Genomic DNA, 107,048 nt, shown 5'->3' with positions numbered 1-107,048 from the left:
GGACAGACCTAGCAGTATAGTGAGGGTGTGCTGGGAATGCTTAGCAAAGGTCCTGGTCCGCGAGATCTTCAACTCACACCACCGGCAGAGCTGCAACAGCATTCCAAGGGAGATTGGGGGACACTGAGTCCAAATGGACCGTGTTCAGCGCCTCCATTGCTAAAGCCGCTGCGGCTGCAAGGTGATTGGTGCCTGTTGTGGTGGTAACCCCCGAACCAAATGGAGGAAACCCGAGGTGAAGGGAGCCACCAGACTGAAGGAGAAGTCCTATTGGGCTTGGTTAGCCCGTGGGACTTTGGAAGCAGCCAGTAGGTGCCAACAGGCCAAGCAGAATATGGCTTGGGCAGTGCCTGAAGCAAAAATTCGGGTATGAGAGGAGTTTGGAAAGGCCATTGAAAAAGACTTTCAAACTGATGGAAAACTGTTGAGCGACTTGGGAGGGGAAAGCGATACTCTACCTGCACTGTGTATAGTGCAGGCGGAACGTAGCTGACTTCAACTGAGAACATTGTTGGGTGGTGGAAGGAATACTTCGAGGACCTCCTTAATATCAATGGCACATCTTCTGCTGAGGAAGCAGAGTGTTGGGAAGAGGAGGACAACTCGTTTATATTTGAGGGTGAGGTCACTGAGGCAGTAAAACAACTCCTTGGTTGCAGGGCCCCTGGGGTGGATGAGGATCGCCCTGAGTTGCTAAGGGCTTTGGGTGTTGTAGGGCAGTCTTGGTTGACACACCTCCAAATGTTCCATGGAGATCGGGGGCGGTACATCTGGACTGCTAGACCAGAGTGGTGGTTCACATCTTTAAGAACGGGGACCGGAGGGTGTATTCCAACTATAGGGGGATCACACTCCTCAGCCTCCCTGGGAAAGTCTATGCCAGTGTTGGAAAGAAGAGTCCGTTTGTTAGTCGAATCTTAAATACAGGAGGAACAAAGCGATTTTCGTCCTGGTCGTGAAGAACTTGCAACTTAGAAATGTATTTATTGTCATTGTACAGTGTAACACTGGACCAGCTCTTTAGCCTCTCAAGGATACTTGGGGGTGCATGGGAGTTTGTCCAACTAGTCCACATGTGTTTTGTGGACTTGGAAAAGACATTCGACTGTGTCCCTCAGAGTGTGGGAGGTGCTTTGGTAGTATTGATTGTCTTGCCCATTGCTACAGGCTATTCAATCCTTATACAACCATTGCAAGAGCTTGGTGCCCATAGCGGTCATCTGGTTCTGTTGGCTTTATGGGGTGGTTTCCAGCTCGCACTGGAAAGGTTCACAGCTGAGTTTAAAGTGGTGGAAATGAGAATCAGCACCTCCAAATCTGAGGCCATGGTCCTGAGCTGGAAAAGGGTGGAGTGCCCACTCCGGGTCATGGATGAGTTCCTGCCCCAAGTAGAGGAGTTCAAGTATCTTGTTCCCAAGTGATGGGAGAAAGGAATGGGAGATCAACAGATGTATTGGTGCTGCGGCTGCAGTGATGCAGACACTATTCTGGTCCGTCGTGGTGAAGAGAGAGCGGAGCATAAAAGCAAAGCTCTCGATCTACCGATTGATTACTACCTTCACCTATGGTCACGAGATGTTGTGACCGAACGAACGAGATTGCAGATACAAGCGGCGGAAATGGCTCCCTCTGAAGGGTGGCTGGCCTCTCCCTTCGCGATAAGGTGAGGAGTTCGGCCACCCAGGAGGGGCTCAAAGTAGAGCCGCTGCTCCTCCACATCGAAAGGAGTCAGTTGAGGCTGTGAGGGCATCTCATAAGGATGCCTCCTGGGTGAGGTGTTCCAGGCATGTCCCACTGGGAGGAGGCCCCAGGGCAGACACAGGGCACACTGGAGAGTTTATATCTCTTGGCTGGTCTGGGAACGTATTGGTGTTCCCCTGGACAAGCTGGAGGAGATGGCTAGAGAGAGGGAGGTCTGAGCTTCTCTGCTGATGCTGCTGCCCCCGTGACCTGGCCCCAGATAAGCAGAAGAAGATTGATGGAAAGATGACTAACATTGCTTTAGGTTAAATATTGCTACTTTTAATTGGATACCAAATTAGGGAAAGTTCTTCTATGTCTTATTTATATTAACTAAGTTGAGCTTTTTTCATCATTCTGAGCCAGGAAAATATGCTTTCTACCAAATATGCATATTTTGATCCTATCTGAATTTGCTACTAAACAACTGTGATAAATCATCACCAGTGAGAAGAAAGCTAAACCACAAGTGCATCTTTAAAGACACATAAGGAACGATCAGGATGATTGAGGTTTCCATTTAAAATTTCTCCCTTTTATACATAACTGATGTTCTGTTATGAATTTTATTCGTTTAGAACAAATTCAAATAAATGTCCATTTTCCAACATTCTTTACATTTCTAAAGAATTTAGCACATTTCATGTTCATTATATACAGAAGTCAAACAGTTTAATCACGTCTATTGAAGTATAATAGTCAAACCTCTCATGGATAAGTTTACCTTAAAGTTCTTATCACCATTCTGACACCAATATGCATCATTTTTAAAGTAAAGTTTCTACTTTGTGATAAAACTCAATAGAAATAGGAGACATAGTAAACTCAACAGTGTCAAGTGTGCCAGTGAGAAGTTACCTTGTCTGTCACGATCTGGTACAGGGATTCAAGCGCAGAGCGGTAAGGTATCTCCAAGGTGTGGTTTATTTACAGTGCAGTGCAATATATGTACAGTGAAGGGATCCAAAACTCCGGGGGGAAATCACAGGGTAACTCGCTCACGTCTTCTTCTCTCACACTCACACACTTTCCCGCAGCAGGGAGGTCGCAGGTCCGGGGGGGGGGGATCTGAAGCAGACGAGAAGGCAGGTCACCAACTAATCACAAGTCACGGATATGAAGCACAAGAGCTGTGAGAACACAAACGTTAGGGGTACAATCATCCAGCGACGAGAGGATCTGTGTTCCAGCCTCAAATAGTGCTCCCGGTGATGATGGGTGAGTGTTGTCAGGTGTGTGTGTGGGCCAAGGGCGGGAGCCCACAGTGAGCTCCGCCCAGGCAGAGAGGGAGAAAACAGCAACAGCAATTGTAGCCTTGTGGGGCCGACCGGGCAGGCACGGAGACCATGACAGTACCCCCCCCTCAACGGGAGCCTCCCGGTGACCCACCAGGCTTACCTGGATGCCTGCGGTGGAAGTCCCGGAGCATGGCACCATCCAGGACAGCAGCTCGAGGCACCCAGGAGCGTTCCTCTATCCCGTAGCCCTCCCAGTCAACCAGGTACTGAAAACCCCGACCCCGGCGCCGGGAGTCCATGATGCGGGTGATATTGTAGACCAGCTGACCATCCACGAGCCGGGGGGGCGGCGGGGCCCTGGAGGGAGGGCACAACGGGCTGGAGAGCACCGGCTTGACCTGAGACACATGAAAGACATTGTGAATGCGCATGTTGCGCGGCAGCTTGAGGCGGACAGACACAGGGTTCACAATGGCCTCAACGGGAAAAGGGCCAATAAATTGAGGAGACAGCTTCTTCCACTCAGTCCGTAGTGGCACAAAACGGGTAGCCAGCCATACTTGTTGACCGATGGTGTACACGGGGGCCGGTGTCCGGTGACGGTCAGCGAGGGTCTTGTTCCGCTCCTTAGTACGGAGCAGGGCAGCCTGAGTCGCCCGCCAGGCACGACGGCACCCGCGGAGGTGAGCCTGTACAGAAGGAACGGAGTGCTCACCTTCGATGGCCGGGAGCAAAGGTGGTTGATAGCCCAGGGACGCTTCGAAGGGAGACTTGCCCGTGGCGGAGGATGTGTGGCTGTTGTGGGCGTATTCGATCCATGGAAGCTGTTCACTCCAGGTCGATTGGTTGTGCGAAGTGACACAGCGGAGGGCAGCTTCCAGCTCCTGGTTGGCCCGCTCCGATTGCCCGTTACTCTGTGGATGGAAACCGGAAGACAGACTGACCTTGGCCCCCAGTGCGGAGCAGAACTCCCTCCAAACACAGGACGTGAATTGCGGCCCCCTATCCGAGACGATGTCCTCGGGGATCCCGTGAAGACGGAACACATGGGAGGTGAGGAGCCGGGCCGTCTCCAAGGCAGAGGGGAGCTTCGGGAGGGCGACGAAGTGTGCAGCTTTGGAGAAACGATCGATAATGGTAAGTATGGCGGTGTTACCAGCGGAGGGCGGCAGGCCCGTGACAAAGTCCAAAGAAACATGGGACCATGGTCGAGCTGGTGTAGGGAGAGGCTGCAGAAGACCCGGTGGAGGGCGGTTCGAAAGCTTATTCCGGGCGCAGGTCGAACAGGCGGCTACATACTCCTTGGCATCCCTAGTCATAGCAGGCCACCAGAAGTAACGTCGGAGGAACGAGCAGGTGCGGAGGACCCCGGGATGGCATGAAAAGCGGGCGGTGTGAGCCCACTGGAGAACCTGAGAGCGGACGGCTGAAGGAACGAAGAGGCGACCAGGTGGACCAGTGCCAGGATCCGGTTCGGTCTCCTGCGCCTCTTGGATGAGCCCCTCGATCTCCCAGGAGATGGCTCCAATTACGCAGGCGGCTGGGAGGACAGGCTCAGGGTCCGAGTCCTCCCCAGTGATGGAGAATTGCCTGGACAGGGCGTCTGGCTTTACGTTCCGTGTTCCTGGCCTGTAGGTGATAGTGAAGTCAAAACGAGCGAAAAACAGTGCCCACCTGGCTTGCCGGGAATTGAGACGTCTAGCCGAGCGCAGGTACTCCAGATTCTTGTGATCCGTCCAGACGATGAATGGTTGTGCTGCTCCCTCCAACCAATGTCTCCACTCCTCCAGGGCCAGCTTGACGGCCAGAAGCTCCCGGTCCCCGATGTCATAGTTACACTCTGCTGGGGAGAGACGGCGAGAATAAAAGGCACACGGGTGCAGCTTACCGTCCATCTGTTGAGACAGAACTGCCCCAACCCCGGAGTCCGACGCGTCCACTTCCACAACGAACTGCCGTGTAAGGTCCGGTTGCCGGAGTATGGGAGCGGTGGTGAACCTGTCCTTGAGCAGGGCGAAGGCTCGCTGAGCGGCAGAATCCCACTGGAAGGGAACCTTGGGAGAGGTGAGTTTAGTGAGAGGGAGAGCGATTCTGCTGAAATCACGAATGAACCGTCTGTAAAAGTTGGCGAATCCCAAAAAACGTTGCACTTGGCGGCGATCAGGAGGAGTAGGCCATTCCACCACAGCCCGCACTTTCTCCGGATCAGTCCGCAAGTCCCCCTTCTCGATAATGTGGCCCAGAAAACTCACTGACGCCACGTGGAAATCGCACTTCTCCCCCTTCACAAAGAGCCGGTTCTCCAGAAGGCGCAGCAGGACCTGCCGGACATGGACCTTGTGCTCCTCGAGTGTCTTAGAAAAGATCAAGATGTCATCCAAGTACACAAATACACAACGGTTAACAAAATCACGAAGGACATCATTAACCATCGCCTGAAACACTGCGGGGGCGTTAGTCAGCCCAAACGGCATCACGAGATACTCAAAGTGGCCCCGATGCGTATTGAACGCGGTCTTCCACTCATCCCCCTCCCTGATGCGCACCAGGTGGTAAGCGTTGCGCAGATCCAGCTTGGTAAAGACGGTCATGCCTTGAAGCAGTTCAAAGGCGGAGGAAAGCAACGGCAAAGGGTATTTGTTCTTAACAGTGATCTGATTAAGGCCCCGAAAGTCAATACACGGCCGCAGCGAACCATCCTTCTTATCCACGAAAAAAAACCCAGCCGCGACAGGGGAAGAGGAGGGGCGAATCAACCCTGCCGCCAGCGACTCCGAGATGTAACGCTCCATAGCATCCCTCTCAGGCCGGGAGAGGCTGTACAGGCGGCTAGACGGCAGCGGAGCTCCAGGAAGAAGATCGACGGCACAATCGTACGGGCGGTGCGGGGGAAGGGACCGCGCCCGATCCTTACAAAAAACATCCCGCAGATCATGATAAACCCGCGGAACCATCGAGAGGTCCGGGGCGTCCGACGGCGAGGCCGTGGGTGGGAGCGAAATGGGGGAAGCCGCAGCCCGGAGGCAGTTCATATGGCAGGCCACACTCCAACCTAGTACGGCACCCTTCTCCCAGTCGATATGCGGGTTGTGGAGGACAAGCCAGGGGTGACCCAGAACCAGCGGAGTGAGAGGAGCCTTAAACGAAAAAAAACAAATCCTTTCTGCGTGATTTCCAGAGAGAGATAATGAAAGGAATTCAGAAACATGAGTGATGTCAGGCAGGCGCTGGCCCGACAGTGCGTGAACGCGGAGGGGGCGTGACAGAGGCTCCAAGGCGATGTTCAGTTTGGCGGCGAGTGAGGTGTCAATAAAGTTCTGCTCAGCCCCAGAGTCAATGAGAACGGAGAGAGAATGAGAAACAGTCCGAACACGCAGAGTAGCCGGCAAAAGAAGCCTGGGGAGAGGGCTTTCACTCGACAGATCGCCCACCAGCACCCTCACGATCACTGGTGAGCGCGTCCTTTTGCCAGCGTTGGGCAGGAGGAGACAGAGTGGCCTTTACGGCTGCAATAAACGCACTCACCGGAGGCAAGACGGCGCTGGCGCTCCGCGGGCGACAGCCGTGAGCGCCCAAGCTGCATGGGCTCTTCCCCATCCCCGGTGTCGGCGTCACACGACCCATGGGCTGCAGTAGGGGTCCCACAAAAGTCCAGCGGGGCATGCCCCGAACGCGCGCGTGCGCTCCGATGTGCGCGCACCTGATCGTCCACCCGCATACACAAAACCAGAAGCGCATCCAGGGAGGAAGGCAGTTCACGGAGCATTAGTTCATTCTTTATTTCCTCATTAATATTAGTGAGCAATGCACTTTTAAGGGCCTCTTCCCCCCATTTCGCCTGTTCAGCCAAGGTAGAAAAGTCAATAGAAAAATCAGCCATGCTGCGTTTACCTTGTTTAAGCGCAAGCAAGCGCTGGCCGGCGGTGGCAGTTGTGGCTTTCCTGTCAAACACACCTTTAAACTTAGTAAGAAAGTCAGAAAAGGTGATGTCCGGCTCCGCCTGAAGCGCAGCTTGAGCCCAGGTTAGAGCACGGTCCTGGAGTAACTGGACGATATAAGCGATTTTTGCACCATCAGTAGAAAAGGTTTGCGGTTGCTGGCGAAACTGAAGGGCACACTGAATGAGAAAACCAGCACATTTATCAATCTCTCCCGTGAAAGCCCTGGGAGTAGGGAGGAATCTGTCAACGTGAACAGGTGGCGCGACACTTACAGCTGGAACTGGCGCCTCCAACGGAGGAGCGGCGACCAGAGGAGCGGCCGGTAGCGGTGTTAGCCGAGCCACGGCCTGTGTGAGGTTCGCGAGCTCTGCTCGAAGGTGAATGAACATCTGCTCGTGGCGTGCCAGCATCGCGGCCAAAGTGGCGAGGGTGGGAGTCGAGACCGCTGGGTCTGCTGAATCCATTTCCGTGGCTGGATGATTCTGTCACGATCTGGTACAGGGATTCAAGCGCAGAGCGGTAAGGTATCTCCAAGGTGTGGTTTATTTACAGTGCAGTGCAATATATGTACAGTGAAGGGATCCAAAACTCCGGGGGGAAATCACAGGGTAACTCGCTCACGTCTTCTTCTCTCACACTCACACACTTTCCCGCAGCAGGGAGGTCGCAGGTCCGGGGGGGGGGGGGATCTGAAGCAGACGAGAAGGCAGGTCACCAACTAATCACAAGTCACGGATATGAAGCACAAGAGCTGTGAGAACACTAACGTTAGGGGTACAATCATCCAGCGACGAGAGGATCTGTGTTCCAGCCTCAAATAGTGCTCCCGGTGATGATGGGTGAGTGTTGTCAGGTGTGTGTGTGGGCCAAGGGCGGGAGCCCACAGTGAGCTCCGCCCAGGCAGAGAGGGAGAAAACAGCAACAGCAATTGTAGCCTTGTGGGGCCGACCGGGCAGGCACGGAGACCATGACATTGTCAGAGTGTTTATTGAAAAAGTCTCTTATGTTCATCTTCCTGTGGACTTTTGACTTTGACCTAAATAAAAAGGTATTCACATTATCACTTAGCAAATAACACAACAGCAATGAGACATGATTTATTGTTGAATACCCACATTCTCATCAAGCTCATGTTTGTGATGCATATTTCTTCTTCACAGAAAAACATTTCCGTGTTTGCACATGTATCATGAAGATTGTTCCAATTTAGCATTGCCATATTTTGTCCTTCAGCCCTGCTAGTATGCACTTATGAGTGTGCATACTAGCAGTTGGTCTCTGCTTTTGGGTGGATGGTCAGGATAGAGGCCACTGGGATTGAAGGTAGATGGCACAATCAAGTGTCAGATTCAAGAAATAAAGGTGTCATGACATATCCATGTTAGACAGTGAAGAGCAATGTTTACCTCAAATATGAAAAACCCAATGTGGAGGTTTTGCACCAGGTGACTGTTCCTTTTTTCAGGCTTTTGAATGAGTGACACCATTATGTTTTTATCGCCATCTTTGTCTGAGCCACTGCAAAATTTGAAACGACACTGTGGTTTGGTCCAGAAACTGTCTTTCCTGGGAAAATTAAAAAGTGTTTACTGCAGCCGCCTCTCTATGGCGTGACGCAACCCTTCCCCAGGGTTCTTCCACCACAGATCACACAGGTTGTAAATTTTATCCATTATCTCCCTCCTGAGCGTCTCCTCAGAGTCCGCTGGGTCCATGTGTGGCTGGATCATTCTGTCACGGTCTGTGGTGGCAGACCATGGGTATGTGGCGAAGTAAGACCCAAAATGCAGGACACTTTAATGCAAGCAGTGCGTTTATTTACAGTAACTGATAGCAGTCATGGTTATAAGCTTTTATTACAGTCACTTTATAAATGCCTCTATAAAAGGATTAAGGTCCTTTCAGTTGCTTTGGCAGATGTTTAAACCGCTGTCTCTGGGTAAATTCTGACGAAATTATACCACAGCAGGATATAGTTATATAACTTTATAGGTGTTTAGTGAAAGGAATGAAAATAAGTCCTCATGTATGAGTGAGTATAGGGCAGCAGAAGTATCAGGGACATTAAGCCAATGCTGGTGCTTCTGTGTGGTGTAGTTCTACTTACCCTGGGAGGTGTACCACAGCCCATCAGTGTGTTTGATTTGCCAGTTCTGCAGATCAGCCTCCACAGGCTTGGACTCGGTTGTGACAGCTCGATGTTAATGTGGACGCCGCCGGTGAAGTCCATCATAGCCTCTGAAGGAGTTCCAGCAATCATGTCAGAGTAGGAGCCACAAACCCTGACAAAATAATAGTTTGTTTGTTTTTTTACAGATATTTAGAGAAATCACACCTTCAACTCTCATTATGTCTAAGATTAAGACTGCATACTTGGCATAGGCTTTCTCCAGGAGAGCAGGCCAGAACTCATTTTGGTTTTTGGAATGAAAAAGATTAGTCTGCCATTGATTGTTGGTAGTTTGTCATCAATGACCACATCCTCCCACTGCCCAAATCTCCAGAACTGGGGAAAAAAAAGAATGAATCTAGTTTGCCACTCTTGATTTATTATTCAAAAAATGTCTTGTAGCGTGTTGGGGCTCAACCTCGGTCTGTAAAAGTGATGATAGATGAAATGATGTTTTAGGCCAGGGATTTTATTCCCTTTCAGGCCAATCTATTTATTGGGATGTGTTTAGCAAAATAGCAAGTTACTTCCTCCCTTTGGCCCTAAAAGTTGGAGATTCTGCATTTACGTTGGATGGGCAGCAGGCAAAGGCGGGGACTGTGACTTACTGTCCTCTGGTATCATAAACCAGTCATTTATGAGGTTACAATTACACACAGTTTAGTTTTAACATGAAAATGTGTTAAAATAAAATATAAGCAGTAAAAGAATTTTAAACCATGTAGCACATGCTTGTTAGCTAGTTCATTCTGCTGTGGTTAAAATACAAACAAAAAGCAACATCTCAAAAATAAATAAATAAATAAATCGGTGAGTATTTTTGATAGGTGTGTTTTTATTGAACACAAGTAGTGATCAATAAAAATATATCTGTCAAAAAATTATAATCAGATGTGTTGTTAGATGTTGGTATTTACACTGAAGTGAAAAATCCCACAGTTATTCTCATCAGCAGTTTCCTGTTCAAAAATATTCTCATGGTTACTAGAGGAAATCATGTGAGGAGAACAATAAATATATATTCATATATATTCACGAATACATTTCACCTATGAAGTTTCCTTGACCAAAATCAAACCTGGAGACTCCGTCAAGTACAAAGGCTGGAAAACAAACAATTTCCTGAAAAAGGGAGAGTGCTGATCAGAGAGTAAAGCTCTGAAAGTCTTAAAAGAAAGGATGCAAATTTCTTTGTTAGTGTATCCTTCACAAAAATGTGCATATATTCATGCACACTGAAATAATCTTTCAATTGTTATAAGAGTCACAATAGCATGTTGAAGACTGTTTTGGTTGAACCACACTAAAAAACATCCCTGAAATCTGTTTGTATTTCTAATACAAGATATTGCTTGTATTAGAAACAGTGTATCAAATATCTGTTTCCAGCTGTGACAAACTAAACCAGAAACCTGACTGTGCTGTTTTTGAACCGTGGAATAAGAAATTCTACGTGTAGTGAGACTCAATCTAAATGCAGTGAAAGTACTAAAACTGAATTGCTCTTTTAAAAAATTTGCTCAACATTTTAGTAACATTTTACAATATTAGGATATATACTTCACCTAATATTCACATTTTAGGTGAACCATCAGCTCTACTTTCAAAACACTCACTACTGGTCTCCGTGCTGCAGCTCGGTTTCAGGGTGTTGGCAAGATTCTTACTGCCTAAGCCATCTTTATGTAAAGTAACAATTCTTTTTTCCCATGATTTTGCTATGGTGTGCCATGTTAAACTTCCAGTGACCAGTATGAGAGAGTGTGGTAGCAAATTCAACACACCTATTTCCCATTTGCACCTGGAACCTTGTAACACTCATGAGTCACATTACGCCAGGAAAGGAAAATAGCTAATTGGGCACAATTTGGACATTTTCACTTAGGGGTGTGCTCACTTTTGTTGCCAGAGGTTTAAGCAATAATGGCTGTGTGCGTTATTTAAACGGGACAGCAAATTTACACAGTTATAGAAGCTGTATACTTTAATACATTGTACCAAAGTGTCATATCTTCAGTTTTGTCCCATGAAAACATAACAAAATATTTACAAAAAATTGTAGGGGGTTGCACTCACTTTTGTGAGATACTGTGTATATGAAATGTACAGATATACAAATCCAGGAAAAAAAAGAAAAAAGGAAATAAATATGCAAATAAATAATGTTGTGTGTTTACAGTTTTGGTTATTGCATGTAAAAATAAGTATTACATAGTGGTGGTTAATAGTGGGAAGTCCTTGGAGTGCGGGGTGGAACTGTGTTATCAAGGAACCGAAAGGTGGACCCTCTCCAAACACTCCCTGTTGATGCTGAGGAGGACTAAGTGCTGTGCCTCCTGAAATCAACAATGACCTCTTTGGTTTCAATCACGAAAACGCAAACTTGACACAGAGAGATAGACAGAAAGAATATGACACATGAAACAGAGAAGACAGTGACTTAAACTAATGGCCAGAACACCAAATAAAGTAAAGAGAACAAAACCAAGAATAACCCTTAATACAAAATCAACCAAGCACAACTCAAAAACCCAAATAATTCATATATTTAGCAAAACAAAACAGAAAAAGAAAAAGCTGGGTCAAAATTGACCCAGAACCATGACAGTTTATTTCCTCTGCCAGCTGCACACAGCGCAGCCTCTGTGGTTTATGATGTCTTGTAGGTGGAAACTAGCGAGATAACTTCCTGCTAAGTTTTAACTGCATTAAATTTAATGCATTCGGTTTTCATGGATGCCTGGATGTTAAACTTAATTGTTACCTGGTAAAGCAGCAACGCGTATACCACATAAAATCGATTCGAGGTCAGCAAGCACAACCTGAATTCATACAGGTGCATTACTGATTTTTCAATGTTCCTTCATTGTTCCTTCAATTGCTCCTGCAGTCAGCTAAGACTGAAGAAGTCACTTGGATGAGTGACAAAACGTTTCTCCCACAAAACGCTACGTCCAGATGAACAGAATCAACTTTTGGAGATTTACTTTTCTGGATGATTGAGAATGCATCAACCCAATTACTGATTTTTGAGAAGATTAAAGGACTTGAAGTGGGCTTTATAGTGCAAAAAATATGGTAGTAAAGCTTTGTTAAGCAAGTAACATCACTATCTTTTACTGCACATGTACACAAGCAAATTACCTTTTCAGTTAACCGATGAAGTCAGTTTTTATGTGAGTAAATATTTTACTTATCATTATCAAAATAAATGCCAACTACCGGTACCATGGCAGTCCTGTAAGTGTAATCAGACTTACTCAAGGTTGTTCAAATATCTAAAACATTTTATATTTAGCAGACAACATACAACAACAGAGTTACATATTTGCACTGAAGTCAAGAAAACTTTTGGGTTATTCTTTCCTCTTGCTTGCTTTTCAGTATCAAGGATTATTCACTCACTGTAACGGTCATGAGAGCTGAAAATGTTTGGCTCTGCCTTCTGATTATTTTCATTCATGTGATGTTTTAATAAAAAACAGAAAGCTGTATACAGAACATTGCACCTGTACATTCAGAAGTGAAAGGGACTAACATGACTTGTGTTGCGACCCAGTGATGTGTGTGTTGTGTTATGCCTCCCACGGGGGGGATGGCTGTGGGTATCTTTCCCCTTTTTCTCTCCTAGGAGGTGGAAACCTGGGCGTGGCTGCTGGGTATCCGGGTGGAGTCTCTGCCTGTCCTGTGTGGATCCTGTGTGGATAATTGATGGACCACCTCCGGTACTTAAGGACTTAACGACAGCCACCTGGAAGCTCTCCCCGAGCCTCCACCACTCGACCAAGAACCTGTGTGATGATCTATGTTAGTGCAGTGTAGAGTTTTGAGTGTATATCTGGTTGGGATGTCTACTTGGTTGTAAATAGTGTAAATAGTATATCTGGGTGGGATGGCTATTATATTGTAAATAATTGTAAATAGATTGTCAAATAGTGATCACGGGTTGGTTCACCTGATATATCACTGTCACTGCCGCAGCCTTGTAGGCGTGAGAAGCCGTTTTTTTTTTTTAACACGTTTTCTCCTGTTTTTTCCCTTAGAAAGGTAGGTAAGCGACTTGTCTTTTGTTTGGCTTCTTTTTATTTTGGTGTAGGGAAGCGTAGGGATCGCTAGGGAGTTTTGTTTGTTGTTTTGGCATTGCTCACTGCCGACGAAAATAAACGGCTGCTTACCACTTGAACGGTATTGTTGTCGGTGTACTTACTTGGGTGGGGAGTGGGGGGGGCTAACCCTTGTGTTGCGTTTTTTCACTCGCTTGGACTACAAACGTAACACTTGTGTGTAAACACCTATAAAACTAACCCTGCAGGTTCAAGGGTAATTCCAAGGAAAGTGGTGGAGTTTAAGTGAAATTTCCATAGTAAGGTAAGGAGGAGCCACAACCTGTCCTGGCTGATTTAGGGGATTGTGGGCATTAAGACTGAAGCCTGTCCACTCTTACCTGCAGACCTGCTCCGTATCTACTAAACAACATGCTTCCTCTTTCGTGACTCGTTCAGGTAAAATGTTTGTTTAACAATTTAAGGACTAATGACTCAAATCAAAGTTATTATAGTTTTTCTTTTTCTGTTTATTTTTAGTGTTAGGTTTTGTTTTGTTTTTATTAGTTTCATAGTAATAGTTCTTAAATATTCTTACTATATGGGCATTTCATTGATACTTTTTTTGTTGCAGTTATTTTCTTTTTCTTTTGAAAGAAAATAACCTAAACAATGTTTGCATTATTTATATATATTAATATATTATAATTTGAGCTGACATGTTTTTTTTATACTGTGTCATTTATTATACTAATCTGTCAAATTTACATGCCAACTTCTTGAAAACAGAGACAAACACTGCAGCAATGCCTCCTCCTGGTGCATGCCTGAACATTATGGAGGCTCGTCACAAGCAGATGGGATATGGGAGCATCTCCAACCCTGAGAAGTTCTTTAACCAAGACTTCAAGAACCTGAAACAGTACTGTCTAACCAAAGGAGTAAGGTACCTCGATGACATGTTCCCCCCTGATGCAAAGTCTGTTGGCCAGGGGATACTGATGCCCTCCGACCTGGCCCACGTGAAGTGGCTAAGACCTGCGGTGAGTATTTAAAGATGTTTAAACTGCACATTAGACGCAGTATCACATTACTGCAAAGCAACATTTTTTTCCACCTTTGCCCTACCATATTTGAGATTGTGAAACGATAAATCTTCTCATTACTCAAGAAGTGAAATTTTGACTATAACAGTGCCCTCTAGTGGCTGTGAAAAAGAATTAAATCAATCCTTAAGGTTTAAATAAAAGATATTCTATTAAAAATGCATTCTGTTATCCTAAACAACCTGATTAGTTAGTTTGTAATCTAGTTTAAAAATAACATGAAATATTCACATTCTGAAAAGAATCAAAGCCACAAGTTTACAAAATTATGATTATTCTTTCTTTTTCTGACTGACTTTTGATCATGAGCTTCTTTTCAGGATAATTATTCAGTTTATTTCATTTTCTGTTATATAAAAAAGTTGTGAATTAAGGGCCCTGGAAGAGTTTCATATTTCAAACTGAGACCCAAACCTCTCAAATTTGGGGCATACTCCCTGTTTTACAGCAAATTGCTCCTGATGCTGAATTTGTGGTTGATGGCGTCTCCAGATTTGACTTTGGTCAAGGTGTACTTGGTAGGGTCATTTCTTCACTCCTAATATTTACACTCTTGTATCTGCCTACAGTCCTGATTGTTCTTTTTTTGTTGTTGTTAAACAGGAAACTGCTGGTTTCTTGCATCAATCGGCGCACTGACTTTCCAGAATCACATTTTTGAACAAGTTGTTCCGCTCGACCAAAAAATCAAAGAGAACTACTGTGGCATTTTTCACTTCAGGGTAAACATCATTAAACTATCAGTATAGAGAAGTAATTATTATCTTTAACTGTTTTTTTCCCCCACTAAACGAAAATTTAAAAGCTGTTTATTTCACAGAGTTTGGATTATTTTGTCTCTAATGATCAAATTTCATGAAACACAACAAGCTCACAAAACAATTGTATCTTTACTTTAGTTCTGGAGATTCGGGCGGTGGGTGGACGTCGTCATTGATGACAAGTTGCCGACGATCAATGGCAGACTAATCTTTGTTCACTCCAAAGATCCAAATGAGTTCTGGCCTGCTCTGCTGGAGAAAGCTTATGCCAAGTATGCAAAGAAACATATGATTTATCCGATATACAGTGAACAAGTTACATGTGGGGGATCTGTGAAAAATATTATCTACCTCTGTCAGGGTTTGTGGTTCCTACACCGACATGACTTCTGGAACTCCTTCAGAGGCTATGATGGATTTCACCGGTGGCGTCCACATGTGCGTCCAGCTGTCGGACGCCAGTTCAGACGTGTGGGGGCTGATATGCAGAGCTGGCAAATCCAACACATTGATGAGCTGTGGTACACCTCAAGGGGTAAGCACAAATAAACAGAGTCAGAGCAGTAGCCGAGTGTGGCGAGAATAAGGCACAGCGGGACCATCTTGAATTTGAGCCATCTTTATTCAGCACTTCTCACCTCAACACACATCAACCCCTGAGTCCTGTGTTTTAACACGGCGGGCGTGATTGCGGATGTCCTGCAGGTGCGTCCGCACGGCACCGCAGACCACACCCCACCACATACCCCCACCACATACAACCCATCGCCCGATTGAGGCCGGGGAGCCATCTGGCCGAACCTACTCCCGCCCACCGGCCTCCAACCTGATGACAGGGCAGTGTCTCTTGCGGAGGCCGCCCACGCCTCCAGCAGCGACACTGGTCCGGCAGTTGAATACCTGGCGAACCGGCACGACCCTGCAGGCACAGCCGTGAGCACCTGCTCAAAGGCGGTTGGACACTCGTCCATTGTTCCAGGACAGCTTGCGTCTTGCTCTTGGCCCCAGTTCGTGCAGGTCCCCCTTACACGGGGACCTCTGTCTCCCTGCGTGGCTCCTCCATTGTCTCCGGCTGGAGCAGCTGCTCCACTGCTCCCGGCTGGACAGGACCCTCGTGCACCTGATTCCTCTCTGGCTGCAGCGGCTCCTCTACCACTCCCGGCTGGAGCAACCCCTCATGCAGCGGCTCCTCACCCAGCAGGCATGGACCCCCTCGCACCTCGTACACCTCCGGCTTGAGGGCCTCCTCCACCACTCCCGGCTGGAGCAGCCCTTCCCGCAGTGGCTCCTCTACCTCCAGTAGGTGTAGACACCTCGCGTGCCTTGTCTGCCGCATTCGGCTGGAGCAGCTCCTCCACTGCTCCTGGCAGTAGCAGCCCTTCACCCAGCCGCTTACTCTCCTCCGGCCGGCGCGGACTATTGCCTGCCTCGTCTACCACCTCCGGCTGCTAAGGTGCCTAACGCGTACCTCTGCCACCTGCTCCTGCTGGATAGCCGCCAAGTCAGCCATCATCTGGGACAGCCCCTCCCTGCCCTGGCTCTGTTGTGCCGCGTCCTGGGTTTCGGCACCAGTGTGGTGAGAATAAGGCACGGTGGGACCACAGATCTTGAATTTTAGCCATCTTTATTCAGCACTTCTCGCCACAACACAAACCAACCCTTGAGTCGCCATGTTTTAACACGTCGGGCGTGATTGCGGATGCCCTGCAGGTGCGTCCGCACAGCCCAGCAGACAATGCCCCACCACACCGAGATGTCAGGCTATTGTGTACTCCACCCAAGGTAGCTGCTAGCTTCAGATAGATTGATTGGATGTTGCAACACATTGGAGAGCAGTAGGCAGTGGTTGTAATCGACCAGCAGGTGGTTGGTTCCAGTGCTTATTCCAAGCGCAGGTTGAACAGGCTATAACATATTCACGGGCGTCTCTGTCAAGTATTTAGATGTTTAGCTGATTGCAGATATGCCAGATTTTTGTGGTCTGTCCAAACAATAAATGGTTGAGCCATGCTCTCCAGCCAGTGCCTCCATTCCTCCGAAGTGAGCTTGATAGCCAATACTTCCTGGTCTCCCACATCATGATTTTGTTTTGCGGATGAGAGATGGTGAGATTTAAAATGTGTTGAGTGTTTTCCACTCAGACTGCACTTCATTATCAACTGATAAAACTGGTAACATATTCCACGAAAAATATAAAACTAAAGCAATGATGTAATGATAAGTTACAGTTATGGAGTAATCAACCAATACTGCAAAAATGCAACCCAAGTTAGCATGCACTTTGGGATGTGCTTAATTGGGAATGTAGATTCTGGAACTAGAAGACAGTTTTGACCTATTTGACTCTGAAAGTTGCAAAACTTTCAGAGTACATCGGACTACAAACACGCACATTACCAACTCCGGAAGATGATCAAAGCAGCCAAACGTGAGTACAGGGACAGGGTGGAGCAACAGTTTGACAACCCTCGGAGTATGTGGCAGGGACTAAACACGATCACAGACTTTAGAGGGAAAACCAGCACACTGAGACCACGGCCTCTCTGTGTGAGGATCTAAACGTATTCTACACTAGATTCGACACAGCGAACACCATGAGACCGGACAGTGTGCGCACCGTGGATGACGTCAGTGCGCACACTGTGTCTGAGGAGGATGTGCGGAGGTGCTTCAGGAAGGTGAACGCACGCAAAGCTACTGGTCCGGACGGGATTCCCGGCCGCGTCCTCAAGTCATGCGCGGCTCAGCTGGCTGGAGTGTTCACGCACATCTTCAACCTTTCCCTCTCTCTGTCTGTAGTCCCAGCCTGCTTCAAAATGGCCACCATCGTCCCTGTACCCAAATCCTCCACCATCTCCTCATTGAACGACTGGCGACCTGTAGCCCTGACCCCCATCGTAAGCAAATGCTTCGAGAAGCTGGTCAGGGACTTCATCTGCTCTGCACTACCCGACTCACTGGACCCTCTACAGTTCGCATACCGCCACAACAGGTCCACTGATGATGCCATAGCCCTGACACTACATACTGCCCTGTCACACCTGGAGAAGAGAGACACGTATGTGAGAATGCTGTTTGTAGATTACAGCTCAGCATTCAATACCATCGTTCCCTCGAAGCTGGATAGGAAACTGCAGGATCTAGGACTGAGCAGCTCCCTCTGCAGCTGGATCCTTAGCTTCCTGTCTGACAGACGCCAAGTGGTCAGACTGGGCAGCATCACCTCATCCCCCATCACACTGAACACTGGTGCTCCACAGGGGTGTGTACTGAGCCCTCTCCTGTACTCACTCTACACCTACGACTGCACGGCCACTAACAACTCCAACATCATTGTGAAGTTTGCGGACGACACTACAGTGGTGGGTCTTATCACCAACAGTGAGACAGGGGTGATTGCTCAGTCCTGGTTCTTCTGGACCTTAGTTCAGCCTTTGATACCGTTGACCATCAGATCTTAATCCATCGCTTAAATTGCATGGTAGGGATATCTGGATCTGTCCTAAAGTGGTTCACCTCATTTCTGGAAGATAGGACGCTTCTAGTTTCAGTGGGAAACTTCCAATCAGACGTGGCGAAGTTCCTATGTGGAGTTCCACAAGGTTCGGTTTTAAGCCCCCTGTTATTTTCACTATATATTCTTCCCTTAGGCCGGATCATTAGCGGTTTCAAAAATATTTCTTATCATTTGTATGCAGACGACATCCAATTATACATTTCTTTTAAATCTTGGGAATTAGACAAGCTATCCACTCTTATGGACTGTCTTAAGGAAATTAATCTTTGGATGACAAACAATTTCCTGCAACTGAACGCAGATAAGACAGAGTGCTTAATCCTTGCCCCAGAGAATATCAAGCCCCAAATTAGTCAACATCTGGGTGCTTTTTCATCGACGATAAAAGCCACTGCTCGGAATCTTGGGATAATTTTTGACCAATCTTTGTCCTTTGACGTTCATATTAAATCCGTGATCCGTTCCTGCTTTTTCCACTTAAGAAATATTGCCAAACTCAGGACTATTGTCTCCACAACCGAACTGGAGATGCTTGTCCACACCTTTATTTCCTCCCGGCTAGACTATTGTAATGCACTTTTCTCCTGTGTATCTAAGGCCTCACTAAATCGGCTCCAAGCGGTTCAAAATGCTGCAGCAAGGCTTTTAACCCACAGCAATAAATTTTCCCATATCACTCCTATACTAAAATCCTTGCATTGGCTTCTGATTGGGTATAGATATAAGTTTATAAACGTAAAGGTGAGGATTTTAGTCTCTACAAGGTGAGGCCCCCATCTATATCTCGGAGCTTCTCAAACCCTATTCTCCAAAGCGAACTCTTAGATCCACTGATAGTGGTCGTCTATCTATTCCACGGACTCGTCTGAAAACAAAGGGGGATCACGCTTTTCAAACCCTGGCTCCAATACTGTGGAACGGTTTACCCTCCTCACTACGCACCATCGACACGGTGGCCTCTTTTAAAAAACAGCTTAAAACTCATCTGTTTAGACAGGCATTTGGGTAATATGTTGTCTTATTTTATATTTATATTGTACTATTGCCTGTTTGATATGCTTTTATATTTCTTCTAATATTGTTCGTTTGACATGTTTTTATGTGAAGCACTTTGTAACAGCGTTTTTGTCTTAAAAAGTGCTATATAAATAAATTTTACTTACTTACTTACTTACAACCATCTCACCCTCAACGTCGCAAAGACAAAGGAGTTGATAGTGGACTTCCGGAGGTGCAGAGAAGTACACACCCCCATCACCATCAGCGGCGCTGCTGTGGAGAGAGTGAGCAGCTTCCGGTTCCTTGGCGTACACCTGGCTGAGGATCTTACATGGTCAGTACACACAAACAAAACAGTGAAGAAGGCGCAGCAGCGCCTCTTCTTTCTCAGGAGACTGAAAAGATTCGGCATGAGTCCCTGCATCCTCAGGAGCTTCTATCACTGTGCCATTGAGAGCATCCTCACTGGATGCATCACCACCTGGTATGGCAACAGCACCGCCTTCTCATGGAAAGATGAGAATGCTAAATCATGGAGATGAAGATGGTGAATATACTTGAACACAAGCATCTTGTGATGTGGATTTTTTTTGTATGCATACATGAACTGAGAATGATGTACATAGATTATACCCATCATTTTCATGGCAAAAGCCTTTTTTTAATTTTAGAAGAAATATTTTTTTTGTAACTTTGGTCTCCCGCATCTGTGAATCCTTATATTGAGGGTGACTTGAGTTGATAGCTAGACTCTCCAGCGAGTAGTGCGGTGCTCTGAACGGATAATTGGAGGTGAGCTTCCCTCCCTCCAAGACATCTACAGGAAGCGGTGCCTGAGGAAAGCGGGGAGGATCATCAAGGACTCCAGTCACCCCAGCCATAAACTGTTCAGACTACTTCCATCAGGAAGGAGGTTCTGCAGCATCCGGTCCCGAACCAGCAGACTGAGAGACAGCTTCTTCCACCAGGCCATCAGACTGCTGAACACTTCATAGACACCTCAGCTTCACTACTGGAACTTTAACATTATGCACTCCATACTGTACAGTAACGCCACTGTTTTGCACATGTCTCACTCTGTATATTTTATTTTATATATTTTTATTTATTGTTTACTCTATTTAATTTGTAAAATATGTGTACACACACACACACACACACACACACACACACACACACACACACACACACACACACACACACGTAGAAAAATATTTAGTATACACATCCAGAAATGCATATACTATTATATATTGTACATATATTTATTAGTTTCAGATGTAGCCATTCTTGTATTTTGCTTGTTTACATTATTGTATTTTGCACAACTCTGTTGCTTGTGAAGCTCGCACACAAGAATTTCACTCACATGTGCTGTACCAATGTACCTGCACATGTGATGTGACAATAAAAGTGATTTGATTTGATTTGAACTTTTTTGTTAATTGACTGCCAGAAGTAGCTTTATGAAGACAAATAAGTGTGTCGCAAAATGTTGAAATTTGCTTTAAATCAACATAACGAAAAATTTTGCAGTCACTTTTTCCTAATGATATTATTGTATCAGAAGTCTTTGGTCATTGTAAAAAATAAAAATAATGTTCTTTGGTTGTAGGAAACATCTGCTAACACAGTTTTGCCAAATGGACTGGTCCAAGGGCACGCCTACACTGTAACAGGGGTTAAAGAGGTAAAGAATTATACAGTAATCACAGTTATTATTGGAAGTGAATCTACAGTAATAACATTTCCCAGAGTATGCAGTTTAGGAAGAATTACAGCAAAAACAGGTTCCTGACATATTGGACAAATATGTTAAAGGGGAGATTTAAAAACCTTTGAGCATACATTTAAATACCATAACAACTGATTTTTCTGTTGCCTGCTGCCAGCTTATTAGCCAAGGAAAAGTTGTGAAGCTGATCCGTTTGTGGAACCCCTGGGGCAAAGGAGAGTGGGAAGGAGACTGGAGTGATTGGTAAGCAGTAATCAGCTTTGGTACTGTTTCATGAAGACATGATGGATAAAATTACATGTTGTAAAAATGTTGACATCTGCATTGTGTACTTGCTGCTCTAAAAGTGACTCAGTTACTCAAGTAGTTCTGGTCTTTAAGGGAAATTTAGTCTGAACTGTTTTTTCCAGTTACTGCTTAAACAAACCGGTGTAATATTTAGTTTAAAATGCAGGTGAAAGTACAACCTTTTAACCTATATTGAGTGTTGGGACTAACGCGTTACAGTAACTACGTTATTATTGTGGTAACGAGCACGGTAACTAGTTATTATGCCAAAATCAGGATTCAATCGTTACTGGGATTTAGATAGGGTCGTTATTCGTTACTTCTTGCGGTGGCTATCGTGGAGCTTCCACAGATTCAGTAACATTAGCAAGTGGAGGAGGCCAGCAGGTGGATGGGGGAAAGGGGAAGCAGGTGAAGCAGAGACCAGAGGCGGCCGACGGTCGGAGTGTCAGGTGAACTGAACTTCAGGTAAGAAGTTATGACCTGCAGTCTCTCTGGGTGAGATATAAACCAAGTTTAGGGGTAGTTTATTTTCGTTATGCGACTTTTTCATTCTGGGTACTAGCTAGCATGACAGAGTTTCTATATAGCTGGGTGGGTGCTATGATGTTACTGATGTTGAACTTTATTTTGTTCATAAGGTTAATTATTAGTGTTGCCAACCGTCCCATGAAAAACGGAATTGTCTTGTATTCAGAGAAAATATCAAGCGTTTCGTATCGAGGTGAAAAGGGACACAGTTTGTCCCGGACTTCAGCTAGAATGAAAAAGACACAAAGCTGGAGTTATTCTGTGTCTTTGCTGCACAGCTGCCTCTTCTTCTCTCATTCTCACCCCTCCCTCTCCTGTTGCTACTTCAATCATGAAACTGATCAATGATCAGCTGATCGGATTTTCTCTCTCGTTTGTTTATCGCTCACTTTGCGCCGAAAGAGGAAACCAGCGGATGTCGCGCTAAACAACAGCAGCACGTTTAAGCTTGATCAGCTGTTGTTAGAATACTTAGATGCTTTCTAGTATCAGCTGATGTTTGCTGGAGCCACAGCTGTAAAAGCTGCTGGTCATGATATCGGTTTGGGTATGTGGTGAGAGGGAAACATGAAGATGAAACCAGGAGATGTCTTTACTGAATCATCAGAGCTGAACAGGTGATGGAGAAACAGGTTTACCTTTTAGGTGACATGAATGAGTTGAAGGGAAGTTATGAACTGTTTCTGAGAGACAAATAACCCCAGGATCCTTTTTTACGTAGCTGACGGCTGGCAACTGCAGGGGCGGGTCTAGCTAAGTTTTGCCGGGGGGGCCATGTAGGGCATTAACAGGGAGAGGGGGGCACAAAGAAATACTTTTCTTTCTTATTCTCATTTAAAATATCTAGCTTTTAATGAATAATTATCTCAATCTTACAACAAACAATTGATAGATTGATACATATATACCATCAAAACAGTGTATATCACTGTCACAACAGCGTTTGTTTTCATTCAAAGGCTTTATGATTTTTCCTATAATGGTAGGCCGGTCTCTAGTCAAAATGCCTGGGCTGATTTTTTGTCCCAGTCCAGCCCTGTATGCAGCTCATCTGCAGTCTGGTGTTGCCTACATCTTCCTATTCAGAAGGCAGAATTTCCGAGTTCTGAGTACAATCAAAGCACCACGACTGCAGTTTTTGTGTTGGATGTAAGAAGAGCACAGAAGTTACAGAAACATGCAGAAACTGATTGTCACTGAGCTCTGACAAATAAGGGGAATGAGGGAAAGGGCCAGCGCCACATACAGCAAAAACATAATGTTTTAATCTTCAATTCATGTAAATAAAACATATTTTTCCCTCTATGTCCTCCAGACACTTTCTGGACAAATCCACAGTATCGAATTAAGGTCGTAGGTGAAAACTCTGAGTCCAATGGGGAGAAAAACATCCTAGTGTCTCTCATGCAAAAGCCTGACAAGAGGAACAGACGCCTGGTGTAGAACCTCCACATTGGTTTTTCTGTATATTTAGTAAGTATTTCTCTGTCTCTATCTATCATACATATGGAAAGAAAATGCATGCAAAAGAGAACATAAACTAACTATGGTGAAAATAAAAACCATGTTGAAGTTGACATTTTCAGAGCATGAAAATGTATTTAACCATTGTCAGAATTTGTATCGTAATGTGGAAACAACAATAATAATGTGGCATTTAAATGCAGAAAATGACAGATCAAAAATTAACTACAACATAAAAATTATTTGTGGGCTAGAAAACATTTTGTTAGCAAGCCAAGCTTTAATATGCTGTCCAAACATTCATACAGTGGCTGTGCACATGTTGAAATAACTAACTAATGACTAACTGAATTATTATTTATTCCCAACATGAATGAAATTCCTGACGTCCTTCAAGGTGACCAAAGACGTAAGAAGCTAAATGGTAAATGGCCTGCATTTGTATAGCGCTTTTCTAGTCCATAGGACCCCAAAGCGCTTTACACTACATTCAGTCATCCACCCATTCACACACACATTCACACACTGGCGATAGCAAGCTACATTGTAGCCACAGCTGCCCTGGGGCGCACTGACAGAGGCGAGGCTGCCGGACACTGGCGCCACCGGGCCCTCTGACCACCACCAGTAGGCAAACACGGGGTTAGTATCTTGCCCAAGGATATTTGGCATGCAGCCAGGGTGCAGCCTGGGATCGAACTACCGACCTTCTGATTAGTGGCTGACCTGCTCTGCCACCTGAGCTACAGCCACCCAAAGCTAATTTATTCTATTTCATGTTTATAATACACATACAGTGGCTTGCAAAAGTATTCGGCCCCCTTGAACTTTCCCACATTTTGTCACATTACAGCCACAAACATGAATCAATTTTATTAGAATTCCACGTGAAAGACCAACACAAAGTGGTGTACACGTGAGAAGGGGAACGAAAATCATACATGATTCCAAACATTTTTTACAAATAAATAACTGCAAAGTGGGGTGTGCGTAATTATTCAGCCCCCTTTGGTCTGAGTGCAGTCAGTTGCCCATAGACATTGCCTGATGAGTGCTAATGACTAAACAGAGTGCACCTGTGTGTAATCTAATGTCAGTACAAATACAGCTGCTCTGTGACGGCCTCAGAGGTTGTCTAAGAGAATATTGGGAGCAACAACACCATGAAGTCCAAAGAACACACCAGACAGGTCAGGGATGAAGTTATTGAGAAATTTAAAGCAGGCTTAGGCTACAAAAAGATTTCCCAAGCCTTGAACATCACACGGAGCACTGTTCAAGCAATCATTCAGAAATGGAAGGAGTATGGCACAACTGTAAACCTACCAAGACAAGGCCGTCCACCTAAACTCACAGGCCGAACAAGGAGAGCGCTGATCAGAAATGCAGCCAAGAGGCCCATGGTGGCTCTGGACGAGCTGCAGAGATCTACAGCTCAGGTGGGGGAATCTGTCCATAGGAAAACTATTAGTCGTGCACTGCACAAAGTTGGTCTTTGCATAAAGAGTGGCAAGAAGAAAGCCATTGTTAACAGAAACCATAAGAAGACTTGTTTGCAGTTTGCCACAAGCCACGTGGGGGACACAGCAAACATGTGGAAGAAGCTGCTCTGGTCAGATGAGACCAAAATGGAACTTTTTGGCCAAAATGCAAAACGCTGTGTGTGGCGGAAAACTAACACTGCACATCACTCTGAACACACCATCCCCACTGTCAAATATGGTGGTGGCAGCATCATGCTCTGGGGGTGCTTCTCTTCAGCAGGGACAGGGAAGCTGGTCAGAGTTGATGGGAAGATGGATGGAGCCAAATACAGGGCAATCTTAGAAGAAAACCTCTTGGAGTCTGCATAAGACTTGAGATTGGGGCGGAGGTTCACCTTCCAGCAGGACAACGACCCTAAACCTAAAGCCAGGGCAGCAATGGACTGGTTTAAAACAAAACATATCCATGTGTTAGAATGGCCCAGTCAAAGTCCAGATCTAAATCCAATCCAGAATCTGTGGCAAGATCTGAAAACTGCTGTTCACAAACGCTGTCCATCTAATCTGACTGAGCTGGAGCTGTTTTGCAAAGAAGAATGGGCAAGGATTTCAGTCTGTAGATGTCTGTGAAGGTTCTCAGTCATCCAGATCATCGTAATCTAAGGAGCTTGGAAAGAAAAGCGTCTGGGCTTCTTTAAGTTGCTTGAAGACGTTTCACCTCTCATCCAAGAAGCTTCTTCAGTTCTAAGGTCAAATGGTGGAGAGTCCCAGATTTAAACCCAGTAGGAGTATCCCCCCAAAAGAGGGACAAAAGGTCCCCCTGATGATCCTCTACCTAATCACATGAGCCAAGGCTCCCTTGGCTCCCTCTATTGGGGGGATACTCCCACTGGGTTTAAATCTGGGACTCTCCACCATTTGACCTTAGAACTGAAGAAGCTTCTTGGATGAGAGGTGAAACGTCTTTAAGCAACTTAAAGAAGTCCAGACGGTTTTCTTTCCAAGCTCCTTAGATTTCAGTCTCTAGATGTGCGAAGCTGGTAGAGACAGACCCTAAAACACTGGCAGCTGTAATTGCAGCAAAAGGTGGTTCTACAAAGTATTAACTCAGGGGGCTGAATAATTATGCACACCCCACTTTGCAGTTATTTATTTGTAAAAAATGTTTGGAATCATGTATGATTTTCGTTCCACTTCTCACGTGTACACCACTTTGAATTGGTCTTTCACGTGGAATTCCAATAAAATTGATTCATGTTTGTGGCTGTAATGTGACAAAATGTGGGAAAGTTCAAGGGGGCCGAATACTGTTGCAAGCCACTGTATGGTGATGTGAAAAAGAAAGTACACTGTCTTTCACTATTAAGGTTTTATGTATCAGGAAACACTGCTATGTTGTAAGATTGTTTAAATCAAAAACAATGCATGATATAACACACTGTGTAATTATTTATGTAACAAAGGCCAAGCCAAATAAGAGGTGTGTGGAAAAACTAAGTACACCCCATGGTTCAATAAGCTGTAGAACCAGCTTTAGCAGCAATAACATGAAAGAACATTGTTGCTGCAATTCATTGAGGTTTGTCTGCATTTGTTTATGCTCAACTCTCTCGAGGTCCCGCCACAGTGTTTCAGTTTGTTGTACGCCAACTGTTGGCAAGGCTGGACTGGGACAAAAAATCGGCCCGGGCATTTTGACTAGAGACCGGCCCACCAGGATAAAGATTGAAATGTGACGTCATTCAGGGATAAAACCGCAAAGGATTCTGGGAACTTGTGGCAAGAGGTACTAGCGCACGCAGGCTTTCAATTGAACTCACTTACACAGCGATAAAAAGAAACCCAAAAAATGGCAAGAAGCTGTTGTATTATTAACTGCAATAGCCGGTCGCATGACAGCCACGGGAAGCCGATGGGTAAAGAGATCGTTTTTTTTTATCGGATTACGTCGTTGAAGTGAAAATTTTTAAGCCATGTTTCCGAAGTAAGAGCCGACGGATGGTCTGGATATACCAAATATAACGTTGCAGAACACTCCAGCTCACATGTTAGTCTGCTCCAAGCATTCCCACAAAGGTCAGAGTTTTGTAGTAGTTAATGCGTCATTTTTCTTAACATAATTGGTGATATAGGTTACAAGCAAGTCTGGCGCTGAACAGAAATTGTCGCGCTATGCTCCTTTGTTTATTGTGCATAAATAGTGAATTGTCCTGACACAATATTGCGTTTCGCTTCTGTTATAACCATGGTACACTGACAAAACCATGTACTTTTATTCACAAGATAAAACAGTTGTTTTGTATCACTAATTGTCCATTGCGATTACAACATACAATATTATTGTCACTGCTACATTTCTGTAATGCTACTGTAACCGGTTTCTGCTTCATCCCGCTGCAACAGTTCGGCCCAGACTCCTCGACTCTGCGTTGTGTAGTGTTTTTAAAAAGACAAGGAGTCTCTGATCGATCGTTGCCACTTTATTTCCTGAATGGAAACAACGGTGTATTATCAGTGCACAGGCTCGCCATACACCACTCCGCACAGCACACTCTCGTATGGCTACGGCAGACTGGCAGCGATTACTGCAGCAATATTACAATTTCTAATATACAATAAAATAACAGCAACAACAAATGATGTACCTGAATGGAAACAACGGTGTATTATCAGTGCACAGGCTCGCCACACACCACTCCGCACAGCACACTACGGCAGAACATCTCATTAGCATTCCGCTTTAGCATGCAGTTTCACACATTAATAAACAAATGAAAAGTACATAAAACTGGTGTTGGACATGTGTCCACTAAGCACTTATTACACTCGGTGCTCTTCAGCTAATCAAACATGTTTTATGTGTCTGTACTACTTAGCTATATTGTGTGCGGAACAATACAACTCACCTCTCGTATGGCTACGGCAGACTGGCAGCGATTACTGCAGCCAGCCACACCGAGAGGGGGGGCGCTGTTTCCCCATTACACTGATATTTGTGGCAAGTGGAATAATACCACATAAACACTGTTACACTACCAGAAATTATTTCCACTACTAATTAATTACCGTTGAGCTCAAAGGTCCTATTAATAAACTGTTAATGAATGTGTATTTATGAAGACGATTTGTGAGACTGGTAAACTTATGATATGTACAATAGTCTTTCGTTCTACACGGTGCGTTTCAAGGTCCTGTCCGTCGGTAAACTGTACCTGGGCTTGTTGCAGTGACCTGAAGTTACTAAACTTCATGAGTGTATGCACTCACTCCAAGAAGCGTATAATTATAAATCTGAGCGTGGTGAAAGTTGGGCAGCACGCTGACGTCTTTTGTCCACTCTTTCACTCCTTTGATTTTTTCCTCGTATCTTTTCTTTGTCTTTTCGTCGAGTCTGTCTTTGTACGGACTGGCATTGTTCTCCTTTTGTTTTGTACATTCCTTTTTTGTGCGGCAAAGAAAAAAAAGAAGGTATTGGAACCGGAGAATGAACGTTTTGCGGTGCTGCAAATGTTTGCATTTGATGCGGTACTTGGATTGTTTTGCCACGAGTTCCCGGCATGCAATGCGCGAAAATCACGTGATTGCTAAACAAGGGGGAGGGTGCATCCAGCCTCCTCGGCTGTAATTGGTCCAGCCCAGAGTCGATCATGACCAATTGGCCAATCCAACACCTTTCATTATATACACCCTTCCTAAAAAAAAAAAAAAAAAAAAATCCATCGGCCCATAAAAACAAAAAATCACCAGCGGCCCACCGGGCAAATGCCCGGTATGCCCGATGGCCAGTCCAGCTATGACTGTTGGTGTTCATTTGTGATTGTATTTATCTCATTTTACAGCTAATTTATGTGCTGATACATAAAACCTTCAAGTTGACATGTCTGTACGCACTTCAGAAACTTCTTCAAATGAAATTGGGGAGCTGAAATATCACTTTGAATAATTTCAGTACAAAACGCAAAGTGGGAAGTTTCCAGCAATGTTCTTCAACACCCATCTGCCTGTTGCTCGGAGTGATAAATACATGAATGCTCGTGAGGTGATAGAGTTCCTTATGCTGAAGCCTGGTGAATACCTGATTGTGCCATCCACCTTCAAACCCAACGAGACAGCCTCCTTCATCCTCACCATCCACTCAAGAGAAGAGACGTGTTGCTAGTATGCTCACCCTCGATGTCTGAAGATATGACATAAAAAAAAGTTTTGAAACAAAATTTGCATTTGACACATTACAATTGATTTCTATGAAAGTAATGCATATTGGTCTCCCCACAGTGAGAATTCAAATTCAAATGAGCAAAGATATGAGCCAGTTGAAAAGGTTTGTAACAAATCATTTAATTGTGTCCGTGTTATTTTGCTGTTCATGTGTTATTAATGTGAACTGTTGACTCGTCAGGTCACAAAAGTAAAAAATCATCAGGATGAAGAAAACAAGAAAACATTCTTCCGTCAATACTCTGACAAGGTAATTAAAAAAGATCTTTTTGCTAATAATATTAGCCGCATTACTGCAATATTACAAGTTTATATAGCATTATGTGTCTAACGTCTGTGTAATGTATCATGTAGTAAACCAAATCAATTAATGTTTCAGTATGAAGAAGTGGATGCTGAGCAGCTCCAGAGGCTTCTAAATGAAAACATCCTGAAAGGTTTGGCCTTTAAAAAGTCTGTCAAGCTCAATTTAAATTTACTGGGCCACCTACACATGGCTGTTTGGCCATGGGAACCCATTCCATGAAGCTCCTTGTGCACAGTTTTTGTGCTGATGTTATTGCCAGAGGAGGTTTGGAGCCCTGTAAATACTTTTGTTCATATAGCGTAGTTTCCAGGTCTGACCCGTCCAATTTAGAAATCAGTATTATTTCCTGTAAGCCTTCATCGGACTCTGGCAAACTCTGGTTTATGAGAATATGACTCTAACTTATTAATACAAAATTAACTGTGGTCCACATGAGTGTAAACATCAGTAATACAGCAGGGTGTGCAAGACCCTCAGTTTCTTAGTCGCCATGGCTACTTCGACATGCAGTCTATGACTCTGAATACTGTGGATGACAATTGTGCTACACTGTCTTTGCTAATTCAACTCTGTTTTATTTAGGAGAAATGAAATCTGGAGGGTTCAGCCTTGATGCCTGTCGCAGCATGGTGGCTCTAATTGATGTATCCTGTTATAATACATGTGATACTAGAAAAAGCAGATTAAGAAACTTTGTAGTTTGCCTTTCTGAGCTGTTGAAAAGTAACAATGAATCTTTGTAGGTACATAACAGAAGAATAGTCTATGTGTAAGCAAACCTGAGTGGTCTTCTGTTGATATAACCAGCATTACTCATCTGAAAGACCAGACTAAGATTTGTCCCTTTGCTACCTTAATGTGGGTTTTAAAAGACATCAATCACAGGCAAACTAAACAGTGAGGAATTTGTCCGTCTGTGGAACAAGGTCACCAAGTACAAGGTAAAGGGAAAAAAACAGTCTTAAAACATATATCACTACATCTGCTATAGATGTGAAGATTTTCCCTGATCACAGTTTCTTTTTTTTTCTTCTCTTATCAGGAGACTTTCTTCCTCACCGACGTTTCAAAAACAGGAACGCTGTCACTGAGTGAGCTGAGGAACGCATTTGTAGCTTCAGGTATATCAGACAAGGATTCAGTATATTTAATATAAATGTAATATGTTCAAATATAAATAGTATGAACAAAAAAAAAATTCTGTGCTTCATACTGCAACACTGAATCACATTAAATTATGTAATAAAATTCTAGATTATAGTTTAACTGCATAAATTATCATTAGAAAAAATACAAGAATTATAGTATAGTATTGTATAATTAATATATATTCATTATATAGATGATATTGTAAACGTCACAGTAAACATGTTAATGTTTGGATAAAAATTATCATCATAAAGTTACAAGCACACAAACCACTTCCTGGTGCATTTGGATGAGGGGAAATGAGGGTTTCTAATATCTGCAAATACCTGCCCCCCTTGTCCTTATTATCTGGTTAGGCAAAATATACCTTTATCTGTGACTTCTGCTTTATTTGCATCAGCCAGACAGGACAGGTTCAACCAGAGAACCTCCCTCCCTGTACACTACCCATCCCATGAAACAACCAAAGCCCTGAATAGCTCCTTTGGAGCTGGATGAGATTGTTTTCCAAACATATTTAAAGCCTGATGGCAAGATTAGATGATCCCGAGTCCAGCTGTTGGCCCACATCCTACTTACTTACTCTTGATGTCAGGTCATCCTTATGACTTTGCACATGGCTGAATATTGTGACTACTGTCTGTCATCCTCACAAATGGCATGGGATTTCATACCAGCTTAATAATGCAATTAGATAGATGGATAGATAAGCAAACTCCTCCTGAAGTCTGACTGTGTGTGTTCTTCAGGAATGAAGGTTTCAGATGACATGCTCAGTCTGATGGCTCTGCGCTATGGCGCCTCCTCTGGACACATGGCACTGGAGTGCTTCATCAATCTCATGATTCGCTTGGACTGCATGAAGAGTAAGTGAAGCCGAGAAGAAATAACAACAGTAGATGTGTAGATAGCTGAAAATAAATCTCATGCAGTGAGAATGAAAAGTTTTTTCAGTTGAAAACATCTTTCTCGCTTCTAAGATTTGATTAAGGTTCATGATTTGTACAGTTTAAACTCAAAGTTGTGTTCTTCAACAGAAATCTTCAAACAGTTGTCTGATGGAAAATCCATTAATCTCAAGGAGTCAGAGGTAATAAAGTCACTTTAGTGCTGACAGAGCAAACGAATAAATAAATATAAATATTTATACAAAGAAAATGCATTCGTTTAAATGGTGATACTTAAATGTTATTAATAAATAATCTCTGTCTTATTTTCAGTGGATGTACGTTTCCATGTACACTTAAGCCAGCTGAAAGACAGATGCACGTTTCATCTGGAAAACACAAGAAGATATTTCAAAAACTTGTTTTCTGTGAATTAGCTATAACACTTTATTACTTTGAAACAACTAAACACAATAATGTGAAACTATAACAAACACTATCATTTAAAGCTGTAAACCATATGCCTCTCTGCATATTATGTCAATGACTGAATAACTGCTTTTTATTTATAAATAGTATTGCAAACTTGTCAATCTGTGTTTGAATTAGAGATGGCACGATACCACTTTTGTATGTCCAATACCGATACCGATATCATAAATTTGGATATCTGCTGATACCGATATGAATCCGATATAGTGTATTTTTTAATCAATAAAACTGTTTTAATATCTTGCTGTGTTTTGTATAAGTTCATACTGAAGTTTTAAAAAAATAAATAAATAAAGCTATTCTGTTAAACCTGTATGCAAAAAATACACTGCACCCAAAATATTTCATAGTTCAGCAAAACTGATCAATCTAATAAACTTAAACCTACTCCATCCTCCTTATTCTGGTATTTTAAAGAGCACTTAGCGGAAATATTAAGCAACCTAACTACGGTAATAGGGTTGCCAACTCCCAGCAAAAAAAAAAAAAAAAAAAAAGGGAAGCACCCCCACCCTCCACCTCATGATGCTTAACATCTTTCTTCAACAAATTTGCAGACTGCACAGATGGAACCTTCCCAAAGGAAAAAAGTAGCTTCCTAGGGTATATTAGACTTAATAGTTACTATATACAGTAATGGATTTTATACATTTTACATCAGATTAAAACTTTGGGTGTAAGATTCAGATAGTTATTTATTAAAAGCTAGACATTTTAACTGAGAATAAGAAAGAAAAGTATGTTTTTGTGCCCCCCTTTTCCTGTTAATGCCCTATCGGCCCCCCTGGCTAAATTTTGCTACACCCGCCCCTGCAGAAGAGGCAGGGCTTAATATGGGAATGCTGTACAAACATTCAGAGATGAATTTACACACTTGCTTTACTTCTCTCTGGGATAACTTTCTTGGAGATGAAATGCTGGTTTGGTAGCGAGGCTCCAAACACTCAACCAGACCACCGAGAGGTCTCGCACGCCACAGCCACTCTATCACGTCACGCATACTGCTCGACGTGCTAAGGTTATGAGCTGAGTTACGTGATATTTAATGGATCGGATTACATTTTTGATTTCTCTCCGATTTCTCTCTGATATCCGATCCAGTAATTTAGGTCAGTATTGGACTGATACCAATACGTAATATCAGATCGGTCCATCTCTAGTTTTAATAGAAACAAAATACAGAAGTTAGTGAATGACATGGGACTACTGTATGAATCAAAAATGAATGAAGTGGATGGGAAATTAAACTGATAAGTAAATAAATTTTAAAAAATCTCGGAAAATGGAAATTCAAAGAAAAAAATGTCACATTTAACTGTACATTTGTTTTTATATGTATTTTTCTATTTCAGCTGCTTTTTAAAATTCCTTTTATATTGGGGAAAGGAAGCAGCAAACTTCATTGGGTCAGTTTCAATCCTAAGCTAATAGTGAGAGGTTGCGTTCTGCTTCTTTGAATAAAGCATTTTCTTTGTGATCTTCAGCAATTCTCTTTTTTTCCAACAGCTGGGACCTTTAAAAATAATTTGTCTTGTGGGTTTTTATATATTTAGCTGCATAGCTGCCTGTAAAGTTACATTTTCTTAATAAAATCGTATTTTATATGTAGATTTGCCTTCTTTGAGTCTTCTTTGACAACTTTTTTTTTCTTACCTAGACACTTTTATGGTTACTTCCCTCTATCACTTTGAATGCTTTAGAAATTTAAAAAATATATAAAAAGTTTCTTGCCAGGTGACCAGTCCAAGGTGTACTCCACCATTTAACTCATTCATTCATGTTTATTCTCTACAGGACCTTCATGAGCTCATCACCTGGAGTTTTTCCAACAACCCAGGAGGAAGTGGATTTGCCTTCATGCTATACCCCAACCCAAAAAAGGTGTGTTTCAGGCCAGTAGCCCTCACAGAGCCTTTGTTTTGCTGTAAGTCTTGTTCCTTCTGCGAAGCAAATAATTGTTCCACTATTTATAAAGCAGATGTGAGTGAAAATGCTGTAAAGCAAACATCCATTCACACACTGTTGGGATCTGTGTGTGTGTGTGTGTGTGTGTGTGTGTGTGTGTGTGTGTGTGTGTGTGTGTGTGTTTAACAAAGCAGTTTGATCCTCCTTCTTGGTCTCCCTCAGTAATGGTTTCTTTGATTGTATGTATCTCAGAGCTGGTGATGCTCAGTTGTGTCTGCTGCTTGAACTCGGAAATGTTAATGTTGTGTACCATTAATTGGCTTTTTCTCGGGCCAGTAACTTGATGAATTTATCCTCTGAACTGAGAGAAGTCTTGCTTTATTATTATGTGAGACCCTAACGAGAACCTTTATTTTTCTGTTTGATGGTTTTTTTTCTATGTTGCACTTGAAGAAACTTTCAAAGTTCTTGATATTTAGTAACTAACTGAAGTGAAAGCATAGATTAACTGGTGGCTGCTAGATGGTACTTGTTGCTGCTGGCCTTGTGATGCTTTTATTCACAAGCAGGTTGCCACCGGTAGTTTGCACAAAAGATGCCAACTTGTCTGCAGAAACTCGCTACTTACTCTCTGAGCTGTAATAAGAAACGTCCAAGAAATTCCAATCCAAAGTGGACACAGAGAAAGCAGTAGGATACAACTTTTCAAAATAAAAATTGTATCCTGCTGCTGCAACCAATGGACAACCAAGTGTTACAGGAGGAAAATGGTATAGAAAGTACTTTTATTTTTATTGCACAAAAGGACTCTATAGGACACTAGCATGCTAACGCAAAGTAACCCAAGGATCCAAAGTGATGATAAAACTAAGTCAATGCCGAGACCAGCCCAGCAGCAAGACTTAGGATAATGACCAATGTGTAATACATTATTCTTTGAATAACAACCCCAACACTAATCCCCTTTTTCACAGTTTCACTGCTGCTTCCATGAAAATGACTGGTATTTGTGGAAGCCTGCTAGCAATCAAAGCAATCACAAGGAGATTTTCAGTGCAACGTTCAGAGGTGGGACCAAGTCATTGTTTTGCAAGTCTCAAGTAAGTCTCAAGTCTTTATCCTCAAGTCACAAGTCAAGTCTCAAGTAATGTCAGGCAAGTCAGAGCCGAGTCTCAAGTCACTGGTGTAAAAGTCCGAGTAAAGTCACAAGTCTGAAATTTTGAATTTCAAGTCCTTTCGAGTCTTTAAAAAAAAAAACCGAAAAAAGCATGTTGCAGTTATATGCTAAATGTAAATATTAGACCATGTAATTTTTAAATCTGTGTTTTTCTCAACACATGACAAAATAGTGAACATAGAAAATATACACAAATTGTGAAACTGCACCTCTATAAAATGCAGCTCAATCAAACTTAGCTCCTAGAATAATTTTCACCGACAGTTCTGAGATAAGCCGCATGTTATTCTTGGATGCGGTTGTAGGACCGGCTTTAAAATCGCATGACAAGAATATCATACACATTAAAAAAACTGCATCACCAACGTAGCCTGGACAACATTTGCTAGTTAGATGAAGTCAGCTATCTCATTGTAGCATATTTATATGCATATTTATAATTATACGGTTCTTGGAGTGAGTGCATACACTCATGAAAGTTTAGTAACTTCAGGTCACTGCAACAAGCCCAGGTACAGTTTACCGACGGATGGGTACAGGACCTTGAAATGCACCGTGTAGAAAGTAAAGACCATCGTACGTATCATAAGTTTACCAGTCTCACAAATCGTCTTCATAAATACACATTCGTTAACCATTTATTAATAGGACCTTTGAGCTCAATGGTAATTAATTAGTACTGGAAATAATTTCTGGTAGCATCACAGAAATGTAGCAGTGACAATAATATTGTATGCTGTAATCGTACTGGGCAATTAGTGATACAAAAAACTGTTTTATCCTGTGAATAAAAGTATATGTTTTTGTCAATGTACCATAATAACAGAAGCGAAACTTAATATTGTGTCAGGACAATTCACTATTTATGCACAATAAACAAAGGAGTCTTGGACTCGAGTCTGACTCGAGTCCAAGTCATGTGACTCGAGTCCACACCTCTGGCAACGTTATATATCTCTTTGCAAACAATGTTATCACCAGCCGTTGCCAGAATACACCCTTTTCCCTAGCAACTGCCAGTTACCAGTGGGCCATTGACTGGTCTCTCCGCCTATTTGAGAGGATGATCTAATATGGATAAAGGTAGCAAAGGTGGGAAGGAAAACTTCCTTTTTAATGTCATCGCCCACTGCTGAGTGTAGAAAAAGGAAAGCATAAGGGACGAAGACAAAGACCATTCGCATGCCATGTGAGAGAAAAGACAAACTTTAATGACATGTAGCAGTGGTATGTAAGTGTCTGGGGAGTTGAAAACAGGTGAGAATAAATGTTAAGAGCGTCATCATGGGAAGCTCAGCAGAATCCTGAGCCTATAACAGCATAAGACTAATCTCAAAAGCAGACAGAGTTTCTCTACAAGCAGCAAGTAAGTCTGCAGTGGAGGATGAAAGTTCTTTATTAAGTTAACATGGTATTTGAGGTGTGTAAGATATCACAGGGTTTGAGTATTTAGGACTTTTATATGTAAGTGAAAGTTTTTAAAATTTAACTCAAGATTTAACAGGGAACCATTGAAGAAACGCTGACATACTGGGAATATGTGTTTCCTGTTAATTTCACTACAGTGTTGTGGGTTAACATTCCCTTTGTACCTTCTGAAATGCTTGAGAGGGGAAACTCTTGGTACTGTCTTGGAATATTTACAAACATTTAGCAAGGCTACTGGTGTAAGTAAATTTATGCTGGAAATTATTAGAGTTTCACTGAGCTCATGCTCACTGGGGAGTTTTTACACAAGGAAAATGGTAAATGGCCTGTATTTATATAGCGCTTTTACTAGTCCCTAAGGACCCCAAAGCGCTTTCACATCCAGTCATCCACCCATTCACACACTGGTGATGGCAAGCTACATTGTAGCCACAGCCACACTGACAGAGGCGAGGCTGCCGGACACTGGCGCCACCGGGCCCTCTGACCACCACCAGTAGGCAACGGGTGAAGTGTCTTGCCGAAGGACACAACGACCGAGACTGTCCAAGCTGGGGCTCGAACCGGCAACCTTCCGATTACAAGGCGAACTCCCAACTCTTGAGCCACGATCAAGAGTTGAAGTGTGCCACTTCCCATGATGCTTGATGAGCTAGCCTCTATACCTAGGTGCTTTTCCTCTACTACATACCCTTACAGTTTACAAACACTGAGCTGCAGCTGAATCAATGAATACCTTCCAGATTCTGGTGCCAGAATTTGAATTCATGGTTCATTTGCTAAACTTCTTCTTCTTCTTTTTTCTTTATTTAAATGTATTTACATGAAAATTTTCCAGTGATTTTGAGTGTTTTTGATAATGGCCCTGAATGCTTTCCAAATGATTGAGCCTTATATGTAAAAAGTAACCTGAACCTGAAATGAGGAGTTGACAGTGGGAAAATAAGAAAAAGCCAGATACATATGTGCATAATGCATTTATCAAAAAGAGCTGCATTTGAATAACGATATAAAATCATTTCAACAGTATATTGATTCCAAACACACTGGTGCTTTCTTGCACTGTTGTGTCAATAATGAGTGATGAATTAATCAATAAAGCATCATGGCCAAACATTGCACCCTCACATACAGTAATCTATGTGTGTTTAATGAGCTCAAAGTGCACAAGGAAAAAACATCCTTTATAGCCTTTTCATGTTTTTCTGTTAGAACAGTTACTAATTCAGAGCCGCCTTTTACATGCAAGCACATTCTTGTAGTATTTAATTTTCATTGATTATTTATATTCACGTTATATATCTCAGATTGTTCCCTCTACAATAAGTTTCTGTCTTCTCTGTCTGTCTCAGTAAAAAACAAATTGCCAAGTAAATGACAATTAAAAATAGAAATGTCTACTTTTTGAGAAAAGTTATCTTGAAAGCATTTTGCATTTTGGCAATTATCTAAATGACAACTTAGAGCTTAGCAGGAAAAATATACATGGATCTCTTCTTCAGTGCGTGCAGATGAACTGTGCATCAAACGTCCATTCCTTTGCGTTAAGTGTACATCGAAATGTACATCCACTGGAAATAAAGAGAGACCGGTTGTTAGTGCAGTATGTGCAGCCCCTCCACCTATCTCCAAGGACATCCTGGCCTACTCTTCTTGATCACTGGCTGACATGGGAGAGTCTTCAACTGACATAGCTCTCCTCGGACTGCTGAACTATAAAAGCTGGCCAAGATAAAAGGCTCAGTATCTTTCATCCCTCTTTGATGGCTATATTTGTAACTCTCAAAAACTTTAATCATAACAACATTCAAAAAAGCTGCACTTGAGGGATATAAGTGAAATCAGTTGAACTTTTAGCAAATGCCAATCTAAGTTTGCCCTTAACACATTAACAGTTGCTAACTGTCTAACCTTACCAACGTGTTTTAAAATCCCGGACATGCCCTACTTGGTCACAAAGTAGCTCAAGGTATGCACAAGGAGTATGCAACTGTTTCCTTTCGTGTAAAATAATTTATGAATAGTATATAAATTTATTTTCAGTTTTAAAAATAATGTATTTTTCTTTCCTCTGAACTTCAAAATGAATCAACATGTGTTATAAAATGTACTAATGAGAACAAGCTGGCTTTATTACCTCAGACTCTTGAAGAGTCATTGCTTTTCCATCAGATAACTGTCTGAAGATTTCTGTTGATGAGCAAAAATTAATTGAATCTCTTAAAAGATACGTATAAAATTAATGTCTTCCACAACAAAAAGGTTAAAGTTTTCCATTGTGAGGTTGTATTTTTTGATTGACTTACTTCAGATAAATCACAAACAGAAATAAACAGATCATAGCTTGTCCCACTTGTCTTCACTTACTGTTCATGCAGTCAAAGCGAAGGATGAGACTGATGAAGCTCTCCAGCGTCATGTGTCCAGAGGAGGCGCCGTAGCGCAGAGCCGTCAGATTCAGCATGTCGTCACTCACCCTTATTCCTGACAAGCACATTAAACACACAAATTCACATTAATGACTTACATTGAGACTTCGGTCAGAAACTCTTAGATTCTAACAAAGTTAACAAGATGGCGCTGGTGAGGTCGGCTGCCGTCACGACTGCTCCGACCACCTTTTCTTTGTCTTTGTTTTTTAAGTTAGTTTTCAGCGTCTCTAAATCGGCAAAATCATCACCATTGGGTACATTAGGTATGACAGTGACACTCTTGTTTCTATTGGTATACAATGTACTCACAATTCGAAGTTTTTAACTCCGGATCCGAGCTGGCCGAGCGAGATCTTGAGGGAGAACAAAGGGAAGCGGAGGCCTAGAGGGAAGCGGCGGCTTAGAGGGAAGCGAGCCGGCATCAGGAACAGGCTGAGAGCTCGTGCACACCGCACACCTCTGCCTAGCATCCTGCTTGCCAACGTCCAGTCACTGGAGAACAAGCTTGACGACCTCAGGGCCAGGATAAAGTTCCAGAGAGACATTCGGGACTGCAATCTCCTCTGCTTCACCGAGACATGGCTGAACCCAGCGGTGCCGGACCATGCCATCCAGCCGGCCGAGTTCTTCTCGGTTCACCGCATGGACAGGACACGGGACTCGGGGAAGTCAAGGGGAGGCGGCGTGTGTTTAATGGTGAACAACAACTGGTGCAACAGTGCGAACGTTGTTCCTCTCACACGCTCCTGCACACCAAATCTGGAACTACTGTCCATCATGTGTCGTCCTTTTTATCTACCTCGGGAATTTACATCGGTCATTATAAGTGCCGTTTATATTCCACCACAAGTGGACACGGTCACCGCCTTATGCGAGCTGCATGAGGCACTCACACAGCACCAGACACAACACCGGGACGCTGCGCTTATTGTGACGGGGGACTTTAATAGTGCCAACCTCAAACGTGCAGCGCCAAACTTTTATCAACACATCACCTGCCCCACCCGAGGTGAAAGGGCACTGGACCACTGCTACACTACGGTCAAGGATGGCTACAAGGCACAATCTCGCCCTCCGTTTGGCAAATCCGATCACGCCGCCATCTTCCTCATGCCAAAATACAAACAAAGGCTGAAACAGGAAGTTCCGGTTCAGAGGAAGGCCGCGCGCTGGACGGATCAATCGGTGGCCGCGTTACAGGACGCACTCGACGACGCAGACTGGGACATGTTCAGAAACAGCTCCGATGATGATGTCAACGTGTTTACGGAAGCGGTTGTGGGATTCATTGGGAAACTAGCGGATGATACCGTGGAGACAAAGACTATCACAACGTTTCCCAACCAGAAGCCGTGGGTGGATAAAACCATCCGCGACGCTCTGAGATCCCGCACCGCTGCCTACAATACGGGACTCACGACGGGGGAAATGGACCCGTACAAAGCCGCATCATATAACGTGCGGAAGGCGGTGAAAGAGGCGAAGCAGCGCTTCGGGAGGAAACTAGAGTCACAACTCCAACAGAGTGACTCTAGGAGCCTGTGGTGGGGACTAAGGACAATAACGGACTATAAAGCACCAACAACCGGTATGACGAACGCGGCTGTGACTCTGACAGACGAGCTGAACACTTTCTATGCTCGCTTCGAGGCTGCAGCTAAGGACTCCAACAATGCTAGTGCTAGCGGCGCTAACGGCTGCAGACAGGAAGATACTGCCAGCACCGGAAACGTGCTCGTCATCTCCGAGCATGAAGTAAGGAGAGCCTTCAAGAGAGTGTAAAATAAGGAGGGGATGTTTTTCTCATTTTCATTCATTATTTTAATATGGCATTATTAGTTCATTAGAAGTATATAACCAGCTTTGCATTAAGCATAAATTGAAGTTTTTGACCTTACATTATTCTTTGCATTACAGTGATGGTGATAACTTTAGTTTGATCTTTTCTTACAGGTACCAGAATAATAACATGATTTTCCATTGCAGATGTAACCATGATCATTCCATACACATTGCAGTTTGTTGCTTATTCTAGAGTTGTGCTCAAGGTAATTAAAGGTTAAAAGCTACAGCCAGCGCGAGTCTGGCTGATCTATGGAGGGCAAAGGCTTTGAGCTTGGAAGGCCGCACGCGCTTACACAGCACTTATAAGATGTTATTCTTGGTGATTTTGTGCTTAGTCATGTTTTAATATGTTTTAAGTAGAAGTAGCTGATCCAGCAATATTCATTTAATATTATATACTTGATTTAGAGCAATACACACTGATGGTCTTAACAAATGAAAGAGTCCTTGTAGCTGCCATGTTGTGTCTTAGCAGGGTACAGACGGTTCCAGGAGACGGGGGCAGTCAGCGTCTGCCCTCGGGAAGGAGACAATGTTATTCTTTGTGTTAAATAAAATTGTCAACATTGATTGTATTACACCTGTCACTACGCATGAGGGGGCGTTCTAATACCCTGATTTCATAAAACTATGGTGATGTGTTTTTTGAGATGAGATCTGAGACTGTCTGCATACAGTGTCCATCTCCCACGTGTGTGATCATTAAATCATCGTTTGACTCAACCCGACCGGACCAGTGTTGTTATTGTGGGTTTTTCCTCTGGTGTCCATCCCCAATATTTTGAACCTTAACAAGAGTGAACACCAGGAAAGCAGCAGGACCAGACGGCATCCCAGGTCGTATCCTCAGAGACTGCGCATACCAGCTAGCTCCTGTGTTCACTGAGATATTCAACATCTCTTTATCTCAGTCGGTGATCCCCACATGCTTTAAAGAGTCCATCATTGTTCCTGTCCCGAAGAAACCCCACCCTGCTTCTCTCAATGACTATCGCCCTGTAGCCCTCACCTCAGTAGTGATGAAGTGCTTTGAACGCCTGGTCAGAGACTTCATCATTTCTTCACTACCAGACACACTGGACCCACTACAGTTCGCTTACCGTCCAAATCGTTCCACAGACGATGCCATCTCTCATCTCCTCCACACATCACTCACTCACTTGGACACTAGAAGGGGGAATTATGTTAAAATGCTCTTCATAGACTACAGCTCTGCATTTAATACCATAATTCCCTCCACACTCACCACCAAGCTGGAGCATCTGGGACTCAGCTCATCTATGTGTCAGTGGATCTCCAACTTCCTAACTGGCAGACCACAGGCAGTAAGGATGGGCGGACACCACTCTCAGCACTGGAGCCCCCAGGGGTGTGTTCTGAGCCCCCTGCTGTACTCTCTGTACACATGACTGTGTGGCCACTACCAGCTCCACCACCATCATCAAGTTTGCTGACGACACCGTCGTCGTGGGCCTGATCTCTGATAACAACGAGACGGCCTACCTGAAGGAGGTTAGGAATCTGGAGAACTGGTGCCAGAGGAACAACCTCCTTCTAAACGTCAGTAAGACAAAGGAGCTGATAGTGGACTTCAGCACTAAGCAGGAGAGGAACTACCAGACCCCCGTCATCAACGAGTGCCCAGTGGAGAGAGTGGACAGCTTCAAATACCTCGGAGTTCACATCACGCAGGACCTGTCATGGTCCTGTCACATCAACACCGTGGTGAAAAAGGCCCGTCAGCGTCTCTACCACCTCAGATTCTTGAGAGACTTCCAACTGCCCTCCAAGGTGCTCAGGAACTTTTACTCGTGCACCATAGAGAGCATCCTGACGGGAAACACCTTAACCTGGTTCGGGAACAGCACCATGCAGGACAGACGAGCTCTACAGAGGGTTGTGCGGTCAGCTGAGCGCACCATCCGCTCCGAGCTCCCTGACCTGCACTCAATCTACAGCAGGCGATGCTGGACCAAGGCCAGGAAGATCGTGAAGGACCTCAGCCATCCCAACAACAGACTGTTCTCTCTGTTGAGGTCAGGAAAGCGATTCCGCTCCCTGAAGCCCAACACAGAGAGACTGAGGAGGAGCTTCTTCCCGCAGGCGATACGGTCTCTCAATCACACCACCACACAGTACTGACCCACACATATAGTTCTTACACACACACTGGACATTCTGGACATTGTTTTCACTTCATCACTTAATCACTTTAGGCATATTTGCACTGCACAAGACACTTACAAATGTGGATTGCACAACACTGGACATTATATTTCTTTATTTCCAGTTAATACTTGTACAGCTGCTGTTATTGTGTGTATATATATATTTATATTTCTTCATACATTCTTATATAGTTCTATACTGTGTATTGTGTATTTTGTTGCACAGTTATTTTATTTTTTAACTTTAATTTATATATTTTATCTTATTCTTTCCGAGATTGACGCTGGCAGCACTAATAGGAAGATAACCAGAATACAACCAGATGGCCATCGGCTGAGTCGAGTGTCCATTTTCAAAGTAAAGCAAGTTGCTGTCATTAGCAGAGGCTGACTCAGATTGATTGCAACTTGTTGGCAGTTTATCTGCATTTATAAATAACATGGCTGTTATTTGCAAACCTTCACCAATCTGTCAGACAATGATGCAGTCAATCTGAGGTACACCATAATCCCTTGGAGACAGGTTGCCTTCCGCCAGGTGAAATGAGCAATCTCTTTGCAATTGAAAATGTTTGCCATGAGATTGAAGGTGTTGCAAGCTCTGGGCAATCAGTTGGTGATCGCAATTACTTGCATACGACCAGCACAAAGCATCAATTGCCAAGTTTTTTCCCAGTCACAAGAAATAGCAGTCCTATTTTTTGTTGTGGTGTGCCTTAGCCATTTGGAAGTCCAGTGAGAGGATTGCAGGAGAGTGTAGTTTCAGGAACATTAATGAATGAATGAATTCCAAGCAGGCCTACCTGAAACTAAGAATGCATTTCGTAGTTCTCTCAGTGACAGCGTTCCGGTTCTTGAAACATCAGTGCGGAAGAAAATTTCCTAGAAAACAAAAAGAAAAAAGCCACAATTGGAATGTAGCAGAAGTATTATCCATACATAATTAACTATAGAGCAGTGCATGTAGTTCAAATTTTTTTTTACTTTTTTCAGCATCAAATATTTAACCTAATTTTCATTGTCCTTACCTTGAATGTAACAACTTTGTTCCACAGACGAAGAAATTCCTCACTGTTGAGTTTTCCTGTAATTGATGTCTGTTTTACCCAACATTAAGGCAACAAAGCTATGTGTGCGAGTAAAACATGTACTGGCCAACTGGGTAGCTCCTCTACAAGCCAAGAAGCTGTGCTGACCAGTGTTGGGGAGTAACGGAATACATGTACCGCCGTTACATATTTAAAATACAAAATATGACTAACTGTATTCCGTTACAGTTACCGTTTATAAAGGTGTTATCAGAATACAGTTACTTGGTCGAAATGAATGGATTACGCGAGGGTATTTTCCTGTTTCATATGTTAGGCTATGCCCTCTTTATTTTTGGTTTCCACGCTGGTGGAAACCCAAACAAAACACGCATTAAGAGGCTCTAATGTCTGTGTCTCAATCTCGCAGTCCATGTCACCTCTACTCTACACAGACGTGAAGAAATATTTTTAAAAATTATTCACAAAAATGATTTAATATGAAGGCAATAGGGAGAGTGTTACAGTCATCGCTCTAAAGAATGTAGCCTCATGGGCAGTGTAGTCCGTGCTGCAGGGTGGATGGACTGCCATACCCGTTATGTGTCTGTGAGCGAGGGAGGAAGAAAAAGGAAAAGTACGAGCTGTCACCGAGCAGAAACGGGAGCTGGAAGCATGTAAATATAATAATAACCACTGCAGCCAAAAAGAGTGCCTGACGAGCCCAGCTGTAAGTAAGCTGTTAAGACTCGACTTTACATCGTGTTCGTGTTTTCCTCCGAAACAATAAATTCCTTTGGAGCAGCCTTTCAACGCCTCTCTCTGTCTTTCACTAGCAAAGTTGACCCAGACAACAAAGTAAAGCTAGTTTTCAGCTACGAGCCCGACACGAACCCGACGTATTAGCCAGAGGTCCCTTTATGGTTTTACGCCTTTACGGTTCGGAGCCGCGGACCTGTTTTATATAAGCGCAGAATAGTTTTCTATACGAGATCGCTGCAAAAAGTGCAGCCTTACCTAATGTCCACCCTAGTGTTACTCATTTTATATTAAGATTTAAACATCTAGTTGGTATTAGTATGGTGAATAACCTTCAGTAAAAGTAATAGTTCGCACTGCAATAGTACATTCATGTAGTTGTAAAAAGCATGATAATATATTAAGTAATCCAAAGTATTCAGAATACGTTACTCTCATTGAGTAACGTAACGGAATACGTTACAAAATACAATTTGGGGCATGTATTCTGTAATCTGTAGTGGAATACATTTTAAAAGTAACCTTCCCAACACTGGTGCTGACCCACTAAAGCGTGAACTCTACAGGACTGCTAACCATATGAAGAAACTCTCATAAAACCTCAAAGTGACAAGGTGAAGACTTTTCTAACTGGCCTTTTTCCAAAAACATGAGATAAAATTAAGACTTTTATTTGGCAAGAACTCTGAGATATCCTTCAATGCTACATCCAGATGAACAGAATTTGTTGGGACTTCCTCACCTGGATTGTTGACTGTTTAACTCTGTTTAAGATACTTTTTGATATTATTTTCAAATTACTTGCTGTGATCATGCATGCAAATGTTTGAAAATGTGGAGAACATGTAAATCTATTATTTGCATTGTCTGAGTGACTATGACAAATGTCACATGCACCACAACAGGATACATCCATTAATGCAACCATGCTGCGACAGGCGTCAATACTGAAGCCTCCAGATTTCAGGTCTCCTAAATGAAACAGAAATATATATTTCAGAAATATATAAATCTTGAGCTCTTAAGCTGTAGTCTCTTGAAGTCCAAACCTTTTAGGATGTTTTCATTTAGAAGCCTCTGAAGCTGCTCAGCATCCACTTCTTCATACTGGAAACGAAAACAGGGTTTCTCTTATACTTCTGTTTATGAGCCTCGGTCACTTGTTAACGTCCAAATTAAACTGTCCACACACACTAGCAAACACACACTCTGACTAATTTGTGTATTGCTGTAATTTCTCTTTTACAATACAAAATCTTTGCTAGCTTTAGCAAAACTCTAACCCATCAAGCTAAATATTACGAGTTGTAATCCAGTTATTTCAAGTTGCCCCGAAATAATTATTTTAGATGGAAAAGATGGATACATGAAGTAATGCATGGCTATTAGTTCAGCATGTGGGTGCAATTCTAGGGCCACTGTTATTCACAGTTCTCATAATTAAGTGAGTTACACGTTGATTTTTGTCGTGTCTGGAAACATCTAAGTGCTTTCAAAAAAGATTTGAACTCAGATTAAAACCCATTTAAAAAAAAAAAAAGTTTCCAATAAAGCTGGCTAACATTACTTAGCCAGTTAAATATTGCTACTTTTCATAGGACACTAAATTAGAAAAAGTTTGTCTATAAGTACCTTGGTTTTATTACTATGGACACTGAACTTGTCTTAAAGAAATGTGTAATTTAGAGCTATACAATGCTAATATTTAAACAGTCTTTTTCCATTTTCATATTTTATTTCTGTCTTATTTATATCAACTTAGTTCTTCAGTAAGTTAAGCTTTCTTCACCCTACTGACCCAATAATGATGTGTCATACAAGATATGCATATTTTGATCCTAGCTTAAATTGCTACTAAATAACCAACAGTGAGAAGACAACTAAACCACAAGTGCATCTTTAAAGTAGCCAAAAAATTAATCAGGATGATTAAGCTTTCACTTTAAAATTTCTCACTTTTATACACAACTGATGTTCTGTTGTGGATTTTTTTAGTTGAGAACAAATGTAACGAAATGCATTTAAACTTTCGTGTTAGCACGTTTTATGTTCATTGTATACAGAAGTCAAACAGTTTTATTTTGTGCACTGAAGTATAATAGTTAGTCAAACCTCTCACAGATAAGTTTTAGATAAAGATGAAAAAAATCTTATCAAACAAACAAAAGTTTCCACTGTGTGATAAAACTCAGTCTATATAAGAGAAATAGTAAACTCAACAGTGTCAAGTATGCTCGTGAGAAAATAACAGGAAGTTACCTTGTCAGAGTGTTTATGGAAAAACTCTCTCCTTTGTTCATCATCTTGTTGATTTTTTACCTTGACCTGAAACAGAGAAATTAAATTCTGTGTTAAATAAAAAGCTATTTACATATCATTTAGCATATAACACAACCGCAACCAGACGTGATTTATTGTTGAACACCCACCTTCTCATCAAGCTCATGTTTGTGATCACCAGAATTATCACTGCAGAGAAAGAAAAAAATCACAATTTATTTGTTCTTGTCTGTTTTGCATATATCTCATGCAGATTGTTCCAATTTAGCAATGTTGTGTTTGCACAAACAATGAGCGTGCATACTAGCAGTTGGTCTCTGATTTTGCGTGGATGGTCAGGATAAAGGAGGCTGTCTCGTTGGGATTGAAGGTGGATGGCACAATCAAGTATTCCCCATGCTTTAACATAAAGAACTCCATCACCTCACGGGCATTCAGGTAGGTTTTAGTTTGGGCAACAGGTGCCTGGGATTTGAAGAACTCCTCTGTAAACTTCCCTCTCTGTGTCTTATACTGAAATAGCAGGTAGATATGTCAGTTATCTTACACCATTTAAAGTGGGACTGCTGTATCTGTAAATGGGAACTGGATACAAACTGTTTCTTACTTTTTCAGTCACCTTGAAGGAAATCAGTGCAAGTTGGTTCATGTTCAGAATAAGAAATATACTCAGTTAGTGTCAGAATACAACCCTAATGAAATCTGTATGCATCTTTTACTAATGATTATATGCTCTTCAAAGATGATGACAACTGAGCCAAAGGTTTAATCATTGAAGGAATAGCAGTGTAGCCTTCAAGTTGAGGTTATCCTTATCACCATCCTGATGTGCAATACCTTTGCAACTTGGAAACGATTCAAAACATAAAAGTGTCATGACATTTCCATATTAGGCAGCAAAGAGTAATGTTTACCTCAAATATGAAAAACCCAATGTGGAGGTTTTGCGCCAGGTGTCTGTTCCTTTTTTCGGGCTTTTGCATGAGAGACACCATTATGTTTTTATCACCGTCTTTCTCTGAGTATCCACCGCAAATTTTGAAACGACACTGTGGATTAGTCCAGAAACTGTCTAGAAAGCAAATAAAAAACATGGTTTATTTGCTGGACACAAAAAAATGAAAGTTCAAAAATGAACCTGAAAGCAAGGCTGGTTAAATAGTCCAGGTCAGGTGGGTGAAAGGTTCACTGAACTTTTGTTTAATAAATGACAAAGTCATGCAATTAAATGAGCTATATAGATAATATACTGTGGAAAAGACTTTACAACTCTGTTTATGGGTCTGTATTGTTATGGATGTCCAACTTATTCTTTCCATTCACAAGAAAAATCTATGTTACCATATTTGGGCTTTTAATATTGTAACATATTTTTTACTACTGGTTACAGAATTTTAATACCTACAATACTTGGAAAAAATAGCTGAAATTTGCATTCACATTTTTTTTAGTTTAACATAACAGAGTTATGTTAAACTAAAAAAAAAATAAGCAATGACCTTAATACTAACTACACTAACTAAAGAACTTGTTGCCCTATTGGACCCATTGTTAATTTTAGGGTCCGCATCAAGACTAAAAGAATAATCTTATTTAATAATTGCTGAAATAAATTCCTACATAGCACCTATGACCTTCAGGACTCTTTTATCTCTTTTAATTGTCTATTTCATCAAATATAATAAGATGGATAAAGAAACCGAGGTTCATAAAAATCTTAAATGTGAATCTGTTAAATATTAAAATCACACAAACACTACATGTATGTGTTCGTGCTTTACCAATTTGTGCTTATTTCGGTACATTCTTTCTAGTATACACTCTCGGTCAAAAGTTTTAGAACATCCCAATTTTCCCAATTATTTATTGCAATTCAAGTCATTCAAGTCCAGTGAATAGCTTGAAATGGTACAAAGGTAAGTGAACTACCGGAGGTAAAAAAGATAAATAAATAAGATTTTTTTTTAAATGGCGTGGTTACCCAAATTAATGTACATTTTTGGAATTATACACAAAGGCCTTTTTCATGGAACACAAAATGGGTTAGCAATTAAAAGCTGTGCTGGGACAATGGAGGTTGATCAAGCTTTGAAAACTTCAATTACTGATTCCTACATGGGTTCCAACTTTTCTGGATTCCTTCCAACCCCCTCTGTCTGCATAAAAGCAGTATAAAACACACTGTGGTACCATACCCTTGTGATCAGTTGAACAGTACTGTACTGCAGAAAGCACTGCGTTGCTACAAAAATGGCCAGAAAAATGCAATTAACAATGGAAGCGAGACAGACCATCATAACGCTTAAAAATGTATCCTGAAAAATTGATTCTGTTCATCTGGACGAAGCGTTTTCAGTCGGAGAAACATTTCATGACAGTGAGTACTGTTTTCTTCCCCATCAAAAGGCACTCAGAAACTGGAGCAAACTCTGACAGGAAGAGGTCTGGCAGACCCAAAGCCACAAATGGTAAATGGCCTGCATTTGTATAGCGCTTTTCTAGTCCATAGGACCCCAAAGCGCTTTACACTACATTCAGTCATTCACCCATTCACACACTGGCGATAGCAAGCTACATTGTAGCCACAGCTGCCCTGGGGCACACTGACAGAGGCAAGGCTGCCGGACACAGGCGCCACCGGGCCCTCTGACCACCACCAGTAGGCAAACATGGTTAGTATCTTGCCCAAGGATATTTGGCATGCAGCCAGGATGCAGCCTGGGATCGAACCACCGACCTTCTGATTAGTGGCTGACCTGCTCTGCCACCTGAGCTACAGCCACCTCAAATAACTCAGAGGACACGTTTCTGAGAAACTACGTGGCTCACAGGACAACAGCTTCAAGCACAGTTTAATAGTGGTCATAGTAAGCAAGTCTCAGTTTCAACTGTGAAGAGAAGACTTCGAGCTGCAGGTTTGACAGGACAATGCTAAGACATCAGAATAAGACAAAGAGGCTTGCCTGGGCCATGAAACATCGCCACTGGACTACTGAAGACTGGAAGAAGGTATTGTGGACTGATGAATCAAAATTTGAACTCTTCGGTTCACCATGCAGGATCTTTGTACTCAAGTAGGGGAAGAATGGTTCCACAGTGTGTGGCATCAACTGTCAAACATGGAAGAGGAAGTGTGATGGTCTCAGGCTGTTTTGCTGGATCCAGGGTGGGTGACTTGTACATAGTGAGAGGCACCCTAAACCAAAACAGCTACCAAAGCAATCTGCAGCGCCATGCAATACCCTCTAGTATGCACCTAGTTGTTCAGGTGTTCATCCTACAGCAAGATAATGAACCAAAACATAAATCCAAGCTATGCCACAACTACCTCAGGAAAAAAAGAACAAGATAAGCTTGAAAACATGGAGTGTCCAGCACAGTCTCCAGAATTAAATCCCATCGAGCTGGTTTGGGATGAACTGGACAGAAGAGTGAAAGCAAAGCAACCTACAAGTGCCACACATTTATGGGAACTTCTGCAACAGATATGGGAAGAACTTTCAGAATAATATTTGATTTCTATTGTAGAACGAATGACACAGGTGTGTCCAGCAGTTCTATGGTAAATGGTTATTGGACTGATTCTTATATAGAGCTTTTCTCTCCTGGAGCACTCAAAGCGCTTTGTATCTGCCAACGGTGGCTACTTTGAAGAGTCAAAGTTGATAGTACATTTTGGTCTCTAAATTGATTCCATGATTTATTTTTTTAACTCCAACTGCTTATTTGTACAATGTTTTCATTTCAGAGTGCAATGAGACAGTAAAATGCATAATTTTCACAAAAAATAAATAAAATTGGGGTGTTCTAAAACTTTCAACTGATACTGTATGTATTTAATGTTTCAACGCATTTGCAATGAGATTTAATACCTCTGTAATTAAGGCAACCTCCAGCAGTGGTTCCTGCAACCCATCGGCCCTCATACACAGAGGTCGTCCACTGACTAGAGTCACTTTCATTAAAGAAGTCAGGAGACAGCCCGCAGATGTCAATATCTGCGTAGAACTTACAGAAATCTTCAAAGGTCATCCTGTAAAAATCAGATGAATTTTGAGATTACTTGTTTTACATCTGGATGGGCTGTTAGGGTACAATGCAAAAAGTGTTTGTATTTTGTGTTTGGTTTTTTGTTTTTTAATTTCACAAGTTTTCTTACCAAAACTCTCCATCATCAGCCACTGAAAGGCACATTTCACGGTCTTCAGGACTCACAGTTTGCCACAGAGGAGACCTCAAAGAAAATTTGTCATTTTATTTAGACAAAGAGACAGCTTTTCAAAATTCTTTTGAATATTCAAAGGGAGTTCAGAAAAGCTCTCCTGCATGTGTCCACAGCCATACTTGAAATATAATCTTTACACTAGATAGAAGGCTACCACATAGGTTTTGACATTGATTTGCTTTCCATCTTTTAAGTTGAGAGCCATGAGTGTGAGTCTGACTTACCGATCACTCCAGTCTCCTTTCCACTCTCCTGTACCCCAGGGATTCCACAAACGCACAAGGTATACGATTTTTCCTCGACTCATCATCTGACCGCAAACCACCATTTTTTTTTGTTAATTTTAAGTATCATTTGATTTTTTTTCTATTTCCAGTACAAATCTTTACCTCTTTGATACCTGTCACAGTGTATGCATGGCCTGCAACCAGTCCATTTGGTAATATTTCGTTACCAGATGTCTCCTACAAGACAAAAGCATTTGCCACTAGTAAAGTAGAATATTATACATTAAGAACATCAACTTCTATTGATGATGATGAAGCCAATAAATCATTTTACGTGTGCAAGTGACTGTGAAATTGTTTGCTTGTGGCTAAATTCGACACTACTTTGCTCAGATGTTTTTCAAAATGTTATTTCCTTGCAGAGTTAAATATATACTAAATGTCAGACTGGCATGAGTACGCACAATAACTGAACAAAAGCAGCTTTGGTGTCTTAAAACAGGACCCATTCATTTATATCAAACTGGCTCATGTAAGCAAAGGTTTTCCAGCATTTGAGTCTTGATTCTCTGTCTATAGCACACACAGAGCCATCCCTGCCTTGCCAATGAACTTTATCCTTGGGTAATGTCAAGACCATGTTATAAGTGTTACAAACAGTCGTTTTATAGTGGCATTTATAAAGTGACTGTAATAAAAGCTTATAACCATGACTAAGGTCTTTTTAGCTGCTTTGGCAGATGTTTAAACCTCTGTCTCTAGGTAGATTCTGACAAAATGATACCAAAACTGCGCCGGATACAGTTATAAAACTTTATAGGTGTTTAGTGAGATCAAAATGAAAGTATAAAAACAAGTCCTGTATGAGTGAGTATAGGGCAGCAGAAGTATCAGGGACATTAAGCCAATGCTGGTGCTTCTGTGTGGTGTAGTTCTACTTACCCTGGGAGGTGTACCACAGCCCATCAGTGTGTTTGATTTGCCAGCTCTGCAGATCAGCCCCCACAGGCTTGGACTCGGTTGTGACAGCTCGATGTTAATGTGAACGCCACCGGTGAAGTCCATCATAGCCTCTGAAGGAGTTCCAGCAATCATGTCGGAGTAGGAACCACAAACCCTGACAGGATAATACAGTTTTTTAATATTTAGAGAAATCACACCTTCAACTCTCATTATGTCTAAGATTAAGATTGCATACTTAGCATAGGCTTTCTCCAGGAGAGCAGGCCAGAATTCATTTTGGTTTTTGGAATGAACAAAGATTAGTCTGCCATTGATTGTTGGTAGTTTGTCATCAATGACCACATCCTCCCACTGCCCAAATCTCCAGAACTGGGGGGAAAAAAGAATCTAGCATGTCACTCTTGATTTATTATTTAAAAAAAAAAAAAAAGTCTTGTAGCGTGTTGGCGCTCGACCTCGGTCTGTAAAAGTGATGATAGATGAAAAGATGATTCGGGCCAGGAATTTTGTTCCCTTTCAGGCCAATCTGATATTTAGGAAAATGCATATCCAGCAATTTATTTCCTCTCCTGTGACCCTAAAAGTTGCAGGATTCTGCATTTACGTTACACACAGTTTAGTTTCAACATGAAAATGTGTTAAAATAAAATATAAGCAGTAAAAAAAAATTTAAACCCATAGCACATGCTTTTTAGCTAGTTTATTCTGCTGTGGTTAAAATACAAACAAAAAGGAACATCTCAAAAATAAATAAATAAATCACTAAGTATTTTTGACAGGTGTGTTTTTATTGAACACAAGTAGTGATCAATAAAAATATTTTGTGTTGTTACATGTTGGTGTTTACCCTGAAGTGAAAAATCCCACAGTAGTTCTCATCAAATCGTTGTTCAAGCGGGACAACTTCTGCGAAAATGGATTTCTGGAACGTCAGCGCTCCGATTGACGCAAGAAACCAGCAGTTTCCTGTTCAAAAATATTCTCAGGGTTACCACAGGAAATCAGGTGAGGAGAACAATAAATATATTCATGAAGACATTTCCCTACCTAGTTTCCCTTGACCAAAATCAAACCTGGAGACTCCGTCAAGTACTAAGACTGGAAAACGAACAATTTCCTGAAAAAGGGAGAGTGCTGATCAGGAAGTAAAGTTCTGGAAGTGTTAAAGGAAAGGATGCACATTTCTTTTAGTGTATCCTTCACAAAAATGTGCATTTATTCATCCACACTGAAATAATCTTTCAATTATCTTAAGAGTCACAATAGCATGTTGAAGACTGTTGTTTCGTTGAACCAAACAAAAAAGCATACCTGAAATCTGTTTTTGGAAAGTATAAGAGAAGGTATTACTTGTACTTAAAGCTGCAGTGTATCAAATATCTGTGTCGAGCTCTGACAAACTAAACCAGAAACCTGACTGTGCTGTTTTTGAACCGTAGAATAAGAAATTCTTCGTGTAGTGAGACTCAATCTAAATGCAGTGAAAGTACTAAAACTGAATTGCTCTTTTTATAATCAGCTGAGCAGTTTAGCTTTACAAAATTACACTCACTGCTGGTCGCCGCCACTCCACACAGGCCAGTTCAGAAGGGCTCAGTATGCCATGGCGTAGTATCTCTTGACCAATGGACCTTCTGTCAGGTAGAAATGTCTCATCAATGAAGCTTACTCCTCTTGTGAGGCAGTACTGTTTCAACTGCTCGTAGTCTTGGCCCAAGAACTTCTGGGGCTTGGTGAATTTTCCGAAACCGTCCTTCTTGTAGCGGGCCTCTATGATGTTCAAGCATACACCGGGAGGAGGCATCACTGCAGTTTTTGAACTGTTTACAAGAATTTTGCATTAAAAATCCAGAAAATATAAGAGATTAAAGAACGCAGCACTACCTATTTAGGTTGGGTATAGATCAAGGGTGTGGGAATGGCATTTCAAAATGGGAAGTCATGACACAAATGATACATATTTTAAATAAATATAATGAGCTACAGTATGATGGAAAAAGATAATTCCATTATGGTGCATAAAATCATATTTGCAGCTCGCTGAAAAAGAGCAAAAATGAGTTCAAACTTTAGATAGTTCATGTGAAATTATTGCAAATTGCGGTTCGCCCAACTATTATGAAACATAGTTTACAACAAGATTATTATTAACATTATAATACTAATAATAATTAGGCATTTTTGAGAACTTTTTTGTCAGGAAAACAAGGTTAAAGGCTTTTATATTAATTATTATGTTATATTGTTCCAAACATTAAAAATATATGTAAAATGTAAAGGTTTTCATTATGTTGGACCTTATTTGCACCCTGAATGGAAAAATGTAAAAGTATACCTTTAACATTCATTCTTTTTCAGGGGCTTCTCTTTTGTTAGTGTCTAAAAATGTAAACAAATTCTGCTATGGGGAGGGATAGCTCAGTAGGTAGAGTGGTGGCCCCATGATCGCAAGGTCGGGGGTTCGATTCCCCTGAACAGCTACCCTGAGGTACCCCTGAGCAAGGTACCGTCCCTACACACTGCTCCCCGGGCGCCCAATGGCTGCCCACTGCTTCACTGAGTGAATGGGTTAAATGCAGAGAGCGATTTTCCCCACGGGGACCAATAAAGTACACTTTCTTCTTCTATAAACACTTTTTTTATGATAGTCTTAAAAATATAATATCTTCATGCATAAACAATACCTTGTAAGGTCAACTGTGTTAGGATGCCTGGGTCGTTGACCCAGGGTTTTTGAGTTTATTATATTATTTATACTTTCTAGTCTATGGTTTCTTTGAGTTCTGTCTTATGGTTTATGTCTCTGTCTTCTTTAGTTGCTCTGTCTTTCTATCACCTGTATCCCCTTGTCTAGTTCGCGTCTCTGTGTATCCTTAGTTCCTATATCCCCGTGTTCAGTCAGTGTTTGTGTCTGCCCTGGTCCCACATCTCTGTTCCCTCTGTAGTGCCTGCATGTGAGTCTGTGTTATGTGTTTCCTGTTTTACTTTGAAGGTCTCTGTCTTATCTCAGTGTGTTCATTCCCTGATTGCTCCTTCTGTGTATTTAAGCCCTGTGTTTCTCTGTGTCCGTGTCGCAATCTACCGTTTACCTTGCTGTGTGTTCTGTCATTCCTCCAGTTTAAGTTTATTTTGAGTTTTTCCAGTTATGTTATATTTTGAGTATCACATTAAAGCCATTTTGAGTTCACGACTGTCTCCAGAGTCTGCACCTTGGGTCCTATCCCTGTCCGCACACAGCTGCCACCTAACAAACTGCACCAGTAATAACATTTGAACTTACAAAGCCCATAGTTTGCATTCACAGCAGCAGGAAGGACCACACTGATACAAATGCAAATTAAGGATCATCTGGTTTAAAGTTTTAAAAGCAGGTCTTACCTCACTTACTCAAAAGTGAAAAGCTGTGCAGAAAAAGGTGTAGTTGCGTCGCGGTGAACCGGTGGGTGAGAACCAAGTAGCTTCGACTCTGCATTTAAGCACCTGAGGCTGTGCACGCCGTCCTTATGTTTCTAACACAGATATGAAAATCACCTTTGAACAAACCACGCCTGTGCTGACCTGTAGCTCATAATAATCTACTTCCTGCAAGCTACTGTATGACCAACAGAGAGAGGGCCTAGAGAGAGTTTCACTTCATTCAAGTGACCCTCCACTAGCCCATATTTATGTGTATCACAGTCTTATACGTTTATGTGTTTATGGTATCCACTTTCATGTTTAGAGAACAGCAGTTGCTGTTAATGGTTAGCCTGTCAGCAGTAAAATTGAAAGTACTCACTGCTTGCAGTAGAGTAGAATAGAATAGAGTGCCTTTATTGTCACTAGACAGATGTACAATGAGATACAGAGCATCTCCTGCTCACTATGGCTGTGCTTCTTGTTGGCTTCCAGTATTTGCAGTCCTCACAGTATGACTGAAATCTGTTTTTTTTTTTTATATCTTTGTGTGAACCTCAAAAGTTCTATAGTTGATAAATAACTGTTGCCATAAAAAAAAAATCAACATTAGTCACCATTTTGAGATGATCTCAGCAGACTCAGTGACGTGCTGAACACATTTAAGAAATCATTCTTTGTTTCTTAAAACAAAGCCCATATATTATATTTGTGTGACAGCCATCCTAAACCAAATTTGTGCCCACACACCTGTCAGACAAAGAGCCACTTTACCCCGTCTGACCCAATTTACTTAGTTAATTACCTTTAAGCAAACATACAAAGAAAACCCCTAATAAGACCTGTTACTGGGAGTCACATGGTCAGTAAACTGTCAGCGTATGTGTCGCTTTAGAACAAACATCCTATGAAATATAGACGTTTGAAGCAAAGTGTCCTGCCCTAAACAGCAGCATGAAATTTATAAATTGAGCACATGGCTTGGACGTATCCCAGGCTAATGTAAGGTGTGTGCCAACTACCATGACACACCTGCCACCATTAGCGTTAGACTTAATGATTATTCACTGTGTAAACAATAGCAGGCACACAGTTGCTTTCTGGTGCTGCTAAGCCTTGTTTAGTTAATAGGTCAAATTTAACAACTGAACTGACATTACACTGGCAAGTCAAGCTGAACTCTCTGTGACTGAAGATACTAAAGGAACCAATATTGTATTTATAGTTAACCTTTTTTCAAAAAGAAAGTGAAAAAATATGGTTAAAAATAGTTTCTTGAGTCCAGAAGGGCAGCGTCAGCCTACTTTAATGAGCAAAGTTGATTCAAAGGGTAATGAAAGGAATAAAATATTATATAGGCTGAGATACAGCTACTATTGGTCTGTGTATTATCTGTCAATCCATTCACAATTTAATTCAAGTCATAACTGAATGTTTGTGGTATAGAATAAGAAGTATTTACTAACTCATATTGAATATTATCACCCGTTAATGTTAATTATGTTAATTATGTGTTATAATTTATTTTAATGTGAGATGGGTACATTTGCGTGCTACCATCTGCACGGTAGCATGCAAAGAACAACTATAATCTCCCATATTTTAAAACATGTTTAAAAATGTCATCTTTGGACTTTAATACAGGGAATCTGTTACCTGTCTGTCATGAGAGCTCCACCCTGAAACTACACCTTAAAAACACAAAGGCAGATGCACAACAGACGACATCTGCTTTCTACATTTTGACTCTCAAAAAAACAGTCAAATTACTTTGTTTAGACAACGTTTTAAGGTGATTTGAATGTGCTAGTCATCTTTTTTCATAAAGACTATGTGAAAAGTGGATTTATATTTGAATCATTCAAAACAAAAGCAACCATGAACTCACAAAAACTCAAACCCTGGATTCAAAACCGAGCTATTTTCCCATCTTTGCCGTATTAGGTTTTGCATTTATCATTAATCATTCTTGGACAACAACAACAACAACAACAATCTTTATTTATAGAGCACATTTAAAAGCCAAGGGCATGCCAAAGTGCTTTACATAAAAGAATAAAACAATAAAACAATTAACACTATAACATCAGAGTCATATAAGTGTGGAATTATGTTCACAGGTAAAAACCACTAATAAGAGTAAACTATAGCACATAGCTATAGCAAAGTAAAGCTGTACCATCAAACACAGTGATAGAGAACATAGACAACGCAAGACAAACAGAAAAATTAATAGAATAACTCACTGCAAACAAGGCCAGGATTTAACTGGTAGAAAAAGCAAGTTCAAACAGATATGTTTTAAGCCGTGATTTAAAAGATTGAATAGAATCAGACGCCCGGATGCCAATCGGGTGATTGTTCCACAGCTCAGGTGCAGCTAGAGCAAACGCTCGATCACCTCTAGACTTCAAACGAGATCTGGGCTGAACCAACAATAACTGTGAGGATGATTTTAAAGCCCTCGCAGGAGCATATGAGTTTAAGAGTTCCTTAAGATAGCTTGGTCCTGTGTTATTAGTAATTTTAAAAGTAAGCAACAGAATTTTAAATTGAATACGAAATTTCACAGGCAACCAGTGCAGATCAGCAAGGACGGGAGTGATGTGAGCAAACTTCTTAGTTTTAGTTAGAATGCGTGCAGCGGCATTCTGGACTGTCTGTAATCTATGTAGAAGGGTAGAGTGGAGACCAAAATAAAGTGAATTACAATATTCATGCTTTGTGACTTGATACTTGCATATTTGCAGAGTTGACTGACTTGGAAGCTTTTAATCATGTAAATGTCTGCATTTCTTCTATTCTTCTCTCCGTTCGTGAACAACAGACAGCTGTACCAGTAAAAAAAACAGATCAGGGAGGGCTTATCACGTGCTGACAGAAGCAGCCTCGGGCATTTACAGGTATGATAAAAACAGCAGAGTTTCTCTCCACCCACAGTCACTGCTGTCTAGCTTTTTGAGGTAAGGCAAGGTACTGTACTCGTACTGTAAACATTCTTAAGCAGCTTGGTTTACACTTTTTTTTTTACCTCTTTTTGTAACAGTTATGTGGTGTTGGTATTGTTACATTATTAACGCTGAAAAATACTTTACAGTCTTATGTAAAAGACTCTTGTGTAAAGGAGTACACCTACTTAGTGATGTCCTTTGGGCACGTCGAAGAAGAAAAACGAGTTTGTGTAATGAGAATTAAAGCTAATCTTTACACTTCTTAATGTTTGTTTTCAACAGCTTTCAAACCCTGCAGCTATGCCTCCTCCAGGTGTGTGCATGAACATCATCAGTGCACGCCACATGAAAAATGGCTACGGGACTGTCACCAACCCCGAGAGGTTCCTAAACCAAGACTTCCACCAGCTGAAACAGTACTGTCTCATCCAACATCTAAGGTACATCGATGAGATGTTTCCCCCTGACAGAAATTCAATCGGCAATGGGATACTGACGCCTTCTGACCTTGACCGAGTGGTGTGGCTGAGACCAGGGGTGAGTGTTGCATTGGCTGAAAACCCCAAATGCAAGTACATATAATCATGAAAGCTGTTTGAGGAGAGGGTGTGGTCTGTGGCTCTGCTGCAGAGGAGTGGTGGGGCATTGGGTTTGGTGGGCAGTGCCAGTGTAACTGATCACACCAATCGGTCCAGCTCTGCAGCTCCTCTGCAGTGGAGCCGAAGGCCATACCCCCACCACGCCGATGCTCTAACAATCTACAAATCTAGATAGTTAAGGCTCTTCATGAAGCATAGAAATCTGCTAATTCATTTGTACGTTGGGTTATTGGAACCTTTGTTTCATGGTGTGCCTGAATGCTTTACCAACCACAAACGAGGATGCACATTTTAGCTGCATGAAGTATTTCTTCAAGGGAAACAAAGACAAAACTGTATGAAACACCAACTGTTAATTTGCCAAATGATTGTTAATGTTTCTTTAACTTCTATAACTTTTGTTGCAGTAAGCCCAATAATAATAATGATGATAATAATAAAGAAACAATAACAATAATCCATAAAGATAAGAGTTTGTTTTGTTATTTCAGAAAATTGTTCCAAATCCATCGTTTGTTGCTGACGGGGTGTCCAGGTTCGACTTTGGTCAAGGTTGGGTTAGTAAGTATACTTATTCTTTCACTTCTTTGTGTCAATCTAACCATAATCAGCACAATTACTACTGCGATATCTGCACAGTAAATCATTCTGACAACTCAACTACATATTTTTACAGAAAACTGCTGGTTTATTGCCTCTATTGGAGCTCTGACATTTCAGAATCACATCCTTGGACAAGTTGTTCCACTTGAGCAAAACTTTCACGAGGATTACTGTGGACTGTTCCACTTCAGGGTATATACAGTACCATAATATCATTCATACCATTGAAAAGTCAGTGGTAAAATGTTGTCTGTACATTTTAAAGTTGTTTAAGAATTACTTGAAATATTACGAGTCTTTTGTTTTGATATTCTGCCATTGCCAAAGATAAATATCTAAAAGCAGGTTGCATTAAACAATGCATAAAACCTTTTCGCTTTCTCTTCTCTCTCAACTGCTTAGTTCTGGAGATTTGGAAAATGGGTGGATGTCATCATTGATGACAAACTACCAACAATTGATGGCAGACTCATTTTTGTCCACTCCAGAGATCCAACTGAATTTTGGCCAGCTTTGCTGGAAAAAGCCTATGCAAAGTATGTAAAAACCCTGTGTTATTTCTCAGTTTACAGTGCTCTTTGTGGGAGTTATTTGTCAGTAAAAATAACAATATATCCACTTTTTTTCAGGGTGTGTGGTTCCTACACAGATATGAATGCTGGAACTCCTGCCGAGGCATTGGTAGACTTCACTGGTGGGGTCCACATTTATATTGATCTGTCAAAGCCCCCTCCAGACCTGTGGGAAATGATGTGTCGAGCTGGTCAATCCAAGTCACTGATGGGTTGTGGGACACCACAGGGTGTAAGCATTGATTTACACCACATAAAGCAACATGCTGCCTTGTAATCTTTGTTTTGAAAACAGTCAGGGGTGTCTGTCTTACTGAAAGATCGGGTGATAAAAAATAACCTTCAGAATAATAGCTCTTAGCTCAGAGTTATCTTCTCCCAGCAGAAAAATAAAAACACTGTGTTGGGATTGTTCCATTTTGAGAAAGTGGTTTGATAACTCCCCCATTCACAGCGGCTGGAAATCTACCTGTCACATTAAAGTAAACAGCACCGCCCTGTTTCCCTGAAGTTAAGCGCAATACCTAGAAAGCAGTACAGTTTAATAGAATGAAGAAAATCCCGTACATGTTAATGCAAGAGTGAACCACTCTCAGAGCCATAGTATGTTGTGAAAAGAAAACACTGGTAAATGTTTTTGACGATCATGTTTTTAGAGATATTTTTTATCAGAATTCAAATTAAAGTATAATCAGTGTTTTGCATGTATTATCTTTCTAAATACCTTAAATTACAGCAGAACAGTACCAATACTTTGTGGGTTGCATTTCTGTTTGTATGAAAGAATCTTCACCTTTTTCATCATGTAGTTTATTTTAATTAATTAATGACCCATAAGTGGCTCCACAGGATCTTGTTTGGCCCCTCAAACAGTAACTACACGGATAAGTCTTTTCAGACAGAGAGAGCTACTGATACATTAGACTCTGAAATACTTGTCCAGATGGTTTACTCTCATGATGAGTGAAAGCACTTAATCCAGCAGAAGCACGTCTCATATGATGTATGATAATCTTGCACCATTTGAACCTTCACAAGAATTTAAGAAGCTGTTTGTTTTCCAAATAATGTTGATATATCCTACTGTATGAGCAAATACATGGGGCAACCGTGGCTCAGGGGGTTGGGAAGCGTATCTGTAACCGGAAGGTTGCCGGTTCGATCCCCGGGCTCTCTGTCCTGGTCGTTGTGTCCTTGGGCAAGACACTTTTTACCCTACCGCCTACTGGTGTTGGCCAGAGGGGGATGGCGCGATATGGCAGCCTTGCTTCTGTCAGTCTGAACAAGCTACAACCGTAGCTTGCCTCCACCAGTGTGTGAATGCGAGAGTGAATGAATAGTGGCATTGTAAAGCGCTTTGGGTGCCTTGAAAAGCGCTATATAAATCCAATCCATTATTATTAAATGAAATTTAATTTGCTGACACACGAGTAATGCTAACATAAGCAACAATATACTGGTTCTTTACTACTTTGAAAAGCCAAAGTTTGCTAATATGATTTTGTTTTCATTTAAAATTTGCCAATTAGCCAACTCAGCTCGTTCTTGTGTGTTCACTATTTATTACCTGCAAGACTCAAAAGCAAAATGATATTTTTCTTAAGTTGTGCTAATTTAAACTGAACTTGGAATGTTTACATGTGTTAATTCTTTGTAGGAGACAACTGAAAACATTGTACTACCAAATGGGCTGGTCCAAAGCCATGCTTACGCTGTCACAGGTGTTAAACAGGTAAGGTCTGGAATTTGTTTAAAAGATAATACAACATGCAGCAAACTAAAATAGAGTGGTTGTTAACGTTCTATTAGCAAGAGTTGCGTTTTTAAGTTTCTAATGATGTTTACCTCAGCAAACAATTAATTTCATTCATTTTATGGTAATAAAGGTACCGAGCTTGCATTTACTGTAAAGCAGTGTATTTTTTTTATTAAAGAAACTACAAATGTGGTTTCCTTTGGTGTGCAGATGATTAGCCGAGGGCAGATGGTGAACCTGGTGCGTTTGTGGAATCCCTGGGGCCACGGAGAGTGGAATGGAGACTGGAGTGATCGGTTAGAGCATCTTGCACTCACCATTTCTCTGGTTTTGTACCTCAGGAGAAAAAATACTGAGATAATTTAGCAGTGGTGGAATAGCATTATATATATATATATTATGCTCACAGGGAAGTATCAAGAAGTCCTGTGTGTTTTGTTTTAGTAATTTCCTCAGTTATAAACTTAAGGGGCGATCGTGGCTCAAAGAGTTGGCAGTTCGTCTTGTAACTGGAAGGCTGCCGGTTCGAACCCCGGCTCGGATAGTCTCGGTCATTGTGTCCTTGGGCAAGACACTTCACCTACCTACTGGTGATGGCCAGAGGGGCCGATGGTGCGATATGGCAGCCTCGCTTCTGTCAGTCTGCCCCAGGGCAGCTGTGGCTACAACTGTAGTTTGCCTCCACCAGTGAGTGAATGAATAGTGAAATTGTAAAGCGCTTTGAGGGCCCTGTAAAGCGCTATATAAATGCATTATTATAAATACATTTTTAGGCATGCAAGGAAGGGCTGAGGATAGCTGAGGATATGTGGATCAGAGCCATGAGAAGCTTTTGTGTTGGTTTCTTATCAGCGTAATCTCTTAATTATGAACTTCTTATGTAAGTGAAGAAAAAAACCCCACAGATGGCAAGTTTTGACAGGACTTGAAGGTTTTATTCTAGAGTTTCTTATTTTGAAATACTTGATAATTTTAGGTGTGGTTTGTGGTTTGGAGGCATTCTCTAATGGCTCTGTTTGAAACTATTGAAACAAGGTCTGTCTTGCACACGAGGCAGAAGAAAAAGTCTCCTGACAGCTCTGAAAGACTCTTTGTTGACTGCAAAGGTCACTAATTTCCCACACGTCATCCACATGAGTAGAGAGGAGTAGTTGTAGCTTGAATGAGCTTAAATTTGAAAAGTTTAGAATATGACAATATTGTATTCATATGCCTCCTCTTCCTTCTCTGAAAAATTTCCAAAAAGGTCACCTCTGTGGCAAACTGTGAGTCCTCAAGATCGAGATATGTGCCTAGCAGTCTATGATGACGGCGAGTTTTGGTAAGAAAAATCAAAATGTGACAAATGCAACACAGTAATTAGTTACACAATAATAAGTTCTTACCATAATTAAACAAAAGAAGAACAAAAAGATGCTTTCTAACCCTAAGTACTCAAATGTATTTGTGTTATACATCTCTATGCTCAAATGCTTAAAAGTTAAATTAGATTATATAGTTAGTTTCTTTGAACATAGTTTAATAGAATAATAGAATAATAGAATAATATAAATAATAGAATAGCTATTCGAGGGCAAAAGAGTCTATAGAGTTAGAATTTGACTTCCAGTGAAAGCTGCTAAACAAAAGCTGCTACGCTTTTGTGTAGATTCCATTAAATCAACAAATTGTTGCAGAATACATGCTTTTTATATTTCTGTTCATTTTTTGTTATCGTTCATTATCACGAAACTGCCAGAACTCATTATTACCTAAATTTATATCTGTTTTCAAGGATGAGTCTGAAAGACTTCTGTAAGACCTATTCAGAGCTCGACATCTGCTGCATGTGTCCTGACTTCCTGGATGGAAACTCTACCTGTCACTGGAAAACCTCCATTTATGAAGGTCGATGGGTTGCAGGAACCACTGCTGGAGGCTGCATGAAGAACCCTGGTATATTCAAAAGCTCTAATAAGTTAAAGCCTCATTAAATGCCTTAGTTATGGAAATAAATGATCTCTTTGCTACATCCATTTGCACAGCACCACATGCCTTTTAGCAATTCTAAACTAATTGCAACTATCATTTATTTCCTTTGCGCTATAATCAATCTTTGTAGACTACAGTGTGACCAAAATCCTGACCATACAATCTCACTGACTCTGAAAGGGTTCCTTCGAAGACGGGAACAGGTCTGTGACCACCAGCAGTCAGTTATCATCTTCAAAGTGACTTTGATGCTTCAAAATACCAATAAAACATATAAATATGATCAAATGGTAACCAGAGATAAGCACAGGAGTCTGGCAGTGATTGTAGTCAGAGGATAATTTTTTTTGGAGACAGGGTACTTCCTAACATATCATGTGGCCTATCCAATGACCTTGGAGGTGCCAAGGCCAAGGAAGTGCTATTTTTACTCTAGTGTGACTGAGCCATTAAATATAATTGCAATAATTTGGGAACTGTGAAGAGAAAGTGTCGTATTTCTGTGGAGTCAGTCTATCATCTTGTAGCTGCTTGTTAAGGTTTACTTAATAATAATAATAATAATAATAATAATAGATTAATGGAAAACTCCAAAATGATTTCCTTCTTTGCTTTTCAGAGAGCTTCTGGACAAATCCACAGTATCGGGTCAAGATTGATGAATTATCCAGTGAATGTGCTGGGAAACAGGGTGAAGTCAACATGCTGGTGTCTCTCATGCAAAAGCCAGATAAAAGGAATAGACGCCTGGTCCAGAACCTCTACATTGGATTTTCTGTATTTGAGGTAAAGATTAGCCTTTATTGTTTCCATCACACTGGTTAGATTGGTGTACTCTGCACTGCATGTGTAGAAGTCATGTAGTAAACTAATGAAAAGTGGGAGTTTTGTGCCTCATTTACAAAAAACCCTTCAATTCCTAAATCATTAGTTTCCATTTAGCTTTTATAAAGACATAATTCACGTGATCTAATTTTTTTTTCTGTGATTTCCTCTAAGGTGCCTGAAAACGTGAGTATTTTCCCACAGCAAACATTTCATTTCACAATTTTCAAATAACAGGACCGAGACAGAGCGGAAGAGATTAAATATCTGTTTAAAACTGATATTACAGTACATGGCACACAGCGGGAAATTCCCAGCCTCTTTCTTCAGTGCGAGCAAACTTGTTGCCTACACTAAATCCTACATAAATGCCCGTGAGGTGATGGAGTTAATGATGCTGAAGCCTGGTGAATACGTGATTGTGCCATCCACCTTCAGTCCCAATGAGACAGCCTCCTTCATCCTGACCATCGTGTCCAAGGCAGAGACCCACGTGCAGTAAGATACTTGCAATCTTATACACTACACTGGCAAAAGTATTCACTCACCCGTCCAAATAATTTAATCCAGGTGTTCCAATCATTTTCATGGTTATAAAATCAAGTACTTAGGCATGCAGACTCCTTCTACAAACATTTGTGAAAGAATAGGTCATTCCCAGGAGCTCAGTGACTTCCAGCATGGCGATAGGATGACATCTGTGCAACAAGTCGAGTCGTGAAATTTCCTTGCGGGATTATCGTGACATGCTTCCAACTTTGTGGGACCAGTTTGAACATAACCCCTTCCTGTGCCAATAAAACTGCATACCAGTGCACAAAGCAAGGTCCGTAAAGACGTGGATGAGTGAGTTTGGTGTGGAAGAACTTGAGTGGCCTGCACAGAGTCCCGACAGATCACCTTTGGGATGAATTAGAGCAAATACTGAAAAGTGTTTAAACACACATTATTAACACATTTAAATGTATATATATGTTTCTTCAGTTTCAGTTCTCTGATGTGAACTGAAACTAAAGAAGCTGGATGACTGTTGAAACGTCTTCAAGGAAACTTAAAGAAGTCCAGAAGCTTTTCTTTCCAAGCAAGTCTTTTGGCAAAATAGTGTAGTGACAAGTAATGTTCAAAGTTGGGGTAGTAAATGCTAAAAAATAAACATAATCTCAAACAAAGGTATTACTTTTGACAGAAAGGGTGGGGCAGAGGAGGCGCGGGCAACATGACAAGCAATGGTGCCCATCCATATCATACAACCTGTTTTGACTGTGTCTAGTTGTAAAAGTTCTACTATATGTTTATACTGCACTGATTTAAGCAGGTGCCTTTTTTGGAAGGTTTTGATGATGCTCTCAATCATCTGTGGAATTGCCTGGGGAACTTTTGACATCAACTATGCGTCTAAGTGTCGTAAAGAGTATTATTGGCACTATAAAAGATGTTTAGCAAGCAAGTAAAGAAGTGGCATTTTGGAGAGAGAAGAGCAGAAGGATTTTACCAAAAGACTGAGTTTGAGCAGTGCTGTCACTGATTATACGAGTGCAAAGTCTGATAGATGGAGTTCTTATGGCGGAGCTGTTTTGAAAGATTTAAAATCCATCCATTCGCTACCACTTATCCTTTTCAGGGTCGTGGGGGGTGCTGGAGCCAATCCCAGCTGTCATAGGGCGAGAGGCAGGGTACACCCTGGACAGGTCGCCAGTCTGTCGCAGGGCTAACACACAGGGACAGACAACCATTCGCACTCACATTCACACCTATGGGCAATTTAGATTAATCAATTAACCTATCCCCAATAAGTGCATGTCTTTGGTGGGAGGAAGCCAGAGTACCCGGAGAGAACCCACGCAAACACGGGGAGAACATATAAACTCCACACAGAAAGCCCCCGGCCTGATGGTGGAATTGAACTCAGGACCTTCTTGCTGTGCGGCAACAGTGCTAACCACCGTGCCACCATGCTGCGAGATTTAAAATCATTAATTGTTATTTGTTAAAAGTTTGCATTCTTACTATGTGGGTGTGCAAAGCTGGGCAAGTGGGAAGGAATTTTGAATGGGGAATTCTATAAATGTGTGTCATTGGTACACTGACCTGTCAGTCTGTGTGGACCTGTAGTGCTGTGGTGCTCAGGTATCACATGGCTGTATCGTCCTCAGGGTCTATCACAAAGTTGTTGCTCCTGTGATCTCCCGAATGACAATCCTGCACACTACTTTTACTTGCTGGTGAAAAAAAGTTGTACTCATTCCTTTTATCTGTCCTGTGTCCTCAGTGAGAACTCCAGTGGTCATGAATATATGGAATTGGAAGAGGTGAATAAGATGGATCATGTTACATCATCCAGTAGAAATATATACTGTCAAATAATAGTGAAAATAACCCCTTGGTATTTGGTAGAGTTAATTCTGAACAACTGACCCCATACTGACCCCATACTCAGTCAGTTTTTAACCTTGGTTGTTGTTTTTTTTTTTGTTAACATTGATTGAATGACACAGTCTAATCATTAATATAGAGATAAAAACATGCTTAGAGCACCGCTCTTTTGCAGAACACACCAGTGGGAAAGAGTGAGGATGACGAACGTAAAAGGACACTGTTCCGTCAGCATTCTGACAAGGTAAAGGATTGTGTCTTGTAACAATAGTTCCTTTTTTTGGGGGGGGACACATGTCTATTTGCTTTTTTTTTAATGAGTTAGATAATAAGAAACGCTTAAAAGTAACCCAACCATCACATTAAGCTTTGATTACTTTCCAGTATGAAGAAGTGGATGCAGAGCAGCTCAAGAGGCTCCTAAATGGAAAAATACTAAAAGGTTTGCACAGTAAAAGTGAAAGGCTACACAGTTAAAATAATAATCCCATGTAGATGGTGCCGAGTGTCCTAGTATGATTTACTTTTTTCTTTTTTAGGAGACTTGAAATCTGGAGGATTCACAATCGATGCCTGTCGCAGCATGGTAGCTCTGATGGATGTATCCTCGAGTGTCATATTGACTTGGGTGCATTTATATTGGCTTCATTTCAGCTGCTTACTGGAGCAAACCCTTACAATAACTGCACTTACATAAAACATATTAACAGTGTACAAGTCAAAACCTGCCTGCCCTTTTACTCAATAATGCAAAAATGCACAGTTCTGATATCTTAATGGTACCTTAAAAAGACATCTGTGACTGGAAAGCTGAATGATGAGGAATTTGTTCGTCTGTGGAAGAAGGCTGTCACATACCAGGTAAGATAAACATAGTAAATGTCAAAGATGTCATCACAACACAAAGGCAGGGTTACCTGACAGGTAATCAGAGGTGAAAGCAGGATTTAGTTTGAACACAAACTGTCACATTTGCATATAAGAACTCACTGAACAAAGGGAGCGACCTGGGAAACATATGATTTCAGATTTGGTGATGACATCAGGAAGGCTGTAGCACACAAGAAATAATGTTCATCCAGTTGCACATTGAGGTTTATTGCTCTGAAACACAGCAAAACAGCAACTCTGTGTTACTGACGGCTTCCATTACAATAACTGGCCTGCGTTACTTTTGTAAGGTATTATGTGTAATGGCCCTTTAGTAATCAGCCCTTAGTAAACAGAGCAAATGACAGACCAGTGAACAATACACAGCATAAGATGTACTGGCTGGTTTATCAAAACATTTCTTATAACTTTTACTGAAACCAGCTAATTGTTTTCTATCATATTTCTGATGGAACAACACGGTTAAACAGTTTAACACAGGAGACTAACATCACTTAGCGCAGCGGTCCCCAACCCCCGGGCCTCGGACCGGTACCGGGCTGCGAGAGTTGAGGCTCAGGTGTGAAATGTATAGTTTTCAGGGTTTTTATCGGTTTTCAGCGTTATTTTGTTATCGTTTTTATCGTTTACTCAGTTTTCAGGGTTTTTATCGGTTTTCAGCGTTATTTTGTTATCGTTTTTATCGTTTACTCGGTTTTCCTGGGTCTTTTCACGTGTGTTATGAAAAAATTTTCGGTAAAATTTTTTCGGTACCGGTACTAGTTTTATTTTGTTGTATTTATCCGCGACACCTTAAAGGCCGGTCCATGAAAATATTGCCGGGCATAAACCGGTCCGTGGTGCAAAAAAGGTTGGGGACCGCTGACTTAGCGCACAAAGGTTACTAGCGTTAGCCACGGATAACGTGAATCAACTCTCTTCTTTGGTCACATCAAACGCCTTATAAACAAGAATTACACTCCAAACGTGTTACTTTAAATAACTATCAACTTTACATAAATGTATAGAGTTCTCGTATACTGCTCTCACCTGAAACACAGCAAAACAGCAGTTCTGTGTCACTGACAGCTTCCATTACAATAACTGGCCCGCGTTACTTTTGTAAGGGATTATTTTGCCAGTCTCTCATTTGTCTGAGACGCCACTGCCACCTACTGGCGAAACTAAATATCGCCTTAAAACCAAATCAGGTGGGAGCACACGTTAAAAAACTTCAACAAGAATTCTGAGGCTTGTTTTTGATCCTTAAAATACTCAGGATGCCACAATTATCAGGATGTTGACTTTATCTCACCCACACCACCAGACTACTCCTTTTGTAGACTAATCCATTGTGTATATTAGGATTGTCTCAATGTCAGAGTTCATTCAACAGTTGATCATGCTACAAAGAGAAATCACTTTAAGTCCATAACGATGGATGTTCTAATGCATTTACGTGTAGTTATTACACAATTATCTATGAAGTCTTTTAACATGTCAACCATTGATTTTCAAATATCAAATACAGCCCTACACACACACACACACACACATACACACACACACACACACAATGTGAAAATGTGACATAAAAAATAATTAAACAAAGATTATCTTACATTTTCAAGCAAGACTTTATATACAGTCTTCGAGCAAAAGTAACAAAACTTCACAAACTGAAGTGGATTTGTTTCATTTTTAAGCTTGTCTGTAATCTCTCCCTCACTGTTCTGTTTCTCCGTTATTTTATTGGTGGTCAAGCTGACTGCTCATGGAAGGAAAAACTAAAACCAGGAAATGTCCCAGTGCTGCTGAGGGGCAGAAGGTCACTGGTTCTAACCCATGCAAACGTCTTATTATAAATATTCTAACATTATAATCGCTAATTATGTGCTTTTCACACAGGAAATTTTCTCCCGCTGTGATGTTTCGAAAACAGGGACGCTGTCACTAAGCGAGCTGAGAAATGCTATGATAGCCTCAGGTAGACATTTAATTTTAAAACCCATTTTAAGATACTGTTGGAACACAAAACTATCCTGTGATTATTGAGTCTTTCACATTTTCTATGTAAAACAATGGTATAGTTAACATTTTTAGAAAAACAAAATGAACATGAAAACAATGGTCCCTCTAACAATCATTTATTTAAATCTCTCCCTTCATGCAGCTCTGTATCAGGTTTTAGCTCAGTGTTTAGCTGTCTGCTTATTTTTGGTCACTTTCTGTAGTGGTGGCTCGCACACTATGTGGCACCCAGAAGCTGGTAAAGACCAAAAACCAAGCTTAAAGAGTCTAAATAAGTGGGCTATATGACTGGTTACCAACGAATTAAATTGTCATATTAAAGTTTTTTATTTGCAACATGTCTCTGCTTCTTCTATGTGGCCAAAATGATTATTCCTCAGGTTAGTAAAATACCAAAGTAAGGCATTAAAGCAGAGAAAAGATCAGGATCCAGCTTAAATTCTACAATGAAGACAGTAATGGCAATCATACATTCAGTATTAATATGTTCTGAAGGTTATGTAAATAGTATTTTTGTAAAGTATTAGCACTTGCTTTGATATTCTACACAAACCACCTGTCTAGCAGCGTGTCTGTTTGTATCTGGTAGCAACCAGCCCTAATACACACTCCACTGACTTCATCTTATGAACTGTATGTTGGTCAGGAAAGAAGATCAGCGATGAGATGCTGAATTTGATGGCTCTCCGTTACGGCACCTCGTCTGGGCACATTACTCTGGAGAGCTTCATCAGTCTAGTACTCCGCTTTGAATGCATGTATCGTAAGTAAAACTGAAGAAAATTACAGTAGACATATTTTATATTCTTCAAAGGTTAAAAGTTGTCAACTGTGGAACTTGAATTAGATTTGAATATCTGCAATATCTGTCTTTTCTCTTTATTTTCTTTACAATTAGAAATTACTCAGAAATACTCATTACATCACTGACGGGACACCAAAAGGATGAAGTCAGAACAAGTTGTGAAACTTCTACTTTTTCTTAACTATAAGGATTTATGTCTTTCTCCACAGAAATCTTCAACCAGTTGTCTGATGGCAAGGCTATGACTCTTCAGGAAACAGAGGTGACTACACTTCATTTTAAAATAGTTAACGAATCATGTCATGCATGCGCGAGATTTTAAGGTATGAAACATTAATAATCTATGATTTTTTATTGCAGTGGATGTACATTGCAATGTACACTTAACCTGACAGAGGAGATGACCTGCAGGAATGAGAACAAAGAAGAAATAAACAAAAGAGTTTTTCAGCATGAAAAAAAAATCATGATATGCAACCACTGGGTGAAGGTTTACAGTATATGAACAGGGCAGCAGAGTTAGACTACAAATCTGTGAGGAGTAGAAACTTTACAGTACAACAGATAGAACCGTGAGTGTGCAGCATCTGTGATTATTTTACACTGAAATCATTTTTTACAAAAACTAATTCAAAGTTCAAAGGTGGTGGTGCTTTAGAAGCACAAAGTTTGTGTCAAATCTTTATAGCCCATGTACTCCACCTTTGCTAAATGTTTCTGTTACTGAAGTTCTTTTTAAGTGGGTTGCTGCATTTTCTTTTCCACTGCTATGATACCGTAAGAGGGTTTTTTTTTATTGTCTCCCACATTGAAATATGCAAAAAGCTTTTGGATGATGTGAGATTAAATTTGATGTCTCGGGAAAAAATGTATTCACTGTTGTGATTGGATAACCTTTCATCTAGTGCCATCAATTGGTTGAAACTTTACTTTGTTATTTAGCTGAGACCATGTGTGCCTGTACGTGCAGCCTTATGGTGCCAGGATATCTGATATGTCTGTAAAAAGTGTTTCTGATAGAGCATTTTAAGTGGGTTACTGAATTTTTAGCTTGGAATGGATTTTTTTTTTTATATTATTATCAGCTTCTACACAAAGAAATGATTCAAGCAGCTACGACAAGCATCAGAATTTCACGTACAAACCCCCTTTTTAGATGAAAAAAATTAATGAATGAAAAGCATGACATAAAAACTGAGCCTCACTGAACAGAGAATTCACAAATCAATTCTTTGGCCGCCATTTAAAAAACACTCAGATAAAATGCTCTGAACCCTAAACCTTTCATTCTTAAGCTTGAGTTTAAAGTTTTGAATTTACAACAGAGCGAGAAACTATTCAAAAATATGATGCCTGATCGTTCTGATTGTTCAACAGGCAGAGACATAGGCGTCAGATATTTATTTCCATGTTTTTATTGATTTTATCAATAGCAATACAGTTGAAATAATGACAGAACAGAAAATTTCTTGGTTCAAATTATAATGTAATTTAGTTTTAAGAAAGATTTGCCAATGATTATTAGAATTTATTAGAAGTTCTTCATTTTAAAATTCCAGAGTACTATTAAAATATATTAAAAAATAAAGATTACATCATAGTTTTGATTACATATCAGTTAAATTATTTGACATATGGATGAAGCAGAAATTAAACATTTGAACGGTAATTTGAATTAAATTAAACAAATAAATAAAATATTCACCCTCAAGCTACATTTAAAAAAAATCACTGATTCATGATTATTGATTATTATAAGAATGTGAAAGCTAGGTATGTTTTTAGGCTGGTTGTAGTAGCATTTGTAGTACAGCTGTTAGCAGAGCACCCAGCATCATAGTTGTCTGGGATTTTCCAAGCTCCACTTCCCCATTGGTTAGAGAGGCAGTGGTGGTGCTGTTGGAGCCTGGTGCAGTGGTGGTGCTGTTGGACCCTGGTGCAGTGGTGGTGCTGTTGGAGCCTGGTGCAATGGTGGTGCTGTTGGACCCTGGTGCAGTGGTGGTGCTGTTGGAGCCTGGTGCAGTGGTGGTGCTGTTGGAGCCTGGAGTTGGGCTGATTCTGTTGCTGATCAGACCCAGATTCAGTGTGTCCAGCTCTGACTGCAGCTGCAGGTTGATCCAGGTCTGAACTACAGTATCATTCTCAAACAGCTTCAGATCAGGTAGGTGCATACCCACGAGGCCTTTAACGTTGCTCACAGTCAAATTCTGTGAATTTTAAATAAATAACAGAAAACAAAATTAGTCTGAAGCTGTTAACACACAAGACAAAGAAGCCAAATATAAATGCCTTCTTTTTAAATATTATCATATTATGTTAAATAAAGAGCATGAGAAATTTGAAAGACTACATATGGTGGTTTATGTTGCCAAAGCACCTAAATCAGGAACTTGGTTGACATTTACATATATCAGCAGCAGTTTAGCTATTTCTTATAAGAACTATTTAAAAAGAAAATCATAGTTTTCAAGGCACAACTCAGACATATAATAAAGTCACAATAAAAATTAGATGTAGGCGGATGTCCAAAAAGTTTTCGTTTCATTTCTTTAACAACTATTCTTACAGCTATAACAGCAGGGTCCAGACTGCTGAAAGTGCTTATGTCCATGCTGATGTTTTGTGTTGACAGTGTTACTATATCCTGCAGAGGTGCTCCACCTATCAAGAAAGGAAATGAAACAGGAAATTAGAAAGCAGTTTTATGAGAAATAGAGAAACAGCTACGCAAACAGACAAAATGTATTCTCACCTAGATAGGGCTTAATCAACTGGTAAATGATACTGGAGCTGGACCGTTGTGAGCTGAAGGAAGTGGTACTGATGCCATACAGGACTTGCTTCTGCTCAGCTGAACATGATGACACATTCAGAGGGCTGGCATTTCTGTCAAGGGGAAAGAAGAAAGAGACATACAGTGTTACGTGTGCATGACCACTCACATTTGGCAATGTTTTTATATCGTTGAGCTGCAATCTGACACCAACCTGATGCTGTCTGGGCTGATGGTCTGCAGTGTACTGGTGTTTAGTGAGCACAGGTTGGAGTCAATAATGGTCAGCTCAGTGCTGCCCAGCGAGTTTCCAGAAGTGCTCAGATACTGAGTGATGATTTTGTTGCTCTAAGCGACATTAAAGAAAAGGTATCATGTAAGAATAATAAGACTATTAAGGATAAAAGTGAAATGAATTCCACCTCTTATACCTTTGCTGCCTCCCAGGGTCCATCTTCAGCTTTCATTAGAGCTGCAAGGGTGTCAATTTTGGTTATGTTCCACTTGGATATATCGTCAAGTGATGCCACACGAGACACTGATCCAAGCAACTGGACATCCTGATCAGGAATCCCTGACGGGAATGCCTGCAACAATAGAGAATGTGTAATGCTATGTGCTAATGTGCTAAATCCCAAATTTGAAACAATATCTCATTTGCAAATTCTGCCATTTAATAATAAGTCCGTCTAACATAATGAATGACATTTTGGCTCTTTTTCAAAATTCCCACACAAAATACCTCATTGAGTTTCTTTAGGATGACAGTCTGGAAACCATTATCATCCACTTTGTTGCAGATGGAGTTGAGGTTTTCTTTCAGAACGGGAACATCCAGGCAGAGGTCAAACTGCGTGAGATCATAGCCAAAGGGGAAGGCGGAGTCGCTAACTATCACCTGGGTGATGTTGCCCGTGGTACAACCTTAAGAACAATTAGAGATGCAGATGAGAGTGCTGTGCAAGCTACGGTTGCCTTTATATATAAAAGCAAATATAATAATTAAGTCATATAACATTTGAGCATAAAATATGGGTTATTGTGCAAGTCTGTCTAACTTTAAAACCTGACTTCTCTAAGTTCACTGAATCTTTTGCTATCTGTACTCGTACCACTAAAGCAAAGTATTTACATTGTCTATTTATTTAAGTTATACAGTTATACAATTATTAATCTCCCGCTGACTAATTGTTTTTGCTTCAGTTTGAATAGCTGGTGTGAAAACAAATAAGAGCAAGGTCGCACCTGCTCCTCGTTTTGTTGTCCGGCCGCTGATCGCTTGGAACAGCGTCTTGAGCTTGCTTTTCTCTGTGTTTGCTTTCCTCAGTTTGGGCATGAAGGTCTTCAGGAACATTTTCTTTGTTGTCTGTAAAAAACACAAAGGTACCCAAACTGATTTCTAACACAAGTTATCTGAATGAATATTGTTAGACTAGATACTATCAAGCAACGAGAAAAAACATACAGAATCGAACCGGTTCCAGATATTTCTTGTGAAGTAGAGTGGAAGGGGTACGAGGTTCTCCAGTGTTTGCTTGTTCCAGGAAGCGGCATTTCTGAAAATAGAAGAGGATATTTTCTTACAGTGCTAACTTGAAAGAGGTAGTATGGGCTACAAAATTTGGTGGCATGGCTACTAGGTATTATATATACAAAGTCCTCAAAATGAAACTGGCAAGTTTGTGCCAATGAATCAAGGTTTATGACTTCATTTAAAAAAATAAGGTAGGAGTTAAACTTGTATGGTGCAGCTAACTGATAGCTCTACAAAAAATATAACTGAGTTACAGAGTTGTGCTTTTGGTGCAAATTAATCTCTGCATAATAAAATTATTGAAGTTTGCTTATGAATTTCCTTTGAGAGCTGTTTGGTTTCTAATTGTTGTCTGCTCAGAGTTCCTTAGCCCAATTTCAAAAGGCCGATGACTTAGCTTAAACTAGCTTAAAGCACAAAACTCCCCACATCTGTAATCAAACGCTTCTGCAGTCTACACCAGCTCTCTATACCGGAAGCCACAAAATGTAACTGTTTTCCTTAGAGGCTAAATCAGAGGATTATGTAATGGATTATATAGTTTAATCTGACTCAAGATACAAGATTAAACTGCAAATCTGTTATATAACTTATCTAACTCCTCTAAGCCTGGAAACTTTATGAAACATTGTTCCCCAGAGTGGTTGAAGGTATAATATCGGCACGGCCAAAACTGTGATTGGCTCATGGCTTCCCCTCAGATGTTCAGATATTCTCCTTTTCAGTAACAAATCAATCACACTGCAAATACGAACACAATTGTCACCATGTTTGATATGTTTGATGTGTGCATGATGCACAACAGCATTAACAACACTACTAGTTGTGTTTTTTAAACTCCTGACAGAATGACTTGTTTTTATCATTGTACCCATATTGTGTTGTTCCAGACAGCAGCAATGTCTCCATGGCTGCCACCTGGCTGGCAGAGAAGTCATTGCAGGCTTTAAGTTTCTCCAGGATGAGAGGATCTGCGTTCTGTATGTAAAACCCATCCAGAGTGCAAGCCATGTTCCCCAAGATCTCTATATTCTCTCTGCTCAGGCTCAAGCCATTTATACCCTGAAAACAGAAAACAGGAAAATGCTGTATTTAAAAAACTGTGCACGCATGCAACCTTATCAGTGTCAGAGTGTAATTCATGCATTTATTACCTTTAGACATATACATGTAAAAAAAACCATCACTCACCAAGCACACAGTGGCTTCACGGAACAGCTGCGAGCCCTTATTCAAGATTTTGGAGGCCACAGAGAAGTCTGCCGCACCCAGTGCAGAAAAGTATGACCTGCAGTTGCCTTTGTTAACATTTTTGCTGCTGTTTTTAGAAAAAAAAGAAAGGTAAAATCAGTAATTATTCTTCACATTAGTGATGCATTTTAAGGTGAGTGCAAGAAAATGCTTGGAGACACCGAATCACCTTAAGTAGAGAAGCATGTCTGATGGATAATCTGTAAAGTTTTGTGAGATTTCTCCACTCAGCAAGTTGAGCATGCAGGTTAGCTGTAGAAAACAGTGTGGGAAAAAAGAGGATTCCTCAGTGATATGCAAGTAAGCTGTTTCTAACACTGAAACTGATGATTCGTGCATTATCCTAACTTTCAAAAGAAAAAGAAATCCTCAACCTGATGATTTATGTTTCTGGTATATTATATCCATATAACATACACATCTTAATTGTTAACTTCATTTTAAGAGTCATAGTAATATTATTAAATTCCTTTCTAACAGATGTTACCTGGGATTCCTTTAACTGCACTTTGGCTCGGCCTGACCGGGGCCTACAGGCCCTGATTAGCTCCTTGGTCCTGAATTGTGTCATTTTCTGGGCAGAAGTGCAAGTGAAGCCTTGCAGCACTGAGGGAGAAAGCCTGCGGGGAGGATTGATGAACACCAGGAAGAAATGATAAATAATCCCCTCTTCAAAATAAACCTACAGGGCCAAATAGTTATATGACTTGTTCACTTACTGCTCAATGTCAAAGTTTGTGTTGTCAAGGACCCCAAAAAAGATGGCAGCCTAAAAGAACAAAAAAAGAACAAAAGTTTCGTATTATTATCTGTAACATCGACTTTAAAAAGTCATTTTTGATTAATAATGCTATTGTGTGTATTTAACAAAATGTTAACCTGATCTGGTGTCCAGGTTTTTCTATTGAGCACGGTGATGTCTGCAGATTGGTCAGAAAACACCAACAGGGATGGTGGGATCTCAACTGCCATAGCATCTGGCACATTCAGCACCACTTGTGATGGATTTGTGTCCAGAGAAATGATCTACCAGGTAGGTAAATGCATTTAGGATTAAATGTAATGAGTGGAGTAATAATATCATGGAATACAGAGTTAATATTGATATCAAAGTAATTCTAATATTTAAATATCATAATGCCAAAGATAAATAAGTTGATGTCCTCCAGATCATAGCATTTACTTTATATTGTCTTGTGGAAGCTAACGTTGTACCTTTTTGACGAAGGTCATTTGGACAACACTTGGGGCTGCCAGCATGTTGGAAACGAAGGTGGTGCTCTTTGAGACGCTGAGTAGCACAGAAGCGCTGGTGTTTTCTATTGCTTCTGAAGGAAGTCCAATAACAAGCGTGCCAAGGGATGTCAGGGAAGATTCGCTGTTGATCTGTTAACACATTTCAAGTTTTTGAAGCCTCATTCTCTAAAGTGGTAAGCATCTTAGAGTTATTTTGTATTTTATAAAACCTTACTGGATTAATATATAACATCGTTAGGCACATGCATTTAAGATCTAACATGGATATCAGGTATATTAAGTGGACCTGAAGGGCGTTACCTGGAAGCCTGAGGCAGTAAGGGTTTGGATGATTATTGAGGCCTGATCCTGGCTCCAGGTACTGATTGAGCCCAGGGTGGACAAAGAAAAGATGAGCACTGATGAGGGAACTGAACTGATCTGGCTGTTACTCAGCCCTGCGCTGGAGCTTCCAAGAGCTGTAAATATCTGTGGTGTAATTGTCTTGATGTTGGATGCCAAAGCAGCAGAAACCTTTCAAATAAAATATCAAAACATGTGTAAACAGGAGTAACTGCAAAGAGAATTATGTCTGATAACATAGTTATTAAGTACCAGAGTTATATTATTAATAAGGGACTAATTTTAACAGAGTTAAAATTAAGATGGCCTTTGCGAGAGAGCATACTGTTCAGAGTTCAGGTTTTTTTGTTAACATTTAGCTCAAAACCAGCATTTACAACAATGAGATTTATGGTTGGTTTTTGCTAGAAACAATTCAACTCTGTTTGTTTTTAGGGCTGGTACCTCAGGGTCCTGGGTGCCATTGCAGAAAGTCTTCAGATTGTCTAAGATAACCATGGTTTCAGCTTCAGTCATAGTAGTATATGCCAAAGGTGGCACCGCAGAAGAGCACAGGAAAAAGCCTGGGAGACTGAATGAAAACAGATTTTTAACTACAAATACAGAATGACTACCACTGAACTGCTAAATTATATGCGGTGTATGGTTCACATAACACAGTTTGCTGTTTTTATCAGGCTGGTAATACTTACTTGACCGGCTTGAAGTTCGGATCGAATGCAAAAAGCTGTGTGACATAGTAGTTGGTTACATTTGCTGGGATTGCGTTATTGTTGAAGAGTTCCAGGTTGGCTTGGTTCTTCAAGAACACTTGAAACTTTAAAAATTAAGAAACAAAACAGGTCAATAATACTGATTTCTGTTAACCATGTTAACATTCCCACCAAAATCACGGACTTTGTATTTTGCTTTATTAACTGTGCATATGTGATCTCTGGAAATACCTGAGCGGTGGAGACAAAGGTGGTGAGGTCATCCAGAGTGATAAATGTCACAAAGTTCCCGATGTTACTGACAAACCAGGCAGTAGAGTTCAGTTCTGCATCACTGGCATTGTAGCATCTGGCTCCAGAACCTGTGGAACCAAGAAAAGCAGAACACACAGACAATAAATAACTTGTTAAGCGATCTCCCCTTATACGAATCGACATCAGTTTTGGCATTACGTGGCTCAAAATTTAAGACCACCTACTCTTTTCACTCAGCAAGCACACTGACTTCAGATGAGCCAGAAAAGACAAACAGATGCGTGTTATGTGCACTTTATATTTGGTAAGGTCCACGCATGTTACACCACCTGTTTCGTCCCAGTAAGTTAGCACATACATGTTTCTTCTCTGTCTGGCAGTTGCTATTATCCTTTGGGGCTGTGTGGAACATGTATGCCTACACATATCCGCTAATGCAATAAGTATGTAAGGAAGGAAGGTGTTTAATATGGTATATAGATCAAAATGTTGAAGCAGATTCAAACCAGGAGGAAACATGACTGCAGTAATCATTCCACATAAACTGTAAACCCCCTCTTAGAAGTAGATTCTGATCTTTTTCCACAAATGTAAATTGTTGCAGCTAGGTGCATTTTACAAACTCTTTGTGAATAGTCGGGCAGTATATTTTTAAAATAATTTTTACCCATTTCATATAATTTGAAAAAAAAAAAAAGACAAGCAGACATAGTTTTTAAATTCCTTGAATTCCACACACAGATGTATACATACACAGTGCTTTTACAACACTTTTGATCATTAATAAATCTTACCAGCACTCAAGTAGGTCTTGATGGTGGTATAAACGTACTGCTGTTCAAACTCAGAGCTGTTGTATGCGAAGTTATTTCCCATCACATAGACCCTGTTGAAAGGAAAATGATGAAAAACGTGGTCATCATGTAATTAATTCACTTATCTTGAGACACAATGAAAAAGAGACTTACAGTTTCTGGAAGGCAAAACATGAGGCGTTCTGCACTTCGTCGGGGCTGATGAGGCTCTTGCTGAGGAATCTAAGATAGTTCCTCAGTCGTAGGTCAAACCATAAATTAGCCTCAGCTCTGCTCCTGCTATTCAGCGCAGAAGGCCAAATACAGGGGAGGATCACCTTCTTTACATTGTCTTGAACATCCTCCTAGGGTATAACACATACGTTTTCACATGTAATGACAAACTGAAGTATAACTGTCAATTTAAGTGACAAGCAGTATTCTTGCTTGAATACTGCTAAGGTCAGTATACATTTTCTGTGAAGCCAATAATGTTGTATGTAAAACGTAGACAGTATTTAAGGGACATACAGTCTCAAGGAAGGCAGAAGTGTTGTTGTAGTTGTTGAAGATGACACAGATGTCAGTACTGTTACCAATCACATTGGGCTGACTAAGGAACTGGCCAAGCTCTGAGGTGCTGATGGTATCCAGAAGCTGGAGAAAGATTAAAAAACAAAACAGAATACATAACTTAATATATTATATTAGTGCACAGGTGTGTGCTATTTTATTTCCTTATTTATCTATTTTTTACCTCTGATTTGCGCATTGGTGGCAGAAGTGACACTAACGTGGACAAATCTGGAAAACCAAAGCTGAGGAAAGTGTTCCTCAGATAGACATAGAAGCTTCCACCACCGTAACACTTGAGTGGTGGTGGACCTGTTTTTAACACAAAGGAAATCACTTTTTAAACTAACATTGATTTGGTTACACATGTCACATCTGAAGAACAAACAAGTGAAAACAAAACAGTAACTTATGTCACAGATGTTTTTCATTATTAGCTTTTGAGTTAACAAACCTTGAAGGAAGACAATGATGTTTTTGTAGATCTCGCTTTGGGTGCTGCTGCTGAGTGTTGTGGTCAATGTGTCCAGCAATGCAAACCTAAATTCAGACAAATTGGAAAAAAACAATTATAGAAATATCGATCAAACGCCACTTCATTTGATCCAGAATCCTCCACATAACATTTACCCCAAGGTGTTGTTGATCACAGCAAATATACAGCAATTTCTAAAACTGAGTGTACAAATTCTTACATCTCTTGGCTGCTGTTACAACTCCTTTTTATCCCGATGCTGAATAAGGGTGTCACCAGGCTGGAAGAGAGGTTGGTCAGGAGAGGACTCAGGCGAACTCTGAGCCATAGCAGGAAGTCTCCATCACTGACAGTTGGAGATGACAGATTCCCTCTGTTGAAAACTGCTTCAAGGAATGCAGACTTCACTTCCTGTGAGTAGTTAGCTGAGTGGACCTGGGGTGAAATTACATAGCATGAGTAAAATGCTTACAAGAAAGTAAAAAGTATTTGAATTTGAACCATAATCCAGCTGTTAGTTTTGAAACACAGCTGAATTTTAATAACCTGTTTTTCCCCATTGTGTTATCCAGAATTACTTTTTTAACTTTCAACGTCTGGCTTAGAACTGTTTACAAGTCAAAAGCTTAAACTGCAGCTTACAACCAAAAGATGGTGTGGAAACGCTGCACAGAAGAAATGGCATCAGTTTTTTTTTTTAACTAAAACAACCTGTTTTGATATCTGAACAGCACTGTCTGACAGAAATGATCATAACCTTTTAACACAGAGTTGTGATATATACATTTCAAAGATTATATGTCAGGACCACAGAAACAAACAACCTTCTCCTTAACTTCCTTGATGGTCGTGCCAAGCCTGTCTTTCTGAGAGTGGTTTCACAACAGTTAATCACATATTCACAATTAATTCCTAAACCAAAGCAAGTATGTGTGTTGCCTAAACTACAAATATAAACTAAAGATACAAAGGCACACTGATGCCTACACTAACCATAAAGCAGCAGACGGAAATAACTACTTACTCTAACAATTGTGAACAAATGTAAAGCCTAGCTGCCCAAACCTAAGCCCCGCCCCCCAAAAAACAAACCAACCAAAAACACTTCCCTGAGGCTGCAATGAATGGATGAATGAATGAATGGATGACAAAACAAATAAATAAATAAATAAATAAAACGTTGCCTTAACCTATCTAAACCCAGATTGAAAGTCAAAACTAGCTATCTAAACGAACTGCCAAGAAAGGTAAGAATTAGAGATGGCTGAGAGGTCAAATGTACTGCAACTTAAGAGAGCAATAACAAATAGACACAAGCCACAAAAGCACAAAAAAGACAATAAAAGAAAATTAAAACACAAAATACGTTAAAGCACAAGAGAAATTTCTCAAAAACAACAGAAGTGTTTTGGGGGAGACTTTAAGGTGACGGAACAACTGCGGAAGTGAAAGAAAACAAAACAAAAAACTGGGAACTAAAAAGAAGAGGAGGATTCTTCACTATTGCGAGGGAGAAAAACATGTAAGGAAATCTGTGTTTTGATCGCATGAGTCATATACTACTGCAGATTAGTAATGCGCGAATCAAGAACGAATCGTTCTATACTCGAGAATCACTTTACTGACTCGTGAATCATGATTCACAAGCCCAACTGACTCACTGACTCATCCCTGTTGCTGTTAGCAAACTAATTTCATTAGTAGAAATATATCTAGCTTTTAATTAAAATTGTGTGGAAAAAAACAACAGCCAAAAACATTTCTGCTCTGAACTGGAAGAAAAAACCCTGGGTAGAAAGCTCACATCAAGACAATAGCTCATTGGTTCACCGTAGCATCGCTCTGCTAACATGCTAACAGCACATTTGAGTTACTCACCCCCTCCCTTCCTGCGCTGAATCGTAGCATGAACGAATCACTCAGGACTCACTCACCCTCTCCCTCCTGTGCTGAATCTTAGCATGAACGAATCACTCACTCACTCACCCCCTCCCTCCTGGCTCACAGCTTCTTCTTCTTGGTTGGCAACCAATGTTATGGAGCATTACCGCCCCCTGGCACACAGCTCAGAGGACATTTAGATGAGAAAATATATATTTGACACATTTGAGGAAAATACTAATAAAATAAAATAAAAATGAATAAAATAAATGTTCCCTTTAGATATATTTTTTTTGCTCTATAAAAATAGTTGTTTTTCTTTTTCAATCACTCATCTTAGCAGTAGGATTTACATGAAAAGAGAAACAAATTAAGTTTGAGTGAAAATGTACATGTTTTAATGTACAGGGCTGTTTCGAGGTGACCGACTGGGAAACACTCTGTGAGCCTCACGCCGAGGACATCAATGGGCTTACTGAGTGTATCACAGGCTACATAACTTTCTGCACCGACTCCATTGTTCCAGCTCAGACTGTTCATTGTTACCCAAATAACAAGCCGTGGGTGACTAAGGACATCAAAGCCCTCCTCAACAACAAGAAGAGGGCTTTCAGAGGGGGCAACAAAAAGGAGGTGAGGAAGATCCAGGTGTTACTAAAGGACAAGATCAGAGAGGCTAAGGACAATTACAGGAGGAAGCTGGAGTGGAAACTCCAGCAGAACAGCATGAGAGAGATGTGGAGGGGCATGAAGACCATCACTGGATTCAGGCCAACCAACAGCAGGGGAGCTGAGGGAGGTGAGAATAGAGCCGACGAGTTGAATCTGTTTTTCAATAGATTCGACACCACAGTGTCTGCTCCCACCCCCACAACCTCACCTGCAGTCAGCCTGGAATCCAGAGCCACACCACTGTGCCAGCCTCTCTCTTCACATGTTGCCTCCTGTGAGATTCCTGACACCCCTCCCCCACCCATCACCTTCACTCAATACCAGGTTGAGATGCAAATGAGGAGACTTCACTCAGGCAAGTCTGCTGGACCAGACGGAGTGAGTCCCCTTGTCCTCAAGACCTGTGCCCCCCAGCTGTGTGGAGTCTTTCATAAACTGTTTATGCTGAGTCTGAGTCTGCAGAGGGTCCCGGTGATGTGGAAGACATCATGCCTCGTCCCTGTACCAAAGACGCCTCGTCCCAGTGGCCCCCAGGATTACAGGCCCGTGGCACTGACCTCCCACATCATGAAGACCCTGGAAAGGCTCATCCTGGACCAGCTGCGACCCATAGTAAGACCACATCTGGATCCCCTTCAGTTCGCTTATCAGCCTCGTCTCGGAACAGAGGACGCCATCATCTACCTGCTCAATCGTGTCTACACCCATCTGGACCAGCCGGCGAGCACTGTGAGGGTCATGTTTTTTGACTTTTCCAGTGCTTTCAACACCATCAGGCCGACCCTCCTGGGTGATAAGTTAGCAGCGATGCAGGTGGATGATTCTCTGGTGTCCTGGATTGTTGATTACCTGACAGGAAGACACAATATGTACGTCTCCCACAGTGTGTGTCTGACAAGGTGATTAGCAACACAGGGGCACCACAGGGGACTGTCCTCTCCCCCTTCCTCTTCACCCTCTACACCACAGACTTCAGCCACTGCACAGAGACCTGCCATCTTCAGAAGTTTTCTGATGACTCTGCGGTGGTTGGATGCATCAGCAGGGATGATGAGACAGAGTACCGGGCTGTGGTCGACTCCTTTGTCACGTGGTGTGAGCAGAATCATCTGCAGCTCAACGTGGCAAAGACCAAGGAACTGATCGTGGACTTCAGGAAGACCAGGAAACACTTGACCCCTGTTTCAATCCAGGGGGTCAGTGTTGACATTGTGGAGGACTATAAATACCTTGGAGTACACATTGACAATAAACTGGACTGGGCTAAAAACACCACAGCACTTTACAGGAAGGGCCAGAGTCGTCTCTATTTTTTGAGGCGACTGAGGTCCTTCAACATCTGCCAGAAAATGCTGAGGATTTTCTATGAGTCTGTTGTGGCCAGTGCGATCCTCTATGCTGTTGCATGCTGGGGGAGCAGGCTGAGGGTCGCAGATGCCAACAGACTTAATAAACTGATCCGTAAGGCCAGCAATGTTGTGGGGATGGAGCTGGACTCCCTCAAGGTGGTGTCGGAGAGGCGGATGCTGTCCAAGATAAAGACAATGTTGGATAACACCTCCCACCCACTCCATGACATGTTGGTCAGTCACAGGAGCTCGTTCAGTGAGAGACTGAGATTACCGAAAAGCACCACTGAACGACACAGGAAATCATTCCTGCCTGTGGCCATCTCCCTGTACAACGCATCCACTTAACACACTGTTTGCTGCTACAGCTACACATGTTTCTTTTCCAACTATTTATTTATAAGTGACTTATGTATGTATGTATGTATATATATGTATATATTGTACTATTCTTAGTTAGCGTATTGTCTGTCTTGTATTAATGTTGGTTTAAAATGGAGCACTGTAACAAAAAATAATTTCCCCCAGGGATCAATAAAGTATTCTGATTCTGATTCTGATTTTGCACTCTCTGGTCAACTGACTCAGTGACTCAATGACTCAAAAAACTCGATTCACTTTGGTGAGTAACTCATTCAAACTCGATTCAGTAAAAAGAATCGAATTTACCATCACTACTGCAGATACATATTTGATATTAGCTGTTTCTGCTTAGATTGGTCGTGTCCAAATTCATGGGCTGCATCCTCCTGAGGACGCATTTGTAGACCGATTACGACACAGCGACGCACCAAAGGCTGTCCAAATTCGTAGAATCCTCCGAATGCAGCCAACAAGTGTGACCTCCTTTTCCCCGAATTTGACGGATGGGTCGGGTGTTTCCTTCGTGGCCCACCATATCCCAGAATTCATAGCGTGGCCCAGCCAAACTCCAGTTTCCGGCAATGGCGGCCGCTACTAAGTTTTAAAATTACTCCTATTAATCTTTATGGGTCACAAAATAAACTTTTAACATATTTTCAGGCGAGAATGTGGGTGTGTAAACTTCAAATATCTGCTCGATTTATCAAGATATCGCATATTTGCAAAAGTGCTTTGATGTTTTTAGAGACGTCTGTTACCCACCAGCTCGATAGCTAGCCGAGAGCTCGAGGGTCACTGAAGCCGCTGAGAACGGCACAACTCCCGGCACATCATTTTCAGATCACTGCAGACTTTCGCTACTCAGGTTAAACGTAATATATAAGTCACTTAGACAACCTAAAAATTTTATTGTTTGGCTTTTTTCAGTGTTTTATTTCTTCGTGAGTCAATCGGTTTGGCTGAGATTAAAGTTATTAGATTAGATTAGATAAAATAAAACTTTATTAATCCCCCGGGTGGGTTCCTCCTTAGTTTTCACACAGCTGAATAAACGTCAAACAGAAAACTGACTAAACAGAAGTGTGAGATGGTCGAGAATTTACACCAGTGTCCTGTTATATTTTAGATAGCAAGGAGCAGATGGCCAAGTTTATTAAACTCCACCGAGACAGCGGTGACGCTAATCAGAAGGCTAGACCGTCCAATTTCACAGCTGTTTACTTCCGGCCTACCCGACCTTCTGAGGACCTGGCCCACGTAGACCGCGAACGCCGGGTCCTCAGGAGGATGCAGCCCATGAATATGGACACGACTATTGTCAGTTCCACAACTGTTCCGTCACTTTATTCTGTCCCCAAAAACACTTACCTTGTGTTACCTTTAAGTCATTTATGTTACCATGTATAGGTAAGCTAACTGTTTTAATAGTAGGCGTTTGCTAGCCACTATTAAAAGCAAGTGTCCATTAAAAAAGCTAATGGTTTGAAATTACTTCCAGTAATAATGCAGTAACAAAGTGTCACAGCAGTATAGAGATTGAAAATGTGGCGTCATTCAGGGGTAAAACCGCAAAGGATTCTGGGAACTCGTGGCAAGAGGTACTAGCGCACGCAGGCTTTCAATTGAAATTACATTACACAGCGATAAAAAGAAACACAAAAAATTGCAAGAAGCTGTTGTATTATTAACTGCAATAGCCGGTCGCATGACAGCCACGGGAAGCCGACGGGTAAAGAGATCGGTTGTTATCGGATTATGTCGTTGAAGAGAAATTGTTCAAGCCATGTTTCCGAAGTAACAAAGAGCCAACGTATGGCCTGGATTGCAGCCATTCGAAGACCAAATATAACGTCCCAGAACACTCCAGCTCACATGTTAGTCTGCTCCAAGCATTTCCACAAAGGTAAGTGTTTTGTTGTAGTTAATACGTCATTTTTCATAACATCATTCGTGATATAGGTTACAAGCAAGTCTGGTGCTAAACAGAAATTGTCGCGCTATGCTCCTTTGTTTATTGTGCATAAATAGTGAATTGTCCTGACACAATATTGTGTTTCGCTTGTTATTACCATGGTACATTGACAAAAACATATACTTTTATTCACAGGGTAAAAAAGGTTTTTTTGTATCACTAATTGCCCAGTACGATTACAGCATACAATATTATTGTCACTGCTACATTTCTGTAATGCGAACCAGAAATTATTTCCAATACTAATTAATTACTAATGAGCTTAAAGGTCCTATTAATAAACGTTTAACGAATGTGTATTTATGAAGACGATTTGTGAGACTGGTAAACTTATGATATGTACGATGGTCTTTCGTTCTACACGGTGCATTTCAAGGTCCTGTACCCATCCGTCGGTAAACTGTACCTGTTACTAAACTTCATGAGTGTATGCACTCACTCCAAGAACCGTATAATTATATATATGATCGTGGTGAAGGTTGGGCAGCACGCTAACGTATTTTGTCCATTCTGTGTGCTCGTAAGGGTCTTACCCTTTCACTCCTTTGATTTTTTCCTCGTATCTTTTCTTTGACTTTTTATCAAGTCTGTCTTTGTACGGACCGGCATTGTTCTCCTTCGTTTTGTACATAACTTTTTTGGGGGGCAAAGAAAAAGCAAGAAGGTATTGGAACCGGAGAATGAACGTTTTGCGGTGTTGCAAATGCTTACGTTTGATGCATTGCTTTGATTGTTTTGCCACGAGTACCCGGCATGCAATGCGCGAAAGTCACATGGTCTGTCAATCTTTATAGTAAGTAAGTATACCTTTCAGCATGACTATACAGCAATAGTCATGTCACTGGCAGTTTTTAATTTTCAGTTTCTATACAATTTCAGCATTAACCTGAAAAAATGCAGCTTTTCTATTGAGTTTAGTGTAGTTTATTTCCTGGGGGAAATTCCCCAGCTTTATTCATAAAACTAAGAAAACTATGATGATTACCTTAATAGCTGGTGAGACTTCATCAAAGAAAGCGCCAAAGTCAAAAGGATTGATGACTGCCATGACGTTCATAACATCTTCCTTGCTCTTTAGCTGGGAAGGAGTTGCTGCAAGGTTGACCACCTGACTAAAAGTGAGCAGATCTGCTATATTCACCTGGAAGATACAACCAGCAATTCAGTAAGAAAACAAAAACAAGTTGGCATATGCCTACATTTGTTTTCTTCAATTCACTGTGAGGGACACTATATGTTTTTCACTTATTTACCTTTAACCCTCTAAGGTTAATTCATCATAGGGGGTAACCCCACTCTATTATTGCTGCACACCCAAAACATTTTTTTGGACGTAAAATATTCTAGAATGTTGTTTTACTGTTCTCAGGGAGGACAAGAACTAAAATTTATGGCTTACCATGGAGATGTTGAAGTCTTTGAGGTCAGAGTATGATGTATATTGGACAAATAGACCCAGATTTGCTTTAACCCATTGGGCATCACTCTCATTTTGTTGCCTGCAAGCTAAGGCATGCAGACAAAAGTTAGGATGTGCTCAATTTAGCAAGGTTTTTGACTGGTAGAGATGAAAGAATTTAAGTTTTTTGTCTGAGTGCTTTTCAAGACATTTCACTCTGGAAAGCACATAACGCACCCTATGTCTGCCCTACCTGGCTCATTGATGGCATTTTCAGCATTTCTTAGGTAGCCCAGCAGACCATGTGTGATCTCTTGCCGTCTGTACAGTGGCATCTCCTGGATAACTGAAGCCAACCCACTCACACTGCAACAGTTGAAAGAAAACGTTCTCATGTTGTTCTTTGTCAGTATTGTCATTTTCATTTGCAACAAAATCTTGATTGCTCCACGAAAACTACTCACATGACTTGGTAATTCATGCAGCTGATGTTTGTGGTTGTGTTTATGAGCATTTCTGGAGTAAAACTGGCAAGGATAGGAATCAGTTTCACATGGAACCAAAGTTCATAGTCGTTTGTCGTGAAAGTGGAGAAATGTGGACTGATGACGATGAAGGTCGCATTCATGATCCGATCTCTCACAACAGGCTGGAAGTGTGGGGTCTGTCATATTAAAGTGGAAAAAGACATAAGCAAAGGTGAGATTGCATGTTGGAAGTACACCCATACAACATGGTACAAAGGCTGTAACCATTTGTTTTCTAAGATACAATAGCCAACAATGGATGTAGCGGTTGAGACCGATGTCTTATTCTGTGTTTACTTCTAGAATCAAATATCCGCATTGTCCTCCTTCACCCTTTTAGGAGGCTAGCCTACCTGTCCATTGGCTGTCAGCTGTGTCAGGAATTCATCCACATTTTTTAGAACATTGCCCTCTTCAAGTTTTTCAAACACAAGATCAATAAAATCTGTGTTATTTGAGGCTCCAGAGCTCAGTAGCAGCTGTGCCACCTCAGAGGGATTGAGCGTTGACAACAATCCAGCCTACAACAGGGAATCAACATATTATCAGACAACAGTAATGACCAATGCTGTGGGTAAAGGATTAGAGTTTGCAACCAAAGAAAGTGTGCTCTATGATTTTCTTGTATTTTTGATATGGCAAAATAAACTCCTGTGTTTGTCTTCTTAAGTCTACAATTTTGTTTTCCTGTTCTTAAGGGAGGACTAGAAGTGCAATGTAGGGCTTACCGTAGAGATGTTGAAGTCTTTGAGGTCAGAGTATGATGTATATTGGACGAATGGACCCAGATTTGCTTTAACCCATTGGGCATCACTCTCATTTTGTTGCCTGCAAGCTAAGGCATGCAGACAAAAGTTAGGATGTGCCAAATTTAGGAAGGTTTTTGACAGGTAGACATGAAAGAATTCGTGGGCAAGTTTTTTGTCTGAGTGCTTTTCAAGACATTTCACACTGGAAAGCACATAATGCACCCTATGTCTGCCCTACCTGGCTCATTGATGGCATTTTCAGCATTTCTTAGGTAGCCCAGCAGACCATGTGTGATCTCTTGCCGTCTGTACAGTGGCATCTCCTGGATAACTGAAGCCAACCCACTCACACTGCAACAGTTGAAAGAAAACATTCTCATGCTGTTCTTTGTCTCTATTGTCATTTTCATTTGCAACAAAATCTTGATTGCTCCAAGAAAACTACTCACATGACTTGGTAGTTCATGCAGCTGATGTTTGTGGTTGTGTTTATGAGCATTTCTGGAGTAAAACTGGCAAGGATAGGAATCAGTTTCACATGGAACCAAAGTTCATAGTCGTTTGTCGTGAAAGTGGAGAAATGTGGACTGATGACGATGAAGGTCGCATTCATGATCCGATCTCTCACAACAGGCTGGAAGTGTGGGGTCTGTCATATTAAAGTGGAAAAAGACATAAGCAAAGGTGAGATTGCATGTTGGAAGTACACCCATACAACATGGTACAAAGGCTGTAACCATTTGTTTTCTAAGATACAATAGCTAACAATGGATGTAGCGGTTGAGACCGATGTCTTATTCTGTGTTTACTTCTAGAATCAAATATCCGCATTGTCCTCCTTCACCCTTTTAGGAGGCTAGCCTACCTGTCCATTGGCTGTCAGCTGTGTCAGGAATTCATCCACATTTTTTAGAGCGTTGCCCTGTTCAAGTTGTTTAAACACAAGATCAATAAAATCTGTGTTATTTGAGGCTCCAGAGCTCAGTAGCAGCTGTGCCACCTCAGAGGGATTGAGCGTTGACAACAATCCAGCCTACAACAGGGAATCAACATAATATCAGACAGCAGTAATGACCAATGCTATGGGTAAATGAATAGAGTTTGCAACCAAAGAAAGTGTGCTCTATGATTTGCTTGTATTTTTGATATGGCAAAATAAACTCCTGTGTTTGTTTTCTTAAGTCTACAATTTTGTTTTCCTGTTCTTAAGGGAGGACTAGAAGTGCAATGTAGGGCTTACCGTAGAGATGTTGAAGTCTTTGAGGTCAGAGTATGATGTATATTGGACAAATGGACCCAGATTTGCTTTAACCCATTGGGCATCACTCTCATTTTGTTGCCTGCAAGCTAAGGCATGCAGACAAAAGTTAGGATGTGCTCAATTTAGCAAGGTTTGTGACTGGTAGACATGAAAGAATTTAAGTTTTTTGTGTGAGTGCTTTTCAAGACATTTCACACTGGAAAGCACATAATGCACCCTATGTCTGCTCTACCTGGCTCATTGATGGCATTTTCAGCATTTCTTAGGTAGCCCAGCAGACCATGTGTGATCTCTTGCCGTCTGTACAGTGGCATCTCCTGGATAACTGAAGCCAACCCACTCACACTGCAACAGTTGAAAGAAAACATTCTCATGCTGTTCTTTGTCTCTATTGTCATTTTCATTTGCAACAAAATCTTGATTGCTCCAAGAAAACTACTCACATGACTTGGTAGTTCATGCAGCTGATGTTTGTGGTTGTGTTTATGAGCATTTCTGGAGTAAAACTGGCAAGGATAGGAATCAGTTTCACATGGAACCAAAGTTCATAGTCGTTTGTCGTGAAAGTGGAGAAATGTGGACTGATGACGATGAAGGTCGCATTCATGATCCGATCTCTCACAACAGGCTGGAAAATTGGCATCTGTGAAATTGAGGTGGAAAAGAAGCTAAGCAATACAGAGACTGCATGTTGTAAATGTACTCATACAACATGTCACAAAGGTTGCAAACAAGTCTTCTCTATGATAGACTCCTTGAAGAGTTGTGTAGCGGTTTAGCAAATGTCTTATTCTGTCTTATCCTGCTGGAATAAAACACCAGGATTGTCCTCCTTCACCCTTTTAGAAGCCTAGCATACCTGTCCATTGGCTGTCAGTTGTGTGAGGAATCCATCCACATTTTCTAGAGCGTTGCCCTCTTGCAGTCGCTCAAACACACGATCAATCAAATCTGTGTTATTGGAGGCTCCCAAACTCAGTACCAGCTGTGCCACCTGAGAAGGACTGAGGACTGACAACAATTCAGCCTACAAAAGAGAACCAGCATAATATCAGACAGCAGTCATGGAAATGTTCTGGGTAAAAGAATTCCGTTTACAGGAAGATGTACATCTGCAGTTGGCACTCACAGCGGACAAATTAGGATTGAAGGCTTCCAAGTCCTGCACAGTTGCAAAATCAGAGAAGTCGCCAAGGTTTGCCTTTAGCCACGCTTGGCTCCCCGTGATAGATGAGACACAGCCAGGATCTGCAGAAAAAGCAAGAAAGTTATTGACAGGGTAATATACCACATGTTGTCATGGAAAAACCAAAGTGAGCTTGAGTTTCTCCTTTTACCTGTTGAGTCATTTCTTGACAAGAACGGTTTGATGAAGTGAGTGAAGACTGCTTGCTGTGTGTCTCTGTCCATGGATGCCTTTTGGCTTCCAAATGCCTGAATGCTACATTTGAGAGAAAGCTTTCAACATCTAAACTTCTAGTCAACTGCACATTTGCAGAACAGAGCTATATGTCTCATATTTACTTACACAGTCTGGTATGTCTGGCAGCTGAAGTTTTTGGAGCTAAGGCAAAATAGGAAGTTGAAAGATGGAACGGCCAGAAACGGACGGATCTTTGTCTTGAACCAGCTGGTAATGAACTCCTCACTCTGTAGTTGTGCCTGGCTGAAGTTGTCAATTCTCACTTCTCCAAGAGCCTCGAGCACATTTGACGAGGTCGGGTAGGTGTTGTTGACGGCCTTGAATTGGCAGAAAAATAATTGTAGCTGGACCCAAACTTCACGCAGGGAAATGGTAATATTGTGAAAATGTGATTTTGTACTTACCATGTTAGCAAATGTCTCAAGGGCCTGGTCCAGTACAGCAGAGGCTTTTTGGAAGAAAAGCTTCCAGACTTCTACTGGGTATATGTTTTGGCTTTTCAGTGTGCAGTTCAGCAGTGTGACCAAGTTGCTGGATGTGAGATAGGGAGCCTTGAAAAAGAAAATTGACAAAGAATACAGCCATTTTGTCAGAGCTCATGGAGATTTGTCTCAGGACCATAATGAGGCAAAATCCATGTTCTGTTTTTGGAGTTTAAAAAGGAATCTTACAGAGGAACAGGCATGTTCTGTGATGGTGAAATTGCACAGGGCTGCCGAGGAATTGCCAGCTGACAGGATTTGCTCAAGTTTTGAACTGTGGAAAAAACACAATAAATTGAAATCCAATGTCCCCTTAATTACACTGTGTTAACAAATTTTACCTAGACAGAATCAACATTGAACAAAACGGCATTTCACCCACCCATCAACTCCATTACAAATGAGATTCACTGTGAAAAGAGAATGGTTGTGTGTCAGATAATAGTCCTTCAGAATGCATTTATATCCTTAGAGTTGAAATGTGTACTTCTAGACAGACTTACCATGAACTGGGGTCACCTTGCACTGAAGACAAAGAAAATATGAGTGTTAGTATAGTGGAAACATCTTCTTCAAGTGTAAATACCTTGACTTTGTCACAGTTGGCCCAATTAGTGTGCCAAACCTGGATCAAATATTGGATAACCCATGTAAGACACCCCCCACACCCACCCACCCACCCCCCAAAAAACTAATCTTACCACAAAGGAAGCTGGAACTGAGCAGCCTGTTTGAGAAGAAAAAGAAAGGAAACAAATCAATGGAGTAGTCATTACAGTGCTGGTACTGGGCTTTTGGGAAAAGTTTAGTCAGGAAAGCCCATTTGCCACATACGTGGGAATGTGTCCTGGAGGTACTGCTTGCTTGATCTCACGCCCTGTGAAAGGTCCAGTGGCAATGCTGCCAAACTCTGCGCAAGACCATCGTATCTAAAGGAAGAAAAGAATTCATTGTGACTTGTCAGGAGCCTCAGCTTGGCATTGTGCACACCCAAATGTCTAACTGTGGATATCAGAAATATCTTACACAGCCTGGTAGGATTCACAGGTGATGTTACTGGGGATCACCCGCAAGCTGCTAGGAAGGATGCTCGCCATCACAGGAACCAAATAAACCTGGAACCACTGTTGATAGTCTTCTGGCTGAAAGTCTTTAAGCTGAGGAGCAAGGGCTGTCAAGGTCAGGCTCAAAATGGTGTCTCGCACATCTGGATTTTGGATGAGGGTGACATTTCTCTGAAAAGAGAAGGGGATCATAATAAGGTCAGAGAGGAAGTTCTGAAGTCTTTGTGGAAATGCGGAGATGAGGGGGAGCTTATCTAAACTAAATCTTTGTACTTCTGTACAGCAGGGATGCCTCAAGGCATGAAGCATATCAGAAATGGATCATTTTCAGTTAAACACTTGAGCAGGTTTATGAAAGAACACTGTTAACATTTGTTGATGTTTGCGCTGAGGTAAGGTTACCAATGAGAATTCACCTGCTTGTTGATGTTTGCAAAAGCCTGGAAGAATTGGTTGAGCTGCTCATAATCACTGGTCTCTGTCAAGCTTGTCAACACCTCCCTTACAACATGTGCATCGTTTAAAGCACCACTGTTTGGATCTAGGATTAGATCAGCCTTTTGCGATGGTGAAAGAACGTCCAGAACTGCCAGCTATGGATACAAAAAAGTAGAATTCATGAAATGCATGTCTTTTGTATAATTTCCAGAATTTTGCTTTGCTATTCTCAAGAAAGACAGGAAGAGTAATAAGAGTAAAGCTTACCGTAGAGATGTTGAAGTCTTTGAGGTCAGAGTATGATGTATATTGGACGAATGGACCCAGATTTGCTTTAACCCATTGGGCATCACTCTCATTTTGTTGCCTGCAAGCTAAGGCATACAAACAAAAGTTAGGATGTGCCAAATTTAGGAAGGTTTTTGACATTTAGACATGAAAGAATATGTGGGCAAGTTTTTTGTCTGAGTGCTTTTCAAGACATTTCACACTGGAAAGCACATAACGCACCCTATGTCTGCCCTACCTGGCTCATTGATGGCATTTTCAGCATTTCTTAGGTAGCCCAGCAGACCATGTGTGATCTCTTGCCGTCTGTACAGTGGCATCTCCTGGATAACTGAAGCCAACCCACTCACACTGCAACAGTTGAAAGAAAACGTTCTCATGTTGTTCTTTGTCAGTATTGTCATTTTCATTTGCAACAAAATCTTGATTGCTCCACGAAAACTACTCACATGACTTGGTAATTCATGCAGCTGATGTTTGTGGTTGTGTTTATGAGCATTTCTGGAGTAAAACTGGCAAGGATAGGAATCAGTTTCACATGGAACCAAAGTTCATAGTCGTTTGTCGTGAAAGTGGAGAAATGTGGACTGATGACGATGAAGGTCGCATTCATGATCCGATCTCTCACAACAGGCTGGAAGTGTGGGGTCTGTCATATTAAAGTGGAAAAAGACATAAGCAAAGGTGAGATTGCATGTTGGAAGTACACCCATACAACATGGTACAAAGGCTGTAACCATTTGTTTTCTAAGATACAATAGCCAACAATGGATGTAGCGGTTGAGACCGATGTCTTATTCTGTGTTTACTTCTAGAATCAAATATCCGCATTGTCCTCCTTCACCCTTTTAGGAGGCTAGCCTACCTGTCCATTGGCTGTCAGCTGTGTCAGGAATTCATCCACATTTTTTAGAACATTGCCCTCTTCAAGTTTTTCAAACACAAGATCAATAAAATCTGTGTTATTTGAGGCTCCAGAGCTCAGTAGCAGCTGTGCCACCTCAGAGGGATTGAGCGTTGACAACAATCCAGCCTACAACAGGGAATCAACATATTATCAGACAACAGTAATGACCAATGCTGTGGGTAAAGGATTAGAGTTTGCAACCAAAGAAAGTGTGCTCTATGATTTTCTTGTATTTTTGATATGGCAAAATAAACTCCTGTGTTTGTCTTCTTAAGTCTACAATTTTGTTTTCCTGTTCTTAAGGGAGGACTAGAAGTGCAATGTAGGGCTTACCGTAGAGATGTTGAAGTCTTTGAGGTCAGAGTATGATGTATATTGGACGAATGGACCCAGATTTGCTTTAACCCATTGGGCATCACTCTCATTTTGTTGCCTGCAAGCTAAGGCATGCAGACAAAAGTTAGGATGTGCCAAATTTAGGAAGGTTTTTGACAGGTAGACATGAAAGAATTCGTGGGCAAGTTTTTTGTCTGAGTGCTTTTCAAGACATTTCACACTGGAAAGCACATAATGCACCCTATGTCTGCCCTACCTGGCTCATTGATGGCATTTTCAGCATTTCTTAGGTAGCCCAGCAGACCATGTGTGATCTCTTGCCGTCTGTACAGTGGCATCTCCTGGATAACTGAAGCCAACCCACTCACACTGCAACAGTTGAAAGAAAACATTCTCATGCTGTTCTTTGTCTCTATTGTCATTTTCATTTGCAACAAAATCTTGATTGCTCCAAGAAAACTACTCACATGACTTGGTAGTTCATGCAGCTGATGTTTGTGGTTGTGTTTATGAGCATTTCTGGAGTAAAACTGGCAAGGATAGGAATCAGTTTCACATGGAACCAAAGTTCATAGTCGTTTGTCGTGAAAGTGGAGAAATGTGGACTGATGACGATGAAGGTCGCATTCATGATCCGATCTCTCACAACAGGCTGGAAGTGTGGGGTCTGTCATATTAAAGTGGAAAAAGACATAAGCAAAGGTGAGATTGCATGTTGGAAGTACACCCATACAACATGGTACAAAGGCTGTAACCATTTGTTTTCTAAGATACAATAGCTAACAATGGATGTAGCGGTTGAGACCGATGTCTTATTCTGTGTTTACTTCTAGAATCAAATATCCGCATTGTCCTCCTTCACCCTTTTAGGAGGCTAGCCTACCTGTCCATTGGCTGTCAGCTGTGTCAGGAATTCATCCACATTTTTTAGAGCGTTGCCCTGTTCAAGTTGTTTAAACACAAGATCAATAAAATCTGTGTTATTTGAGGCTCCAGAGCTCAGTAGCAGCTGTGCCACCTCAGAGGGATTGAGCGTTGACAACAATCCAGCCTACAACAGGGAATCAACATAATATCAGACAGCAGTAATGACCAATGCTATGGGTAAATGAATAGAGTTTGCAACCAAAGAAAGTGTGCTCTATGATTTGCTTGTATTTTTGATATGGCAAAATAAACTCCTGTGTTTGTTTTCTTAAGTCTACAATTTTGTTTTCCTGTTCTTAAGGGAGGACTAGAAGTGCAATGTAGGGCTTACCGTAGAGATGTTGAAGTCTTTGAGGTCAGAGTATGATGTATATTGGACGAATGGACCCAGATTTGCTTTAACCCATTGGGCATCACTCTCATTTTGTTGCCTGCAAGCTAAGGCATGCAGACAAAAGTTAGGATGTGCTCAATTTAGCAAGGTTTGTGACTGGTAGACATGAAAGAATTTAAGTTTTTTGTGTGAGTGCTTTTCAAGACATTTCACACTGGAAAGCACATAATGCACCCTATGTCTGCTCTACCTGGCTCATTGATGGCATTTTCAGCATTTCTTAGGTAGCCCAGCAGACCATGTGTGATCTCTTGCCGTCTGTACAGTGGCATCTCCTGGATAACTGAAGCCAACCCACTCACACTGCAACAGTTGAAAGAAAACATTCTCATGCTCTTCTTTGTCTCTATTGTCATTTTCATTTGCAACAAAATCTTGATTGCTCCAAGAAAACTACTCACATGACTTGGTAGTTCATGCAGCTGATGTTTGTGGTTGTGTTTATGAGCATTTCTGGAGTAAAACTGGCAAGGATAGGAATCAGTTTCACATGGAACCAAAGTTCATAGTCGTTTGTCGTGAAAGTGGAGAAATGTGGACTGATGACGATGAAGGTCGCATTCATGATCCGATCTCTCACAACAGGCTGGAAAATTGGCATCTGTGAAATTGAGGTGGAAAAGAAGCTAAGCAATACAGAGACTGCATGTTGTAAATGTACTCATACAACATGTCACAAAGGTTGCAAACAAGTCTTCTCTATGATAGACTCCTTGAAGAGTTGTGTAGCGGTTTAGCAAATGTCTTATTCTGTCTTATCCTGCTGGAATAAAACACCAGGATTGTCCTCCTTCACCCTTTTAGAAGCCTAGCATACCTGTCCATTGGCTGTCAGTTGTGTGAGGAATCCATCCACATTTTCTAGAGCGTTGCCCTCTTGCAGTCGCTCAAACACACGATCAATCAAATCTGTGTTATTGGAGGCTCCCAAACTCAGTACCAGCTGTGCCACCTGAGAAGGACTGAGGACTGACAACAATTCAGCCTACAAAAGAGAACCAGCATAATATCAGACAGCAGTCATGGAAATGTTCTGGGTAAAAGAATTCCGTTTACAGGAAGATGTACATCTGCAGTTGGCACTCACAGCGGACAAATTAGGATTGAAGGCTTCCAAGTCCTGCACAGTTGCAAAATCAGAGAAGTCGCCAAGGTTTGCCTTTAGCCACGCTTGGCTCCCCGTGATAGATGAGACACAGCCAGGATCTGCAGAAAAAGCAAGAAAGTTATTGACAGGGTAATATACCACATGTTGTCATGGAAAAACCAAAGTGAGCTTGAGTTTCTCCTTTTACCTGTTGAGTCATTTCTTGACAAGAACGGTTTGATGAAGTGAGTGAAGACTGCTTGCTGTGTGTCTCTGTCCATGGATGCCTTTTGGCTTCCAAATGCCTGAATGCTACATTTGAGAGAAAGCTTTCAACATCTAAACTTCTAGTCAACTGCACATTTGCAGAACAGAGCTATATGTCTCATATTTACTTACACAGTCTGGTATGTCTGGCAGCTGAAGTTTTTGGAGCTAAGGCAAAATAGGAAGTTGAAAGATGGAACGGCCAGAAACGGACGGATCTTTGTCTTGAACCAGCTGGTAATGAACTCCTCACTCTGTAGTTGTGCCTGGCTGAAGTTGTCAATTCTCACTTCTCCAAGAGCCTCGAGCACATTTGACGAGGTCGGGTAGGTGTTGTTGACGGCCTTGAATTGGCAGAAAAATAATTGTAGCTGGACCCAAACTTCACGCAGGGAAATGGTAATATTGTGAAAATGTGATTTTGTACTTACCATGTTAGCAAATGTCTCAAGGGCCTGGTCCAGTACAGCAGAGGCTTTTTGGAAGAAAAGCTTCCAGACTTCTACTGGGTATATGTTTTGGCTTTTCAGTGTGCAGTTCAGCAGTGTGACCAAGTTGCTGGATGTGAGATAGGGAGCCTTGAAAAAGAAAATTGACAAAGAATACAGCCATTTTGTCAGAGCTCATGGAGATTTGTCTCAGGACCATAATGAGGCAAAATCCATGTTCTGTTTTTGGAGTTTAAAAAGGAATCTTACAGAGGAACAGGCATGTTCTGTGATGGTGAAATTGCACAGGGCTGCCGAGGAATTGCCAGCTGACAGGATTTGCTCAAGTTTTGAACTGTGGAAAAAACACAATAAATTGAAATCCAATGTCCCCTTAATTACACTGTGTTAACAAATTTTACCTAGACAGAATCAACATTGAACAAAACGGCATTTCACCCACCCATCAACTCCATTACAAATGAGATTCACTGTGAAAAGAGAATGGTTGTGTGTCAGATAATAGTCCTTCAGAATGCATTTATATCCTTAGAGTTGAAATGTGTACTTCTAGACAGACTTACCATGAACTGGGGTCACCTTGCACTGAAGACAAAGAAAATATGAGTGTTAGTATAGTGGAAACATCTTCTTCAAGTGTAAATACCTTGACTTTGTCACAGTTGGCCCAATTAGTGTGCCAAACCTGGATCAAATATTGGATAACCCATGTAAGACACCCCCCACACCCACCCACCCACCCCCCAAAAAACTAATCTTACCACAAAGGAAGCTGGAACTGAGCAGCCTGTTTGAGAAGAAAAAGAAAGGAAACAAATCAATGGAGTAGTCATTACAGTGCTGGTACTGGGCTTTTGGGAAAAGTTTAGTCAGGAAAGCCCATTTGCCACATACGTGGGAATGTGTCCTGGAGGTACTGCTTGCTTGATCTCACGCCCTGTGAAAGGTCCAGTGGCAATGCTGCCAAACTCTGCGCAAGACCATCGTATCTAAAGGAAGAAAAGAATTCATTGTGACTTGTCAGGAGCCTCAGCTTGGCATTGTGCACACCCAAATGTCTAACTGTGGATATCAGAAATATCTTACACAGCCTGGTAGGATTCACAGGTGATGTTACTGGGGATCACCCGCAAGCTGCTAGGAAGGATGCTCGCCATCACAGGAACCAAATAAACCTGGAACCACTGTTGATAGTCTTCTGGCTGAAAGTCTTTAAGCTGAGGAGCAAGGGCTGTCAAGGTCAGGCTCAAAATGGTGTCTCGCACATCTGGATTTTGGATGAGGGTGACATTTCTCTGAAAAGAGAAGGGGATCATAATAAGGTCAGAGAGGAAGTTCTGAAGTCTTTGTGGAAATGCGGAGATGAGGGGGAGCTTATCTAAACTAAATCTTTGTACTTCTGTACAGCAGGGATGCCTCAAGGCATGAAGCATATCAGAAATGGATCATTTTCAGTTAAACACTTGAGCAGGTTTATGAAAGAACACTGTTAACATTTGTTGATGTTTGCGCTGAGGTAAGGTTACCAATGAGAATTCACCTGCTTGTTGATGTTTGCAAAAGCCTGGAAGAATTGGTTGAGCTGCTCATAATCACTGGTCTCTGTCAAGCTTGTCAACACCTCCCTTACAACATGTGCATCGTTTAAAGCACCACTGTTTGGATCTAGGATTAGATCAGCCTTTTGCGATGGTGAAAGAACGTCCAGAACTGCCAGCTATGGATACAAAAAAGTAGAATTCATGAAATGCATGTCTTTTGTATAATTTCCAGAATTTTGCTTTGCTATTCTCAAGAAAGACAGGAAGAGTAATAAGAGTAAAGCTTACCGTAGAGATGTTGAAGTCTTTGAGGTCAGAGTATGATGTATATTGGACGAATGGACCCAGATTTGCTTTAACCCATTGGGCATCACTCTCATTTTGTTGCCTGCAAGCTAAGGCATACAAACAAAAGTTAGGATGTGCCAAATTTAGGAAGGTTTTTGACATTTAGACATGAAAGAATATGTGGGCAAGTTTTTTGTCTGAGTGCTTTTCAAGACATTTCACACTGGAAAGCACATAACGCACCCTATGTCTGCCCTACCTGGCTCATTGATGGCATTTTCAGCATTTCTTAGGTAGCCCAGCAGACCATGTGTGATCTCTTGCCGTCTGTACAGTGGCATCTCCTGGATAACTGAAGCCAACCCACTCACACTGCAACAGTTGAAAGAAAACGTTCTCATGTTGTTCTTTGTCAGTATTGTCATTTTCATTTGCAACAAAATCTTGATTGCTCCACGAAAACTACTCACATGACTTGGTAATTCATGCAGCTGATGTTTGTGGTTGTGTTTATGAGCATTTCTGGAGTAAAACTGGCAAGGATAGGAATCAGTTTCACATGGAACCAAAGTTCATAGTCGTTTGTCGTGAAAGTGGAGAAATGTGGACTGATGACGATGAAGGTCGCATTCATGATCCGATCTCTCACAACAGGCTGGAAGTGTGGGGTCTGTCATATTAAAGTGGAAAAAGACATAAGCAAAGGTGAGATTGCATGTTGGAAGTACACCCATACAACATGGTACAAAGGCTGTAACCATTTGTTTTCTAAGATACAATAGCCAACAATGGATGTAGCGGTTGAGACCGATGTCTTATTCTGTGTTTACTTCTAGAATCAAATATCCGCATTGTCCTCCTTCACCCTTTTAGGAGGCTAGCCTACCTGTCCATTGGCTGTCAGCTGTGTCAGGAATTCATCCACATTTTTTAGAACATTGCCCTCTTCAAGTTTTTCAAACACAAGATCAATAAAATCTGTGTTATTTGAGGCTCCAGAGCTCAGTAGCAGCTGTGCCACCTCAGAGGGATTGAGCGTTGACAACAATCCAGCCTACAACAGGGAATCAACATATTATCAGACAACAGTAATGACCAATGCTGTGGGTAAAGGATTAGAGTTTGCAACCAAAGAAAGTGTGCTCTATGATTTTCTTGTATTTTTGATATGGCAAAATAAACTCCTGTGTTTGTCTTCTTAAGTCTACAATTTTGTTTTCCTGTTCTTAAGGGAGGACTAGAAGTGCAATGTAGGGCTTACCGTAGAGATGTTGAAGTCTTTGAGGTCAGAGTATGATGTATATTGGACGAATGGACCCAGATTTGCTTTAACCCATTGGGCATCACTCTCATTTTGTTGCCTGCAAGCTAAGGCATGCAGACAAAAGTTAGGATGTGCCAAATTTAGGAAGGTTTTTGACAGGTAGACATGAAAGAATTCGTGGGCAAGTTTTTTGTCTGAGTGCTTTTCAAGACATTTCACACTGGAAAGCACATAATGCACCCTATGTCTGCCCTACCTGGCTCATTGATGGCATTTTCAGCATTTCTTAGGTAGCCCAGCAGACCATGTGTGATCTCTTGCCGTCTGTACAGTGGCATCTCCTGGATAACTGAAGCCAACCCACTCACACTGCAACAGTTGAAAGAAAACATTCTCATGCTGTTCTTTGTCTCTATTGTCATTTTCATTTGCAACAAAATCTTGATTGCTCCAAGAAAACTACTCACATGACTTGGTAGTTCATGCAGCTGATGTTTGTGGTTGTGTTTATGAGCATTTCTGGAGTAAAACTGGCAAGGATAGGAATCAGTTTCACATGGAACCAAAGTTCATAGTCGTTTGTCGTGAAAGTGGAGAAATGTGGACTGATGACGATGAAGGTCGCATTCATGATCCGATCTCTCACAACAGGCTGGAAGTGTGGGGTCTGTCATATTAAAGTGGAAAAAGACATAAGCAAAGGTGAGATTGCATGTTGGAAGTACACCCATACAACATGGTACAAAGGCTGTAACCATTTGTTTTCTAAGATACAATAGCTAACAATGGATGTAGCGGTTGAGACCGATGTCTTATTCTGTGTTTACTTCTAGAATCAAATATCCGCATTGTCCTCCTTCACCCTTTTAGGAGGCTAGCCTACCTGTCCATTGGCTGTCAGCTGTGTCAGGAATTCATCCACATTTTTTAGAGCGTTGCCCTGTTCAAGTTGTTTAAACACAAGATCAATAAAATCTGTGTTATTTGAGGCTCCAGAGCTCAGTAGCAGCTGTGCCACCTCAGAGGGATTGAGCGTTGACAACAATCCAGCCTACAACAGGGAATCAACATAATATCAGACAGCAGTAATGACCAATGCTATGGGTAAATGAATAGAGTTTGCAACCAAAGAAAGTGTGCTCTATGATTTGCTTGTATTTTTGATATGGCAAAATAAACTCCTGTGTTTGTTTTCTTAAGTCTACAATTTTGTTTTCCTGTTCTTAAGGGAGGACTAGAAGTGCAATGTAGGGCTTACCGTAGAGATGTTGAAGTCTTTGAGGTCAGAGTATGATGTATATTGGACGAATGGACCCAGATTTGCTTTAACCCATTGGGCATCACTCTCATTTTGTTGCCTGCAAGCTAAGGCATGCAGACAAAAGTTAGGATGTGCTCAATTTAGCAAGGTTTGTGACTGGTAGACATGAAAGAATTTAAGTTTTTTGTGTGAGTGCTTTTCAAGACATTTCACACTGGAAAGCACATAATGCACCCTATGTCTGCTCTACCTGGCTCATTGATGGCATTTTCAGCATTTCTTAGGTAGCCCAGCAGACCATGTGTGATCTCTTGCCGTCTGTACAGTGGCATCTCCTGGATAACTGAAGCCAACCCACTCACACTGCAACAGTTGAAAGAAAACATTCTCATGCTCTTCTTTGTCTCTATTGTCATTTTCATTTGCAACAAAATCTTGATTGCTCCAAGAAAACTACTCACATGACTTGGTAGTTCATGCAGCTGATGTTTGTGGTTGTGTTTATGAGCATTTCTGGAGTAAAACTGGCAAGGATAGGAATCAGTTTCACATGGAACCAAAGTTCATAGTCGTTTGTCGTGAAAGTGGAGAAATGTGGACTGATGACGATGAAGGTCGCATTCATGATCCGATCTCTCACAACAGGCTGGAAAATTGGCATCTGTGAAATTGAGGTGGAAAAGAAGCTAAGCAATACAGAGACTGCATGTTGTAAATGTACTCATACAACATGTCACAAAGGTTGCAAACAAGTCTTCTCTATGATAGACTCCTTGAAGAGTTGTGTAGCGGTTTAGCAAATGTCTTATTCTGTCTTATCCTGCTGGAATAAAACACCAGGATTGTCCTCCTTCACCCTTTTAGAAGCCTAGCATACCTGTCCATTGGCTGTCAGTTGTGTGAGGAATCCATCCACATTTTCTAGAGCGTTGCCCTCTTGCAGTCGCTCAAACACACGATCAATCAAATCTGTGTTATTGGAGGCTCCCAAACTCAGTACCAGCTGTGCCACCTGAGAAGGACTGAGGACTGACAACAATTCAGCCTACAAAAGAGAACCAGCATAATATCAGACAGCAGTCATGGAAATGTTCTGGGTAAAAGAATTCCGTTTACAGGAAGATGTACATCTGCAGTTGGCACTCACAGCGGACAAATTAGGATTGAAGGCTTCCAAGTCCTGCACAGTTGCAAAATCAGAGAAGTCGCCAAGGTTTGCCTTTAGCCACGCTTGGCTCCCCGTGATAGATGAGACACAGCCAGGATCTGCAGAAAAAGCAAGAAAGTTATTGACAGGGTAATATACCACATGTTGTCATGGAAAAACCAAAGTGAGCTTGAGTTTCTCCTTTTACCTGTTGAGTCATTTCTTGACAAGAACGGTTTGATGAAGTGAGTGAAGACTGCTTGCTGTGTGTCTCTGTCCATGGATGCCTTTTGGCTTCCAAATGCCTGAATGCTACATTTGAGAGAAAGCTTTCAACATCTAAACTTCTAGTCAACTGCACATTTGCAGAACAGAGCTATATGTCTCATATTTACTTACACAGTCTGGTATGTCTGGCAGCTGAAGTTTTTGGAGCTAAGGCAAAATAGGAAGTTGAAAGATGGAACGGCCAGAAACGGACGGATCTTTGTCTTGAACCAGCTGGTAATGAACTCCTCACTCTGTAGTTGTGCCTGGCTGAAGTTGTCAATTCTCACTTCTCCAAGAGCCTCGAGCACATTTGACGAGGTCGGGTAGGTGTTGTTGACGGCCTTGAATTGGCAGAAAAATAATTGTAGCTGGACCCAAACTTCACGCAGGGAAATGGTAATATTGTGAAAATGTGATTTTGTACTTACCATGTTAGCAAATGTCTCAAGGGCCTGGTCCAGTACAGCAGAGGCTTTTTGGAAGAAAAGCTTCCAGACTTCTACTGGGTATATGTTTTGGCTTTTCAGTGTGCAGTTCAGCAGTGTGACCAAGTTGCTGGATGTGAGATAGGGAGCCTTGAAAAAGAAAATTGACAAAGAATACAGCCATTTTGTCAGAGCTCATGGAGATTTGTCTCAGGACCATAATGAGGCAAAATCCATGTTCTGTTTTTGGAGTTTAAAAAGGAATCTTACAGAGGAACAGGCATGTTCTGTGATGGTGAAATTGCACAGGGCTGCCGAGGAATTGCCAGCTGACAGGATTTGCTCAAGTTTTGAACTGTGGAAAAAACACAATAAATTGAAATCCAATGTCCCCTTAATTACACTGTGTTAACAAATTTTACCTAGACAGAATCAACATTGAACAAAACGGCATTTCACCCACCCATCAACTCCATTACAAATGAGATTCACTGTGAAAAGAGAATGGTTGTGTGTCAGATAATAGTCCTTCAGAATGCATTTATATCCTTAGAGTTGAAATGTGTACTTCTAGACAGACTTACCATGAACTGGGGTCACCTTGCACTGAAGACAAAGAAAATATGAGTGTTAGTATAGTGGAAACATCTTCTTCAAGTGTAAATACCTTGACTTTGTCACAGTTGGCCCAATTAGTGTGCCAAACCTGGATCAAATATTGGATAACCCATGTAAGACACCCCCCACACCCACCCACCCACCCCCCAAAAAACTAATCTTACCACAAAGGAAGCTGGAACTGAGCAGCCTGTTTGAGAAGAAAAAGAAAGGAAACAAATCAATGGAGTAGTCATTACAGTGCTGGTACTGGGCTTTTGGGAAAAGTTTAGTCAGGAAAGCCCATTTGCCACATACGTGGGAATGTGTCCTGGAGGTACTGCTTGCTTGATCTCACGCCCTGTGAAAGGTCCAGTGGCAATGCTGCCAAACTCTGCGCAAGACCATCGTATCTAAAGGAAGAAAAGAATTCATTGTGACTTGTCAGGAGCCTCAGCTTGGCATTGTGCACACCCAAATGTCTAACTGTGGATATCAGAAATATCTTACACAGCCTGGTAGGATTCACAGGTGATGTTACTGGGGATCACCCGCAAGCTGCTAGGAAGGATGCTCGCCATCACAGGAACCAAATAAACCTGGAACCACTGTTGATAGTCTTCTGGCTGAAAGTCTTTAAGCTGAGGAGCAAGGGCTGTCAAGGTCAGGCTCAAAATGGTGTCTCGCACATCTGGATTTTGGATGAGGGTGACATTTCTCTGAAAAGAGAAGGGGATCATAATAAGGTCAGAGAGGAAGTTCTGAAGTCTTTGTGGAAATGCGGAGATGAGGGG

At 41.5% G+C, this 107,048-nt stretch overlaps 4 protein-coding genes and 1 pseudogene across 7 annotated transcripts; 2 read left to right on the top strand and 3 right to left on the bottom strand.

Annotated features, from left to right (window-relative positions):
* The first annotated feature begins 13,539 nt into the window (after positions 1 to 13,539).
* LOC309694842 (calpain-1 catalytic subunit-like) lies at positions 13,540 to 32,139 on the top strand (annotated as a pseudogene). The gene is made up of 19 exons (XR_014280789.1): positions 13,540 to 13,591; positions 13,922 to 14,175; positions 14,687 to 14,756; positions 14,842 to 14,960; positions 15,138 to 15,271; positions 15,360 to 15,534; positions 21,131 to 21,205; positions 21,466 to 21,493; positions 23,385 to 23,542; positions 28,961 to 29,175; positions 29,293 to 29,338; positions 29,417 to 29,485; positions 29,615 to 29,672; positions 30,125 to 30,186; positions 30,415 to 30,483; positions 30,585 to 30,663; positions 31,441 to 31,557; positions 31,729 to 31,781; positions 31,912 to 32,139. The product of XR_014280789.1 is annotated as a calpain-1 catalytic subunit-like (transcript).
* Positions 32,140 to 37,915: 5,776 nt separating this feature from the next.
* Positions 37,916 to 59,073, bottom strand: LOC309695478 (calpain-9-like). The gene is made up of 22 exons (XM_082516168.1): positions 59,040 to 59,073; positions 55,886 to 56,016; positions 54,060 to 54,327; positions 53,555 to 53,624; positions 53,355 to 53,473; positions 52,743 to 52,876; positions 52,487 to 52,661; positions 51,707 to 51,781; positions 51,542 to 51,627; positions 51,252 to 51,326; positions 50,965 to 51,125; positions 48,007 to 48,164; positions 47,397 to 47,605; positions 47,242 to 47,281; positions 47,072 to 47,137; positions 45,862 to 45,919; positions 45,723 to 45,784; positions 44,054 to 44,122; positions 43,829 to 43,907; positions 38,948 to 39,064; positions 38,718 to 38,770; positions 37,916 to 38,151 (listed from the first exon to the last, which is right to left on the bottom strand). Exons 3-22 carry the CDS (start codon positions 54,309 to 54,311, stop codon positions 38,125 to 38,127), a joined length of 2,085 nt encoding a protein of 694 aa, XP_082372294.1. The 5' UTR covers positions 54,312 to 54,327; positions 55,886 to 56,016; positions 59,040 to 59,073; the 3' UTR covers positions 37,916 to 38,124.
* Positions 58,786 to 72,127, top strand: LOC309695470 (calpain-1 catalytic subunit-like). 3 transcript variants are annotated; one of them, XM_082516156.1, is made up of 22 exons: positions 58,786 to 58,806; positions 59,137 to 59,391; positions 59,945 to 60,014; positions 60,130 to 60,248; positions 60,459 to 60,592; positions 60,686 to 60,860; positions 62,286 to 62,360; positions 62,595 to 62,680; positions 63,631 to 63,705; positions 64,159 to 64,319; positions 64,975 to 65,141; positions 65,355 to 65,366; positions 65,470 to 65,678; positions 67,450 to 67,489; positions 67,729 to 67,797; positions 67,938 to 67,995; positions 68,093 to 68,154; positions 68,346 to 68,414; positions 70,332 to 70,410; positions 71,101 to 71,217; positions 71,469 to 71,521; positions 71,620 to 72,127. In XM_082516156.1, exons 2-22 carry the CDS (start codon positions 59,155 to 59,157, stop codon positions 71,644 to 71,646), a joined length of 2,094 nt encoding a protein of 697 aa, XP_082372282.1. In that variant the 5' UTR covers positions 58,786 to 58,806; positions 59,137 to 59,154; the 3' UTR covers positions 71,647 to 72,127. The 3 variants fall into 3 exon arrangements, with proteins under 3 accessions (XP_082372282.1, XP_082372280.1, XP_082372281.1); XM_082516154.1 differs by having other exon boundaries at positions 58,792 to 58,866; XM_082516155.1 differs by lacking the exon at positions 58,786 to 58,806 and adding an exon at positions 58,852 to 58,876.
* Positions 72,128 to 72,251: 124 nt separating this feature from the next.
* Positions 72,252 to 88,959, bottom strand: LOC309695469 (uncharacterized protein). Its single transcript, XM_082516153.1, has 27 exons — positions 88,863 to 88,959; positions 88,449 to 88,604; positions 81,447 to 81,661; positions 81,206 to 81,291; positions 80,936 to 81,063; positions 80,710 to 80,835; positions 80,353 to 80,543; positions 80,179 to 80,270; positions 79,361 to 79,491; positions 79,109 to 79,233; positions 78,861 to 78,987; positions 78,375 to 78,587; positions 78,033 to 78,203; positions 77,697 to 77,843; positions 77,537 to 77,586; positions 77,305 to 77,437; positions 76,987 to 77,069; positions 76,758 to 76,884; positions 76,438 to 76,628; positions 75,498 to 75,588; positions 75,278 to 75,398; positions 74,775 to 74,956; positions 74,464 to 74,619; positions 74,247 to 74,380; positions 74,012 to 74,145; positions 73,826 to 73,920; positions 72,252 to 73,466 (listed from the first exon to the last, which is right to left on the bottom strand). The coding sequence occupies exons 1-27, from the start codon at positions 88,863 to 88,865 to the stop codon at positions 73,041 to 73,043; spliced, it is 3,834 nt and encodes a 1,277-aa protein (XP_082372279.1). The 5' UTR covers positions 88,866 to 88,959; the 3' UTR covers positions 72,252 to 73,040.
* A 774-nt stretch (positions 88,960 to 89,733) lies between these two features.
* Positions 89,734 to 94,975, bottom strand: LOC309694841 (uncharacterized protein; the record flags this gene model as incomplete). Its single annotated transcript, XM_082515084.1, has 20 exons — positions 94,785 to 94,975; positions 94,331 to 94,539; positions 94,139 to 94,233; positions 94,006 to 94,031; positions 93,808 to 93,829; positions 93,687 to 93,714; positions 93,494 to 93,578; positions 93,227 to 93,373; positions 92,928 to 93,139; positions 92,737 to 92,840; positions 92,529 to 92,647; positions 92,259 to 92,426; positions 91,843 to 92,042; positions 91,632 to 91,744; positions 91,379 to 91,485; positions 91,004 to 91,171; positions 90,588 to 90,787; positions 90,377 to 90,489; positions 90,118 to 90,224; positions 89,734 to 89,910 (listed from the first exon to the last, which is right to left on the bottom strand). Exons 2-20 carry the CDS (start codon positions 94,399 to 94,401, stop codon positions 89,734 to 89,736), a joined length of 2,262 nt encoding a protein of 753 aa, XP_082371210.1. The 5' UTR covers positions 94,402 to 94,539; positions 94,785 to 94,975.
* Positions 94,976 to 107,048: the final 12,073 nt, after the last annotated feature.

The sequence above is a fragment of the Aulonocara stuartgranti genome (genome assembly GCF_965226115.1).
Source record: "Aulonocara stuartgranti genome assembly, chromosome: 19".
NCBI lineage: Eukaryota > Metazoa > Chordata > Actinopteri > Cichliformes > Cichlidae > Aulonocara > Aulonocara stuartgranti.
The sequence above is the reverse complement of the archived record's forward strand: the minus strand, read 5'-3'. Positions and strand labels throughout refer to the sequence as shown.

Coding starts and splice junctions, on each gene's coding strand:
- LOC309695478 (XM_082516168.1), bottom strand. CDS start 54,311: ATGCCTCCTCCCGGTGTATGCTTGAACATCATAGAGGCCCGCTACAAG. Junction 47,606..48,006: donor TTGGGTTTTTCATATTTGAG/GTAAACATTACT, acceptor CTGCTATTTCAG/TATAAGACACAGAGAGGGAA. Junction 38,152..38,717: donor TGACTCTTCAAGAGTCTGAG/GTAATAAAGCCA, acceptor CTTTATTTCCAG/TGGATGTACATTTCGATGTA.
- LOC309695470 (XM_082516156.1), top strand. CDS start 59,155: ATGCCTCCTCCAGGTGTGTGCATGAACATCATCAGTGCACGCCACATG. Junction 59,392..59,944: donor TGGTGTGGCTGAGACCAGGG/GTGAGTGTTGCA, acceptor TTGTTATTTCAG/AAAATTGTTCCAAATCCATC. Junction 62,681..63,630: donor AATGGAGACTGGAGTGATCG/GTTAGAGCATCT, acceptor ATTTCCAAAAAG/GTCACCTCTGTGGCAAACTG.
- LOC309695469 (XM_082516153.1), bottom strand. Junction 77,438..77,536: donor ACAAACTTTGACATTGAGCA/GTAAGTGAACAA, acceptor TCCTCCCCGCAG/GCTTTCTCCCTCAGTGCTGC. Junction 73,467..73,825: donor TGGACCCTGCTGTTATAGCT/GTAAGAATAGTT, acceptor TAAAATTCACAG/AATTTGACTGTGAGCAACGT.